The sequence below is a fragment of the Salvelinus namaycush genome, chromosome 34, assembly GCF_016432855.1.
Source record: "Salvelinus namaycush isolate Seneca chromosome 34, SaNama_1.0, whole genome shotgun sequence".
NCBI classification, from domain to species: Eukaryota; Metazoa; Chordata; class Actinopteri; order Salmoniformes; family Salmonidae; genus Salvelinus; species Salvelinus namaycush.
Genome location: NC_052340.1, coordinates 29,042,542 through 29,186,720, shown reverse-complemented (window position 1 = coordinate 29,186,720; position 144,179 = coordinate 29,042,542). Strand labels below are relative to the sequence as shown.

Sequence of the window (144,179 nt, the reverse complement as noted above, 5' to 3'; positions counted from 1 at the left end):
GAGCAGGTGTTCCTAATGTTTGGGACACTCAGTGTATACCTCTTAGGGATGTCATTCGGAAACACAATGTTAACTTTCACTGCTATGCAGACGACACTGATGACACATGGTGAATCCCCAAAATTGCCTACCTTGAAAGCCTGTGTTTCAGACATATGGAAGTGAATGGCTGTCACGTTCTGACCATAGTTCTTTTGTATTTTCTTTGTTTTAGTGTGGTCAGGGCGTGAGTTGGGTGGGTTATCTATGTTTTGTGTTTCTATGTTGGGTTTGTCGTTTGGCCTGATATGGTTCTCAATCAGAGGCAGGTGTTAGTCATTGTCTCTGATTGGGAACCATATTTAGGTAGCCTGTTTTGTGTTGGGTTTTGTGGGTGGTTGTTTTCTGTCTTTGTGTGTCTGCACCAGACAGTACTGTTTCGGTTTTTCACATTTGTTGTTGTTTGTATTTTGAGTGTTCACCTTCATTAAACAAGATGAACAATTACCACGCTGCACCTTGGTCCGATCCTTCTTCCACCACAGACGATCGTTACAATGGCGGCAAATGTTTTTACTTTTAAACTTGGACAAAATAGAGATGCTAGCTCTAGGTCTCAAGAAACAAAGCGATGTTTGAGTTTGAGTTTATTTTATTTTTACAGGGACAGTGCACATTAATCAACGTTTCAGTAAAAGTGCCGGTTTTAGCCAGCCGGCTAATTTTCAACCGCAGTCCCTGGGCAGGTTATTAAAAACAATTACAATATAGACAATAGCAACATAGAACAAGACATAGCATACAGACATAGCAACATAGGACAAGCAAGACGTAGCATACAGGCAGAGCAACATAGAACAAAAAGCAGCAAGACAAAATTCATAAAAGCAACAAAGTGTTTCCACACCTCACAAGTTACAGACAACAGACATGGAAAGCGGCAACACACAGCTAGGGACCATGTTCACAAATCTGATTTTCCTTTAGCCATGTCTTCAAGCATTTTGTGAAAGTGTGATATGTGGTGCAGTTATGTGTGTCTGATGGCAGTGTATTCCAGACATGGGAAGCTCTCACAGAAAAAGCGGATTTACTAAAGGTGCTTTTCCTTAGGGGAACTACACAGTCACCTCTCATGGCAGACCTTGTGGATCTGCTGCCATATGTTTGGGTTTTCTGTTTAACAAAAATACTGAGTGGAGGGGGAGCCAAGCCATTTAGAATCTTGAATACAAGACATGCATCAGTGTATTGCACAAGATTTTCCCAACTCAGGAGCTCATGCTTTCTGAGGATGTGACAGTGATGATGGCTATTGGGCTTCCTATCAAGCACTTTGAGAGCCTGTTTGTAGACAGACTGAATAGGTCTTACTGTTGTACAGCAAGCTTGGGCCCAACTAGTCAAGCAGTATGTTAAGTGGGGGAGTATCATAGATTTGAAGTACAGTTTTGCTACCTCTGTAGTCAAACAATTTCGTATAAATCGGAAATTAGCTAGGTTGAATTTGGTTATTTGAATTACCTTTTTCACATGCTTTTTAAAAGAGAGGTTGGAATCAAGTATGATGCCAAGGTACTTAAAATCAGATACCACCTGGAGCTTCTCCCCTGACACATAGACATCTGGCTCAGTAGCATCTGTTGCCCTCTTTGTGAAGAACATGCAAACAGTTTTTTTCACATTGAGATGCAAACACGAGTCACTGAGCCACTTTGTAACCTGGACCATTACAGTAGTGAGTTCTTGTGCAGCTTGTTGTTTGCTCTTTGCATGCACATATATCACTGTATCATCTGCATACATTTGAACTTCAGACCCAGTACAGACAGAAGGCAGATCATTAATGTACAGGCTGAACAGGAGGGGCCCCAGTATTGACCCTTGGGGCACACCCACATCATAGCTAAGAGTGGGCGACAGCTCATTGCTCACTCTGACACACTGAGTTCTGCCTTCAAGGTATGATTTCATCCATCTCAAGGCATCGGGGGAAAAGTTGAACTTGGACAATTTTGTGATGAGAATCTCATGGTTAACAGTATCAAAAGCCTTCCTTAGGTCCAGAAACACAGCCCCAACAACGCCCCCTTTGTCCATCTTGGACTTCACATTTTCCAGAAGAAAGCAGTTGGCCGTTTCTGTGGAGTGTTTCGCTCTGAAGCCAAACTGCATGGAATGTAATGTGAAGGGGCTGTTGTTGAGGTGGGCAATCAGTTGTTCTGCTACACACTTTTCAACAACCTTTGACACCACAGGTAGTATACTAATGGGCCTGTAGTTACTCACGTCAGCAGGGTCGCCTGATTTAAAGATGGCCGTTATTATGGCCGACTTCCATACCCTTGGAAACACCCCGAGACCAATAGATGTGTTGGTGACCTTAGTAATGGGGCCAATGAGTGACTCTTTGTAGTTTTTAAGAAAGGTAGAGTCCATCCCAAACACATCTTTGGCTTTAGAGTTCTTTAGTGAGCTAATCACCTTGTCCACCTTTGACTCAGAAACCTCCCTTATGATGAAGACAGGTTGAGCATCATTTACTAGCACTGAGCCCAAGAAACCAGTGGTTTCTTGGGCTCTGTTTGATCTGACAATTAATCTGACAATTAATCTCAATGGTTGTATCAAAATAAAACTGTAAAGGACCTGAATGTTACTCTGGACCCTGATCTCTCTTTTGACAAATATATAAAAAAATATTTCAAGAACAGCTTTTTTCCATCTTCAAAACATTGCAAAAATCTTTTACTTTTTGTCAGAAAATTACGCAGAAATGCCAATCCATGCTTTTGTCACATCGAGATTAGAATTCTGCAAAGCTCTACTCCCTGGATACCCGGATAAAGCACTAAATCAACTTCAGCTAGTGCTAAATACAGCCGCTAGAATCTTGACTGTTAAGGCTTGGGCTGATTTCAAGGTTTTACTGCTAACCTACAAAGCATTACATGGACTAGCTCCTACCTATCTCTCCAATTTGGTCCAGCCGTACATACCTACACGTACCCCACGGTCATGCAGGCCTCCTTAATTTTCCTAGAATTGTTAAGCAAACAGCTGGAGGCAGGGCATTCTCCTATAGAGCTAAATTTTTATGGAATGGTCTGCCTATCTATGTGAGAGAGATAGACTTGGTCTTGACCTTTAAGTTTTTCTGAAGACTCATCTCTTCGGTAGGTCCTATGATTGAGTGTAGTCTGGCCCAGGGGTGCGAAGGTGAACTGCAAAGCACTGGAGTGATGAACCACCCTTGCTGTCTCTGCCTGGCCGGCTCCCCTCTCTCCACTGGGATTCTCTGTCTCTTACCATACTACGGGGGCTGAGTCACTGGCTTGCTAGTGCTCTCTCATGCCATCCCTATGAGGGGTGCATCACGTCGTGCCAGGCCTTTTTTGCTATACTCGAATTGTTCGGTTTTGTGCCCACTCAGGCTCGTGCGGTGGGGGAGATCTTCATTTCTGCTGTTCTGCCTATGGAACCCTGACCTGTTCACCGGACGTGCTACCTTGTCCTGGACCTGCTGTTTCGACCCTCCCTCTCCCTCTTTCGCTCTCTCTCTCTCTCTACCGCACCTTCTTTTTCGACCTCTGAATGCTTGGCTATGAAAAGCCAACTGACATTTACTCCTGAGGTGCTGACCTGTTGAAAACTCTATAACCACTGTGATTATTATTTGACCCTTCTGGTCATCTATGAACGTTTGAACATCTTGAAGAACAATCTGGCCTAAATGGCCATGTACTCTTAAAATCTGCACCGTGCATAGCCAGAAGAGGTATGGCCACTCCTCAGAGCCTGGTTCCTCTCTAGGTTTCTTCCTAGGTTCTTGCCTTTCTAGGGAGTTTTTCCTAGCCACAAACTCTTTGGAGTTTTAGGCTGGGTTTCAGTATAAGCACTCTGCTGATGTAAAAAGGGCTTTATAAATACATTTGATTGATTGATTGATGGGTTTTAAATTGCCCACATGGCTACCTGCTTTCGGTTGTTTTATCATGTAAGATGTGTTGCAATCAATGTGAATTACTGACTCAGACACACCAGTCCAATTAAAGGTGTGTGTGTACACAAGATGAAGCATGCACTCAAGATGAAGCATGCACAAATAATTTTGTTACAGCGTGGAAAGAATGACAGAGAAACATTTGGCTGCCAGAAGAATGCCTTGAAACCATCATTCCGTATCGAAGTTTTGGTGAATTAACAAACCACTGTGTGTCTAACTGTACTATTATTCTGATACACCAGTACAAACCACATCAGAGCAAATGTTGGAGAATACTCAAAGTTAGTCAACTGATACCAGAAGAAAGTTTCTTCTGCAAGTGATTGGCATACATCATACACCCTAAGGCAAACATAGGCATGCCCTTAAACACGCAAGTACTCACACATTTAAACACATTCAAATCAGTATTTCCATATATGAATACATGCTGACAGAAGTGTTTCCATGTATGGGTAGGATACATACCTAGGTGGCACACATACAATGTGAGGCTGAGGAAAAGAGCGACTTCCTGTGCGTCCCAGAGCCGCAAAGGCCACATTAGATCCCCAGGTCCATATATTCTCACCAGTACGGAGTGTCTACTGGGTCATTCCGCATTCTGGAGCATTCGCTTTACTCTTCTCTGAAAATCCATTCCTTCCTTTTTATTCTCAGTGTATTGTTAATGTTTTACTCTGGTGGAAAACATTATCTCTCTTTTGTTGGTGATGTTCTCTTCTGTCCTTCTCAGTTCTGTGCTCACTGGCTACCTAAGCTGCTCTGCCTGTGCAACGGCAGCTCACCTATCAGACAGGATCAGGAGGAGATTACTGTGTATACATTCAAACTAACACAGAGAGAAAGAGGGAGAGAGAGAGAGAGGGAGGGAGGGAGGCAATAACAGAGTAAACACACATGCAGACACACACTCATGCAGAAACACACACACACACAGAGAGACACACCTGTACTGCCACCCTGTACTGTCTCCCTGTACTACCTCCCAGAAACGCACCACCGTGGGATGAATAACTGGTATTCGAGTTTGGACACACCTTGCTGAGCAGGCCAGACAGGAAGGAGTGTCTATTCATAGATCTATTCTAAGAGGACTGCACCTCTCTATGATGGCCACATGAATAAACGTTGCAATGTAGTAAATCACAAATCGTCTTTGCCTATTGGCCGCTTGGTCACTGTTGCAATAGCTTAGAATACTAAGTATTTTTTCCCTCAAAATGTGTTCTGTTTAGTCAAGGATCAATGTAAGAACTGTGATCCTTCTGTTTTAGTCTGCAGTCAGCCTTTCTCCTATCTAAAGGGTTTTGGTGTAACACTGTATTATGCATGAATTGGATTAGATGAGTCGTGTTTTTTGTCACTTATTCAACCACTCCCAATCAATGTACAGAAGTAGGACCCTAATTTGCATAGCAGAAAATGCAAACTTGTAGTGTATTCAAAGTTTAAAAAGGCTTCTTAAGTTTGTCATTTCCACTTAACATTTTTTTTTGCCCTACAAAACTGTCCATTAATTATAATCTGCTGTGAGAAACTGGTCAAATTAAGATCATATATCTGTAGACCTGTCTACTTTTGGGGTGAGGACCAATGACTGCATATGATTGGACAAAGCCATCGACACCATTCATTCCTATGTGAAGACTCAATAGGGCTCGTCAGCTTGTAGTCCTAAAGCCCGGAAATGAGTTATCTCTGGTTCACTCAGCCATCCTATGGGGAAAGAATAGGGTTTTGAGATAAACGCTGAAAAGGTATGTGGTATACACAGGCTTAGGAGATCTTATACGTTTTGTACTATGAGATAGTATGAGTTAGTTAACATGATCTTTATAAATTATGAAGTCTTTATGTGCTTTTTTAAATTACATAAATGCTTAAAAATTCACAAAAAGTTGTGTAGCTGATGAAGATTATCTCATAGAAAAAAACCTGTGTTTACCACAGACCTTATTTTCGGTGTTTATCCAAAAACCCTACAAAAATGCCATTCATTTCCCCATAAGCTTTGTCCAACGAACCATTGCGGAGGTAGTGCCTACAAAATGACGTCATTTATATTTCTCTCTATAGCGCATTGAAGCCAAATAAAGTCAGTTAAGATGGCATCTCATGGAGACAACATACACAGTTTGAACTCAACCATGAAGTGACGTTGCAGGCAGGCTCAATGCTGCCGCCTTTGACCCCTCTTATTGACACAAGTTGAAGGCCGACCAGGGTACTGCAGACTGCCATTAACAACAATTATTCTTAGAACTTCTTCTGTGTGATTTTTAAATGATCGGTTCAAGGACATACTTCTGGTGTATTAGAAGCAATTATTGGTACCATGATTGTCTTCCAAACAGTTTTTTAATTACATGAAGATTCACATTTTTCCATTCACTATAATGGCGGTGTCCTCTTTTCTGCTAACAATGCCTGCAGTACCGGGGTCGGCCTTGAACTCACATGGCTTCAATGAGAGTGGGCAGTAGTTCTCCCCTGGTGAGGACGTAACCTTGACTGGTAAACAAGAGAGCTGGCGTTATTGAACATAATGCCAACATTACTATATTTGACCTGAAGAGGGCACTGTTAATTATTAATGTGTATATTTATAGCGCCGTAGGAAAGTATTCAGGCCGCTTGACTTTTTCCACATTTCTTTTCAGCAATCTAAACACAATACCTCATAATGACAAAGCGAAAACAGGTTTTTAGAAAATAAAAAACTGAAATACCTTATTTTCAGACCCTTTGCTATGAGACTCGAAATTGAGCTCAGGTACATCCTGTTTCCATTGATCATCCTTGAGATGTTTCTACAACTTGATTGGAGTCCACCTGTGGTAAATTCAATTGATTGGACATGATTTGGAAAGGCACTTACCTGTCTATATAAGGTCCCACAGTTGACAGTGCATGTCAGAGTAAAAACCAAGCCATGAGGTCGAAGGAATTGTCCGTAGAACTCCGAGACAGGATTGTGTCGAGGCACAGATCTGGGGAAGGGTACCAAAAGGTCCCCAAGAACACAGTGGCCTCCATCATTCTTAAATGGAAGAAGTTTGGAACCACCAAGACTCTTCCTAGAGCTAGCCGCCCGGCCAAACTGAGCAATCGGGGAAGAAGGGCCTTGGTCAGGGAGGAGACCAAGAACCCGATGGTCACTATGAAAGAGCTCCAGAGTTCCTCTGTGGAGATGGGAGAACCTTCCAGAAGCTCTGCAACACTCTACCAATCAGGCCTTTTATGGTAGAGTAGCACACACCTGTCTATATAAGGTCCCACAGTTGACAGTGCATGCCAGAGCAAAAACCAAGCCATGAGGTCGAAGGAATTGTCCGTAGAGCACCAAGACAGGATTGTGTCGAGACACAGATCTGGGGAAGGGTACCAAAAAAATGTCTGCAGCATTGAAGGTCCACAAGAACACAGTGGCCTCCATCATTCTTAAATGGAAGAAGTTCGGAACCACCAAGACTCTTCCTAGAGCTGGCCGCCCGGCCAAACTGAGCAATCGGGAGAGAAGGGCCTTGGTCATGGAGGTGACCAAGAACCCGATGGTCACTATGACAGCGCTCTAGAGTTCCTCTGTGGAGATGGGAGAACCTTCTCTGCAACCATCTCTGCAGCACTCCACCAATCAGGCCTTTATGGTAGAGTGGCCAGACGGAAGCCACTCCTCAGTAAAAGGCACATGACAGCCCGCTTGGAGTTCACCAAAAGGCACCTGAAGACTCTCAGACCATGAGAAACAAGATTCTCTGGTCTGATGAAACCAAGATTGAACTCTTTGGCCTGAATGTCAAACGTCACGTCTGGAGGAAAGCACGGTGATGTCAGCATCATGCTGTGGGGATGTTTTTCAGTGGCATGGACTGGGAGATTAGTCAGGATCGAGGGAAAGATGAATGGAGCAAAGTACAGAGAGATCCTTGATGAAAACCTGCTCCAGAGCGCTCAGGACCTCAGACTGAGGCGAAGGTTCACCTTCCAACAGGACAACGATCCTAAGCACACAGCCAAGACAATGTAGGAGTGGCTTCAGGACAAGTCTCTGAATGTCCTTGAGTGGCCCAGCCAGAGCCTGGACTTGAACCTGATCGAACATCTCTGGAGAGACCTGAAAATAGCTGTGCAGCGACACTCCCCATCCAACCTGACAGACCTTGAGAGGATCTGCAGAGAAGAATGTAAGAAACTCCCCAAATACAGGTGTGCCAAGCTTGTAGCGTCATACCCAAGAAGACTTGAGGCTGTAATCGCTGCCAAAGGTGTTTCAACAAAGTACTGAGTAAAGGGTCTGAATAGTTATGTAAATGTGATATTTCCATTTTTTTTAAATAAAAAATTGTTTTTGCTTTGTCATTATGGTGTATGTGTATAGATTGATGAGGGGGGGAAACAATTGAATCAATTTTAGAATAAGGCTGTAACGTCAAAAAATGTGGAAAAAGTCAAGGGGTCTGAATACTTTCTGAATGCACTATATGTTGTATATACAGCATTTGTAAAAGAGACCTTGGTCTCAATATGTCTTCCCTGTTAAAATAAAGGTTATGCTGATTCTAGTGGCTTTTGTTCATCACTGTAAGTTATGCAACTGGGTTTATCATAAAACCTGCTTAATAACAGTGTCTCTTATGATTCAAAATAGAGATTAAATCCATAATGTGGAGCTGTATACCAGGCCGCTAAATGTCAGCATGTGATGTAGTTGTTGGATCACGAAGGGTAAAGGAACAAATAATTTAGTCAATGCTTCATTCAAAAATTCATTTGTATTACATGTTGTTAATTTGGTTGAATGCCAAACATGCCATTCATGCCATTCATATCATAACGTATTGTTTCCATGCACCAATAAGTTTGAGTGCTGTTTCTGTAAACTGTAAATCAGTTTCTGCCTTTTCTGGGCAACTATAAAAGTGCCTTGATCAGAGGTTTTCTGGGATAACATGTTCTCTTTTGTTCATGGAATGTGTGTGTTATGTTGACCCCTTTAAGAGGTTTGAATGAAACACCTTTCACATGATGTGCAATGGAGTGAAGGTTGGCTCTCCAACACTCCAGGGTTATTTTTAACACCCACAAATCCTCAAATTTGGAGCTCTGATGGAAAAATAAATAATGGTTAGAAGATAAATACATATCTAGATGTGACACATATTTGCCTGTTTGATTTAGATGACCAGCCACAGACCACCCACTGGGCACACACTGGTTGAATCAACGTTGTTTCCACGTCATTTCAATGAAATTACGTTGAACCAACATGGAATAAACGTTGAATTAACGTCTGTGCCCAGCGGGCACTGACCTGTGGTGAGTGATGACATTTAAACATTTGCCTTATCTACAGTTATGCAGAATAAGATTATTTTATATGTGTAAAGTCTTCCTATTCTCTCACTCTAAAACTGTCATTTTCTTTGTTTTTAATCTCTCGAAAAGAAAGCAATCTACACCATGATCAAGCATACTTTTTTCAGAGGAGAGTGGGGTTGAGTTGCCAGGTGAGTGGTAGAGGTTCTCCATAACTTCCCCTCATCGGAGGGATTTAGATAATCCTGCCTGCCCAGATGCATACGGCCACGACAGGCCAGCTTTGTCCCCGTCTGGTGACCCACATCCCAGCAGGAGGCCATGAGCCAGCATGACCCACTCAGGAGCATCCGGAGAGAGAGGAGACTAGGAGAGGCTACACTAGAATCACAACTCAGGCATTGGAAATCCTCATTACTGTAAAACCTCCATGTTTTATGGCATTAAGTCAAGCTTTGAAGGACAGCAGAAACAGTTGAGAGTCGTTCAAAGGGCTCGATTTTTTTGCACGACAGAAAGTATAAGATTGCTTTTTTTAAAGATTATCACAAACAATAGCACTGACTTTGCTGATAACTTCTTTATTGAGGAAAAATGTGACTGTGATATGTGTTGTCTTACCTAGCTATCTTGAGATGAATGCACTAACTAAGTCGCTCTGGATAAGAGTGTCTGCTAAATTACTAAAATGTTAATGTAATTCATTGAAAGGTTATAATGTATCCCATATTCTAAAGTATTTCCCACACAACATTCAACTGTATCTAAACAGAAGGTGTAGTAGTCAGTGGTGATGGTTCTCCGTGGATCATGTCAGTTCTCACACAGGTCACCCTGGCAACAGTAGGCGTTGACACCCGAGACACACATCTCCTCGCAGGTACGAGTCACCGTGTCCGCTGTGAAGGAAAAGAAGGAAGTAGAAAATGTTTGAGCAATTTACAGATGATTATTGCACTCAGTTGATTAATAATACATCAATATTATTGATACAGATTGAAAGGACTGAATGAAAGAAGAAAAGTGGAATATTTACCAGTCACCACAGTTCTGCAGTACATGCTCGATGGTGGACATTCTGTCACTTGCTTGCAGTCAGCGTCATCCTCTTCACAGGTGTAACACCTGAGTGTGAGCACTGTGGAGAAATTCACATTCAGAGCAGAAGTGATGATAGGATTCTTAAAGTGTAAATCATCATTAGCTTATCAAAAAAACAGTGGTGGAAAAAGTACCCAATTGTCATACTGTAGTAAAAGTAAAGATACCTTCATAGAAAATGACTAAAATAAAAGTGTAAGTCATCTAGTAAAATACTACTTGAGTAAAAGTCTAAAAGTATTTGGTTTTAAATATGTTTCAGTATCAAAAGTAAAGGTAATTGCTAAAATATACTTAAGTATCAAAAGTAAAAGTAAAAGTATAAATCATTTCAAATTCCTTATATTAAGCAAACCAGACGGCACGATTTTGTTGTTGATTTAATTGAGGGATAGCCAGGGGCACACTTCAACACTCAGACATCATTTACAAACAAAGCATTTGTGTTTAGTGAGTCTGCCAGATAAGAGGCAGTAGGGATGACCAGGGATGTTCTCTTGATAATTGTGTGAATTGGACCATTTTCCTGTCTTGCTAAGCGTTCACAATGTAACTGGTACTTTTGGGTGTCAGGGAAAATGTATGGAGTAAAAGTAAAAGTTTTCAAAAACAGAAACAGTTAAGTAAAGTACAGATACCCCAAAAACAACTTAAGTAGTACTTTAAAGTATTTTTACTTAAGTACTTTACACCACTGCAAATAAATTCATTGGTTATGAGAAAGTTAGTTGTAAGTCTATCAAGAGGACTGTGAGCATTTTCATTCCTTACTAAGTTGTTGAAGATCCTTCACTGTTATAAGATCAAACTTTCCCCTAACAAACATAGTTCAGCAACATCATGCAACATAGTCCTGAAATTGAGTTTTTTTAAAGCACACCTCAACCAAGTGTTGCATCTATCATATTTATAAACCAGTCTATATTTATTAAGTTTGCTCACCTTGAGTGCTACAGAGCAGCACCAGCAGCACGGTTGTCAGTAGCAGGGTCCTCATGTTGTTCAGTAGTGTGAAGGAGTAATGTACAGATACAGCTTTTGTACTGATACACCTTGCACTGTACTGAGTACTCACCTAAACAGACTGGTTTATTTCATTGTGCACTTACATTAAATACATTCCTTTCCCCTGAGACAAGGAGGAGGAGCAACTACAGTGGAGGGACTGGTGAAGTGGTTTTTCAGTCATCTCTATGTTCTAAGAATGCATTCTTGCCAGTGAATCTGGCATCAGCATCTGGGCATGCAAATCAGACAATAGAGTGTTGTCCCCATTGCTGGGAAATAAACAGGAAATAACCAGGAAATAACCTGGTTAAATAACCTAACCAGTTGGACTGCATTCTTTCATTACAGTCCAAACAACTAAATGAATAGAACTTCACAAGCATAGTCCTATTCATTATCTTAAAAAAGCATTACTTTCAGAAGTTTTCAAATTGGTATGCAGGGACCAACTAGGACCAGAAATTAGGCATTTCTAACACACCGGCCCCCCATTTTTCCTCCAGATGCCCCATTATTAGCCAAATAATTATACATATGTGCAAAAACACCAACTTAGACAGGCCCATTGTGCTACAGATTGATCAGCCCATCTGGAATTTGCCAGAACTGCCTATGGCCAGTCTGTCTCTGTAGGAATGTATGACACAGATGACATACAGCATTACAACCAATGGGCTACTAAGGAATACATCTGTTTTTCAAAGACTTCATGGAAATATCTCACATAAGGTTAAGGTTTGCATGGCCTTGCCTAAAACTAGTAGCTGGTTGGGAGTAAAGTTACCTTTGATGAAACCTCTTGCAACCTTTCACTCCATATCACATTGCCTTATAGTTGCAGTTGGGTCAAGGCTGCTAGAACAACTACTACATGTTTACCTATATTTAATTGGGATGGCAGGTAGCCTAGTGGTTAGAGCGTTGCTGGATCGAATCCCCGAGCTGACAAGGTAAAAATATGTTGTTCTGCCCCTGAACAAGGCAGTTAACCCACTGTTCCCCCGGTATGCTGTCATTGTAAATAAGAATTTGTTCTTAACTGACTTGACTAGTTAAATAAAGGTTCAATTAAAATTAAAATTAAATTGAAGGGACCCAAAATGCCCTTTGAAACCAAATCACTTTACAGCACATCACATGCTGACTTGTGTGGAACTGAGAAGAGTGGCAAGTGGTTTAAAACAAGAACATACGTCAGCAATATGCATACGCTGAAAGTGGTAAACGTCACACCATTATGAATTCAATACCTCTTGTGCTGACATGGCTTCCAGAGGCAGTTTGGAACTCGGCAGTGAGTTTTGCAACCGAGGACAGACAATTTTTACGTGCTTCAGCACTCGGCACTCCCGTTCTGTCAGCTTGTGTGGCCTACGACTTCGCGGCTGAGCCGTTGTTGCTCTAGAAGTTTCCACTTCACAATAACAACACTTACAGTTGACCGGGGCAGCTCTAGCAGCGCAGGAATTTGACAAACTGACTTGTTGGAAAGGTGGCATCCTATGACGGTGCCACACTGAAAGTAACTGAGCTCTTCAGTAAGGCCATTCTACTACTATTGTTTGTATATGGAGATTGCATGGCTGTGTGCTCGATTGTATACACCTGTCAGCAATGGGTGTGGCTGAAATAGCCAAATTCACTAATTTGAAGTGGTGTCCACATACTTCTGTATACACTACCGGTCAAAAGTGTTTTCTTTATTTTTACTATTTTCTACAATATAGAATAATAGTGAAGACATCAAAACTATGAAATAACACGTATGGAATCATGTAGTAACCAAAAAAGTGTTAAACAAATGAAAATATATTTAATATTTGAGCCACCCTATTGCTTTGATGACAGCATTGCACACTCTTTGCATTCTCTCAACCAGCTTCATGAGGTAGTGGTTTCTTTGCAGCAATTCGACCAATCACATAGTCTCCTCTGAACAGTTGATGTTGAGATGTGTCTTTTACTTGAACTCTGTGAAGCATTTATTTGGGATGTAATTTCTGAGGCTGGTAACTCTAATGAACTTATCCTCTGCAGCAGAGGTAACTCTGGGTCTTCCTTTCCTGTGGCGGTCCACATGAGAGTCAGTTTCATCATAGCGCTTGATGGTTTTTCCGACTACACTTGAAGTGTCACGACTTCCACCAAAGTCGGTTCCTCTCCTTGTTCGGGCGGCGCTCGGCGGTCGACGTCGACGGTCTTCTAGCCATTGCCGATCCACTTTTCATTTTTCATTGGTTTTGTCTTTATTTCCTACACACGTGGTTTTCATTTCCCAATTACATGTCATGTATTTAACCCTCTGTTTCCCCCATGTCTTTGTGTGTGATTGTTTATTGTTCAGGTCGGTACGTTTCCGGCTGGTTTTGTCCAGGTGCTGTTTTCACCCGTGTTTTGTGGCAACCGTTATTGTTCGCACATTGGTACTGTTACTTGTGCTATTTTCTTGAGTATAGTGCATTGTTCACTCATCTCTGCTCTCCTGCGCCTGACTTCATGCACCAGCTACACCCACCGCCTGACATGAAGAAACTTTCAAAGTTCTTGAAATGTTCTGCATTGACTGACCTTCATGTCTAAAAGTAATGATGGACTGTCGTTTCTCTTTGCTTATTTGATCTGCTCTTGCCATAATATGGACTTGGTTTTTTACCAAATAGGGCTATCTTCTGCATACCCTCCCTACCTTGTCACAACACAACTGGTTGGCTCAAATGCATTAAGAAGGAAAGAAATTCCACAAATTAACTTTTAACAAGGCACACCTGTTAATTGAAATGCATTCCAGGTGACTACCTCATGAAGCTGGTTGAAAGAATGCCAAAAGTGTGCAAAGCTGTCATCAAGGCAAAGGGTGACTATTTGAAGATTCTCAAATATTAAATATATTTTGATTTGTTTGATACTTTTTTGGTTACTACATGATTCCATGTGTGTTATTCATAGTTTTGATGTCTTCAGTATTATTCTACAATTTATAAAATAATACAATTAAAAATAAAAAAATTGAATAAGTAGGTGTTCTAAAACTTTTGAGCGGTAGTGTATGTAGTGTAGCATTCTGGTACTCCAGTGAGGGGCTTCTTTTGTGAATGAGTGAGGTCTCTTTGGTTTTAATGGAGTAATGGTCCCTCCTTCTATTGGATTATGGAAGAGATTTCATGTGATATTAATCTGAGCAGACGGCAGACAGGCAGTCCTTGACAAGCGACTAGCTGAGGGCTGTTGTGTCTCTGACGGAGTGACTCCCCGGCACAGTTCTCTACAGCTCTGTCTGGTCCACAACAGTCTCTACAGCTCTGTCCAGTTCACACCGCTCTCTACAGCTCTGTCCAGTTCACACCGCTCTCTACAGCTCTGTCCAGTCCACATCGCTCTCTACAGCTCTGTCCGGTCCACACAACTCTCTAAAGCTCTATCCAGTCCACACCGCTCTCACCAGCTCCAGGGGAAAGAGACTGGTATAGTCTTTCCTCTCTGCAAAGATGAACCTCTTCTGCTTCTCTCTGGTAAGGCTCAACTTTCTTTTTCTACCTCTCCTCAGAGTGTAGGGCTTCTCTCTCTCAGACGTGTCTGTGTGTTGAGGAGGGGCTGATGTGTTCCTAAAAATACAGCACACTGGCATAGCACAACTTGCCACACCAAAAAATACATGAACAAATCATAAGCCATGATTGTTCATTTTTTTTATGACAGGAAATTCGTTTTAAAACATTTTTCTCTCTGCCCCTTGGACTTTGCGCTACGCCACTGGAGAGGCATGGCTTGATTTGGTGGTGGATTTGAGCCAAGCAGGACACAAACGGACTAGGATTTCTGTGGGGCTTTACTTCAGTGTCTTTTGATGAATTTTATGGTGCTATAAAATCTCCTTTTAAAATGGCTGTTGTAGTCTTTGGAAGGAGTACAATTGTGTCTTGTACTGTACATTTCTGTGATTGTGTATGGAAGCAACTAAGGGATGCTATTACTGTAATTACACTAGAGTGTAGCTTTGATGGGTTGTTTTTGGGATAACCCAAATATGGGAGTTTTCATAGAAAGTAAATAAATCACAAGCACAACTGTATTAGAGGAGTATGTTGCTGTAGCCTACCAAGTCCTCTCCTTGGCCAGATGTTAGGGATGTTGAACACAGTTATTATTGACCTACTTGTCCTCAGAACTGATCCAAGATCAGCAGTTTAATGAAGCGTGATTGCTGCTTCAGGCTTTTGATTGCAGATTTGTTGTTTCTATTGTTATCCACCATAATGTGTACATCTTCTACGGAATAGTTCACAATACATACTAGTGGCCCAGATGTAATGGATCAAGACAGTTCTACAGGTGCTGCTGACAGATTGTCTTTTTACATTGAACTAAAATATAAACGCAACATGAAGCAATTTCATCGATTTTACTGAGTTACAGTTCATATAAGGAAATCAGTCAATTGAAATAAATGTATTCGACCGTAATCTCTGGATTTCACATTACTGGGAAAACAGATATGAAGCTGTTGGTCACAGATACCTTATAAAGAAAGTAGGGGCGTGGATGAGAAAACCAGTCAGTATCCGGTGTTACCACCATTTGCCTCATGCAGGGCGACACATCTCCTTCACATAGACTTGATTGATTGTGGCCTGTGGAATGTTGTCCCACTCCTCTTCAATGGCTTTTCAGCTTCAAGGAATTGTGTACAAATCCATTCGACATGGGGCTGTGCATTATCACGCTGAAACATGAGGTGATGGTGGCGGATGAATGGAATGACAATGGGCCTCAGGATCTCATCACGGTATGTCTGTGCATTTAAATTGCCATCGATAAAATGCAACTGTGTTCGTTGTTTGTAGCTTATGCCTGCCAATGCCATAACCCCACCGCCACCATGGGGCACTCTGTTCACAACGTTGACATCAGCAAACTGCTCGCCCACACAATGCAATACATGCTGTCTGCCATCTGCCTGGGACAGTTGCAACTGGGACTCATCCGTGAAGAACACACTTCTCCAGCATGCCAGTGGCCATCAAAGGTAAATATTTGCCCACTGAAGTCGGTTACGACGCCGAATTGCAGTCAGGTGAAGACCCTGGTGAGAACGACGAGCATGCAGATGAGCTTCCGTAAGATGGTTTCAGACAGTTTGTGCAAACCCACAGTTTTATCAGCTGTCCAGGTGGCTGGTCTCAGATGTGGAGGTCCTGGGCTAGCGTGGTTAGACGTGGTCTGCGGTGTGGCATTGTGTTGGGTGACAAAACTGCACATTTTAGAGTGGCCTTTTATTGTCCCTGGAACAATCCTGTGTAAGGATCATGCTGTTTAATCATCTTCTTGATATGCCACACCTGTCAGGTGGATGGATTACAGTATCTTGGCAAAGGAGAAATGCTTGCTGACAAATTTGAGAAAAACAAGCTTTTTGTGCATATGGAACATTTCTGGGATCTTTTATTTCAGCTCCTGAAACAGGGTCCAACAACAGTTTACATGTTGCGTTTATATTTTTGTTCAGTGTAAAAATAATTCAATCAAGAGATTGTAATCCATAGAGATATCTGATCAAATCTTATCAACCTTCCCCCAAGACGCAAGAAATCTCAAACAGGTCTTTGTTGCTAGATTAGCGCAGCAGTCTACAGTGTGTCTCCTGATTGTGTCTATGATTGTGTGTGTGTGTGTCCAGGAGGGTTCTATGGGCAGTCTGTATGAGGCTGTGCAGGACTCCAGTGATGCCCAGGTCTACACCATCCCCAGCCGTTCCTCCAGCCGTTCCTCCAGCCGCTCCTGTAGCCCCGCAGTGCTGCTGAATGAAAACACCAAGTTGCGTGGCTCGGGACGATCCATCTCCATGGTGATTACACACACACACCTAAAACATACCAAATGCTAAAATCTGTAGCTCCTCTTTTCTGTGCCCCCAACATACTCACTGATTAGTGCATTCATGGCAGGATATTGTCAACTATATTGTGTATAATTTATATAATGCCATGTCATGGGTATAAATTAGCCATCTGGACAAAACCAGAGCTAGATCTTGTGGGGTACCTGTTCTCGCAGGAGTTGAGATTTGTGGTCTGCCAGAGGATTAGATTAGACCCAAACAATAAAGCTCATTATTCAATTATGAAGATGAAAACAATCCATTGACAGCTGGCCCTGAAGTCAAAACCATCAGCCGCCAATCCATTCTGCTCTGCTAAGATAACGTGGACATCACAACCAATAATTTTGTCATGTTTAAGCAAACGTTTTCTTGACAACAGGCAAACTCTTCCACGTGTTTACATTTTTTATTGAACCTTTATTTAACTAGGCAAGTCAGTTAAGAACAAATTATTATTTACAATGACGGCCAAACCTGGAGGACACTGGCCCAATTATGCGACGCCCTATGGGACTCCCAATCACGGCCGGATGTGATACAGCCTGGATACAAACCAGGGACTGTAGTGACACCTCTTGCACTGAGATGCAGTGCAGTGCCTCAGTGCCTTAGACCGCTACGCAACTCGGGAGCACATACAGTATAAGCATGTAGAATCAAAGATTGATACGGTTGTCTTTTGCTTTCAGGAGATCTCCCAGGTGCAGAACAACACCAACAAGAAGAAAAGAAGGTGAGTTCATGTCATACTTTGCTCAGATCGGTTTCTATTGACAGAGTGTGCATGCAGGGTAGTGTATCCATAATAAAAAGCACATGGGAGTGGAGCAGCCCTGAGTTCAGTCTTCAGTCAGTAGAGTTAAATGTCTCCAAAGGCGCTCTAATCTCCCAAGGGATAATACTTTAAGTCGCAAATCTTTACCAAGCTTCCTGCCTTTCTGCCCCTATGTAGATTTCACACTAAGCCCCCCAAGCATCTGTCTATTTATACAATGCTCTCTAAAGCAAAGGATTGGAAAGGAAGGAACATCGCAATCCAAATCAATTACACACTGGAAAATTTCATTTTCATTTCGGTGTCACTTGTCAAACCAATCTTATGTGATCAGATGAAAATGAGGCCCTGTTATGTTGGCTGCCAAGAAAGCAGGAGGCACAGGGCTCTGTGCTAGTTTGAGTAAGTGGATTCGAGCCCATCCACGTACTCTACAAATCTCAGTCAACACCTTTGGCTTCTCTAATTGATGTCCCACTTCAAAAGCTACACAAGCAGCACTTAAGAGCAATCTCTATGTCCTTTATGGTTTTAGACAGCTATAAACTGCAAAGACAAATGTTGAACCACAACAACTTACATGATTGAATTATATGAGAATTCTCTCTCACTTGAAGACATACCAGGACTTTCTTTAAATACATCTATAGCAGTAGACCACAATATGGTTCCCAGCCCCTTGGTAATAAAATTGTGTTGTTGTTAGACTGGGGATTAAAACAATATCCACTTAAAATGTAGTCAGATATAATGCAATGATCCCTGGGACTTGCTGTCTTAAGTGCACAGTATCCCTTTGGGTTAATCAGGTTGTTGAAATGGTAGATTGTGGCTTTAATCCTGTAATTTGTCTGCCCTTTAATTTCAGAACACATGTATCCAAATCAGCATCAGATAACGGAACATTGGGTATGTATAATAAAGGTCTGCTTGTGAGGCGTACTTGATGAAAAGAGAAGTGATAGCCAGGCAGATTTTTTTCAATACTTTTTTATTTTTTCCACCTTTTTTTTAACCAGGTAGGCTTGTTGAGAACAAGTACTCATTTACAACTGTGACCTGGCCAAGATAAAGCAAAGCAGTGCAACACAAACAACACAGAGTTACACATGGAATAAACAAATATACAGTCAATAATAAAATAGAAAAAAGTCTATATACAGTGTGTGCAAATGAGGTAGGATAAGGGAGGTAAGGCAATAAATAGGCCATAGTGGAGAAATCATTACAAAATAGCTATTAAACACTGGAGTGGTAGATGTGCAGAAGATGAGTGTGCAAGTAGAGATACTGGGGTGCAAAGGAGCAAAATAAATCAAATAAATAACAGTATGGGGATGAGGTAGTTGGATGGGCTATTTACAGATGGGCTATGTACAGGTGCAGTGATCTGTGAGCTGCTCTGACAGCTGGTGCTTAAAGTTAGTGAAGGAGATATGAGTCTCCAGCTTCAGTGATTTTTGCAGTTCGTTCCAGTCATTGGCAGCAGAGAACTGGAAGGAAAGGCGGCCAAAGGAGGAATTGGCTTTGGGGGTGATCAGTGAAATATACCTGCTGGAGTGCGTGCTACGAGTGGGTGCTGCTATGGTGACCAGTGAGCTGAGATAAGGCGGGGCTTTACCTAGCAAAGACTTATAGATGACCTGGAGCCAGTGGGTTTGGCGACGAATATGAAGCGAGGGCCAGTCAACGAGAGCATACAGGTCGCAGTGGTGGGTAGTATATGGGGCTTTGGTGACAAAACGGGTGGCACTGTGATAGACTGCATCCAATTTGCTGAGTAGAGTGTTGGAGGCTATTTTGTAAATGACATCTCCGAAGTCAAGGATCGGTAGGATAGTCAGCTTTACGAGGGTATGTTTGGCAGCATGAGTGAAGGAGGCTTTGTTGCAAAATAGGAATTCTAGATTTCATTTTGGATTGGAGATGCTTAACGTGAGTCTGGAAGGAGAGTTTACAGTCTAATCAGACACCTAGGTATTTGTCGTTGTCCACATATTCTAAGTCAGAACCGTCCAGAGTAGTGATGCTGGACAGGCGGGCAGCGATCAGTTGAAGAGCATGCATTTAGTTTAACTTGCATTTAAGAGCAGTTGGAGGCCACGGAATAAGAGTTGTATGGCATTGAAGCTCGTCTGGAGGTTAGTTAACACAGTGTCCAAAGAAGGGCCAGTATACAGAATGGTGTCGTCTGCGTAGAGGTGGATCAGAGAATCACCAGCAGCAAGAGTGTGTGACTAAATTATATACTATACCACAAAGAACAAAAATACAATTTTATAGAATTTTTGATTTTACCCTTATTTTACCAGGTATGTTGACTGAGAACACATTCTCATTTACAGCAACGACCTGGGGAAGAGTTACAGCGGAGAGGAGGGGGGATGAAATTAGTCAATTGGAGGCTGATGGTATGAGGGCCAGATTGGGAATTTAGCCAGGACACCGTGATGAACACCCCTACTCTTACAATAAGTGCCATGGGATCTTTAGTGAACACAGAGAGTCAGGACACTCGTTTAACGTCCCATCTGAAAGACGATCAATCAACAGTTTAGCATTAGCCAGACACACATTTTCAACCGAATAGTCAAACATGAGCAATGCACAGACAAACAGTTACATTGCCAAGAGAGCATTGCACCAAAACCTCTTAATGTTTTTGTGCTGAATGAGGTAAAAAGATCACTGGCACTTGTCCCAGGAGTCTACTACAGTATTTTGTTGCAAAACTTGTTTGAGGGAGGAGGACACATTCAAAAATAAAATTGGAAAGCTTAAACTCTCCTAGCCAGCCACGGTAACCTACTTGGCTGTCTGTGGTACTTAGGGCCTCCATTTTGTTTTCACTGTGGCCTGACCTGAACTTGGTCAGCCAAATAAACCCTTAACAGTTTTGATTTCTCTCCCTGCAGATCATGCCGCTGCCAGCGGCAATGCTGCTCTCTGGCTGCCCGCCAAAGTCCCTCCAGAAAACGATTTAGTTTTAGTCCACATTGAGAACAATCAAAACAAAGGTAAATTGTTTGGGGATTTTGAGGTTAAGCGGATCTATTCACATGCTTTCATTTAGACACTCCACCACATGGGATCTGGCTGTGGCGTCACTTGAGTGTGGCCTACAGTTTTCAAGTGTCTGAGATTTCCATAGCACCCAAATCCCTCTTATGTAGAGTGTTGTGCAGACTGGAGCTTTTCTTAACACACTTGGCTGTCAGGCCTTGGATGAATTACAGTGCATTCAGAAAGTATTCAGACCCCTTCAGTTTTTCTACGTTTTCTTACGTTACAGCCTTATTCTAAAATTGATCAAATTGTTTTTCCCTGTCATCACACAATACCCCATAATAACAAAGCAAAAAAATGTTTTTAGAAATGTTTGTAAAAAAATAATAATTATATATCACATTTACATAAGTATTCAGACCCTTTACTCAGAACTATGTTGAAGCATCTTTGGCAGTGATTACAGCCTTCTTGGGTATGACGCTACAAGCTGGGCACACCTGTATTTGGGTAGTTTCTCCCATTCATATCTGCAGATCCTCTCAAGCTCTATCAGGTTGGATGGGGAGCGTCGCTGCACAGCTATTTTCAATTCTCTCCAGAGATGTTCGATTGGGTTCAAGTCCAGGCTCTGGCTGGGCCACTCAAGGACATCCAGAGACTTGTCCCAAAGCCACTCCTGCGTTGTCTTTGCTGTGTGCTTAGGGTCGTTGTGAACTTTCACCCCCAGTCTGAAGCCTGAGCTCTCTGGAGCCAGTTATAATCAAGGATATCTCTACTTTGCTCCGTTCATCTTTCCCTCGATCCTGACTAGTCTCTCAGCCCCTGCCGCTGAAAAACATCCCCACAGCATGATGCTGCCACGAACATGCTTCAACGTAGGGATGGTACCAGGTTTCCTCCAGATGTGACGCTTGGCATTCAGGCCAAATAGTTCAAGCTTGGTTCCATCAGACAAGAGTATCTTGTTCCTCATGGTTTGAGAGTCCTTCAGGTGCCTTTTGGCAAATTCCAAGCAGGCTGTCATGTGCCTTTTACTGAGGAGTAGCTTCCGTCGGGCCACTCTACCATAAAGGCCTGTTTGGTGGAGTGCTGCAGAGATGGTTGTCCTTCTGGAAGGTCCTCCCATCTCCACAGAGGAACTCTGAAGCTCTGTCAGAGTGACCATCGGGTTCTTGGTCACCTCCCTGACCAAGGCCCTTCTACCCCGATTGCTCAGTTTGGCCGGGCAGCCAGCTCTAGGAAGAGTTTTGGTGGTTCCAAACTTCTTCCATTTAAGAATGATGGAGGCCACTGTGTTCTTGGGGACCTTCAATGCTGCAGACATTTTTTGGTACCCTTCCCCAGATCTGTGCCTCGACACAATCCTGTCTCGGGGCTCTACGGACAATTCCTTCGACCTCATGGCTTGGTTTTTGCTCTGGCATGCACTGTCAACTATGGAACCTTATATAGACAGGTGTGTGCCTTTCCAAATCATGTCCAATCAATTGAATTTACCACAGGTGGACTCCAATCCAAGTTGTTGAAACATCTCAAGGATGATCAATGGAAACAGGATGCACCTGAGCTCAATTTCGAGTCTCATAGCAAATGTTCTGAATACTTATGTAAATAAGGTATATATATTTTTACAAATTATACATTTGAAAAAAATTCTAAAAACCTGTTGTCGCTTTGACATTATTGGGTATTATGTGTAGATTGATGAGGAAAATGGTTTATTTAATACATTTTAGAGTAAGGCTGTAACGTAACAAAATGTGGAAAAGGTCAAGGGGTCTTGTAATGAGTGCGTGTCGGTGGCAGGGAAGTCAGGCGCAGGAAAAGGAACTTGGTATAAACGGAGTCGTTTCATAAGTGCTCATAAACTCCAAAAACCAAAATATACAAAAAATAAAAAGTGGGTACAAAACCCGTCGCACACCGACACATGACTAGCACAACACATACAATAAACAATCTGCAACAAGGACATGAGGGGAAACAGAGGGTTTAATACACAACATGTAATTGATGAGATTGGAAACGGGTGTGAAGGACGACAAGACAATTTAACCAGGAAGGGCTCATTGAGATTTGAAATCTCTTTTTCAAGAGCGTCCTGGCCAAGATAGGCAGGACCAAGTCATTACAAAAATTACAGACAAACAACATGAAAAACTACAAGTAATCTAATAAAAACCATAGAATTCACAAGAGTATAACAAAATCAAAAACAGCAAATTAAAAACATTGACAGGTCAGGGAATCAGTCTCAAGATCATTCATCAGTGATTTAAAAGTACCAATCGGGAAAAGTTCTTCCAGTTTAAAAGTATTTTGTAAGGCGTTCCAAGACGATGGCGCAGAGTACATAAAAGCTCTTTTACCAAATTCAGTTCGGACATTTCTGAACAATTAAAATGCCCAAATAAAAAGGTAGTAAACCCAAAATGGCTTTGTAAATAAAAGTATACCAGTGACTGAGCCTACGAGTGACTAGAGAAGGCCAGCCAACCCTGATATACTTATATTTACAAAGCCACTTAGGGTTTACTACCTTTTTATTGTTCAGAAATGTGGTGGGTACTCTTCTTTTGCTGGACTTTATCCTGCTAACTGTTCCAAATGTCCGAACTGAATTTGGTAAAAGAGCTTTAATGTACTCTGCGCCATCGTCTTGGAACACCTTACAAAATACTTGTAAGGGCAGTGGTGCGTAAGGGTTTTGCAGTTTAAAATAAATCTCAAAGTGCCATGGTAAAGGGTGTCAATTGATCTCAAACACTGAGCGGAAGCATTCATATATAAAATATCCCTATAGTCTAGTAAAGGCATAAATGTAGCTGATACTAGCCTCCTCCTTATGAATGGACACGAGATTATATCTCAAAATAAAAGTCTCAATCACAGTGCTATATTGGAACATTACTATCAAGGTTTAGGAGTTTAGAGAGACTTCTGACTGGTGTGACTCTGTTGTTCAGAGATGGTCAAGCCCATGCTCAGAACTGAGGTCCAGGCCAAAGCCATGATCAGAACCGATGTCAAGACCAAAGGGGGAAGAGAAGGACGCAAGTCGAGCATAAAGAAGAATGAAAAACCACCAACCCCACCAATACCACCAACTCAGGTTGGGGAAAAGTACCATGAGCTTATACAATTTATTTACAATTTACGTATTTCTATTTGCTCTATCTATTTTTTCCTAAAGTTGATTTAATAAATGTTTTCTTTCTGTTGTTGTATGTAGATGGTGAGTTACGAGGGGTGGGCTCAGAATCCAGACAGGCGCAACAGCCGGCAGAGAGACCTGGTGAGTGATCGGCCCAGCAGCAGACTCCATGCTACCCATCCCATGCCAGCCCAGAGTTTTACGGTTTAATAATAGGACGGCGGTCTGCCTGTTTTCACATTCAAAGAGCCTCTTGGCTTTAAATTGGGCAATCACTTAACACAAACGCTGATTAAGTTTCAATGCTGTACAGATGGCTCAGCTGGGAGATGGGTACCACTATGCCCCCATAATCTCTGGGCCACATGGCAAAGAGGGGTGGGTTGTTGGGGTGGCACCATGGGAGTGCCAAGGGAGTGTCTACTCTCACTAATTCACAGTGTGGTCCAGACATGGTATTGCTTGCCAATGGTGTTGGAGTGGATCCACATTTGGGCACTCAGAGCCTCTCTCAGTCGCTGTGTTGGCAGCTTGGCACAGATGCTAACAAGACTAGTGCAGTATGCTGGTATCCGAAAATGGGATTTGGACACCAGTAATGCCAGCATCTCACCCAGAGAAAATGCATGACTAGCTGTTCATAATACTAACCCGTAAAACCACCATAAGACAAGACTGAGCTTTTTGAACCTGACAATAGCTAGGTTTCCATCCAATTGGCGACATATTTTCACACCAATAGACATACTCTAGAATCCACATAAAGAACATCTGTGCATTTTTCCACCAGTGGTGTTTCCACCAGATTGACTTTTTGCAGATACAAATCAGTGCGTGATGACATTTTGCACACAACATGTACATCTTCTCTTAAGATTTCATGTACCTAAAGTTCCAAATGTTTCTATCACATTTTCAACTCTACCAATAGTTTTGTCACAAACTGTTGCGTTACATAGCAAATGGGCCTTCTCTGGTCTTGGCACGTGTGCTCTAGCCAACAGCTTGCAGATACAGTGCAGGTAGGCTGTGTGGGTATAGTCTACATCAGTGGTTCCCCAAATGTAGTTGTAGGAACTCAATCCAATTTTCAATTGACTCTTCAAAGTTGTAATAGTATAATGCACAACATGCAATGTCAGGCATTGCATTCCTTAGAGAGCAATTTATAACTTTCAGAATTTATTTTCTTATTTTTTTAATTTTAACTTTATTTAACTAGGCAAGTCAGTTAAGAACAAAATCTTTGTTTCAAGGACAGCCTAGGAACACTGGGTTAACTGCCTTGTTCAGGGGCAGAACGACAGATTTTCACCTTGTCAGCTCGGGGATTCGATCCTGCCGCCCCAGGTACCCTAGTGGTTAGAGCGTTGGACTTGTAACCGAAAGGTTGCAAGATCTAATCTCCAAGGTGATAATCTGTGTCCAGATCAACTAGCCCATGTCAGCTAAGTTTTTTTAGCCAGGTTTTTTATCCCATAGATTTGGTTGTATTGTTCGAGTCACTCAAATATCACATTAATAAACAGACATGGCAAAATGTATAGAATAATTGCAAGAAAACTAGCTTCAAAACAACGAAAAAGTTGGTCTACATGATGAGATTATTATTGATAAGAGCGAGAAAATTTGTATTTGTCAGACGGCTGTCAAGCGTCGATCATCATGTCACCAGAACAAGACCCTCAAAATGTATTGAGAAGGAGCATCAAGATCACAGTGTATTTACCACCCTCTGATGTTCATCAAACTTATTTGATCTGTAGCCTAATAAACTGCATGGTTTCCCGAGTCATAGTGGGATGAGAACCACACACCATATCATCGCGTTACTCCAAGTTTACTTAGATATGATGGTTATTACATCAGTATTGGCTCATAAAGGCATTTCCACCATTTCAACTGCCATTTCTGTCCTAATTAATTTTATCGACACAAAAGATCCAACCGTGTCGAAAGAGCAAATTATCTGTCAGCATTTATAAACTTGTACCGAAACTTCCTGTTTTCATCACAGTTGTCATATTATTATCATTTTTTATATGATGACTTTAGTTGGATAAAAACTGTGAATGGAAACGTGGTTATTGACAACCTCCAAAACGGACATGTTTTTATTATGTGTTTGATTTTTGTGACGCTCCAGATTGTCCATGCCAACGGGGAAGTGGCCAGGCCCAGAGTGCCAATCAAAAGGAGTCCAAAGCCTGGGAGTCAAAAACCTGGGAATCATAAGACTTGGAAGAAAGGGAGTGCAAAAAATGGAAAAGAATGGGCCAAGAAAAATCAGGACACCACACGAAGTAAGGAACTCAGAAAATCTACCACAGACCACGACACTTATGGTCTTCTTGATCATATTGACATAGATAGTAACAACATGACAAAGCATGACAAAACATGTGTTCTATACAATTTTGATGAATATCGCTAATTTGTCAGATGTTCATTTCTGTACCCTTCTACTCCGGTCACTACCCAGCAGGGCCCATCCCAGTGATGGCAGGACCGTATCTGGATGTGGTCCGGAGGTCAGCTGCTGATTGTGAGTCTGTACTACCATCAGCCCAGGAGAATGCTACCCTAGCCCCGGGTGCCATGGAGCTGAGGACCGGGCCTGGAGGCCCTGGAGCTCATCCTAGGAACCATTGCTGGAGTAACCCAGCTGAGAACGCTCCGGCCTGTGGGACGTCCTACCACATCTGCCGCAGGCCCCTCACAGAGTACCCTGTTTATGCCCATGACTACACCCTGCCCCGGGCCAAGGACAAACACCAGGAGGTGTACCAAGATGAAAGCCTGAAACGGGACCCCTCGCCCCAGGGTGTCCCCCTCTCTGTTACTGATGTGGGCCTCTGCAACCCTAATGTGAGTTAATGGCAAAAAACAACAACATAGCCATCTGTTAAAGTAGATTGTAGTAGATGATATAGTATATCTGTAATAGACTGGGAATTTTGTGGACATTTTTGTTCCAATCTATACCCTACTCCAAATGCCTTGGAACGAACCAATCATTACATTCCATTGAAATAGATGATTTGGTTTTATTTTAACCCATAGTAGGTGACTGCTATAAAAACTATGGTTTGGTAAACAAACACTAAGAAAGAGGATGGGCTCACATGCACTCATTGAGATATTTCTATACATGCAGTATACTGTATCAATCTGAAATTCAGTGAGCACATGCTCTGAGTGCTTTGTGTGAGACAAAACTGTTGTTTGGAGTTTACGTGACACTGGGGCAGATTATTTCAGATTACTCCAGTGTTGTGATTGCGTAAGCTCCTATAGATAGATTTTTTTCTTTGGTTCCTGGAGAGGGATCAACACCTATTGGTTACAGTTCATTGAAGGCAAAACTAGGAAAAAGGAGTGGCTAGTGTTTGGACAAATGTTTATCTTTAGGAATCTGTAATATGGCTATTTAAGATTTTTCTTTCTAATAAACAGGGTTATAAAATATAAAATAGGGCCATGTCTAAAAATATAGGATTATACTGTATCTGTCAACAGCATCAATTGGAAAAATAAACATTCCTAATGTCACAGTAGGAGTGTTTAGGGTGTTCCATTCTAAATCAATGTGTGTGTACTGTAGATACATTTCCACTGCATGCTACCCTCTAGTAACTTAATGTACAGTCGTGGCCAAAAGGTTTGAGAATGACACAAATATACATTTTCAAAGTCTGCTGCCTCAGTTTGTATGATGGCAATTTGCATATACTCCAGAATGTTATGAAGAGTGATCAGATGAATTGCAATTAATTGCAAAGTCCCTCTTTGCCATGCAAATGAACTGAATCCCCCAAAAACATTTCCACTGCATTTCAACCCTGCCACAAATGGACCAGCTGACATCATGTCAGTGATTCTCTCGTTAACACAGGTGTGAGTGTTGACGAAGACAAGGCTGGAGATCACTTTGTCATGCTGATTGAGTTCGAATAACAGACTGGAAGCTTCAAAAGGAGGCTGGTGCTTGGAATCATTGTTTTTCCTCTGTCAAACATGGTTACCTGCAAGGAAACACGTGCCGTCATCATTGCTTTGCACAAAAAGGGCTTCACAGGCAAGGATATTGCTGCCAGTAAGATTGCACCTAAATCAACCATTTATCGGATCATCAAGAACTTCAAGGAGAGCGGTTCAATTGTTGTGAAGAAGGCTTCAGGGCACCCAAGAAAGTCTAGCAAGCGCCAGGACCGTCTCCTAAAGTTGATTCAGCTGCGGGATCGGGGAACCACCAGTACAGAGCTTGCTCAGGAATGGCAGCAGGCAGGTGTGAGTGCATTCTGCACGCACAGTGAGGCGAAGACTTTTGGAGGATGGCCTGGTATCAAGAAGGGCAGCAAAGAAACCACTTCTCTCCAGGAAAAACATCAGGGACAGACTGATATTCTCCAAAAGGTACAGGGATTGTACTGCTGAGGACTGGGGTAAAGTCATTTTCTCTGATGAATCCCCTTTCCGATTGTCTGGGGCATCCGGAAAAAAGCTTGTCCGGAGAAGACAAGGTGAGCGCTACCATCAGTCCTGTGTCATGCCAACAGTAAAGCATCCTGAGACCATTCATGTGTGGGGTTGCTTCTCAGCCAAGGGAGTGGGCTCACTCACAATTTTGCCTAAGAACACAGCCATGAATAAAGAATGGTACCAACACATCCTCCGAAAGCAACTTCTCCCAACCATCCAGGAACAGTTTGGTGACGAAGAATGCCTTTTCCAGCATGATGGAGCGCCTTGTCATAAGGGAAAAGTGACAACTAAGTGGCTCGGGGAACAAAACATAAATATTTTGGGTCCATGGCCAGGAAACTCCCCAGACCTTAATCCCATTGACAACTTGTGATCAATCCTCAAGAGGCGGGTGGACAAACAAAAACCCACAAATTCTGACAAACTCCAAGCATTCATTATGCAAGAATGGGCTGCCATCAGTCAAGATGTGGCCCAGAAGTTAATTGACAGCATGCCAGGGCAGATTGCAGAGTTCTTGAAAAAGAAGGGTCAACACTGCAAATATTGACTCTTTGCATCAACTTCATGTAATTGTCAATAAAAGCCTTTGACACTTATGAAATGCTTGTAATTATACTTTAGTATTCCATAGTAACATCTGACAAAAATATCTAAAGACACTGAAGCAGCAGACTATGTGGAAATTCATATTTGTGTCATTCTCAAAACTTTTGGCCACAACTGTAGGACTAGTTGATGAAAAAAATGTCTTGCAACATTTAAAACCTGTTGAGGACAGAGGGCGCTGTTTTCACTTTGGGGGAAAATCGTGCCCAATTTAAACGGCTTCGTACTCAATTCTTGCTCGTATAATATGCATATTCTTATTAATATTGGATAGAAAACACTCTCTAGTTTCTAAAACCGTTTGAATTATATCTGTGAGTAAAACAGAACTCATTTTGCAGCAAACTTCCTGATAGGAAGTGGAAAATCTGAAATCGATGCTCTGTTCTAGGGCCTGCCTATAAATGTCCTTGATATTTATTAGTATACATGCACTTCATACGTCTTCCACTAGATGTCGACAGGCAGTGAGAGAAGAAATGGAGTGTATAACTTGATCTGGGGTCGAATAAAAGCTCTTGGCATGACGTGTCACCAGTTTCCTGTTTTCTGGAGCGCGCGAGAAGGGACCTGGTATTGCCTTCTGAAAAGCTGTCATTATAGACAACTAATATCTCCGGCTTTGATTTTATTTGATAAATGTGACAATATCATCGTAAAGTATGTTTTTTCAATATAGTTTTATTAGATTATTGAAATTAGGCGTGTTAGGCGTGTTGCGTTGTGTGCCTTTGTTCAGGAAGGAGAGCTTCGCGCTACTTTGCTAGCTTTCCGTGCTAATTGACTGGAGAAGAGGACATTCTAAAACCAAACAACGATTGTTCTGGACAAAGGAGCCCTTGTACAACATTCTGATGGAAGATCATCAAAAGTAAGACCCATTTTATGATGCTATTTCATATATCTGTCGAACATGTGAAATAGTAGTTTGCGCCCAGATTTTGGGCACGCTCTCGCTATAACTAAGCTGGATGTCATAATGAAGTTATTTTTAGAATTCTAACACGGCGATTGCATTAAGAACTAGTGTATCTATCATTTCCTATACAAAATGTATTTTCTAGTAACGTTTATGAATAGTTATTTGGTCAGAATAGTTGAGTGTCATAAAAATATCCGCACATTCTGGGAAAAAGATGCTACGTTAGCACAATGTATAACCACTGATTTCAGCTCTAAATATGCACATTTTCGAACAAAACATAAGTGTATGTATAACCTGATGTTATAGGACTGTCATCTGATGAAGGTTTATGAAGGTTAGTGAAAATTAATATCTTTTGCTGGTTTATTCGCTATCGCTAACGTGCCTATTGCTATCGCTAACGTGCCTTGATGAATGAATGCGGTAGTGTGGTAGGCTATTGTAGTAAGCTAATATAATGCTATATTGTGTTTTCGCTGTAAAACACTTTAAAAAAATCGGAAATATTGGCTGGATTCACAAGATGTTTGTCTTTAATTTGTTGTACACCATCGATTTTTCAGAAATGTTTTATGATGAGTATTTAGGTATTTGACGTTGGTGTCTGTAATTACTCTGGCTGCTTCGGTGCTATTTCTGACGGTAGCTGTGATGGTAGCTGCAATGTAAAACTGATTTATACCTACAATATGCACATTTTTCGAACAAAACATAGATTTATTGTATAACATGTTATAAGACTGTCATCTGATGAAGTTGTTTCTTGGTTAGTTTGGTTGGTTCTTGGTTAGTTAGGTTGGCTTTGTGCATGCTACCTGTGCTGTGAAAAATGTCTGTCCTTTTTTGTATTTGGTGGTGAGCTAACATAAATATATGTGGTGTTTTCGCTGTAAAACATTTTAAAAATTGGACATGTTGACTGGATTCACAAGATGTGTCTTTCATTTGCTGTATTGGACTTGTTAATGTGTGAAAGTTAAATATTTCTCAAAAATATTTTTTGAATTTCGCGCTCTGCCTTTTCAGTGGAATGTGGGAGGAGTTCCGCTAGCGGAACCCCGGTTCCAGACAGGTTAAGAACAATCATGAAAAACTGCTGAGTATTTATTTCCAAGGGTCTGCCTGGAGGGTCTGAAGAAATAGATTAGAAACTGTAATCCTGGACTGAGACAAGCATTCCTGATTGCAAGCAGTGTGGGATTAGGGAATGTTATTGTCCATAGACTTCTATTATTTGCCATTGGTCAATTGTAGCTCTGCAATGTAAACATTTAATTTAATCCCCTTCCTATAACATCAGAGGACTGATTATACAGATATACAGTTGAAGTCGGAAGTTTACATATACCTTAGCCAAATACATTTAAACTCAGTTTTTCACAATTCCTGACATTAAATCCTAGTAAAAATTCCCTGTTTTAGGTCAGTTACAATCACCACTTTTATTTTAAGATTGGGAAATGTCAGCATAATAAGAGAGAATGATTTATTTCAGCTTTTATTTCTATTTCTTGAATTTGACCATTATTTGTGAGGACAATGTTTGTTTGTTCAAATCAAATTTTATTTGTCACATACACATGGTTAGCAGATGTTAATGCGAGTGTAGCGAAATGCTTGTGCTTCTAGTTCCGACAATGCAGTAATAACCAACAAGTAACCTAACAATTCCACAACTACTACCTTATACACACAAGTGTAAAGGGATAAAGAATATGTACATAAAGATATATGAATGAGTGATGGTACAGAACGGCATAGGCAAGATGCAGTAGATGGTATAGAGTACTCATCTCATATGTATATACTGTAATGTAGGGTATGTAAACATAAAGTGGCATAGTTTAAAGTGGCTAGTGATACATGTATTACATAAAGATGGCAAGATGCAGTAGATGATAGAGTACAGTATATACATATACATATGAGATGAGTAATGTAGGGTATGTAAACATTATATTAAGTGGCATTGTTTAAAGTGGCTAGTGATACATTTTTACATAATTTCCATCAATTCCCATTATTAAAGTGGCTGGAGTTGAGTCAGTATGTTGGCAGCGGCCACTAAATGTTAGTGGTGGCTGTTTAACAGTCTGATGGCCTTGAGATAGAAGCTGTTTTTCAGTCTCTCGGTCCCTGCTTTGATGCACCTGTACTGACCTCGCCTTCTGGATGATAGCGGGGTGAACAGGCAGTGGCTCGGGTGGTTGTTGTCCTTGATGATCTTTATGGCCTTCCTGTGACATCGGGTGGTGTAGGTGTCCTGGAGGGCAGGTAGTTTGCCCCCGGTGATGCGTTGTGCAGACCTCACTACCCTCTGGAGAGCCTTACGGTTGTGGGCGGAGCAGTTGCCGTACCAGGCGGTGATACAGCGCGACAGGATGCTCTCGATTGTGCATCTGTAGAAGCTTGTGAGTGCTTTTGGTGACAAGCCGAATTTCTTCAGCCTCCTGAGGTTGAAGAGGCGCTGCTGCGCCTTCTTCACAACGCTGTCTGTGTGGGTGGACCAATTCAGTTTGTCCGTGATGTGTACACCGAGGAACTTAAAACGTTCCACCTTCTCCACTACTGTCCCTTCGATGTGGATAGGGGGGTGCTCCCTCTGCTGTTTCCTGAAGTCCACAATCATCTCCTTTGTTTTGTTGACGTTGAGTGTGAGGTTATTTTCCTGACACCACACTCCGAGGGCCCTCACCTCCTCCCTGTAGGCCGTCTCGTCGTTGTTGGTAATCAAGCCTACCACTGTAGTGTCGTCCGCAAACTTGATGATTGAGTTGGAGGCGTGCATGGCCACGCAGTCGTGGGTGAACAGGGAGTACAGGAGAGGGCTCAGAACGCACCCTTGTGGGGCCCCAGTGTTGAGGATCAGCGGGGTGGAGATGTTGTTACCTACCCTCACCACCTGGGGGCGGCCCGTCAGGAAGTCCAGGACCCAGTTGCACAGGGCGGGGTCTCGAGCTTGATGACGAGTTTGGAGGGTACTATGGTGTTAAATGCTGAGCTGTAGTCGATGAACAGCATTCTCACATAGGTATTCTTCTTGTCCAGATGGGTTAGGGCAGTGTGCAGTGTGGTTGCGATTGCGTTGTCTGTGGACCTATTGGGTCGGTAAGCAAATTGGAGTGGGTCTAGGGTGTCAGGTAGGGTGGAGGTGATATGGTCCTTGACTAGTCTTTCAAAGCACTTCATGATGACGGAAGTGAGTGCTACGGGGCGGTAGTCGTTTAGCTCAGTTACCTTAGCTTTCTTGGGAACAGGAACAATGGTGGCCCTCTTGAAGCATGTGGGAACAGCAGACTGGGATAAGGATTGATTGAATATGTCCGTAAACACACCAGCCAGCTGGTCTGCGCATGCTCTGAGGACGCGGCTGGGAATCCATCTGGGCCTGCAGCCTTGCGAGGGTTAACACGTTTAAATGTTTTACTCACCTCAGCTGCAGTGAAGGAGAGCCCGCAGGTTTTGGGAGTGGGCCGTGTCAGTGGCACTGTATTGTCCTCAAAGCGAGCAAAAAAAGTTATTTAGTCTGTCTGGGAGCAAGACATCCTGGTCCGCGACGGGGCTGGTTTTCTTTTTGTAATCCGTGATTGACTGTAGACCCTGCCACATACCTCTTGTGTCTGAGCTGTTGAATTGCGACTCTACTTTGTCTGTATACTGGCATTTAGCTTGTTTGATTGCCTTGCGGAGGGAATAGCTACACTGTTTGTATTCGGTCATGTTTCCGGTCACCTTGCCCTGGTTAAAAGCAGTGGTTCACGCTTTCAGTTTCACGCGAATGCTGCCATCAATCCACGGTTTCTGGTTTGGGAATGTTTTAATCGTTGCTGTGGGTACGACATCGTCAATGCACTTTCTAATGAACTCGCTCACCGAATCAGCGTATTCGTCAATGTTGTTGTTGGACACAATGCGGAACATATCCCAATCCACGTGATCGAAGCAGTCTTGAAGCGTGGAGTCAGATTGGTCGGACCAGCGTTGAACAGACCTGAGCGCGGGAGCTTGCTGTTTTAGTTTCTGTTTGTAGGCTGGAAGCAACAAAATGGAGTCGTGGTCAGCTTTTCCGAAAGGAGGGCGGGGGAGGGCCTTATATGCGTCGCGGAAGTTAGTATAACAATGATCCAGGGTTTTACCAGCCCTGGTAGCACAATCGATATGCTGATAGAATTTAGGGAGTTTTGTTTTCAGATTAGCCTTGTTAAAATCCCCAGCTACGATGAATGCAGCCTCAGGGTGTGTGGTTTCCAGTTTACAAAGAGTCAGATAAAGTTCGTTCAGGGCCATCGATGTGTCTGCTTGGGGGGGAATATATACGGCTGTGATTATAATCGAAGAGAATTCCCTTGGTAGATAATGCGGTCGACATTTGATTGTGAGGAATTCTAAATCAGGTGAACAGAATGACTTGAGTTCCTGTATGTTGTTATGATCACACCACGTCTCGTTAATCATAAGGCATACACCCCCGCCCCTCTTCTTACCAGAAAGATGTTTGTTTCTGTCGGCGGGATGCGTGAAGAAACCAGCTGGCTGCACCGACTCCGTTAGCGTCTCTCGAGTGAGCCATGTTTCCGTGAAGCAAAGAACGTTACAGTCTCTGATGTCTCTCTGGAATGTTACCCTTGCTCGGATGTCATCAACCTTGTCGTCAAGAGACTGGACATTGGCGAGTAGTATGCTAGGGAGTGGAACGCGATGTGCCCGTCTACGAAGCCTGACCAGAAGACCGCTTCGTTTTCCCCTTTTACGGCGTCGTTGTTTAGGGTCGCCGGCTGGGATCAGATCCATTGTACTGGGTGGAAGGCAAAACACAGGATCCGCTTCGGGAGAGTCATATTCCTGGTTGTAATGATGGTGAGTTGACGTTGCTCTTATATTCAGTAGTTCCTCCCGACTGTATGAAATGAAACCTAAGATTACCTGGGGTACCAATGTAAGAAATATCATATAAAAAAAACAAAATACTGCATAGTTTCCTAGGAACGCGAAGCGAGGCGGCCATCTCTGTCGGCGCTGAATCATTTGTAAAAGGCAACAGGATCCTCTCCAAACTGAGGCCCTTAGAAAAAAGGGTTCGAAAAGGGTTCTTCGGCTGCCCCCATAGGAGAACCAGTTTTGGTTCCAGGTAGAACTCTTTTGGGTTCTTTTAGGTTCTAGATAGCACCTTTTTTTCTACGTGTATAAGTAATGTTGAGAATGACTAACGGTTTGGAACATTCCAATGCAAGGAAGAAGTCATGTAGAAAAGCTTGCTGTGTATCAGGTATGAAGGTAAGACCCAGATGCAGACAATGTCGAATTAACTTGTTATGGCTGCATCCCTTGTTCTCAATTTCCGCCTGAAGACATACCCTAATCTAACTGCCTGTAGCTCAGCCCCAGAGGCAAGGATGTGCATATTCTTGGTATCATTTGAATGGAAACATTCTGAAGTTTGTGTAAATGTTAATTGAATGTAGGAGAATATAACACAGTAGATCTGGTGGAAGAAAAGAGAAAGAAAGAGCATACGTTTTCTGTTTTTTATTGTTGTAGCATCATCTTTCACATGTACTAGAATAGCCACACAGTCAGATAGGATGCTGGAGATAATTTTGATGGATAACACAAGAGGGCAACTGTAGGTGTGCAAAGTTTCAGACTGATAACTTCAGGAATGGGCGAGCTACATGACATTTAGCATGAAGTCACTCAGGTGTCCCACACAAGTTGCCCAAATGTACCCAAGTGGCCGAATTGGTGAAATGACCTATAACTATATACAACAGTGCAAATAACTATATACAACATATCAAAAAGCAATTCTAACACACCAAAAAAATTATACAAATGTTTAAAAAAATATTATTAAAAAAAATAAAAAATAAAAAAACAGGGGTAGACCCTTTGGAAGTCCTCTACACAATATTTGGCTGCCTGTACCATGTCCCATAGCAGTCTCTTTCTGATGTAAAGCAGAGGCAAACTGAACAAGTGGTGCAGGTGATGGGGGACTTCATGCGACACAGAACACAACGACGCCTCCATGCTTTGCCCTTTTGGCCCTGAGGCACAGTCATGCCTGCAGTAATGAACTGTGGCATATGAACACATGTGTGTGTTTGCTGTTCTACTCCATTCCATTTGAATAAAAAATGGAAAATATATATATCTGACATACACACACACACACACACAAACAACACACACACACACACACACACACACCCAAACAAACCAACAAACAAACAACACACACAGGTTATGGGTCGTACACATACATACACACAGACACACTATAGCCAATGTGTACTTTACACATTTCATCACACATTTCATTGCAAATTGCAAAAAAAAATATTTAAAAAAATATATTTTTGCAAAATAAAAATATATATATTTATATTTCATAAAACGGCATTAACACTTACCAGTCCAGAAGTACGTCCTGTCCAAGCAGAAACAGCTCCTCAATGTTTGGATCATAACTGTGTTCACTCAAAGATTCCTCAAACAAAAAATCTGTCCCACTTTCAAGATCAATCTCTTCTATAATCTGGTGCAAATCTGTATACTTAGACTTGGACTTCGCTTTTCCTGATTTATTCGCCATGATGTCTTCATTGTTACGCACTGCTGTGCGTAACAAGCGTGACTGCAACTAGTCTGTTGGTCAATGGCGAGAATGAAGTTCGTTACGCGTGCGCTTACAAACAAGGGATGGTGGTCCAACCCATAACCATCACATACTGGCGTTTACCTCAGCTCATTGGCTATCTACCCAGCTAGATTTCAAGAAGATCAGTGGTCATTGGGCAGAAATACAGTCAATCAACGAAGCTTCGCTAATATTATTGGTGCGCAATGAAGTCATTGCTCGTTGTCAATGGGGAAGATGGGCGACACCTGGAGGGGGGTGGAGAACAATTACAAAGACAGGTGAAACAGATCAGGGTGTGACACTGTAACCTAATAACCAACGTACTAGCTTGCTATAAAGTTATCAACCACAGTATGAATTAAATAGGTCATTGATGCTGACTGATTCCCTAATTTCCTGAGGGCAACATTTATCTTAGAATAGCTATTTATATAGCCTAATGTAAGATAATCACAGCATGTTTGATATGATGTGGCAGTAAATAACATTTAATGTGTCAAATGTATTATCAAGTAGATCAAGAAGAGCTTGTTTTAGTCAAACGTCCATACGGAGTCCAAATGTTCAAACGGAAACCGTCTCGACATCACAAAGTTGCCATCTTTCTGTGTCTGCAGTTCATAGCCTCAAAACTTCCTCAAAACATTCACCCGAGATTTTGACATTTGAGCAAAGAAAAGTTCAACATTGACAGTATAATTTCGGATAGTTCTATTTTCTGCTTTTTTCTTACTGGAATGTTTTGTGTGAAAGAACTTTGGAAAGAACTGAACCCAAATAATAGTAATTGATTTCAGTCCACAAAAAATAAAATAAATAAATTGTGCTGTCTGGGATTGCTTAATATAAGGATTTTGAAATGATTTAGACTTTTTTATTTTACTTTTAATACTTAAGTATATTTTAGCAATTACATTTACGTTTGATACTTAAGTATATTTAAAACCAAATACACTATTACCCAAGCGGTATTTTACTGGGTGACTTTCACTTTTACTTGAGTATGACAACTGGGTACTTTTTCCACCACTGCCTACACACAATGCTCTGTAACGTCAACGTGGATTATGTTTTTTGAAAATTTTACAAAGTAACTCAAAATTAAAATCTGAAATGTCTTGAGTCAATAAGTATTCAACCCCTTTGTTATGACAAGCCTAAATATGTTCAGGAGTAAAAATGTGCTTAACAAGTCACATAATAAGTGTGTGCAATAATAGTGTTTAATCTGATTTTTGAATTGCCTTATCTCTGTACCCCACACATAAACTCAGCAAAAAAAGAAACGTCCCTTTTTTAGGACCCTGTCTTTCATAGATAATTTGTAAAAATCCAAATAATTTCACAGATCTTCACTGTAAAGGGTTAAAACACTGTTTCCCATGCTTGTTCAATGAACCATAAACAATTAATGAACATGCACCTGTGGAACGGTCGTTAAGACACGAACAGCTTACAGACGGTAGGCAATTAAGGTCACAGTTATGAAAACTTAGGACACTAAAGAGGCCTTTCTACTGACTCTGAAAAACACCAAAAGAAAGATGCCCAGGGTCCCGTGAACATGCCTTAGGCATGCTGCAAGGAGGCATGAGGACTGCAGATGTGGCCAGGGCAATAAATTGCAACGTCTGTATTGTGAGACGCCTAAGACAGCACTACAGGGAGACAGGACGGACAGCTGATTGTCCTCGCAGTGGCAGACCCTGTGTAACAACACCTGCACAGGATCGGTACATCCGAACATCACACCTGCGGGACAGGTACAGGATGGCAACAACAACTGCCTGAGTTACACCAGGAACGCACAATCCCTCAATTAGTGCTCAGACTGTCCGCAATAGAATGAAAGAGGCTGGACTGAGGGCTTGTAGGCCTGTCGTAAGGCAGGTCCTCACCAGACATCACCGGCAACAACGTCGCCTATGGGCACAAACCCACCGTCGCTGGACCAGTCAGGACTGGCAAAAAGTGCTCTTCACTGACGAGTCGTGGTTTTGTCTCACCAGAGATGATGGTCCGATTCACGTTTATCGTCGAAGGAATAAGCGTTACACCGAGGCCTGTACTCTGGAGCAGGATCAATTTGGAGGTGGAGGGTCCGTCATGGTCTGGGGCGGTGTGTCACAGCATCATCGGACTGAGCTTGTTGTCATTGCAGGCAATCTCAACGCTGTGCGTTACAGGGAAGACATCCTCCTCCCTCATGTGGTACCCTTCCTGGAGGCTCATCCTGACATGACCCTCCAGCATGACAATGCCACCAGCCATACTGCTCATTCTGTGCGTGATTTCCTGCAAGACAGAAATGTCAGCGTTCTGCCATGGCCAGTGAAGAGCCCGGATCTCAATCCCATTGAGCACGTCTGGGACCTGTTGGATCGGAGGGTGAGGGCTGGTGCCATTCCCCCCAGAAATGTCCGGGGACTTGCAGGTGCCTTGGTGGAAGAGTGGGGTAACATCTCACAGCAAGAACTGGCAAGTCTGGTGCAGTCCATGAGGAGGAGATACACTGCAGTACTTAATGCATCTGGTGGCCACACCAGATACTACTGACTGTTAATTTTGATTTTGATCCCCCCTTTGTTCAGGGACACATTATTCCATTTCTGTTAGTCACATGTCTGTGGTACTTGTTCAGTTGTTGAATCTTATGTTCATACAAATATTTACACATGTTAAGTTTGCTGAAAATAAACGCAGTTGACAGTGAGAGGACATTTCTTTTTTTGCTGAGTTTACAATTATTTGTAAAGTCCACCAGTCGAGCAGTGAATTTCAAACACAGGTTTTCCAATGCCTTGCAAAGAAGAGCACCTATTGGTAGATGGGTACAAATAAAAAAAAACAGACATTGAATATCCCTTTGAGCATGATGAAGTTATTCATTACACTTTGGATGGTGTATCAATACACCCAGTCACTACAAGGATACAGGTGTCCTTCCTAACTCAGTTGCCGGAGAGGAAGGAAACAGCTCATGGATTTCACCATGAGGCCAATGGTGACTTTAAAACAATGGCTGTAATAGGAGAAAACTGAGGATGGCTCAACAACATTATAGTTACTCCACAATACTAACCTAAATGATAGAGTGAAAGAAAGGAAGCCAGTAAAGAATACAAATATTCCAATGCATGCATCCTGTTTGCAATAAGGCACGAAAGTAAAACTGCAAAACATGTGGCAAAGTAATGAACTTCATGTCCTTAATACAAAGTGTTATGTTTGGGGCAAATCCAACACGAGTACCTCCCGGGTGGCGCAGTGGTCTAGGGCACTGCATCGCAGTGCTAGCTGCGCCACCAGAGTCTCTGGGTTCGCGCCCAGGCTGGGCTGGGTTCGCGCCCAGGCTCTGTCGCAGCCGGCCGCAACCGGGAGGTCCATGGGGCGACGCACAATTGGCATAGCGTCGTCCGGGTTAGGGAGGGTTTGGCCGGTAGGGATATCCTTGTCTCAGTATGTAAAAAAAAAAAAATGTAATAAAATGTATGCACTACTGTAAGTTGCTCTGGATAAGAGCGTCTGCTAAATGACTAAAATGTAAAATGTAAAAATGAGTACCACTCTTCATATTTTCAAGCATGGTATTCATGTTATGGGTAGCTTTTAATCGGCATAATTTCAGCAAGACAGTAACCTAAACCACAAGGTCAAATACACACTGTGATTGCTTACCAAGAATGTTCCTGAGTGGCCTAGTTAGAGTTTTGACTTACATCGGCTTTAACATCTAATGCAAGGCTGTCTAGCAATGATCAACAACCAACTTGACAGAGCTTGAAGAATTAAAAAAATTATAATGTCCATATATTGTATAATCTAGGTGTGCAAAGCTATTAAAGATTTACCCAGAAATAGTCACAGCTGTAATCACTGCCAAAGGTGATTCTAAAATGTATTGACTCAGGGGTGTGAATACTTATGTAAATTAGATATTTCTGTATTTAATTTTCAATAAATTAGCAAAAATCTCCTTTTTTTTTTTTACTTTGTCATCGTGGGGTATTGTGTGTAGATTGGTGAGAAAAATATATATTTATTAAATTTTGAATTCAGGCTGTAACACAAAAAAATGTGGAATTAGTCAACGGGTATGAATACTTTCTGAAGGCACTGTATAGCCTATGCCAGGTGTGAGTCATGCATCAAATGTAGCCCAACCACAAATGGTAACTAGGTTCTAAAATTATGTCACCTTCATCACAGTGTTCCTAGAAATGTAAATGTTTTTAGAGGGAGACTGCAAAGTGCTCATCTAGCAGAATGTGTTTTTTCCCCTTCTGAAACGGATACCGTGGTAATAGAAAGAATGTTGATTGCCTCATCAGTCACATCCTGTCATTTTGAGGAAGCCAAGCATTCGTTCTGGGTTAGTTTAGTGCAGTTAACACTTAACTACCATCAGAGTTGGTCAGAGTCCAGATAGGCTTCTTTAAGATTACATTAGACTGAACTCTAAAACCAAACAACATCAACACAAAATGCTACAGAGGGCAGCCTCAAATGTTTCAGACAAACCAAAGCCCAGTAAACCAAAGGTAGGTGGAAACACATTATTTCTAAGTAGCATGTTTAAATACATTGAATTGATAACTATTTGTGTAGAATTGAAAACTCTTTAGTGCTAACTACCCACAATAGTTAGCACTAAAATGTGATTCTAACTAAAAGAAGAAGCAATGTCTTTGACTGATGATCAGTAGAAAGAAGACATTGGTCATCCGTGTGGAAGTGCAGCAGATATATGGTCAAAGTTGTGAGGAGGGGGAGGGTCCGTCAAATTACTCAAAAGGTTCCCTAGATTGCTGCAGTGTGTGGTCCTGGTATTTAATAGGGGTTTACTGGAATTATTTATTAAATACTTTTAGGTTTATGAAAAATTTGAAAATCTATTAACTGTACCTCACAAGCACATCATGATAGAGATACAAGCATAGTGCAAATGGGATTGAGTTCAAGTAGCCTCACGTGCCAGACTTCTAGGCTCAAGACACATTGCTCAAGACAATGGCGCAGTATTACTGTAAATCAAGGGAGTAGGATAACATAATTCATTACCATTGAATTGGTCCCTCATAGGCATAATATGAAATGTAAAAGGAAAGGAAATCATCAAAAACCCATAGTGATTGGGTGGGATGGGGGTGCAACATGTATTGCATAATGTTCCAGATTGAGTCCTGACTCCTGCTGCCACTGTGGCAAACACATATTCAATCTGTCATCTGTGATCTCTCCATGCAGCGCTCCACCAGTTTTGGGCGATTTGACGGCATCAGACAACCATCACCAGCCAGACTAGAGGAAAATGTAACAAAAGTGACAGAGGAGTCTGGATGTGAGAGTTCTGATCAGACCAAACAAGGCAGCCTGGGGAAGAAGATGAAGGCCATCTCTCTAACCATGCGCAGGAAGATGGGCAAGAAGCACTTCAAAACCTTCTCTGAGGAAGCTGTGAGTCACACTACTCTTTCTCATCCTACACAGTACTTATATTTGCATAGTGTATCAAAACATCTAGAGGCTCTTAAAATATTGTATATTTCCCATCTGACTGGCTATAACCCACATCCTCAAATGCAACATTGTGACGTCTACCTATGTCATAAGAAAACTCTTGTAAAATACGCTATATATACAAAAGTATGTGGACACCCCTTCAAATTAGTGGATACGGCAATTTCAACCACACACATTGCTGACAGGTGTATAAAATCGAGCCCACAGCCATGCAATCTCCATAAACAAACAATGGCCTGACTGAAGAGCTCAGTGACTTTCAATGTGGCACCGACACAGGATGCGACCTTTCCAACAAGTCAGTTCTTCAAATTTCTGCCCTGCTAGAGCTGCCCTGGTCAACTGTAAGTGCTGTTATTGTGAAGTGGAAACTTCTAGGAGCAACAACGGCTCAGCCGCGAAGTGGTATGCCACACAAGCTCAAAGAACGGGACCGGCGAATGCTGAAGCACGTAATGCGCAAAAATCGTCTGTCCTCGGGTGCAACACTCACTACCAAGTTCCAAACTGCATCTGGAAGCAACGTCAGCAAAATAACTGTTAGTTGGAAGCTTCATGGCCGAGCAGCCGCACACAAGCCTAAGATCACCATGCGCAATGCCAAGCTTCGGCTGGAGTCGTGTAAAGCTCGCCACCATTGGAGTAGTGGAAACTTGTTCTCTGGAGTGATGAATCACGCTTCACCATCTGGCAGTCCAATGGATGAATCTGGGTTTGGTGGATGCCAGGAGAACGCTACCTGCCCCAATGCATAGTGCCACCTGTAAAGTTTAGTGGAGGAGGAATAATGGTCTGGGGCTCTTTTTCATGGTTCGGGCTAGGCCCCTTAGTTCCAGTGAAGGAAAATCTTAACACTACTGCATACAATGACATTCTAGACGATTCTGTGCTTCCAACTTTGTGTCAACAGTTTGGGAAGGCTCTTTGCTGTTTCAGCATGACAATGTCCCCTTGTCCCCACTGTCCCCACAAAGCAAGGTCCATACAGAAATGGTTTGTCAAGATTGGTGTTGAAGAACTTGACTGAACTGCACAGAGGCCTGACCTCAACCTCATCTAACACCTTTTGGGATGAATTGGAATGCCGACTGCGAGCCAGGCCTAATCGCCAAACATCAGTACCCGACCTCACTAATGCGCTTGTGGCTAAAGGGAAGTAAGTCCCTGCAGCAATGTTCCAACATCTACTGGAAAGCCTTCCCAGAACAGTGGTAAGCTGTTATAGCAGCAAAAGGGGGACCAACTCCATATTAATGCCATGATTTTGGAATGAGATGTTCGACGAGCAGGTGTCCAAATACTTCTGGTCATGTAGTATAAGTCTGGCCAAGCAATACTCAATTTGTGTTGAAATTAGGTCTAAGTGACAAAATAGTATCCAACAACCTGGTCAGTATTTGTAAGTGGCTATGTTGAATTGTTAACCTAATGGCACTTCCTTCCTTATATAAATGGCACTGTTATTTATATAGCAAAGGAATCCACCCTGAGATGATTTAGCTGACTCACATAGTGGCTTGTCCATCTTGTATTTCCCCATGCAGGGTGAGGACACTGACAGAGACCTAGAGGAGGAAACAGAGAGCAGTCTTCCTGTTGAGAAAGGCTCTGAAGAGACCAGCAACTCTCTGGAGAGCCTCTACAGCGGACAGAGCTCCTCCAGTAAGTCTTCTCCTGTTATGCGTGTGTAGCGGAGGCGAAGTCATGTGCAGGAGAGCAGAGTGTAGCAAACAGGCACACTTTATTTCCGTTCCAAAATAGACAGCACAAAAAAAACATATAAGTGCCAAAACTAAGGAGAATAACAACCGTAATGCGCCTGAACAAACCACGTAACAATAAACAATTACACACAAAGACATGATGGGATACAGAGGGTTGTCTCATCGCTACAACTCCCGTACGGGCTCGGGAGAGACGAAGGTCGAAAGCCATGCGTCCTCCAAAGCACAACCCAACCAAGCCGCACTGCTTCTTAACACAGCGCGCCTCCAACCCGGAAGCACCAATGTGTCGGAGGAAACACCGTGCACCTGGCCCCCTTGGTTAGCGCACACTGCGCCCGGCCCGCCACAGGAGTGATGAGACAAGGATGTCCCTACCGGCCAAACCCGGACGACGCTAGGCCAACTGTGCGTCGCCCCACGGACCTCCCGGTCACGGCCGGCTGCGACAGAGCCTGGGCGCGAACCCAGAGACTCTGGTGGCACAGCTAGCGCTGCGATGCAGTGCCCTAGACCACTGCGCCACCCGGGAGGCCCATTTTTTACTTTTATTTAACTAGGCAAGTCAGTTAAGAACAAATTCTTATTTTCAATGACGGCGTAGGAACAGTTGGTTAACTGCCTGTTCAGGAGCAGAACGACAGATTTGTACCTTGTCAGCTCGGGGATTTGAACTTGCAACCTTTCGGTTACTAGTCCAACGCTCTAAGCACTAGGCTACACTGCCGCCCCATGCGCAGTCCCCTCTTGCACTCCGTGTTCACTCATGAATGCACGGCAAGGCACGATTCGAACACCATCATTAAGTTTGCCGATGACACAACAGTAGGCCTGATCACTGACAATGACGAGACAGCCTAGAGTGAGGAGGTCAGAAACATGGCCCTGTGGTGCCAGGACAACAACCTCTCCCTCAACGTGATCAAGACAAAAGAGATGATTGTGGACTACAGGAAAAAGAGGATCGAACACGCCTCCCTTCTCATCTATGGGCTGTAGTGGAGCAGGTTGAGCTTCGAAATCCTTGGTGTCCACATCACCAACAAACTAACATGGTCCAAGCACATCAAGACAGTCGTGAAGAGGGCACGACAAAACCTATTCCCCCTCAGGAGACTGAAAAGATTTGGCATGGGTCCTCATATCCTCAAAAGGTTCTACAGCTGCACCATCGAGAGCATCCTGACTGGTTGCATCACTGCCTGGTATGGCAACTGCTCGGCCTCTGACCGCAAGGCACCACAGAGGGTAGTGCGTATGGCCCAGTACATCACTGGGGAAAAGCTTCCTGCCATCCAGGACCTCTATACCAGGCGGTGTCAGAGGAAGGCCCTAACAATTGTTAGACTCCAGCCACCCTAGTCATAGACTGTTCTCTCTGCTACCGCACGGCAAGCGGTACCAGAGCGCCAAGTCTAGGTCCAAGAAGTTTCTAAACAGCTTCTACCCCCAAGCCATAAGACTCCTGAACATCTAATCAAATGGCTACCCTGACTATTTGCATTGCCCCCCCTCACTTTTTTTACACCGCTGCTACTCTCTGTTGTTATCATCTATGCATAGTCACTTTAATAACTCTACCTATATGTACATATTACCTCAATTACCTTGACTAACCGGTGCCCCGCACATTGACTCTGTATCGGTATCCCCCTGTATATAGTCTCGCTATTGTTATTTTACTGCTGCTCTTTAATTGTTACTTTTATTTCTTATTAGTTTTTTTTTTACTGCATTGTTGGTTAGGGGCTCGTAAGTAAGCATTTCACTGTAAGGCCTACAACTGTTGTATTCGGTGCATGTGACAAATAACATTTGATTTGATTTGATTATTACCATCATATTACAATATTAGGATAGGCTTGTAACCTTCCCTCCAACACAAGGATACACACACAACCTATTCTTGGTCCAGGGGTAAATCTGTGCAGTGTAATCATCATGTGATGTATTGTCCCCTGTTGGCTCAGGTGGTTTGGCCAGCGTCTCAGATGGTTCCAGTACCAGAGACAGTCTGAGACTAGAAGAGGACGGCTCCTACAATGGACACTTCTGTGGTAGAGCACGGGTCCACACAGACTTTGTTCCCAGCCCATATGACACTGACTCCCTCAAACTCAAGGTAGACAGAAGATAATGCTTCCAGAATGGGTGTATTGTGAAATGCCATGAAAGCTGTTTGTAAGAGCTGTTTCATGATCTATATGTATGAGTCCAATATATTGATGTCTCTTCCCAGGTTGGAGACATTATCAGCATCATCAGTAAACCTCCCATGGGCATATGGACGGGGATTCTGAACAACAAAGTGGGCAACTTCAAGTTCATCTACGTTGACATGCTCATGGAGAAAGAAAGAGAGGAGGAGGCACCAAAGATCAGGCCTCAGAGGATGAGCAAGAGACCACGACCAAAGACACTATTGGAACTACTGGAGCGGCTACATCTAGAGGTGAGTGCTCGGATGGCATGGCTAGAAGGGATCCATCTATTGTCAAATTAACTTCAGATTTGACTTTTCGTAGCAGGTTAGGAGAATTAACCTAGCAGGTTAGAATAATTGGGTTATGGTAAGGAAAAGGGTTATGGTTAGCTAAAATGATGTTAATTTGATAAAAGCTGGATAGCTTCTAGCCATGGTCAAGCTCTGACCCTGTTAAAATGACTTCCAAATACCGACACATTTTGTTCTTTCCTCTTTACAGTAACCAATCAGTGTTGTCTCAATTACACAACAAACATTTTTAATATGCATAAACATAACCTAAAACACTCAAAGGTGAACAGATTAGTATAAGATTATGAAAGGTAGATGAGATTGACAGTGGAACTGTATCTTGTTTATTCAAGGAGTATGCATCTGCACTGCTTCTGAATGGCTACCAGACAGTAGAGGACCTGAGGCACCTGCAGGAGAAACACCTTATAGAGCTGAACGTGATGAATCCAGAACACAGAGGCAGGCTGCTGGCTGCTGTCGACTGCAGATATACAGAGAGTGAGTAGCAAAACCAATTTCTATTGTAGCCTAGCCCTACTGTATTTATATTGGGGCAAAGGGAATAGCCAATTGTACCACAGACATTTTATGCTGCGCAGCACTACACTCAGGAAGTAACATCTTGATCTTTGTATGTTATAATAAGCAGATGCTTATCGCTGCGGTTATTTTAGAAATGCTCATCCTGCTGAGTTGGCACCAGTCAGAGAGAAACTGCTTAAAGAGGCAAAATGTCTTCCTCTATAAAACACTGCAAGGCTCTGAAACGTAAAATGAAACAAAGATTGGTCTCCAATCCAGATTAGGAAATGAGCAATACTAGACAGTTTCTGTCAGCTGCTTACAAAACGGGATGCGTTCAATTAGCATAAAGGTTATTTATGTTTGTGTCCCCACATAACACCATTTATGTTGGTCTAAATTAAGGTCATAAATGTGTGTTTGGGCTTATTTCGGACCAAACAGATGGCACTGCCACCCTGGCTGAACCAGATATCGTGACTGTGGGATAGTTTCGGACCAAACAGATAGCACTGCCACCCTGGCTGAACCAGATATTGTGACTGTGGGATAGTTTTGGACCAAACAGTTGGCACTGCCACCCTGGCTGAACCAGATATCATGACTGGATGTTGGCTAGCCCTGGCAAAGATTACCAGCCAGGGATGAATCTAGTCATTAAATCAAGCTTAATTCCATTTGGATGGTTGAGAATGGCAACCCGAATTAATTTAAATTGACTTGGATTGGGGCAGTTAACCTGGCAACCCGCAGGTGTCTGTCTGGGTCTGAGGATCCAACCAACCAGACTGCTTTGTTCTTGTGTTCGCAGGCGATGATGTGAGGGAGAGTGAGGAGCCCTCTTCATCACACAGTTTGAAGGTGGAGAAGAGCGACTGTCCAAGAGACTCAGGCTGCTTTATTCTATCAGAGTGCTCTGAAAACAGCAAAGAGGACACAGAGAGCCAACCAGTCACACACTGATAGGCCAGACTATCCTAACTAACAAGTTTTGACATGTAAATTACGATGGCTCACCATGTTTGTCTTGTTTGTATTTGGTTTAACAAGATGGGATTTAATTAATTAAATGTAGCCAATTTTTCTTACAACCAATGAATTTGTTCCTCCTTAAAAGCCTTCATTTATGCACCTTTTTATCTAACCTATTCATTCACATGAAGCACAGGTGTCAAACTCATTCCACGGAGGGCCGAATAGCTGCGGGTTCTCACTCCTCCCTTGTACTTGATTGATGAATTAAGGTCACAAATTAGAAAGGAACTCCCCACACCTGGTAGTTTATGGCTTAATTGAAAGGAAAACAACTCAAACCTGCAGACACTAGGCCCTCCATGGAATGACACCCCTGACAAATTATATTTTGTCCCAACAAGGATAGTAAAACAAACATGTGTGTGTGTGTGTGCACGGGAGTTTTTACATATATTTTTGAACAATCCTGGTTCAACAAAATGTGCAGTACCAGTGGAGGCTGCTGAGGGGAGGACGGATCATAATAATGGCTTGAACGATCGAATGGAATGGCATCAAACACAAACATATGTTTGGTGTATTTGATACCGTTCTACTTTTTCCGCTCCAGCCCTTACCACGAGCCGTCCTCCCCAATTAAGTTGCCACCAACCTCCTGTGAAATGTACATACTTGTAGAACTCAATAAGTGCAATATGTCACACATTAATAAAGTATTTATGCATCAAGAGTCATCTGTCTAACTAATCCGTTAATTTGTACTGCATTGAATGTATAATATATTTTCAAGCAAAATGTGCACAGAAAAGGTGTTGCAGTTGTACAATATTGCTATATGTTGCATGCCTCAAAATGTTTTTATTAATTTTATTTTTATTATAAACAAATCAATACAGAAAGTACATGAGGGAACACAAGTATATATAGATTATATACAATGGACAATCGAGCTAGGGGGTACAATATCACATTACAATTACACAAGGACCTTAAGGGACATACATACACTTAGAAATGCCTCAAAATGTTACGACACTGAACACACTCATTTGAACGTGATATACGACTAGTGTTCATGGGAAAGGTTGTTTCTTTGCTATCTCATCCTGTGTATATATAAACGATAACGCATGGATTGGACTACGTTACCCAGAAGCTTTAGACCACATTATGGGTGAGTTCGTAAATTCGCTCAGAATAACTGATTCATTTACGAACGCTCCACACCCGTTGAGTATAGCCGGTGTCAGTAAACCTCGGCAAAAAGGCGTAATTAAATTGTTGCCATCAGCACAGTTACAGTCACCAACGCTCCGAATAACATGAACACAGCATAACCAGCGCGAGAAAGGGCGAGAAAATGGTCAGAGTGAGGTGTTCTCTCATTTATGTCAGGAAGTAGCTAGCATGCTAGCTAACTTTAGCCAGTTAGCTTGGGTGCTTCACTGCCGTTGTGAGGTCAGAACGCTCGGATCAACCCTACTCCTCGGCCAGAGCGTCCAGTGCTCTCCGAGAGCGAAACGCTCTGAATTTACGAAAGGACAATCTGACAACGGTCTGCGTGTTTTTAAATTCAGAGCGTTGTCAGATTGTCCGTTCGTAAATTCAGAGCGGACAATGTCCTCTGGCACTCCAGAGTAAATTTACGAACGCACCCTATAATCGTGACGTGTAGTTCTGTGGATCATCCACATTATTCTGAACGTAGAACAGGTCAAGAGGGGTTTCCCTAATTACTACAGTCACAAAGTCACAATTGGCTATCGTAAAAATGATATGGTGAGTCATAAGGTTAGCAGTGTATTTAAGGGTTAAGTTTTAAATTGTATTTGAAGAAGATAAATTGTAGATATAGGCGGGGTTTATGGCTTAGTGGCTGTGGTAACTAGTGACAACATTCATCCATTCTGAAACTGATGAGGCGATTAGCCTAGATTTAGTTTTACTACGTGTCAGTTCGGTGGTGATCAATACTTGACAATGGCTGGGGAAATGTCTATGATCGGTAAGTAAGATTTAACCGTAACGTGTGCTTGTTGTTGTGTAACTAACCAGCTGTTTAGCTAGCTAACAGTAAGTAGCAAGTGGGCTGACAAATTACCGGTGGTAACAGCTGGCTAGTTGCTACCTAATTCACAGTAGTCAAGTTAGCTGGAAAGGTAAACGAAGTGTCAGAACTGTCAACGCTGAATTAATATGTAAATATGTAGGCTATCGGTACCAGTTGTTAGTTAGCTACGTAGTCAACATCCATCCCTAAACCCACGTCATTTCTTTATCTTCCGTGTCGCAGGATCGGTCATTCTGGCTTTATTTCTGGCTGGCTATCTGGGCCAGCAGTATCTGCCTCCACCGAAACCCAAAGTGATCGGCCTAGATCTGGGGACCACTTTCTGCTCCGTAGGAGTATTCCACCCGGGTACCGGGGATGTGGAGGTGATAGGGGATGAGGAGGGGCGGAAGAGCATCCCTAGTGCGGTGTCGTTCACATCTACCGAAGTCCTCGCCGGTCACGAGGGTCAGGATCTGGCCGACAGCAATCCTGAAAACACCATCTATGATGCCAAGCGGTTTATTGGAAAAATATTCGAACAAGAGCTCCTTGAGCAGGAAAGTGCTCGTTATCCATTCAAGGTACAGTACATACTCCTGTAGTTACTTTGACAGTCAATACACCACAGTGAAAATTATTTAATACATCATCAGCATTTGGCTACATAAGCTATGTGTGATTACAGGTGTATAAATATGCTATATCAATGACTGCTGACTTTCATTTGTAACACCTTTCTTTCAGGTGATAAACAACAATGGCAGTGCAGAGTTCTTTGTCACCACCAATCAGACGTTCACAGTTACTCCCGAGTTCATTGGTTCTCGGCTGCTGCTGAAGATGAGGAAGATGGCGGAGCGTCACCTGGGTGTCCACATTCAGAGGGCTGTTATCTCTGTCCCTGCTGAGTTTGATGAGAGACAGAGGAACTACACCATCAGGGCTGCCAACCTGGCCGGTCAGTCTATCTGGCAATACTGTATCAACAGTCATACAATATCTGATTTGATGTGTAAACACTGCTACAGGAATTACTTACACTGTATAGCTGTTTAGTGTAGTCTCATTTAGAAACAGTCTATCATACAGGGATTGACATTAAGGGTTGCCCTATTGCCTGGGGCAAGTAAAACTGAGCGCAAGTTGAGCCTGCTCTGGTTCATCCACATTGTGTAAGTGAAAGACAGATAATTTATGGCGAGCTGAGCTTGCTCTGATAATTTTTTTTAGTGATAACAACCAAAATACTAATAATTAAATTACTGATCTTTCTGATTCCTCTCCTATGGGTAGGTGAAAGGCGGGTAATATGTCACTTCTGCTTGTAAATAGCTAATTTACATTTTCGGATGTGCAACTGCGTTAGACTTTAATGTCAATCCCTGATATAATTAGGTGTTTGTTCTAAAATAACTGTGTTACTGTATTCAGACCCCTTGACTTTTTCCACATTTTGTTACGTTACAGGCTTATTCTAAAATTGATTAAATATAACTTTTCCTCATCAATCTACACACTACCCCATAATGACAAAGCGAAAACAGGTTTATAGACATTTCTTGCAATTTTATTTTAATGACCTTATTTACATAAGTATTCAGGCCCTTTACTATGAGACTTGAAATTGAGCTCAGATACATCCTGTTTCCATTGTTCATCCTTGAGCTGTTTCTACAACTTCATTGGAGTCCACCTGTGGTAAATTCAATTGATTGGACACCTGTCCCACAGTTGACAGTGTATGTCAGAGCAAAAACCAAGCCATGAGGTTGAAGGAATTGTCCGTAGAGCACCGAGACAGGATTGTGTTGAGGCACAGATCTGGGGAAGGGTACCAAAAGATTTCTGCAGCATTGAAGGTCCCCAAGATTACAGTGGCCTCCATCATTCTTAAATGGAAGAAGTTTGGAACCACCAAGACTCTTCCTAGAGCTGGCCGCCCGGCCAAACTGAGCAATCGAGGGAGAAGGGCCTTGGTCAGGGAGGTGACCAAGAAACTGATGATCACTCTGACAGAGCTACAGAGTTACTCTGTGGAGATGGGAGAACCTACCAGAAGGAAAACCATCTCTGCAGCACTCCACCAATCAGGCCTTTATGGTAGAGTGGCCAAACGGAAGCTACTCCTCAGTAAAAGGCACATGACAGCCCGCTTGGAATTTGCCAAAAGGCACCTGAAGGACTCTGACCATGAGGAACAATATTCTCTTGTCTGATGAAACCAAGTTTGAACTATTTGGCCTGAATGCCAAGCGTCACACCTGGAGGAAACCTGGTACCATCCCTACGGTGAAGCATGGTAGTGGCAGCATCATGCTGTGGGGATGTTTTTCAGCAGCAGGGACTGGGAGACTAGTCAGGATCGAGGGAAAGATGAACGGAGCAAAGTAGAGAGATCCTTGATGAAAACCTGCTCCAGAGCACTCAGGACCTCAGACTGGGGCATAGGTTCACCTTCCAACAGCACAACGACCCTAAACACACAGCCAAGACAACGCAGGAGTGGCATCGGGACAAGTCTCTGGATGTCCTTGAGTGGCCCAGCTAGAGCCTGGACTTGAACCCGATCTAACATCTCTGGAGAGACTTGAAAATAGCTGTGCAGCGACGCTCCCCATCCAACCTGACAGAGCTTGAGGATCTGCAGAGAAGAATGGAAGAAACTCCCCAAATACAGGTTTGTCAAGCTTGTAGCGTCATACCCAAGAAGACTCCAGGTTGTAATCGCTGCCAAAAGGTGATTCAATAAAGTACTGAGTAAAGGGTCTGAATACTTATGTAAATGTGATATTTCAATTTTATTTTTAATACATTTGCATTTCTGAACCTGTTTTTGCTTTGTCATTATGGTCTGTGTGTAGATTGAGAGGGGAAAAAAACAATTTAATCCATTTTAGAATAAGGCTGTAAAGTAATAATGTGGAAAAAGTGAAGGGGTCTGAATACTTTACGAATGCACTGATGCATACAGAGTAGAATATTGGACACCTAATCCAAAGTCATTAAGATTCCTAAGGGCTTTGACCAAATCTACACTACCCACTATAACTAATATCTGATTGTTCTGTTTACACCACTCAGGACTGGACATCCTGCGTGTGATCAACGAGCCCACAGCTGCAGCGATGGCGTATGGGTTACACAAGGTGGACGTGTTCAACGTGCTGGTGGTAGACCTGGGAGGAGGAACACTGGACGTCTCTCTGCTCAACAAACAGGGGGGCATGTTCCTCACCAGAGCCATGTCAGGTAAGACGCTAATTTACTCTCAACTCCTTATGTTGTAGATATGCATGGTTTAGTTGGTCATTTTCATATATCTTCTGGTTTTAAATTGGGCATACATTACAAGTGGAACATTTCCCATATTGTAGTTAAAGATTAGCACAACTAATTCTAATCATACAGTACATGACCTGAAATGGAAACCCAATACAACACTAACAGAGTATTCTTGGGCTCAGAGAATGATCCTTGCTGTTGTCTTCATTTCCTAGGTAACAACAAGCTGGGGGGGCAGGACTTCAGCCAGAGGCTGCTCCAGTACACCATGGAGAGGGTCCGCCAGCAGTACGGCGTTCCCCCCACCCTCAAAGAGGACATCCACCATCTCCGCCAGGCTGTGGAGGCAGCCAAGCTCAACCTCACCCTGCAGCCCAGCGCCGACCTCAGGGTACCCCTGCACCTGGAGCCCCAAGGAGACCCCAAGCAACCACCACAGGGGCCCACCAAGGACCCAATCCCAGTCATCTTCCAAGCAGTCATCACCCGTGAGCTGTTTGAAGAGTTGAATGCCGACCTCTTCCAGAAGATTCTGGCGCCTGTAGAGACAGTGCTGGCCGAGGGCCACCTGGGGAAGGAGGAGGTGGATGAGATAGTTCTGGTGGGAGGCTCCACCCGCATCCCTAGGATCAGGAAGCTGATCAGTGAGTACTTTGGGAAGGAGCCCAACACCTCAGTGGACCCAGACTTGGCAGTGGTGACTGGGGTGGCCATCCAGGCTGGCATTATGGGCGGCTCCTGGCCTCTACAGGTCAGCGCTATAGAGATTCCCAACAGACACCTCCGCAAGACCATCTTCAATTGATCTAGTCGAGAGGTAGCAAGGGACTTAAGGATGCCACCAGACAGATACTTGCCATATTAAAGGATGGTTAATTGTGCTTCTCCATCTTCACAAGGTGTGCAATAGTATTATGAGGTTAAAATATGTTCTCACAGAGAAACTCAAATTACACCATCACTTTTTTACTGTCAACCCAACTTATTAGACCAACTGTAGTAGATTGAAAATTGTGTTCAACTCAGGGAACAACCTTTATTTCTAGAGAACTGTGACCAGCCAAGACACCTTCAGCTATTTATTTATTTATAGTGTTTGTATTGTGAGTGGGGGGGGGTACTGTACATGGTGTTATGTTTTTCAGTAGATGACAACGTGCTTGTGCCTTTTCAGAGAGCTGCACTATTAGGCTTTGTGCTTTTAAGTCACCTGATATGAAGAACCACCAGTCCTATTGACGAAGGCATAATGCTATTAGTTTAGGACCAAATATTTTTGCACACATCGTTACTAGCTTTACATTCAAACAATAGCCTATGCTCAGCTTTGTATGGGTTAACAGATGTTCTAAATAAGGGACTTGCTCATCATTCTGGTGCAATTGAATTAAGAATCACTGGCTGACTTACACATATAGAAATACTACAAGTGTAAGTGCCATAAACACAAGACTAGGCTTATGGTGCCTGTTTGAAGTATTACCGTGTCTCACAAGACTGCAGGTGGACAGTAATGGTTGAGGCTGTTACAGCCCCTGGAATTAGAGAACATGTTTGTTGACATTCTCATGTATAGAATGTACATTCCATAATACTAGTCAAGACTGATACAGTGGACACATTTAAATAATATACCTTTTAGAGGTTTGTTCAACAAGGTAAACAGTTTGCATGCATATCTTGTTGAACGTGCCTCAGATACTGCACAGTTCTCTAGCGATATGCTATAGGAATTTATCTGGACCATTCCATTTCAACGGAGTATGTAGATGAAGATATTTTTGTACTGCAAGTTTTGCTTCTTCAAATCACCCCCCCAAATGGCTCCCTTATATCTGCTTGTACTACATGCTGCTTTAAATAAATCCTGAATTACATAAATACCATTGAATTTTCTTTCTATGAGGGATTTTCTAGAGCAGCGAACAAAATTAAAGCCAGCTTTAATATACATACAAATCCATTTAAACACAGTTCAGGACCAAACAGAGATTGCCATTTCTGTAAGAGAAAATAGCAACATAGATGCATCTTGCTGTCTGCATTCCATGATTCTGACTTTCTAGTACAGGTGGAAGAAAAAAATAAAAGGACATTTGTGATAATGTTCCCAGCACATATCAACTGAAAATCGTGAAAATTCCATTTACCATTGTCACTCACTAGCTTCTTCAGCAATGTGGTAACATCTTGCCGCGTAACTGTACAATTGATGGAAAAACATCAGTATGTTAGAGATCCACGTTGGTTACTTACTGGCATGGGCTACTGCATAGAACATACAGTACATTCAGAAAGTATTCATGTTCCACATTTTGTATAACAGCCGGAATTCAAAATGGATTTGTTTCTTCACACACTACCCATGACAAAGTGAACGTTTTAGAAATGTTTGCAAATGTATTGAAAATACCTAAGTGTTCACCCCCGAGTCAATACTTGTTAGAATCACCTTTGGTAGCAAGATTAGTCTTTCTGGGTAAGTGTAAGAGCTTTGCACACTTGGATTGAGTCTATGCAACATATGTGACTTTTTACTCCTGAACTTATTTAGGCTTGCCATATCAAAGGGGTTAAATACATATTGACTCAAGACATTCCAGCTTTTCATTTTTAATAAAAACATAATTCCACTAACATTATGGGGTATTATCTGTAGCCCAATCAATTTTAAATTCAGTCTAACACAAAATGTGGAAAAAGTCAAGGGGTGTGAATACTTTGAAGGCACTGTACATCAAGCGTTCACATACAGTAGGAATATGGTTGACATGAGCTAAATCTACACAGTCAACAGTAACACTAACCTAAATGGTGTTACAGTTATCTTCCATCTAGAAAAATCACAATAAAAGGATCCCTTTGGTATCAGAAGCATTTTAATGTTGACTTCTGAGGCACACAAATACCAAAGGAGTAAATGAACACAAGTCAATCCGTTCCTTGACCCTGTGTGAACCATTCTGATACTCAGCGTTGTCCCTTCAACAGCCTAGAGCTTTATTTTCACAGTTAATATAACACACCCCACTTCATCACGACATAAAATATACCCTTTAATGTCACTATGTGATGCAATTTGCTGTTCAAATGCCATTGAGAAGTTGGTCTGCAAAATATTTAAATGACTTGACTTTCATAAACTTCTCAACACTATTGCTATTATTATGCATCACATTTCCAATATAATCCTCAGACAGCCATAGCATATAAAACGTTTGTAATATGCACACACTCCATGTAGAACTGCATACTTGGGGTAGGTGGTGAAATCTCTACTGCCATAATACACTGTTCACATCCTTTAAAAATCAAAACATTCACAATGCACCGAAAACATCACAAAAACACACATCAGTTCTGCCTGAACACAAGCCCTGCCCGAGACAGCACAGCTCCACAAGTCACTTGATATTGTATGTCACATGCATGGATGAAGGAAATGCTGTTCAAATCATTATCTTACATCGTGTAAATATTTCACGTAGTCGGAGAAGGCAGGACCCTCTGTAAACAGCTTGTTCGTGTTGTTTTTGTTCCTAAAAATTTGAATAGCGCCCAAACGTGGCAAGAAATAGGAGCAATGCTGCACAAGTAGTAAAATCCTCTAAATAACTAAGAATTGGCTGTGCTATAAAGTGACTGCAAGTAAATAAGTTTAAAAACAAACAAATAGGTTCTTAATAATAAACAAGCATTGGTAACTGGGGGGGCCTCCAAAGCATCTAGAGCAGGGGTGGGCAAACTACGGTCCGTGGGCCAGATCCAGCCCATGAGCCCATTCAATCAAAGAGGTTTGAGTGAAAAACAATATATAATGGACCAATATATTTTCAAATAAATGCCCTTTTCTGACAAACAAATTGTAAAAAAAAAAATGACCTAGAGGTGAGAAGAGGCCACAGATCTGACAAATCAATTGGTTCATCAATAAAAAGTGCTTTTAGTCCCACATTTGTATTTAACAAGCAAAAACAAACCTATTTACAGAATGTACAAAGCAATGGGTGGTGCTTGCCTGGGATTCTTCAGCAATACAGCAGCCTGTCAATCAATCAGTAGTTCAGAGGAACAATCTGGATGCACTGAGTAAAACAAGAGTAATCAGAACAGACAAACCAATCACAAGTCACTTGGAAGTTTTAATTTACTCAGTTTCCACATGCTAGTAGAGTCAGGTGTCTTTCAGTAGATTCACATTAGGTGAGTAAGAGTCAATGGGAGATGCCTTCGTTGTTGTAGTAGTCAAAGCCATTCTCCATGTACAGGTCCTCAGCACTGCCCACACCATTGCTCACCTCTGGGAGACAGAAGAGTGAAGGGACATCAGTAGGTGTTCAGAGGGTATATCACTGATATAACACAGACCACATCAATGCACATTGAATACATAGAACATCAAAAACAATATCACTGCATATCCAAACCACACCAGAGAAATCCCTTAGCTTCCTTTGCTCTGTATGTCACCATGTATCTTCTAAGACCTACTAGTGTGATTTTAGAGTGGTTTGGACTGACTGATGGTCATTGAAGACTCATATGAGCATCCCCGTTAGACTTACCTTTCACCACCCACCAGGAGAGGCTGGTGGGTCACAGTGGGCTGTCTAGGAGCCCTTATACATGATGCAGGACTCTGTGGGCGATTGGGGAGGAGCGGGGGGAAGGACGGGGCAGGCAGAGGGAGGCGGGAAGGGAGGGATGGATGGAATGGTCGGAGGAATGGTCACAGCAGCCGGAGGAGGATGGACAGATGGCAGGATGAAGAGTGAGGTGGAGAGGAGTGCAGGTCACACACACACACAGGATGAGACGGCTACTGCGGTTGACCTTGGGGAGGGCAATTACATAAAACACTCAGAGATGCATGCTGGGATAGGGTCACACACTGGCATCCCCAGATACTCCTAAAATGGCTGCCTTCCCTTGTCTCCTTTTCTGTGACCACTGATTAATAGGTGAAAGCAATATGGCTGGCCAAAACAACCGGGCATCCACTTCATCTATCCAATGTCATCAGATCAGTGGTAAATAAATAAGGACAGGAGAAAAGGAGTGGAAGACATTTCAGAGTACTGGGACACAGCCAGAGAAACAAACACCAACACACAATACAGTAGACAGGAATTCCAGTTCTCCTCTCTGTGGGGTCCTTCCTTACCGGAGAAGATGAGTTTCTCCTTCATGATGTTGACGTCTCTGCTGGACCTCCGGACTGCGGCACTCAGCATGATCTGTTCAGGGTTGTAGCTGTGCATGCTACTCAACCTCCATCTGGTGAGGAAAGGTCACACAGGGGTCAGGGCATCATATAGAGGAGGTCTCTCCGAACCCTGTTCCTGGAGAGCTACCATCCGGTAGGTATTCGCTCCAACCCTATTGTAGCGCACCTGATTCTAATAATTAGCTGGTTGATAAGCTGAAATAGGTTAGTTACAGCTAGGGTTGGAGTGAAAACCTACAGGAGGGTAGCTCTCCAAGAACAGGGTTGAGAGCCCTGATATAGAGCCTCTGGTCATACCATAATACTGCTGTCTCTGCTCTTAAGGACCTGTTCTATATGGAGATAATGGCATGTCAAAATGCGTCGCCCATTTTTCTTGGAGATACTCTAGGTCACCAAGTGTGGGCACTGGGCACCATTTTGCCTCAGTCTTTTACTTCTAATTGGCTGACCTCAAAATGACACCAAGCAAACAGACATATATTGAAGTTGGGTGCTGTACTGAATGAATCAAATGATTTATGCACACATGCATCTACAAGGACACGTACAAATAGAGTCTGAGCCAAAGACATCCCCACTTCTCTGAAAGCTCATACTTCAGTTACTGACTAGCTGTGACTAATATTTACACTAGATGACTGATAGGGGGCGCTGTGTTGAAGCCACCGTGCCTCCATCCTGGCACTCCCAAAATAGTTTCTACAATGGTGAGGAAGCTATAGAAATGCCTTTATTTATGTACATTCGTTTCCCCCCATTTATTCTATTAGACACCTTAATGCATACTTTTACATTATATTATGTGAACTAAACGTACAAATAAAACATTTCTTAAAGTATAATTTGTTTTAATTACTAATGTTATTGTACCCACTACAATAAAATACATGTCATTTTGTCCATGATCACATTTATTTGAAATACAGTAGGGAGTGCCAATATGGCTGACCGGTGGCTTCAATGCCTCTCAATGGCCAATACATAGCATCAGCAATCCAGGATTCATACAGTGTTGGAAAAAGTACCCAATTGTCATACTTGAGTAAAAGTTAAGATAACTTAATTTAAAAGAAATTCACTAAAGTAAAAGTCACCCAGTAAAATACTACTTGAGTAAAAGTCAAAGTATTTGGTTCAAATCAAATACTTAAGTATCAAAAGCAAATGTCATTGCTAAAATATACTTAAGTATCAAAAGTAAAAATCATTTAAAATTCCTTACACTAAGCAAACCAATTTTACGGATAGCCAGGGGCACACCAACACCAATTTACAAACGCTCTCAAGTCCATCAGACTGTTAAACAACCATCACTAACACATTAGAGGCTGCTGCCTATAGGCATAGACTAGGAATCACAGCCCACTTTAATAATGTTTACATATCTGGCATTACTTATCTCACATGTACACTACCGTTCAAAAGTTTGGGGTCACTTAGAAATGTTCTTGTTTTTGAAAGAAAAGCACATTTTTTGTCCATTCAAAAATCTTATTAAATCAGAAATACAGTTTAGACATTGTTCATGTTGTAAATTACTATTGTAGCTGGAAACAGCGGATGTTTTATGGAATATCTACATAGGCGTACAGAGGCCCATTATCAGCAACCATCACTCCTGTGTTCCAATGGCACGTTGTGTTAGCTAATCCAAGTTGATCATTTAAAAAGTCTAATTAATCATTAGAAAACCCTTTTACAATTATGTTAGCACAGCTGAAAACTGTTGTGCTAATTAAAGACATCTGTTTCCTATACTATTCTACTGTATCTTAGTCCGTTCCGCTCTATCGCTCGTCCATATGTATATAGTTTTAATTCATTCCTACTTAGATGTGTGTGTATTGGGTATATGTTGTGTAATTTGTTAGATATTACTACACTGGCGGAGCTAGAAGGACAAGCATTTCGCTACACTCGCAATAACATCTGCTTATCACGTGTATGTGATGTACTGTATGTATTGTTTGATTTCCTACTAAGCATTCTAAATGTAACAAATACTTTTGTGTGTCAGGGAAAATGTATGAAGTAAAAAGTACATTATTTTCTTTAGTAATGTAGGAGTAAAAGTTGTCAAAAATATAAACAGTGAAGTACAGATACCTAAGAAAAACGACTTGAGTAAAAATACTTTCAAGTACTACTTAAGTAATTTACACCACTGAGTTTATGTACATCATTGGTTGTGACTGGCTTTGAACATCACAACTGGAGTAACATTTGAGGCAAGAAGATTTACTTCCCTAATCCATTTGGTTATGGTAATTTCCAAATAGAGGCATGTAAATCAAAATGATTACATTAGCAATAGTGTGTCTTGGCTAATGCATCAATGCACTTAAAAATAACCCAGCAGAGCTTTTGTCCAAATCAACACCATAAATGAAAATGAGTGCTTCCCTCTAATACATTTCTAGAATGAATTTGTAGACTTTGTCATTCGGTCGATAATGTAAAAAGTAAAACTCAAGCGGGATAAAAGTGAACACAAGCATTTGTGCTGTGTGGGAGAAAGCATTGCCGTCTGCCACTAAAAGGCCAATAGTGGTAGGCTCGCTTGTATTTACTGTATACTCCCCTCTAGCGGGGAGGACGAGAAGTGGCAGCAGTGAAATACAACAACGATACAGGTGAGAAAAAGAGAGAGATCTAAGATGTAAATGATGACGTATATAGAAATAAAGGATGGAGATACTGGCTTCACTGAGATAGAGGAAGAAAGATAAAAAGGGAAACCATCGTGGGTCAGAGTTGACCCAGTTACCTGATAATGTGATAGCTGCCAGATGCCAAAATGCAGCAGAGAAGAGGAGGAGCATGCACATCAGGCAGAGGAGAGGAGGAAGAAGAAAGAAGAAGAGAAGGCGGAGAGATTAAAATAAGTCAGTTTAGAAGCCAGCAGCGGCCAGCACTTTGCTAAGCATAGCACACCCACACATAAGACTAGAGGATGGAGGCCCTGGTCTGCTGTCCTTCATCCCACAACAGCATTATGGTTCAGGAAGGAAGATTAAATTCCTTTTAGCAGCTTCCCATAGTCTTTCAGAAGATTCAAGGAAGCATACTTTCTGGTTTAATGTTATTTCAAAGTGCAAACAACTGTAAGGGGAAACATTGTTTGGTTGACGAGAGATACTTATCCAGCTGATTCTCAAAGCCAAGGTGTTGGCATTGTAAATTAGCTTTATCAAATAACTAGTGTATCATCCATCCCTGTGTTTTAACACGCTTGCTGTAAAATGGCCTTGCTGGTAATGTGTGTATGCAGAGTTATCTGTTAATGTGTGCTTGTACAACATACAAGGAGCCTGCTGTATACATGGAGCCTGCTGGTCCTCTGTAGCTCAGTTGGTAGAGCATGGCTCTTGCAAAGCCAGGATAGCGGGTTCGAATCCCAGGACCACCCCATACGTAATAAATGTATGGGAGCATGACTAAGTCTCTTTGGATAAAAGCGTCTGCTAAACGACAGATGTCATTATTATGCATTAAGCCTCAGAGGTAGAACACACACAGCTGTGTGGAAGGAGAGAGGGTGTGAAGCGGACACACTGAGGGAGGGAGAGATGTGATAACTGTGTAAAGGCTACCAGAGGCACTATGGCAGCAATTACAGATAATTAAGAGAGAGAGGAAAACACTTGATTACTACCTAGTACTACATTTCAAAATTACATCCTAAGAAAAAACAGCAGAGTAATAGGCCTCCCGAGTGGCGCAGCGGTCTAAGACACTGATCAGTGCTAGAGGCGTCACTACAGATCTGGGTTTGATCCCGGGCTGTGTCGCAGCCGGACGTGACCGGGAGACCCATGAGGCGGCACACAATTGGCCCAGCGTTGTCCGGGTTAGGGGAGGGTTTGGCCGGCTGGGATGTCCTTGTCCCATCGCGCTCTAGCAACTCCTTGTGGCGGCCGGTGCATGCACGCTGGCTTCGGTCACCAGTTGTATGGTGTTTCCTCCGACATCTTGGTGCGGCTGGCTTCTGGGTTAAGCGAGCAGTGTGTCAAGAAGCAGTGCAGCTTGGCAGGGTCGTGTTTTGGAGGACGCATGGCTCTCGACCTTCGCCTCTCCCGAGTCCGCATGGGAGTTGCAGCGATGAGACAAGACTAACTACCAATTGGATATCACAACATATTATATATACTTTTTTTAAGGAGTACTTACTTTTGGAATACAAAAATTCCTATAACTACAGTGAAGGAGATGAGATCAGCGGCGACCCAGATCAGACAGTACTCATCTGGACTCTGAAACCCAACATGACAGCATTAGACCACCAGGTGGCACTGTCTCCTAAAACAACTCACAGCCAGGTAGCAACAAACCTAGAACAAAGAATGCCTTCCTAAAATGATGTAATATTGAAATTCATATAATATTGTGGTACAGTAATTAATGTGTAATGCATAATGGACTAGTTAATCAAAAGGTGCTCCAAGTTACAGATGGGACAATAACAAAAGAATACACTAGTCAGAATAATGTAAGTTCCACATAGACCTAGATCCCATACTATCAGATGGATAGTGTGTAGGGTGTAGATAGTGGCCATATTGACTAGCAGGCAAGCAGACAGGACAGACAGACACAGGGTGGGTAACAGATGCAGTGCTAGCCTGAACTCCATGTCAACCTCACCCAGGATGGGCTCTATATTCTAGTCTGCACCACCCATTGTGTTCCCTGCTGTAAGTCAGTCTGCTAACCCAGAGAGGGGTGCCAGGAGGGCCTGGGGCAGTGTGGGTGCTAGGGGGGTAATGGTGTGGGTAATAGTGTGAATGTTAGGCGGGTGTTGTGGGGGTAATGGTGTGAGTGCTAGGGGGGTGTTGTCGGGGTAATGGTGTTTTTTTATTTGATTTATTTTACCTTTATTTAACTAGGAAAGTCAGTTAAGAACAAATTCTTATTTTCAATGATGGCCTAGGAACAGTGGGTTAACTGCCTTGTTCAGGGGCAGAACGACAGATTTTTACCTTGTCAGCTCGGGGACTCGATCTTGCAACCTTTCGGTTACTAGTCCAACGCTCTAACCACTACCTGCCGCCCCAGTGCTAGGGGGGTGTTGTGGGGGTAATGGTGTAAGTGCTAGGGTGGTGCTGTGGGGGGTAATGGTGTGAGTAGTAAAGGGATGCTGTGAGGGACTTACCATGAGCCAGATGGGGTAAGGCACCTTTCTGAGGATGTTGGGGGCTTCAGAGGAGACAGAGGAGACCCCGCTGCACCAGAGCACAGAGAACAGCCAGGGCTTGTTGACCGTGTACAGAGTCACACTCACGTTGCTCCTGGAGAACTCTCTGGAGGGTGCAGACAGACACATTCATATTTCATACACACATATACAGAAGAAGCACACAGTGTATGTGTGTCTGTGCCTGTTAACCCACCGGATGTCATAGGGGCTGGCCTGGCTGTAACGTAGCAGCAGGCTGCTGATTCCCTGCTGGTGAAGGACTTGAGGCGGCAGCTTCTCTACTGATGTCTGCTGAAGCCCTGGAGCCACCTGTCTTACCTGCCCCCTGTCCCAGTCTGGGGTCCACATCACCTGCGCACACACACACACACAGACATACAACGAGACACACACACACACCGAGACCGGCCGAGACACACACACAGACCGGCCGAGACACACACACACACACACACACACACACCGGCCGAGACACACACACGCACAGACCGGCCGAGACACACACATACACACGCACAGACCGGCCGAGACACACACATACACACGCACAGACCGGCCGAGACACACACGCACAGACCGGCCGAGACACACACGCACAGACCGGCCGAGACACACACACACACACACACACCGGCCGAGACACACACACACACACACCGGCCGAGACACACACACACACACCGGCCGAGACACACACAGACACAGACAGACAGACGCACACAGACAGCTCAGATTACTTATGGGACATGTAGATGTGCAGTTAGTGACATCAGTGGTGACAGAGTAATGATTATTACATTGGTGACAGTGATGGATGTCACAGGCAATCTTCAGGTCAGCTTCAAGCTGACAGTAGTCAGTTCCCTCTCTCCACTATGAGTGCTGTTTTCCTCCTCTTGATTTCCCTAGATAACCCAGGGGGACAGGGTCTGAGCCCTAACAAGGTTCTGTCCACTATCTATAATAATAATATTATATAATAATATGCCATTTAGAAGATGCTTTTATCCAAAGAGACTTAAATCAATCATGTGTCCATACATTTTAAGTATGGGTGATCCCGAGATTCAAACCCACTACCCTGGCATTACAAGCACCATAGCTCTACCAACTGTGCTACAAAGGACCCCTATCTGAGTCGGGTACACTAGTGTTGCCTGTCTCACCAGGTGCTGTGGAATCCCAGACAGGCGTATGACTTCCAGGGTATCGTTGATCCAGCTGTGGTAGCAGGGGTGTCTGTGCGGGGGTCGTCGCAGGCTGAACACCACTGTGTGGTTATGGAGGGAGGCTAGCCTCAGCAGTTGCTCCAGACTACACACGCTCTGGTTCCCCACCAGCATCACCTCCCTCTGAGCCATGGACTGGACCGTCCAGAAGGGGTCGTCCTAGAGGAGAATCCACACAGGTACTCACAGTCAATCTGATCAATTTACTGTATTTCTAAGATTATATGGCAATCGTAATAATACACCACTTTATGATGAGAGATGAGATCAGGGTTTGGGTCAATTCTATTTGAACTCAATCCAGTGAAGTAATCTTGATTGATAAAATTGGGCACTTTCTCCACATTCAGATTTCCTATCAGCCGAGTGGCAATGAAATGGACCCAAAGCTTGGAGGAGAAATATAGGCCTAGTGAAAGAAAGGGTGGTGTGATTACTGCATGATTAAAAACCTTCAGAGAGCGAAAGATGGCATATGAGTATACAATTCCTCCCTAGAGAGGGTGTGACAGACCGTACCATTCCTCCCTAGTGGAGGTGTGACAGAACCATTCCTCCCTAGAGGGGTTGTGAGTAATATTGTGGTACCTTGAGGAACCACTGGCCGGCGTTGAGGCTGTGTAAGTCTGTCCAGTTGAAGGAGGAGGCATCGTCCAGCTGTCTGGCTGGAAACACCTTCCCCACGTTAGTAGTCCTCCTCAACGTGCGGTCTCGCATCAGAAATGGCACCCCGTCAAAGCTAGGACAGGAAAGAGTTAAACAGTCAGGTCTACTAATAAAATAGTATATTCATTGCCGTACATTTTTTTTCAATATGATACGATCTTACCTCTCAAAATCTCAGATTTTTATATCCCCTGATATTTTGTGGAAGTTCTTACAACAGAAATACTGAATGCTCTCTAGGGAAGCCCCAAAACACTTCAATCATGACAGAAACAGACTAGAGTTGGCAAAACTAACTTTACATCAAAGCTACTTTCATGTTGCTTGCTTCACCTTCGCTTTGAATGCCAAATAATTTCCCCGCCTTTTCAGTTAACCTCAGGTTGTAAGACATAGAAAACAACAAATTACCTACACTTGGAATTGTTCGTCAAATTCAAAAGTAGAATCGCAACACTTTCGTAAGATTTCATCCCAAGCAACTAAATCGGACCAAAAACATCACGTAGCCTGTCATTCCTCATCGTTTTTAGTGACCATTTAGTGTGACTGAAATATTCAATTAGTGCCAGAATGACCTCTGTCCTTTCAGATGTGTGTTTGTGCGTGTGTCTACACACGTGCATAGCTCTCCTGTGTCTCTGGTCAGGCAGATGTATAGAGACTGGCCCAGGCCCTGTTTAGGTTTCATTAGTCATCTCCACCATGAGCTCAGTGCAGCCCAGAGCCCAGCCCATCAGCACATACAGTGGCTTGCGAAAGTATTCACCCCCCTTGGCATTTTTCCTATTTTGTTGCCTTACAACCTGGAATTAAAATAGATTTTTTTTTGTATCATTTGATTTACACAACATGCCTACCACTTTGAAGATGCAAAATATGTTTTATTGTGACAAACAAGACATAAGTAAAAAATATATAAAAAAATAAAAGAAAACTTGAGCGTGCATAACTATTCACCCCCCAAAGTCAATACTTTGTAGAGCCACCTTTTGCAGCAATTACAGCTGCAAGTCTCTTGGGGTATGTCTCTATAAGCTTGGCACATCTAGCCACTGTTTTTTTTGCCCATTCTTCAAGGCAAAACTGCTCCAGCTCCTTCAAGTTGGATTGGTTCCACTGGTGTACAGCAATCTTTAAATCATACCACAGATTCTCAATTGGATTGATGTCTGGGCCATTCCAAGACATTTAAATGTTTCCCCTTAAACCACTCGAGTGATGCTTTAGCAGTATGCTTAGGGTCATTGTCCTGCTGGAAGGTGCACCTCCATCCCAGTCTCAGATCTATGGAAGACTGAAACAGGTTTCCCTCAAGAATTTCCCTGTATTTAGTGCCATCCATCATTCCTTCAATTCTGACCAGTTTACCAGTCCCTGCCGATGAAAAACATCCCCATAGCATGATGCTGCCACCACCATGCTTCACTGTGGGGATGGTGTTTTCGGGGTGATGAGAGGTGTTGGGTTTGCGCCAGACATAGCGGTTTCCTTAATGGCCATAAAGCTCAATTTAGTCTCATCTGACCAGAGTACCTTCTTCCATATGTTTGGGGAGTCTCCCACATGCCTTTTGGTGAACACCAAACGTGTTTGCTTATTTTTTTCTTGAAGCAATGGCATTTTTCTGGCCACTCTTCCGTAAAGCCCAGCTCTGTGGAGTGTACGACTTAAAGTGGTCCTATGGACAGATACTCCAATCTCCGCTGTGGAGCTTGGCAGCTCCTTCAGGGTTATCTTTGGTCTCTTTGTTGCCTCTCTGATTAATGTCCTCCTTGCCTGGTTCGTGAGTTTTGGTGGGCGGCCCTCTCTTGGCAGGTTCGTTGTGGTGCCACTCCGTGGGATGTTCAGTTTCGGATAGTTTTCATAACCCAACCCTGATCTGTACTTCTCCACAACTTTGTCCCTGACCTGTTTGGAGAGCTCCATGGTCTTCATAGTGCCGCTTGCTTGGTAGTGCCCCTTGCTTAGTGGTGTTGCAGACTCTGGGGCCTTTCAGAACATGTGTATATATACACTGAGATCATGTGACACTTAAATAAAGTCCACCTGTGTGCAATCTAACTAATTGTGTCACTTCTGAAGGTAATTGGTTGCACCATATCTTATTTAGGGGCTTCATAGCAAAGGGGGTGAATACATATATGCACGCACCACATTTCCGTTTTTATTTTTTTTATTTTTTTTGAAACAAGTTACTTTTTTTCATTTCACTTCAGCAATTTGGACTATTTTGTGTATGTCCATTACATGAAATCCAAATAAAAATCCATTTAAATTGCAGGTTGTAATGAAACAAAATAAGGAAAACGCCAAGGGGGTGAATACTTTTGCAAGGCACTGTACGTCTCTCCCTCCCATTCCTCTAAATTAGGGCCGCACAGGGACCAGAGAGAGTGGAGGATTGTAAACACACAATAAATGAGCTTTCATGAACACAAAGGCACATACAGACAAGAAACGCACGTGGCTCCATACAGATACAATCACACATTCATAAAGATGGCACAAAATGAAAAGCACAGACACACACAGCACACTTGTAACTGTATGCATCTACTAAAACTACCGCCGCTACTACAACTACCGCCGCTACTACAACTACTAAAACTACCGCCGCTACTACTACAACTACCACCACTACTACTACAAGAACCGCCGCTGCTACTACTACTAAAATCACCGCCGCTGCTACTAAAACTACCGCCGTTACTACTACTACTAAAACCTCCGCCGCTACTACTACAACTACCGCTGCTGCCGCTATTACTACTAAACTGCCGCCCGCCGCTGCTGCTACTAAAACTACAGCCGCTGCTACTAAAACTACCGCTGCAGCTACTAAAACAACCGCCGCTGCAGCTACTAAAACTACCGCCGCCGCTGCTACTAAAACTACCGCCGCCGCTGCTACTAAAACTACCGCCGCTGCTACTGCTACTAAAACTACCGCCGCTGCTACTGCTACTAAAACTACCGCCGCTGCTACTGCTACTAAAACTACCGCCGCTGCTACTAAAACTACCGCCGCTACTACAACTACCGCCACTACTACTACAACTACCGCTGCTGCCGCTATTACTACTAAACTGCCGCCGCTGCTGCTACTAAAACTACCGCCGCTGCTACTAAAACTACCGCCGCTGCTACTAAAACTACCGCCGCTGCTACTAAAACTACCGCCGCTGCTACTAAAACTACCGCCGCTGCTACTAAAACTACCGCCGCTGCTACTGCTACTAAAACTACCGCCGCTACTACAACTACCGCCGCTACTACTACAACTACCGCTGCTGCCGCTATTACTACTAAACTGCCGCCGCTGCTGCTACTAAAACTACAGCCGCTGCTACTAAAACTACCGCTGCAGCTACTAAAACAACCGCCGCTGCTACTACTAAAACTACCGCCGCTGCTACTAAAACTACCGCCGCTGCTACTAAAACTACCGCCGCTGCTACTAAAACTACTGCCACAGCTACTACTACTATAACTACCGCCGCTACTACAACTACCGCCGCTACTACTACTACTGCCGCTACTACTACTACTAAAACTACCGCTGCTACTACTACAACTACCACCACTATTACTACAAGAACCGCCGCTGCTACTACTACTAAAATGACCGCCGCTGCTACTAAAACTACCGCCGCTGCTACTAAAACTACAGCCGCAGCTACTACTACTAAAACTACCGCCGCTGCTACTACTACTAAAATGACCTCCGCTGCTACTAAAACTACCGCCGCAGCTGCTGCTACTAAAACTACCGCCGCCGCGCCACTACTACTAAAACTGCCGCCGCTGCTACTAAAACTACCGCCGCTGCTACTAAAACTACCGCCGCTACTACAACTACCGCCGCCGCCGCTACTGCTACTACTACTACTAAAACAACCGCCGCTGCTACTACTAAAACTACTACCGCTGCTACTAAAACTACCGCCGCTGCTACTAAAACTACCGCCGCTACTACAACTACCGCCGCTACTACAACTACCGCCGCTACTACTACTACTAAAACTACCGCCGCTACTACTACTACTAAAACTACTGCCGCTACTACTACAACTACCGCCGCTACTACTACTAAACTGACGCCGCTGCTGCTACTAAAAAACTACAGCCGCTGCTACTAAAACTACCGCTGCAGCTACTAAAACTACCGCCGCTGCTGCTACTACTAAATCTACCGCCGCGATTGCTACTGCTACTATATCTACCGCCGCTGCCGCTACTAAAACTACCGCCGCTGCTACTAAAACTACCGCCGCTGCCGCTACTAAAACTACTGCCGCTAATACTAAACTACCACCACCGCGCCACTACTACTAAAACTACCGCCGCTGCTACTAAAACTACCGCCGCAGCTACTACTACTAAAACTACCGCCGCTGCTACTACTACTAAAATGACCTCCGCTGCTACTAAAACTACCACCGCTGCAGCCCATACTACTACTAAATATACCGCCGCTGCTGCTACAACTACCAAAACTACAGCGCCGCTGCCGCTACTAAAACTACCACCGCCGCCACTACTAAAACTACCGCCGCTACTAAAACTACCGCCGCCGCTACTGAAACTACCGCTGCAGCCACCGAAACTACCGCTGCCGCACCACTAAAACTACCGCCGCCGCAACACTAAAACTACCGCCGCCGCACCACTACTACTAAAACAACCACCGCTACTACTACTAAAACAACCGCCGCCGCAACTACTTAAATGACTGCCGCTGCTACTAAAACTACCGCCGCTGCTACTAAAACTACCGCCGCTGCTACTAAAACTACCGCCGCTGCTACTAAAACTACCGCCGCTGCTACTAAAACTACCGCCGCTGCTACTAAAACTACCGCCGCAGCTACTACTACTATAACTACCGCCGCTGCTGATACTATTACCATAACTAAAACTACCGCTGCTACTAAATTGACCGCCGCTGCTAATAAAACTACCGCCGTTGCCGCCCATATTACTACTGAATCTACCGCCGTTGCTGCTACTAATACTAAAACTACCGCCGCCGCTGCGACTACTACTAAAACTACCGCCGCAACTACTACTAAAACTACCACCACTGATGATACTACTACTACTAAAACTACCGCCGCTGTTGATACTACTACTGCCGCCGCTGCTACTACAACTACAAAAACTACCACCGCTGCTGCTGCTGCTACTACTATTAAAACGACCACCGCTGCTGCTGCTACTACTAAAACTACCACCGCTGCTGCTACTAAACTACCACCGCTGCTGCCGCCGCCCACCACCACTACTACTGCCGCCGCCACTACTACTAAAACAACAACTACTACTACTACAACGGCTACCGCTGCTACTGCTAAAACGGCTACCGCTGCTACTGCTAAAACTGCTACCGCTGCTACTGCTAAAACTGCAACCGCTAAAACTGCAACTTCGACCGCTGCTACCGCTGCTACTACCGCTGCTACTACCACTACCACTGCTACTTCTAAAACTACTACCGCTGCTACTGCTAAAACTACTACCGCTGCTACTGCTAAAACTGCTACCGCTGCTACTGCTAAAACTGCTACTACTACCGCTGCTACTGCTAAACCTGCTACTACTACCCATGCTACTACTACCGCTGCTAAAACTGTTACTACAACTACCACCACCGCTGCTACTGCTAAAACTGCTGCTGCTACTAAAACTACTACTACAGCTAAAATGGCTAGTACTGCTACTGCTAAAACTGCTACTACTACCGCTGCTACTACTGCTGCTGCTACTACTAAAACCGCTGCTACTACCGCTGCTGCTACTACAAAAACCGCTGCTACTACCGCTGGTGCTACTACCGCTGCTACTGCTAAAACCGCTGCTACTACTACTAAAACCGCTGCTATTACTGCTAAAACTGTCACCGGTTAGTTGAAGTAATATGTAGGTAGTGTTAAAGTGATAATGCATAGATAAACAGAGTAGCAGCAGCTTAAAGGGGTGGGGCAATGCAAATAGTCTGGGTAACCATTTGATTAGCTGTTCAGGAGTCGTCTTATGGCTTGGGGTAGAAGCTGCTAAGAAGCCTTTTGGACCTAGACTTAGCTTTCTGGTGTCCTCCTCCTCCTGCCACCGCCACCGCTACTGCTAAAACTACTACCGCTACTGCTAATGCTAAAACTGTTACTACTACTACTACCACTACTGCTGCTACTGCTAAAACTGCTACTACTACCACGACCACCGCTGCTACTGCTAAAACTACTACCGCTGCTAATGCCAAAACTGTTACTACTACTACTACCACTACCACCATCACCACCGCTGCTACTGCTAAAACTGCTACTACTGCTGCTAAAACTGCAACTACTACCGCTACTACTACCACCTTCACCGCTGCTACTGCAACTACTACCGCCGCTACTACTACCGCCGCTACTACTACCGCCGCTACTACTACCGCCGCTACTACTACCGCTGCTACCACCGCTGCTACCACCGCTGCTACCACCGCTGCTACCACCGCTAAAACTGTCACCGGTTAGTTGAGGTAATATGTAGGTAGTGTTAAAGTGACTATGCATAGATAATAAACAGAGCGTAGCAGCAGCTGAAAGGGGCGGGGGGGGGGGGGGGGGCAATGCAAATAGTCTGGGTAGCCATTTGATTAGCTGTTCAGGAGTCTTATGGCTTGGGGGTAGAAGCTGCTAGAAGCCTTTTGGACCTAGACTTGGCTTTCCGTCATGCTGCCTGCCTGCCTGACTATAAGGGGCCGAATCCTGGACAGGAGGGCCAGACCAGCAGAATGACCTGTGCTTGGCTGGACTCCTCCATCAACCACAACAGACTTGACTGGACTCCCTACTGATCTAGTTTGGCTGCACTATGAGTCTCTTTTGGTGTGTGTGTGTGTGTGTGTGTGTGTACCTGATGGCCACGTCAGCCTCCAGCCCACTGACGTTCATCTGCAGAGCCCTCTGGAAGGACAGGATAGTGTTCTCTGGAGCCAGCTACAGACAGACGGACAGAGAGGAACATTATATTGATGTTTCATGGAGGTCAGAGAGGTTCATATACCTTACTGCAATCTGAGAGTTCACAGTTTCATATAGGTTTCAGAAGTCTAATACTCAGTTGAAATGCACCATTTTCACATAGTATGTTGTTGGGGTGGTGCTGGAGATGAATTTGTCACAAACAAAAACAAAGTCCCTTTAAATGGCTGTGAGGAAACTTGGAGAATGGATTCCAGTTAAAAGTCATGGGTTATGAGCTCATATGTTTGATAAACAACAGACTATTGAACATAATGACTTGTGCAATACACAATACCAGGCCACATGGGTCAAACTGATAACAGTCAGTGATACTGTAGTTCAAACTGTAATACTGTGAGGGGACTGGAAGCCTGGGAAAATCAATGTAAAGTGCTGCTGGTAAAGAGAGTGGGTCATGTGGTGTGTCCTGGGGGAGTTCTCAGGTCTTTAAGACTGTTAATTTCACCACAGTGTTACTTCTGGGGTGATCAACTACTGTAACATGCCCCAACCGGCTGGCTGGGGAGCAGAGCAGTGGTGTGTGTGTGTGTCTGTCTGCAGCTCGCTGGATGTGTCATGTGTACGAGTAGTTAGGACAGGGTTTCTCAAACTAGGGGAAGCCTGATTCGGGTCGCGAGAGCAAATTCACGATTTGTTCATCGAACAAGGGGTTACGTCAGTAACATCTGGTAACCACTAGATTCAGTTATATTAAACAGAGCGGTTTCTGTTTCCTTCCTACAAATGTGGCTTTTAAATGGTTTAAGCTACAAAATATTATGACCTCATCTTTGAAAGACATGACTCTCAGGAACATGTTGGTCTGTATGGTTTCCCTTTACTTTGCCCACAAGCTGTTAGATCCGAGTGGACAAGACCAAGCACTAAATTAGACAGGGAGAAAAAGAAAATCTGTAACCATGTTTCCATCCACAGTTCATACGCAAGTCATACCGTAAAAAAATCACGACAGATGTGATGGAAACACAAAGTTTCGGTACCATTTAATGAATGCCAAAAAGTAATTTGTTAGTTCGACATGGTGGGATCTTGTGGTGTCTGTAAAATTAATTATGAGCAAATATTGTCTTGCTCATTGTATCTGCGAGCTGTTGGCTAGAGTGCACGTGCGAAGACCAGAGTAGGCCCATTTGCTATTTAACACAACAGTTTGTGACAAAACTATTGGAAGTGTTGAAAATGCCATGGAAACACATTGAACATTCTATTTTTATTTGATACATCAAAACTTACGAAGAAGTACGTTTTATGTGCACTGTCAGTACGCACTGATTTTTATCTGCAACAAGTCAGTTTGGTGGAAAATTTGCATATTTTAGAATATTCGCCTGAAAAATCTGTTGTCAATTGGATGGAAACCTAGCTAATGATGTTATTTTCTACACAAAAGATCATACAACATTATTGCCTGATGATCTTCTGAACTTCCCAATACCTTTCTGATGCATTTCAGTCACTTCAAACCATATCAGCTTCAGATTGAAATACTGTCAAAAACACTGCCATACTGATTTGTAATAGACTGTTATAGTCCAAATTAAAAAAGTAAACTTAGACTGGTGATTAAATAAAACATTTTTTAATTGGTGGGGTCCCAAATATTTTTTTATAGCAAAATGGGGTCACGGGATAAAAATGTTTGGGAAACCCTGTGTTAGGAGTTGAGAGGTGAGGCTTTGGCAACAGCATGAGAATTCTTCATGCACTAGGCTTATACAGTATACAGTGTCTGGATGACAAGTCAAGCAAATCAAGACAAACAAAGCAGGCGTGGGCTCTCTCTCACACACACACACACACACACACACACACACACACACACACACACACACACACACACACACACACACACACACACACACACACACACACACACACACACACACACACACACACACACACACACACACACACACACACACTTCCTCTCAATCAAATACACAATTTAATTTAATAAAACACAACAAAAATGCTTTTATATCCTGGAAAGGGAAGGCATGCCTGGGGAGAAATGCAGCACAATGTGATATGAATGAAGAAAACAAGTGAAGAAATACTAAACATGGTATCATATGAAATCTTACTTCTATAGATTGAGCTGATAGGTAAGTACTCTCACACACAATAGCCTATAGTTTCTATATAGGGCTTACAAAAAGCCAAGAAGTCTGTTTACAGCATCTATTTCTGGGCTATTTTCAGCTCGGGTTCAGAGGGTCATTAATACACTAGAATAGCCATAGGTAGTATGAAGGAAGTGAGTGGGTGGAAATATGAAGATAAACTGTTGGCCAGCATGGTTTCTTTAGTGCCCTCTATGTAGGTTACATCTCTATGGGTCTTTTATTGTATACTCTATAAGCATAGTGTAGGAGGTGCCTCCCCCTACAAGTTCTCTGATTGGGCAGCTGGTTCAGCTGACTCACCATGGGGGCGCCCTGGTGGCCAATGACATCAGGGCGTGGAGTGAGGTTGGCGTGGTCCATGATGCAGGGGGAGGTGATGGAAAGGGGGACCATGTAGAGGCCCAGTAGAACACTCAGGTAGAGCAGGAGAACCACCACCTGGAACCCTGGGCAGAACACAACATGGATATAGAATGAATAGAAACCCTGGGGCAGAACACAACATAGATATATAATGAATGAAACCCCTGGGTGCGGGCGTAGAACACAAAATAGATTTAGAATGAATATAAACCCTGGGTTAGACAAAACAAAACTAATAGAATACCTGAGTATATAGAATAGCTAAGGCCAAAATCTTCAATGTCATGGGATACTTTTTTGCTCTTGTCACGGATGTCTATTGTACTGAGATGGTAAAAGACAGAAATAAATAGCACATCTGAAAGTAGCTTCTCTATGAGCAGGAAGACCATTCACTGAATGTTTCTTAACATTTTACGTGGACAGTTTGGGTTGAGATATATACAGTGTCAAAGCCAGCCAGCCTCTAGCCACACTTTCTCCTGTTCCATCTCTGTGCGCTGTAGTGCAGGTAAGTGATGATAAATGTAGCTAGAGTACATCACTGACACAGGAGGTCGGATTCATTTCAAGGTCAGTACTTCGGCCAGATCGACTGCGTCAGAAGAACTCTTGTTACAGACACAAGGCTGAAAGCCTTCACCCTCTGCCCTCAGAACCTCTCTGGCATTCACAGAGGTACACCAGCTAGCTACACATCTAACCTCACATCCAGGACCTATTGACCTCTGTAAGCCACCGCTAGACCACAGGCTAATGTATGCTGCACTGAAATAGATTTTATTTGTTGAAGAGATATACAGTGCATTCAGAAAGTATTCAGACGCCTAGAATTTTTCCACATTTTGTTACGTTACAGCCTTATCCTAAAATGGATGAAATAGATAATTTTTTCTCAATCTACATACAATACCTCATAATGACAAAACAAAAACAGGTTTGTAGAATTTTTGGGAAATGTATGAAAAAATACAAAACCATCACATTAACATAAGTATTCAGACCCTTTACTAAGTACTTTGTTGAAGCACCTTTAGCAGTGATAACAGCCTCGAGTCTTCTTTGGAAGCTTGGCACACCTGTATTTGGGGAGTTTCTCCCATTCTTCTCTGCAGATCCTCTCAATGTCTATCAGGTTGGATGGGGAGCATTGCTGCACAGCTATTTTCAAGTCACTCCAGAGATGTTCGATCGGGCTCAAATCCAGGCTCTAGCTGGGCCACTCAAGGAAATTCAGAGACTTGTCCAGAAGCCACTCCTGCATTGTCTTGGTTGTGTGTTTAGGGTCGTTGTGCCGTTGGAAGGTGAACCTTTGCCCCAGTCTGAGGTCTTGAGTGCTCTGGAGCAGGTTTTCATCAAGGATCTCTCTACTTTGCTCCGTTCATCCTGACTAGTCTCTCAGTCCCTGCCACTGAAAAAGATCCCCACAGCATGATGCTGCCACCACCATGCTTCACAGTAGGCCAGGTTTCCTCCAGACGTGACAGGCCAAAGAGTTCAATCTTGGTTTCAATCAGACCAAAGATGTGCCTTTTACTGAGGAGTGGCATCCGTCTGGCCACTCTACCATAAACGCCTGATTGGTGGCGTGCTGCAGAGATGGCTGTCCTTCTGGAAGGTTCTCCCATCTCCACAGAGGAACTCTGGAAGAGTGAACATCAGGTTCTTGGTCACCTCCCTGACAAAGGCCCATTTCCTACGATTGCTCATTTTGGCCAGGTGGCCAGCTCTAGGAAGAGTCTTGGCGGTTCCAAACTTCTTCCATTTAAGTATGATGGAGGAACTGTGTTCTTGGGGACCTTCAATGCTGCAGAAAGCTTTTGGTACCCTTCCCCAGATCTATGCCTCGACACAATCCTGTCTCGGCGCTCTACGGACAATTCCTTCGACCTCATAGCTTGGTTTTTGCTCTGACATGCACTGTCAACTGTGGGACCTTATACAGACAGGTGTGTGCCACTCCAAATCATGTCCAATCAATTGAATTTACCACAAGTGGACTCCAATCAAGTTTTAGAAACATCAAGGATGATCAATGGAAACAGGATGCACCTGAGCTCAATTTCAAGTCTCATAGCAAAGAGACTGAATACTTGTGTAAATAAGTAATTTTTTATAGATTTGATTTTTTTTAAATAAAACCTGTTTTCACTTTGTCATTATGGGGCATTGTGTGTAGATTGATGAGGAAAAAAACAAATTAAATAAATTTAAGTATAAGGATGTAACGTAACAAAATGTGGGAAAAGTCAAGGGGTCTGAATACTTTCCGAATGCACTGTATACTGTATTTCAATAAGACTAGCCTGGTAAAATGAAGGATAAATAAATGATAGGGTTTTATATTGTAGCAATATTACAGCACACATTAATAATGTAACTCTTCGTTAAGTGTTACTGTGAGAGAAAACAAACTGCTACGGCTTTGTGTCTGTGCACAAAAATCCACTGTTCTACCCAAATACAAAGTATAAAAAAATGGAAATGGAGTGTCTATAAACTACAACTGAATATTCATTAAAGTAATGTGCCTCCAAAACTAGCACTGATGATTCAGTATTTAATCTAGATCCCCAAGCAACTAAGAAACACTACTCTGCCTCCCCTGTACTAGTCTCTGACAGATTTAAGGATGGCAAAAATACGCCAGTACTTGATGTCTAATTGGCCATGTCAACAGCCCTCAGGGCCTAATAATGTCCTGTGGACTGGTAGTGTCATGTGAGGCCAGAGGAATGCCTAGTATCCCTGCCAACCTGACGGGGGCCTGGCTTGCCCTTTGTGTACATGGTGTTAATCATTTAACGCCCAGGGCTCTGTGAGGCTGTTATAGGAAAACTCCACCCAAAATCTATCTTTTGGTATTTCTTTCATTAGTCCATTGTTGACATAGTCCCAAAAAGTTTTGCTTGTCAGCAATCAAGTTTTCAAGATGTGTAACTTTCAAAAAACAGAAATCATCCCCATATGATGCATTTTGCATCCTATGATGTCAACAATGGACTAATGAAACATACCAAAATATTGTTTTTGGGTGGAGATTTCCTTTAAGGTCATCTGGCAGAAGTGGCTGAGCTTTCTTCTGTGAGGTGAACAGTCGGTAACATGGTCTAGTGTTGTCACAATAGCAGATTTTTTAAAAACTTCAATACCGATACCAGGTTTAGTATCATAATACTAGATACCAAAACGATATTCATTACCAAAAGGCTACTCAATACTGAAAGGTTGCCACTGCAACAAAAAAAGAAAGCGTATTACTGTAGCTAGTCCCAGAAAACCACTGGGGCTGATTTATTTTTATTTTTACATTGAACAATGTGTTGATAACTGGTAGAACTACTAAAATAACAAATAGAATATCTTCAATTTTATATAAAATGTCTTGCAAAAAATAAACACCATTAAATAACATAAGAATATCTTCAACTTTCCTTATGCAAAACTATATAAATCGGAGACTCAGAGCAGACAAAGGGTTAATTTGCTTATCTATGGCCAAAATATTGGGTGAAATTACATTCATTAGACCTATAATTCATTATTCATTACAGCTAAATAATGTACTAAATGAACAGTTTAGTTCCAAAACCACAAAAAAAACACTGAAGCTCATTTCTTAAGCTTCTATATTGCAATAGTCTACATGCCATAGAAGTACAATGTAATTTACACAGTATACTACGATTCCCAGAATGCATTTCACTTCCCATGGTGCAATGCTCTGCCTAGGGCTGCTGGTAGGCTAGTGGCTACTGCTAGCAAGCCCAGACAAATGTGAAGTAGTCTAAATATATTGCTGTCAAGTTATGAGTGCATTTCACCAAACTTTTTGGTTGTGTAATCATATTATAATGCTCACATGAATGTCATGCTAAATATATTGTAATGAAACAGGCAGGGAGCGAGGTTCGAACCATCAACCTTATGGCCCGAAGCCCAGCGTGCCATCGACTGTACCACAAAAGCATGCTCGTGTGGCTGAGTCGATATCCGTGCTTATAAAACAGGGTCGCTACAATATGTTCATACAAAAACAATACAAATTTCGTAGAATAACTACAAAGTTACACTGCAAATGTCATGTGTAAAATAGTATTTTTTTTAATGTAGTTTTGGAACTAAACGTCCCTTGCACTGCTTTGTAACACCTTTTGCTTAGTTGTTTCGGTGGGCTAGCCCTCATCTGCTCCACAAGCAAAGTATTCCCACAGTTCGCTTCTGGAGACAGTTTTGTCAACAAGCTGCGGACGTGGAGGTATGATGTTTTCTTTTGAAGAAGCCATGATGTCTACATTTTCGCTCTCTCACTTGCTTATGAAAAATGGCTGGCGCTATGTCAGCTGCATGCACAAGCGCAAGTAGCATGGCTAGCTTACTACCGCCCCCTTAAGAAGATTCAGAAAAATTACTAAAAAGACTCAATCCTCTCAATCCATATATGACTTGAGACACATTTGACAGAAGTACCGAAAGTAACAAAAACTCTAGTACAGAAGTTTCAGTATACCGTGCAACACTACCATGGTCAGTAACACAGTCGGGGTCGGGTCGGCCTGCTTACTTATTTTCTCTGTGCGGGCGATCTGCCCAGCCACCAGCCAGGCCAGAGCGGTGACAGCCACCAGAGCTCCTAGGTGTAGGAAGGGACCTGTGGCCTGGACAGGGGACCAAAGGAGACCCATTCTATTAATGAAATCATTCAGTGTTGAAGGTGTGGAATTACTACTCTCAATCACAGTTGTCAATAGTATGACATATGGTTGGCTACTGCATGATTACTAAAACCATAAATTATTAATAAAATAAATGATTAATTAACATATTGACTCAGTCTTAATAATATATATATTAGACGCATTTCTATTTTGAATGTTGCAATTTCATGTACAGTAACTGTCAAAGGTTTGGACATACCTAGTCAAAGTAACGGACTGTCATTTCTTCTTCTTATTGGTGTCCTTAGGTAGTGGTTTATTAGCAACAATTTAACCATGAAGGCCTGATTCACACAGTCTCCTCTGAACAGTTGATGTTGAGATGTGTCTGTTACTTGAACTCTGTGAAGCATTTATTTGGGCTGCAATCTGAGGTGCAATTAATGGTAATGAACTTATCCTCTGCAGCAGAGGTACTCTGGGTCTTCCTTTCCTGTGGCGGTCCTCATGAGGGTCAGTTTCATCATAGCGCTTAATGGTTTTTGCGACAACACAAAGAAACTTTCAAAGTTTTCCGTATTGACTGACCTTCATGTCTTAAAGTAATGATGGACTGTCGTTTCTCTTTGCTTAATTGAGCTGTTCTTGCCATAATATGAACTTGGTCTTTTACCATATAGGGCTATCTTCTGTATACCACCCCTACCTAGTCACAACACAACTGATTGGCTCAAACGCATTAAGGAAGGAAGGAAATTCCACAAATTAATTTTTAACAAGGCACACCTGTTAATTGAAATGCATTCCAGGTGACTACCTGATGAAGCTGGTTGAGAGAATGCCAAGAGTGTGCAAAGCTGTCATCAAGGCTACTTTGAAGAATCTCAAATATACAATGTATTTCTTTAACACTTTTTGGGTTACCACATGATTCCATGTGTGTTATTTCATTGTTTTGAAGTCTTCACTATTATTCTACAATGTAGAAAATTGTAAAATATGAAGAAAGAACATGGAATGATTAGGTGTCCAAACCTATGACTGGTACTGTAGTTCAATACAGTCGTTCACACATGATTTTTCAAGTATATAACCACATATCAGGAAGGTGTCCTGTGTAATACAGTATGATGCAGAGCCCTAAAGGGGCACGGGTTATTGAACTGACCTGGAGTGATATAGGGATGACTGCCCACTCCTCCCCCCATGTTTGATTGACAGATATGAATCCGATGGCAGTGGTCAGCAGGGCAGCACTCACTCCAATCTATAGGGGCAAACAGAGTTTGTTACAATCTCTCACACACACACACTGCCTGCCCCCCCCCCCCCAAGGCTAACTATTCCAACCATCTGTAGTGCGTTTGGCCAGATAACAGCACCCTGGGGCATGATGTCACTGCTTTCACAACCCCCAGGAAAACATGAACTCAAAATGTGGGGTTCAGGCAGTGTTCAGTCGGCCACTTGAAGACACACACACACAATATACAGGCCATATACACATATGCGCAATTACAGTCAAACACTAAAGCACGTACAGTTGAAGTCGGAAGTTTATATACACCTTAGACAAATACATTTAAATTCAGTTTCAAAATTCCTGACATTTAATCCTTGTAAGAATTCCTTGTCTTAGGTCAGTTAGGATCACCACTTTATTTTAAGAATGTGAAATGTCAGAATAATAAGAGAGAATTTTTTATTTCAGCTATTATTTCTTTCATCACATTCCAAGTGGGTCAGAAGTTTACATACACTCAATTAGTATTTGGTAGCATTGCCTTGAAATTGTTTAACTTGGGTCAAACATTTCAGTTAGCCTTCCACAAGCTTCCCACAATAAATTGGGTGAATTTTGGCCCATTCCTCCTGACAGAGCTGGTGTAACTGAGTCAGGTTTGTAGGCCTCCTTGCTCGCACACACTTTTTCAGTTCTGCCCACAAATTTTCTATAGGATTGAGGTCAGGGCTTTGTGATGGCCACTCCAATACCTTGACTTTGCTGTCCTTAACTTCTTGAGCCTATGGGGGTGCCATTTCGACATTGTAAAAATGAGTTCCCAAATTAAACTGCCTCGTACTCAATTCTTGCTCGTACAATATGCATATTATTATTACTATTGGATAGAAAACACTCTCTAGTTTCTAAAACCGTTTGAATTATGTCTGTGAGTGAAACAGAACTGGACTTAGAGCAATTTTCCTATGAGGATTTGAAAATGCTGAAATCTGCTCCCTGTTCCCAGACCAGTTTATTAATTTGCCTGTCCTCTATTGGTTGAGATGCACTGCATACGCCTTCCCCTGGGTGTCAGCGAATAGAGGGTCTTGAAATGGAGTCTCTAGGCAGATCTGAAAGTCTATAAATTGATTGGAATCAAGGTGTCCTCTCTTTTCACTCTTCGCTCTGACGCAGGGAGGATCTTGGCATGTCGTTTTAGAAGCTCATGTTTTAGCTCCTAGATATAGCCGGCTCTGTTTTTATTCGATATAGGCTTTAAAGACATCATAATCTTGTTATTTTAAACCGAGTTATATCAGTTTATGTCAGTATATTGCGATTTTCGGGTATTTCATTTTCTGGCTTTGTAGGAAGTTGGGTATCTCTCTCTCGCATGCTATTGTTTACTGCTAATTGCAACGTGGAAGACGACTTTATCCAACCCAGCAACGATTCTTTTTGACAAAGGACACCTATCCCAAGATTCTGATGAGAGGTCATCAAAAAGTAAGAACTATTTATGCTGATAATTCATTGTTCTGTTGAAAAAAGTCAAATGCATAAGACGCCATTACTTGCAGTGTAGCCTTGCTTTATCGCACCCTGTATTGCGCAGTAACGTTAATTTTAAAAATGTAATTCAGTGATTGCATTAAGAACTAATTTGTCTTTCAATTGCTGTCCAACCTGTATTTTTTTAGTCAAGTTTATGAATAGTTTTCGATAAGAATAGGTGCCTTTCCAAGATGGCGCCGGACAGATCGCTTGAGTGAGTATTTGGACACTATTCTCATTGTATAAGCACGATTTGTGCCGCTAAATATGCACATTTTCAAACAAACTCTATATGCATTGTGTAATATGATGTTACAGGACTGTCATCTGAAGAATTCTGAGAAGGTTAGTGAAAAAATTAATATATTTTGGTGGTTTATACGTTATCGCTCTTTTTGCCTTGAATCAATGCTGGGGTGATGTTTGCACATGTGGTAAGCTAATATAACGCTATATTGTGTTTTCGCTGTAAAACACTTAGAAAATCTGAAATATTGTCTGGATTCACAAGATCTGTGTCTTTCAATTGCTGTACGCTGTGTATTTTTAAGAAATGTTTTATGATGAGTAATTAGGTAATACACGTTGCTCTCTGTAGTTATTCTAGTCGCTTTGGTGAGATTTGTGATGGTGGCTGCAATGGTAAACTATGATTTATACCTGAAATATGCACATTTTTCTAACAAAACATATGCTATACAATAAATAAGTTATCAGACTGTCATCTGATGAAGTTGTTTCTTGGTTAGTGGCTATTTATATCTTTATTTGGTCGAATTTGTGATAGCTACTGATGGAGTAAAAAACTGGTGGAGTAAAAAAACTGGTGTCTTTTGCTAACGTGGTTAGCTAATAGATTTACATATTGTGTCTTCCCTGTAAAACATTTTAAAAATCAGAAATGATGTCTGGATTCAAAAGATGTGTATCTTTCATCTGGTGTCTTGGACTTGTGATTTAATGATATTTAGATGCTAGTATTTACTTGACGCTATGCTAGGCTATGCTAGTAGCTTTTCTACTGATGGGGGTGCTCCCGGATCCGGGTTTGGGAGGTGTTAGAGGTTAAACCATTTTGCCACAACTTTGGAAGTATGCTTGGGGTCATTGTCCATTTGGAAGACCCATTTGTAACCAAGCTTTAACTGCCTGACTGATGTCCTGAGATGTTGCTTCAATATAGCCACATACATTTCCTTCCACATCATGCCATCTATTTTGTGAAGTGCACCAGGCCCTCCTGCAGCAAAGCACCCCCACAACATGATGCTGCCACCCCCGTGCTTCACGGTTGGGATGGTGTTCTTCGGCTTGAAAGCCTCCCTCTTTTTCCTCCAAACATAACAATGGTCATTATGGCCAAACAGTTCTATATTTGTTTCATCAGACCAAAAAGTACAATCTTTGTCCCCATGTGCAGTTGGAAACCGTAGTCTAGCTTTTTTATGGTGGTTTTGGAGCAGTGGCTTCTTCCTTGCTGAGCGGCATTTCAGGTTATTTTGATATAGGACTCGTTTTACTGTGGATATAGATTCTTTAGTACCCGTTTCCTCCAGGATCTTCACAAGATACTTTGCGGTTGTTCTGGGATTGATTTGCACTTTTCACACCAAAGTACGTTCATCTCAAGGAGACAGAACGTGTCTCCTTCCTGAGCGGTATGACGGCTGTGTGGTCCCATGGTGTTTATACTTGCGTACTATTGTTTGTACAGATGAACGCGGAACCTTCAGGCGTTTGGAAATTGCTCCCAATGATGAACCAGACTTGTGAAGGTCTACAAATTTCTTTCTGAGTACTTGGCTGATTTCTTTTGATTTTCCCATGATGTCAAGCAAAGAGGCACTGAGTTTGAAGGTAGGCCTTGAAATACAACCACAGGTACACCTCCAATTGACTCAAATGATGTCAATTAGCCTATCAGAAGCTTCTAAAGCCATGACAATTGTCTGGAATTCTCCAAGCTGTTTAAAGGCACAGTTAACTTCGTGTATGTAAACTTCTGACCCACTGGAATTGTGATACAGTGAATTATAAGTGAAATAATCTGTCTGTAAACAATTGTTGGATAAATAACTTGTGTCATGCACAAAGTAGATGTCCTAACCGACTTGCCAAAACTATAGTTTGTTTTATCAAGAAATTTGTGGAGTGGTTGAAAAACGAGTTTTAATGCCTCCAACCTAAGTGTATGTAAACTTCTGACTTTAACTGTACATACACACCAAACATCGCACACTTGAGCATTACCTTGTGCAGCCAGTGCAAGTTCAGCTGTTGTCCCGCTGCTATGTGGCAAAGTGCTAAAATCTGAAAGAATAGACACACATAAATAAATCATATCACGTGAATTTCCACAACCACCATTTTCAAAACAGGTCCACAGCTGCCTGCGCCATCATAACTTTGGTCCAGACATGCATGGCTGCATGGCTGGACTTGGTCCAGACATGCATGGCAACACGTTTCTGCCCTGCCAGGTTACACCCCTAACATTACCTGGCTGTTACCCAGGCCCTAGACACAGTATCAATATCATCTCACAGTGAAAGTTTGATGAGATGACACAACTCACCATTAAAAATGCAATATAAGTGAAGCCGGCAGCGGTAGTGGCCAGGATTGGAACGGTCCCGTCGCTCCACTCCCCAGAGCGGTTATATAAAAACCTGTCAGACGGAAGGAAGCCAGTTACACAATAGTAGCGTCTCATGGATATCAGGACAGGCTACAGTTAGTGCTGATTTGGTCTCTGAGATGATGAGCGCAAGATCGTAGAAACCAGCACTGGCCAACCAGGAGTAGGTGTTGACACTGATCTAATGTCAGTTTTGTGTTTCCTCTAGTGGAAAAGGTTTGGATTCGGGGGGGAAGGGAAGCGGCTCCTAGATCTGTGCCTAAGGGCAACGTCGTGCTCCTATCCCCAGGGGTCTTTTTGTCACCCTGAGGGAAATTAATTGGCTGACTATACATTATTTTTTTCATTTAACTACGCAATGACGGCCTACCCTAGGCCAAACCCAGACGACGCTAGGCCAGTGGTGCACTGCCCTATGGGACTCCCAATCACGGCCAGATGTTCGAATCCAGGCTGTTTCACCAGAGGACCTCTATACCAGGCAGTGTCAGAGGAAAGCCCTAAAAAATGCCAAAGACTCTAGCCATCCTAGTCATAGACTGTTCTCTCTGCTACCGCACGGCAAGCGGTACCAGAGCGCCAAGTCTAGGTCCAAAAGGCTTCTTAACAGCTTCTACCCTCAAAGCCATAAGACTGCTGAACAGCTAATCAAATGGCTACCCAAACTATTTGCATTGACCCCCCCCCCCCATTTTTTACGCTGCTGCTACTCATCATTTATCTATGCATAGTCACTTTACCCCTACCTACATTTACATATTACATCAACTAACCTGTACCCACGCACATTGACTCAGTACTGGTACCCCTTATATATAGCCTCGTTATTATTATTTTATTGTTTCGCTTTCATTTTTTTTTTTTACTTCAGTTTATTTTGTAAATATTTTCTTAACTCTTATTTTTCTTAAAACTGCATTGTTGGTTAACTTCTTATGGCTGGGGGCGCTATTTTCAGGTTCGGATGAAAAGCGTGCCCAGAGTAAACTGCCTGCTACTCAGGCCCAGATGCTAAGATATGCATATTATTAGTAGATTTGGATAGAAAACACTCTGAAGTTTCTAAAACTGTTTGAATGATGTCTGTGAGTATAACAGAACTCATATGGCAGGCGAAAACCTGAGAAAAATCCAACCAGGAAGTGGGAAATCTGAGGTGTGTAGGTTTTCCAAGTCTTTGCCTATCCAAGATAGTGTAAATTTGGTCTGATTGCACTTCCTACGGCTTCCAGTAGATGTCAACAGTCTTTAGAACCTTGTTTCAGGCTTCTACTGTGAAGGGGGAGCGAATAAGAGCTGTTTGAACGAGGTGTCTGGCAGAATGCCATTAGTTTAGTCACGCGCGCGGCCGTGAGAGCGAGCTCTGTTCCTTTTCCTTTCTAAAGACAAAGGAATTGTCCGGTTGAAACATTATTGAAGATTTATGATAAAAACATCCTAAAGATTGATTCTATACATCGTTTGACATGTTTCTACGAACTGTATTAACTTTTTTGACTTTGTCTGGACTTAGTGCTCGCGCATTGTGCATTTGGATTACTGTACTAAACGCGCGAACGAAAAGGAAGTATTTGGACATAAATGATGGACTTTATCGAACAAAACAAACATTTGTGGAACTGGGATTCCTGGGAGTGCATTCCGATGAAGATCAAAGGTAAGTGAATATTTATAATGGTATTTCTTTTGTTGACTCCACAACATGGCGGGTATCTGTATGGTGGCTGAGCGCTGTACTCAGATTATCGCATGGTGTGCTTTTACCATAAAGCTTTTTGAAATCTGACACAGCGGTTGCATTAAGGAGAAGTACAGTGGGGAGAACAAGTATTTGAGACACTGCCGATTTTGCAGGTTTTCCTACTTACAAAGCATGTAGAGGTCTGTAATTTTTATCATAGGTACACTTCAACTGTGAGAGACGGAATCTAAAACAAAAATCCTGAAAATCACATTGTATGATTTTTAAGTAATTCATTTGCATTTTATTGCATGACATAAGTATTTGATACATCAGAAAAGCAGAACTTAACTTCTCTAGGGTAGGGGGCAGCATTTTCACGTTTGGATGAAAAGCATACCCAAATTAAACTGCCAGCTACTCATCCGCAGTAAATAAGATATGCATATTATTAGTAGATTTGGATAGAAAACACTCTGAAGTTTATAAAACTGTTTGAATCATGTCTGTGAGTATAACATAACTTATTTAGCAGGCGAAACCCCGAGGACAAACCATTCAGATTTTTTCTTTTGAGGTCACTCTCTTTTCAATGAATTTTCATTGGGAAACCTACGGCTTCCCCTGGACGTCAACAGTCTAGAGAAATTGGTTGAGGTTATTCCTTTGTGTAATGAAAAAATATGGCCATCTTGAAGTCGAGTCACTCTAGGTGTCCTGTGAGATAAAAGCGCATGACGAGAAGGCATGCTACGGTTGGTTTTAATCCTGTATTGAACACAGATCATCCCGTCTTCAATTTTATCGATTATTAACGTTAAAATATACCTAAAGTTGTATTACAAAAGTAGTTTGACATTTTTTGGCAAAGTTTACAGGTAACCTTTGAGATATTTTGTCGTCACGTTTGAGCAAGTTGGAACCTGTGTTTTTCTGGATCAAACGCGCCAAATAAATGGACATTTTGGATATATATCGACGGAATTAATCGAACAAAAGGACCATTTGTGATGTTTATGGGACATATTGGAGTGCCAACAACAGAAGCTCGTCAAAGGTGAGGCATGAATTATATTTTTATTTCTGCGTTTTGTGTCGTGCCTGCAGGGTTGGAATATGCTTATCTCTCTTGGTTTACAATGGTGCTATCCTCAGAAAATAGCATCGTATGCTTTCGCCGAAAAGCCTATTTGAATTCTGAAATGTTGGCTGGATTCACAACCAGTGTAGCTTTAATTGGGTATCTTTCATGTTTGATTTAATGAAAGTTTGATTTTATAGTAATTCATTTGAATATGGCGCTCTGCATTTTCTCAGGCTTTTTGCCAAGTGAGATATAAATATATTATATAAATATGAACTTTACCGAACAAAACATACATGTATTGTGTAACATGAATTTGAGTGTCATGTGATGAAGATCATCAAAGGTTAGTGATTCATTTTATCTCTATTTCTGCTTTTTGTTACTGCTCTCTTTGGCTGGAAAAATGGCTGTCTTTTTCTTTGACTCATACCTAACATAGTTTGGTGTGCTTTCGTCGTAAAACCTTTTTGAAATCGGACACTTTGGCTGGATTTACAAGCAAAACATTACTGAACATAACGCGCCAATGTAAACTGAGATTTTTGGATATAAATATGAATTTTATCGAACAAAACATACATGTATTGTGTAACATGAAGTCCTATGAGTGCCATCTGATGAAGATCATCAAAGGTTAGTGATTCATTTTATCTTTATTTCTGCTTTTTCTGACTCCTCTCTTTGGCTAGAAAATGGCTGTGTTTTTCTGTGACTAGGCGCTGACCTAACATAATCAGATGGTGTGCTTTCGTCGTAAAACCTTTTTGAAATCGGACACTGTGGTGGGATTAACAACGAGTTTATCTTTAAAATGGTGTATAATACTTGTATGTTTGACGAATTTTAATTATGAGATTTCTGTTGTTTGAATTTGGCGCCCTGCACTTCCACTGGCTGTTGTCAAATCAATCCCGTTAACGGGATTTCAGCCGTAAGAAGTTAAGGGCTTGCAAGTAAGCATTGCACAGTAAGTTCTACAACAGTTGTATTTGTCGTATGAGACCAATACGATTTTATTTGATTTAGCTGAGTTCAGCTAGGCACCAGCCGAACTGAAGCATGCTGACGCCTTTAGAGAGTGTGTAGAGAGAGTGATGATAAAATTAATAGGAGAGAGGAGAAGAGAGGAGCAGAGAGATAAGAGAATGAAAGGAGATGGAGAAAGTGGGATGAAGGGGCAGGGAGAGAAATACAGAGCAAAGGATGATGGGGGAAGCAGAGGTGACATTGAGCACTAATGAGAGGAAGAGAAAGGCGGTGGCGAACAGAGAGAGTGAGGGGAATGACCTTGGGGGGACAAAGCAAATTGCACCTTACAAGAAGAAACAAAGCTTTGCTCTCTCTCTCAAGGCACGCACACATTGCACCAAATGTGTTTGTAGACGTCTGACTGCCAACATTTTTCACGCAATTCTAGATGTAAAATCGGTATGAGCTCGGTTTGCAAATTACACTCTGAGGTGCAAAGTGCTCTCGGCCAGCAAACGCTGTTGGTGTGTACGAGAACTTAGTCTTTAGTCTCTGTTTTCTGGGTGAGAATGATTGTCAGACACAAGCTGACCTGACCGTGTGTCTGTCTGGTCTGACAGCCCAGTGTGAATTAAATGCCACTGAACACTATGAAACTACAGTACACACGGATCTGGCTGGACTAAAGCTTAGAGGCACATACTGCCATGTAGGAGTTTCTCATATCATAGTGGACTCTGGGACATAGCGTGCACATTCAATGTAGAAGGCTTTGAGGACTTGGTCAAGAGCTTGGTCAAAAACTCAGCTAAATAAACCCAATTCATAATTTCAGTGGTAGTATATTCTTCAATTGAATGCGCAATGTCTCTTGTCTCATGGCAAAACCAACACCTGAATTGTCTCCAAGTATAATTGGTTTTATGGTAACTGTGGGGAAGACATGAATGGAATAATCTGAGAGGTGATTTGGGGTCAAAGGGTATTCCTGCTTTATGTAATCATGCTCACAATAATCTGCAGTGATAGATGCCCTAAGGCCCATACATCCGCACCCATATTAGGGAAGAGGATTATCCCAAAATGTGTTGGCCAACCAATAAAAAAAAAAACACTCTAGAGTTAGCATTTTCAGTTTAGGCAAAAACATATGGAGACAAAATGGCAGCTTTTAAAAGTAAAACATTAATCTAAGTAATTGCCAGAGAATCAATGTAGGGGACGGTCATAGGATCATTTAGTGAACAGAACACTGACGGATGACGCCGATATACTGAGAGACATTAATCTATGAGTTGTATAACTAGCACACACACGGTACAGCAGGACTCACCAGTTGAACTCATTGTAGTCGTTGTGTGCCTCCCACCAGAAGTAGAACCAGACCAGGAGCAGAGAGAAGGTGAAGAAGAGGATGAGAGACCACAGGAACTCCCACTGGGAATCAAAACACACAAAGGAAGGATTATTACCTTTACCACAGTACCATTAGTCAAATATCATCAGATTAACATAAAGCACTTTGGCCAGTGTTGTGTTGAAACAGGTGAGGAAACATTGGAATACTATTGGTACATTCACTGTATGAGCAAAGGGCTGATGAGAAAGTGCTTTCTCCACCCCAGACTGGCACACCACTTAACATTACCCCCATACGTCAACATCACAATCAACACTGACAACACAAATGCAAGCAACAATAGTCTCCTAAATATCCGGCAGAGTCATCATTGGGCAATCTGCCCTAATCCAGCCAACGTGAGAGCCAAAGACTATAATCTGGATGTAGAGAGACTGATGACGGTGCAGCCAGTGCCGGCACACAAACTGATGGCTCAAACCTGGAGTCATGACAAACATTTAAAACACCATTCGCTAGCTGCATCAGATTAAGGTGGTAAACCACAAACAAATGAGGAATGGTCTGGAGAACAAGTCAATACAATAATGCTCATGTTTTATAGTGAATGTACTGTCAATTCTGTTACTAAATAATTTCACACTTCCACTTTGTGTACACATTCACAAAGCCTGCATGACCAAAGACAAAACAACATTCAAGCCGCTTTGCAACTGATTAAAAAGAGAGAACCACATGTCTGGTATCAGCGGAGGTAGAGGCAGTATGCAGTGTATGTGACAAATAAAACACGTGTATATGACAAATAAAATTAGATCTGAACTGTCATAGGGCGACATGGTCTCAGTAAAAAAGCAGGGGGGCTCAAAGCTCACATCCCCCCAATCCACTGTCATCCCTATCAAGTAATTACTCACATTAACTTAAATAGCCAATGAGACCATGAGCCTACTATTGGTCAGCCTTCCAATGCCACCGCAAGCTGTAATAAGAGCTCTAATAAAAGAGATACAAGATATAATGTTAGCATGCGGACATGCACAAAACTTGGAAGACAATGCACAAAACGTGAGCTTTTCAAAGACAGCAAGACTGGCTGCTCTTCACACTGTATTTGTACACCAGCCCACAAATTAGCACAATCAGGCTTACTCAGAGTCTGGAGGACTGGAGAACGCTTAGATAGAGATGTAGAAATATAACTGACATGACTGTCTGATTTGCAAAAAAATTATAAAAATACAAAATAAAACACTTGTTCCAGCTCTATACATAACATTTCTTTCTCTAATAATGTTCTTACATTGCACCATCCAGAATAAGACCCAGTTGACCCTGTACTTAGCATTGCTTTGACAGGAGATATCAAGGTGATATGAGAGCACAAACAAAGCTGTCTGGACGTTCACCTTGGATGACTGTTCCATGGAGAGCATCAACTGGCAGTAGCACAGGGTGTCAGACAGGGCCAGGTCTAATGGCTGGGTGGTGACAGATACCAGCCTGAGCCCCTTGTATACCTTCTGCCCATCTCCCTGGGCACTTGAGAGGAGAGCCTAAATGTGTTTATGTGGAGTTCAGCCCAGGCCAAACAGCAGTTTAACTAGGGGGACACTAAAGCACATGTTTGGGATGGTATGAGGATTATTACGTAACAGGATGGGGCAGATTTGGTGATTTGGGGCAGGGATTGAGATTATAGTAGTATGAGGGAAGGAAGCATGTGGGATTTGTAGGTGGTGATTCTTTTTAGCCATCAATCTCTTCCGGATAAGTAATTATAAAAAAAAAAATCGGGAAAACAACATATGTTAAATTATTATTATTATATAGACCAGAACCTTGTTACTGTTTGACGTCTAAGTTTGAACATTAGTCATGAAGATTAGGCTATTCTCTATTTTCTGACCTAGAATATTTACTACTTCCTTCTATGACCGTACTAAGAAAATCACTTGTTCAGAAATCATAGTAATACAGACTCCAGAACGGTTACCATAGGGTTAGTTTCACATGGCTACACTTCCAAATCTCATATTGATTGCAACGTGAGAAAGCCAGACATCAAGGTAACTATAGGGTTAACCCTGTGGTAGGGAGGTGGTCCCTGTGGTGCAGGCTAGGGTCTGACTGGCAGCCCTGCTGACTGATCCAACTGCTCTGGCCCTGTCCCCCTGGCTTTTAATGACTACCCAGAAACACCTGGGAGAGGGACACCTTGAGGTCATGCAAGGGGACATTGTTCACGTGCTGATGGCAAAATGGATTACAGAGGTGACACCCCTGGGAGAGGGGACTGGATGGTCAATTAGTAGGTAGTGTTTGGACAACAAAGGAGACAAAACGTTGGGGATCCTTTTAACCTGGTTGTTTGGGAGCTAATCAAGTTGCCAGGCCAGTTATGTGAGTGGCAAAGATTGCATACAATGTGCAATAAATGTGTACGTAAATAATGTGCAATTCAAGCTTCAAATTAACATAATTTCAAACGTGTTTTGAGCATTATTAGGCTGGCTGTCACATTTTTTCCTTCAATTAATATTCAGCCAAGCCAGCATCATGTATAGTATGTGCAACGTGTACAGTATGACTGAACCTTAATCCTGTCTCACTGTTCTTCTCTGCTGCTGTTTAGGAGCTGATCAAAATCAGAGATGTCTGACATGATACGGCCTGCCTGCCTGATGACATCACATTTGCATTCTGCAAGGCTTGCTTTATTTAGGGAGGAACATACGCCTTCAGGCCAGGGCCGACACCATAGCATTAAAAACTGCTTTCTGACTACAGTCGAAACAAGGAACCAACTCAAAATGTACTGAGCGTAATAGATCTAGTAGTCCGTTGAATCATATCATTTTGAATGATATTTGAACTTCCATTCAAAAATGAGGGAAATGAGGGATGCAACCTTTTTATTATATTTATCACAAGATGTGTCCAAGTGAGGTTAAATGGTCAATATTATCTTCCAGTCAAGAGGGGTCAGGAATATTTTTTGTAAAAGTATAGTATTTAATGGGTCTGAGAGGAAATAAAAGGTTTTAGATTGTATTGAATGGGAGGTTTTCAAGCCCAACAGAGTCGACTCATTCAGCCTTGTACTCTGCTAGTGGGAGCGGGGTGAGGAAATTACTTTCCTCTACCGAGAAGAAAAATGTATATATATTTTTTGAAATGTCATAAAAATTGCTGTACTGCTTGTCTGAAGGGCACTAGGCAGGCAGACAGCTGAATAAGGATGGAATACATCATAGCCTAAGCCTCATTGACCAACAGAGGCTAAAAATAGAGGGATGAAAAGGATCAGGGGATAATTATCTTCTGTGGAACCATAAACCCGCGTATTACTGCTAAAAATCTGAGAGGATCCTCCACTGTCTCTCAGGACCAAATATGAGTAGATGAGTAGACATGTCATCACTTAAATAACATATTTGCATGTACAGTCGAACAAACGCCATATTCTAAATTGTTAAAGCTGCAATATGTAACTTCTCTGGGGTAACCTGACCAAATTCACATAGAAATGTGTTTTGTGTCATTCTCACTGAAAGCAGTAGATATGTTCTGTATGTGCTATTTCTATGCTTCCTGTTCTTAAGTTTAGTTTTTGCATCTTTTACTTTAGGTTTTGTACACCAGCTTCAAACATCTGAAAATACAATATTTTTGGTTTTTGAAAAGGTATTTCACAGAGGTTTAGATGGTACAATGATTCTCTACACTACACTTGCATGGTTAGTCAAATTAACTATTAGAATTTTAGCAACCAGGAAATGCAGAGTGATTTGTGCATAGCGCATCTTTAAATTAATATTTCAAGATGGTTAGAAAAGAGCTCTACTCGTTACATCACAGTAGCTTTCTACTGACCAGTTTAGGTATAACGAGTTTAGTTTTGGTGACGCAATATATTTGTATATGTTCAAGGCCATCTTGCTGTGCTGTGCCTAAATGGGTCTACTCCTCAAAAGGTGCTTGCAAGTAATCCAATTTCCTTCCTACTTGCTAGCTCCAAGGCTAGCAGAGTATTCTCCACTATTCTCCAGTGGCTCCATCTAAACAGCCAGCAGTCAGGAGTGTAGTGTTTTATGATTGTATTGGCTTTTCTCTTGTGGGGCCATTTCCTCTCGTTACCTCCCAGTACCAACGTCATTATAGCGTCTGCCTCTACCCATGCCTACTAGGAGTCCAGGCTTTTATAGTGTCATTATGACTATAGATAGACCTACCAGCATTCGGCTGCACGGAAGATATCACACACAAACCTAGCATGGAGCACAGAACAGTCCACCTTCACTGCAGGTCAGCAAGCTAAAGAGCACTCCCACGAGACGGTCATAAAATAAAAAAATCACAGGCAGGCAAATTATAATGAATGTAGTGATGCTAAACTAGAACGTCCACATATACTGTAAACTCATTATCAGGTTTAACTCCCTGTTTTAAACAGAGAAGGGGAACGTTGGATCCAAGTGCACCAGCAAGGTAATAGGAGGACAGACAGATGGGGCACATAATAAATGAATGATTCACTAACACCATGATGATGATAATATTATTAGGCTCCAGAATTCCCCTGCCCTATTGCTGTCCCATCTACAGTAGCTCCTGACTGCAGCTCAGTAGAGGAATAAGCTAATTCCACACCAACCCCTGAGGGCTGGGTCTATCAAATCAAGCAGGCATGTGAAGTTCACTGGAAAGGAATCCACTCAGAAAGGAGATGTAGAGACATTCTAGATGAGTGTTTGGAACATCGTCTTACAGAGGTTAAGAACAATGTTTCATTAGTAGCTACACAATTGACTGCTGCCATTGCCGAAATAAATTATATAAATGTTCTGTTCATGTCTAATTTATTGTGCTACAGTATATAATGTAATCTTGTACAATATTAAAGGAATGAAGGCAATTTGTTGGACTGGCTACAGGATTATGTCTGCAGAATTAATGATGTTACAGTAAGGCACGACAATTCAAACTACATTAGCCCAGTCAATCCACAGAAATACTACTTCTACACATCAACAGTCCTCAGGCTAAATGGTATCCAATCCTTCAATTAAAAAAAATCCAAATTGAATAATTTGCATGAGATTTATTGAATGCACTTATTGAACACTTTGAATTACACTTATTTCACATGGCAATTCTGTGGAAGCAAGATAAGAGGTGTGAGGAAGAACCCACCCATTACTCATCATATACACACATCATGCAAACACGCTACCACACGCCAGAAGGCACACTTGGCAATATCTATTGAAATGTGTCGAGAGCGTTTTAGCCTAGAGAACCAATTCCGCCTAGTATTCACACACTCCTCAATCTCATAGGATAATGCTTTAGTTAGCTTCTGTACATTGACGGGGTCATGATAGGGGCTGCACCAAATGTTTGATGTATTATAATTGATTATGCTTATGTTGTATTAATAGAAGGGGAAGGGCTATAAGACCCCTCCCCCTCCACATTTATAGGGTCCTAGACTACAGATTAACTATATATATATAAATAGTTAATCAAGATGAACTATTAACTATATATAGTTAATCTCTCTCTCTCTATATATATATATATATATATATACACACACACACAGTGGGGAGAACAAGTATTTGATACACTGCCGATTTTGCAGGTTTTCCTACTTACAAAGCATGTAGAGGTCTGTAATTTTTATCATAGGTACACTTCAACTGTGAGAGACGGAATCTAAAACAAATATCCAGAAAATCACATTGTATGATTTTTAAGTAATTAATTTGCATTTTATTGCATGACATAAGTATTTGATCACCTACCAACCAGTAAGAATTCCGGCTTTCACAGACCTGTTAGTTTTTCTTTAAGAAGCCCTCCTGTTCTCCACTCATTACCTGTATTAACTGCACCTGTTTGAACTCGTTACCTGTATAAAAGACACCTGTCCACACACTCAATCAAACAGACTCCAACCTCTCCACAATGGCCAAGACCAGAGAGCTGGTGCAGTGACATCACTAGGGCTGGACTTCGGGCTTAATAAAATAACTTAGGACTTTTCCTATTTTGCAGAACTCAGGAGAGACATCAGTTGTATGTGTGATGTTTGATCTTTGACTTCTGTCTACAGCTGTATTTTGATTCTAAGTGCACATTGTGTGTTCCTTATTTGTTAACCTGTCAAGGACTGGGGTTCCGTTCCGCTAGCGGAACCCCTCGCCAAGAGCCAATGAAATTGCAGGGCGCCAAATTCAATCAACAGAAATCTCAAAATTGAAATTTCTCAAACATACAAGTATTAGACACCATTTTAAAGATACAATTCTCGTTAACTTCTCTAGGGTAGGGGGCAGCATTCGGAATTTTGGATGAAAAGCATGCCGAAATTAAACTGCCTGCTTCTCGGGCCCAGAAGATATGATATGCATACAACTGGTAGATTTGGATAGAAAACACTGTAAAGTTTCCAAAACCGTTAAAATCGTGTCTGTGAGTATAACAGAACTGATTTGGCAGGCGAAAACCTGAGAAAAATCCATTCGGGAAGTCGTTTTTTTTTGGTTTTATAGTTTTCTATTCAATGCCACTACAGTATCCATTGACTTAGGACTCAAATTGCAGTTCCTATGCCTTCCACTAGATGTCAACAGTCTTTAGAAATTGTTTCAGGCTTGTATTCTGAAAAATGAAGAAGTAAGAGCAGTCTGAATGAGTGGACCCTAAAGTGTCACAGAGCTTTTTCATGCGCGAGACCGAGAGAGTGCCTTTCTTGTTTACCTTTCATATTGACAACGTTATTGTCCGGTTGAAATATTATCGATTATTTAGGCTAAAAACAACCTGAGGATTGAATATAAACATCGTTTGACATGTTTCTATGAACTTTACGGATACAATTTTTTGTCTGCCTGCGTTTGAGCCTGTGGATTACTGAAGAAAACACGAACAAAACAGAGGTTTTTGGATATAAAGAGACTTTATCGAACAAAAGGAACATTTATTGAGTAAATGATTGTCTGCTGAGTGCAACCATATGAAGATCATCAAAGGTAAGGGATTAATTTTATCTCTATTTCTGACTTGTGTAACTGTTCTACTTGGCTGGTTACTGTTTGTAATGATTTGTCTGCTGGGCTATGTTCTCAAATAATCGTAAGGTATGCTTTCGCCGTAAAGCATTTTTTAAATCTGACACCGTGGTTGGATTCACAAGAAGTTAATCTTTAAACCTATGTAAAATATGTTTTGTTTTCTGAATTTTTATAATGAGTATTTATGTATTTGAATTTGGCGCCCAGCAGTTTCACTGGCTGTTGAAGAGGTGGGACGCTAATGTCTCACGTACCCAAGAGAGGTTAATCCCACCACAGTGTCCGATTTCAAAAAAGCTTTTCGGCAAAAGCAGAACATATCATTATGTTAGGTCAGCAACTAGTCACAGAAAGCATACAGCGATTTTCCAACAAAAGAGAGGAGTCACAAAAAGCAGAAATATTGATAAAATTAATTCTTCATCAGATGACACTCCCGGGACAACATGTTACACAATACATGTATGTTTTGTTCGATCAAGTTCATATTTATATCCAAAAACCTCAGTTTACATTTGGCTTTGCCTCCAAAACATCCCGTGAATTTGCACAGAGCCACGTCAATTTACAGAAATACTCATAATAAACATTGATAAAAGATACAAGTGTTATTCACAGATTTAAAGATATACTTCTCCTTGCAACCGCTGTGTCAGATTTCAAAAAAAGATACAAGTGTTATTCACAGATTTAAAGATATACTTCTCCTTGCAACCGCTGTGTCAGATTTCAAAAAAACTTTACGGAAAAAGCACACCATGCAATAATCTGAGTACGGCGCTCAGAGACCAACACAACCCCAAAAGATATCCGCCATGTTGGAGTCAACATAAGTCAGAAATAGCATTATAAATATTCACTTACCTTTGTTGATCTTCATCAGAATGCACTCCCAGGAATCCCAGTTCCACAATAAATGTTTGATTTGTTCAATAAAGTCCATCATTTATGTCCAAATTACTCCGGGCAGGTCCAGGCAAAGGTTCAGACGAAAAGTAATATTACAGTTCGTAGAAACATGTCAAACGAAGTATAGAATCAATCTTTAGGATGTTTTTAACCTGTTGAGGACAGAGGGCGCTGTTTTCACTTTGGGGGAAAATCGTGCCCAATTTAAACGGCCTCGTACTCAATTCTTGCTCGTACAATATGCATATTATTATTACTATTGGATAGAAAACACTCTCTAGTTTCTAAAACCGTTTGAATTATATCTGTGAGTAAAACAGAACTCCTTTTGCAGCAAACTTCCTGACAGGAAGTGGAAGATCGGAAATCGATGCACTGTTCTAGGGGCTGCCTATTAAAGTCCTTGATATTTATTAGTTTAGATGCACTTCATACGTCTTCCACTAGATGTCGACAAGCAGTGAGAGAAGAAATTGAGTGTGTAACTTGATCTGGGCTCGAATAATAGCTCTTGGCATGACGTGTCACCAGTTTCCTGTTTTCTGGAGAGCGCGAGAAGGGACCTGGATTTGGCTTCTGATAAGCTGTCGTTATGGACGACTAATATCTCCGGCTTTGATTTTATTTGATACATGTGACAATATCATCGTAAAGTATGTTTTTTCAATATAGTTTAATCAGATTATTGAAATTTTTTCGGGAGTTTTGCCGTGTTCCGTTCTCTGAGTTTGTTGACGATGGAGAGATTCGCGCCACTTGGCAAGTGTGCTTGCTAAATCGAGAGGGAAAAAGGCCGTTCTAAAACCAAACAACGATTGTTCTGGACAAAGGACCCCTTGTACAACATTCTGATGGAAGATCAGCAAAAGTAGGACCCATTTTATGATGTTATTTCATATATCTGTCGTACATGTGAACTAGTCGTTTGCGCCCAGAGTTTGGGCACTCTCTCGCTATACCTAAGCTGGATGTCGTAATGAAGTTATTTTTAGAATTCTAACACGGCGATTGCATTAAGAACTAGTGTATCTATCATTTCCTATACAACATGTATTTTTTAGTTATGTTTATGAATAGTTATTTGGTCAGAATATGTGTCAGAAAAAGTGTCATAAAAATATCCGGACGTTGTGGGAAAAAGATGCTACGTTAGCACATTGTATAACCACTGATTTCAGCTCTAAATATGCACATTTTCGAACAAAACATAAGTGTATGTATAACCTGATGTTATAGGACTGTCATCTGATGAAGCTTATCAAGGTTAGTCAAAAATTATATATCTTTTGCTGGTTTATTCGCTAACGTGCCTATTGCTATCGCTAACGTGCCTTGATGAATGAATGCGGTAGTGTGGTAGGCTATTGTAGTAAGCTAATATAATGCTATATTGTGTTTTCGCTGTAAAACACTTTAAAAAAATCGGAAATATTGGCTGGATTCACAAGATGTTTGTCTTTAATTTGCTGTACACCATCGATTTTTCAGAAATGTTTTATGATGAGTATTTAGGTATTTGACGTTGGTGTCTAATTACTCTGGCTGCTTCGGTCCTATTTGTGACGGTAGCTGTGATGGTAGCTGCAATGTAAAACTGATTTATACCTCAAATATGCAAATTTTTCGAACAAAACATAGATTTATTGTATAACATGTTATAAGACTGTCATCTGATGAAGTTGTTTCTTGGTTAGTTTGGTTGGTTCTTGGTTAGTTAGGTTGGCTTTGTGCATGCTACCTGTGCTGTGAAAAATGTCTGTCCTTTTTTGTATTTGGTGGTGAGCTAACATAAATATATGTGGTGTTTTCGCTGTAAAACATTTTAAAAATCGGACATGTTGACTGGATTCACAAGATGTGTATCTTTCATTTGTTGTATTGGACTTGTTAATGTGTGAAAGTTAAATATTTCTAAAAAATATCTTTTGAATTTCGCGCTCTGCCTTTTCAGTGGAATGTGGGAGGAGTTCCGCTAGCGGAACGCCAGAGCCAGACAGGTTAACATAAATCTTTAATAATGTTACAACCGGAGAATTCGTTTGTCTGTAGAAAAGCAATGGAACAGAGCTCGCTCTCACGTGAACGAGCGTCACGAGCTCAAGGCATTCTGGCAGACCTCTGACTCTCATTCGCCACCACTTCACAGTAGAAGCATCAAACAAGGTTCTAAAGATTGTTGACATCTAGTGGAAGCCTTAGGAAGTGCAAAATGACCCCATAGACACTGTGTATTCGATAGACTAAGAGTTGAAAACCTACGAACCTCAGATTTCCCACTTCCTGGTTGAATTTTTCTCAGGTTTTCGCCTGCCATATGAGTTCTGTTATACTCACATACATCATTCAAACATTTTTAGAAACTTCAGAGTGTTTTCTATCCAAATCTACTAATAGCAACTGGGACTGAGTAGCAGGCAGTTTACTCTGGGCACGCTTTTCATCCAAATGTGAAAATGCTGCCCACTATCCATAACAAATTAAGTAAATAAAACGGAGCACAAAAAACGGAACCAACAACATCAAAATTGTGCATCTGTCCAGTCCTGTATTAAAACACACTTCACCACTTAACACTACAGTCCAAAGTCTATCATCAATTAACTATCTGGAATATGCCAAACTATGAAGAATGCAACTAGGGTTTGCCTGTGGATGATGCCGTGCAGGTGTTTGTACACATGCATATACACACACACACACACACACAAATAGTGCTATACATGCACTCAAACATATTCAGTTCGCCTTTCTGTTATGACTTTTGTTGTTTGCATTGTTGTTTTCTGTTTTCCTTGTCTTTTGTTCATTGTCTTGGTCATTGGGGGGGTCTTGGAGGTGGGGAATGGATTATTTTATTGTGGGAGGGGTCTCGGATAGTTGAGGGGCAGCTCTTGGGGAACTGTGGGGGGGATCTTGGGGGGCTGGTCGCCTGGCGGTTGGGAGCTTGGGCCGGTGGCTGATGGATCGCTGGATCAGGTCCCCATTTTTGACCTTGTGGGAGATCTGTCGACGTGCCCTTGAGCAGGGCGTTGACCCTGGTTGCTTCTGTGTGTCGCTCTGGATGGGAGTCCATTAGATGACTAATGTGATGTAGTTGTTGAGCGGCTTCACTGCAAGTATATTGTATGTTTTAAATATTCAATACATGTTTTTCTTTTTTTAAGAATGCAACTAGGGACTGAAGCAGGTGTACACACAGGCCGAGCGAGCGAGCGAGAGAATCCTCTCCACCATCACCCACCCTTTCCTCAGGCAGTGGTCTGCCCGTCTCCTTGTTGTCCTGGGCCAGACCAGCAGCTGGTGGGGTTGTCACTGAATGTCCCACAGCTCATCACAGCCCTAATCCCTTCACAACTCCCTCAAAATCATTAGTGTGTTTCCCCACCCAGCCAAGGCCCACCTATCAGACCAACAGCATTGCCCTGAGAAGATCAGGGTTAGAGGGTTCCAGCCCTCTGTTCCTCCACCCTCTCTCCAATTAAGACAGAACTGTCAGGAGCACCAACTGGCCGTGGCTTCACTTATTACAGAACAGAATGGCCTCTTCAGCTCTGTGGAGCTGCTGACCTTACAACTAATATGATACACTGATACCCTAGATATTTTGGTATTACCTGTTCTTCTTGGTCAGCTCTTGATCTGAAACAGCGTGTTGTCATTGGACACTCATATCTGAAGAGTTGAAAAGTTCAGGAAAACATTGGAGACCTTGGTAACCTCACGGACTGGCTGGACTCACTGAACACTAGCACAGGGGAGAGAATACAGCCTCTGATAAATCACACAATGTGGTAAGAGTCACACACTACTGCTGAAAGTGTATTTTCTCTGGTTAGCCTTTTGGACATAACACGTACTAGAAGGTAGCCTACACTTCCACCAACCAACGAAAGCTATATGATTATGGAAAACAAAATGAAAAATTGTGCTTCAAACATTCTCTAGAAGTTTGTATCCATCTTATCTTCTAAAAAGCACAAACCCATAGAATGTCTTTACACAGTGCCAAGAGCTGGTGAAAAGTAAATTGAGAGGGGATGTACTGAATTAACCAAAAGAGAACCAGCCAAGTTTAATCGGTGTCATATCGATCTTTCCTTCCATAGATCTACACGCAAAGGACATGACACAGCATTAGCAATAAGGTTGATGACAAAAGAAAACCACCTAATAGGCTAGTTTATAAAGGAAAACACCAGGCTATTTTTGCAGCCAGGCCTGGCTGTTGTTTATGTTGTTGTAAGGACACAACAGACTTTAATAACATGTCTCCTAGAGGTCGACCGATTAATCGGCTTGGCCGATTAATTAGGGCTGATTTCAAGTTTTCATAACAATCGGTAATCGGTATTTTTGGACACTGATTGTGGCCGTTTTTTTTTTTTTTTACACCTTTATTTAACTAGGCAAGTCAGTTAAGAACACATTCTTATTTTCAATGACGGCCTAGGAACGGTGGGTTAACTGCCTTGTTCAGGGGCAGAACGACAGATGTTTACCTTGTCAGCTCGGGGATTCGATCTTGCAACCTTCCGGTTATTAGTCCAACGCTCTAACCACCTGCCTTACATTGCACTCCACGAGGAGCCTGCGTGGCAGGCTGACTACCTGTTACGCAAGTGCAGCAAGAAGCCAAGGTAAGTTGCTAGCTAGCATTAAACTTATCTTATAAAAAAAACAATCAATCTTAACATAATCACTAGTTATCTACACATGGTTGATGATATTACTAGTTTATCTAGCGTGTCCTGCGTTGCATATAATCGATGCGGTGCCTGTTAACTTCTTATGGCTGCAGCCCGGCGTCGGTACACTTATGACAACAGCCACTTCAAGTGCAGGGCGCGAAATTCAAAAGATATTTTTTTTAAATATTTAACTTTCACACATTAACAAGTCCAATACAGCAAATGAAAGGTACACATCTTGTGAATCCAGCCAACATGTCCGATTTTTAAAATGTTTTACAGCGAAAACAGCACGTATATTTATGTTAGCTCACCACCAAATACAAAAAAGGACAGACATTTTTCACAGCACAGGTAGCATGCACAAAGCCAACCTAACTAACCAAGAACCAACCAAACTAACCAACAAACAACTTCATCAGATGACAGTCTTATAACATGTTATACAATAAATCTATGTTTTGTTCGAAAAATGTGCATATCTCAGGTATAAATCATAGTTTACATTGCAGCTACAATCAGAAATTGCACCGAAAGCAGCCATAATAATTACAGACACCAACGTCAAATACCTAATTACTCATCATAAAACATTTCTGAAAAATACATAGTGTACAGCAAATGAAAGACAGGCATCTTGTGATTCCAGCCAATATTTCCGATTTATTAAGTGTTTTACAGCGAAAACACAATATAGCGTTATATTAGCTTACCACAATAGCCAAAAATACAAGCCATTTCCCAGCAGTAAAAGTTAACGATCGTGACAAACCAGTAAAAGATATATAATTTTTGACTAACCTTGATATTCTTCATCAGATGACAGTCCTATAACATCAGGTTATACATACACTTATGTTTTGTTCGAAAATGTGCATATTTAGAGCTGAAATCAGTGGCTATACAATGTGCTAACGTAGCTACTATTTCCCACAACGTCCGGATATTTTTCTGACACTTTTTATGACACACATATTCTGACCAAATAGCTATTCATAAACATAAATAAAAAATACATGTTGTATAGGAAATGATAGATCCATTAGTTCTTAATGAAATCGCCGTGTTAGAATTCTAAAAAATAACTTCATTACGACATCCAGCTTCCGTATAGCTAGAGTACCCAAAACTTGGGCGCCGACGACTAGTTCACATCTACGACAGATATATGAAATAGCATCATAAAATGTTTCTTACTTTTGCTGATCTTCCATCAGAATGTTGGACAAGGGGTCCTTTGTCCAGAACAATCGTTGTTTGGATTTAGAACGTCCATTTTCCCTCTTGAATTAGCAAGCACACTAGCCAAGTGGCACGAATCTCTCCATCGTCAACAAAGTCAGAGAACGGAACACGGCAAAACTCCCGAAAAAATTTCAATAATCTGATTAAACTATATTGAAAAAACATACTTTACGATGATATGGTCACATGTATCAAATAAAATCAAAGCCGGAGATAGTAGTCGCCTATAACGGCAGCTAAACAGAAGGCAAATCCAGGTACCACCTCGCGCTCTCCAGAAAACCGGAAATGGGGGACACTTCATACAAAGAGCTTGTATTCCACTTCAGACCAAGATAAACACTAAATTTCTTCTCTCACCGCCTCTTGACATCCAGGGGAAGGTCTATGAAGTGCATGTATACTCATACGTATCATGCCCATTCATAGGCAGGAAGTAGAACAGAGCATCGATTTCAGACTTTCCACTTCCTGGTCAGGAAGTTTGTGCCAAATGAGTTCTGTTTGACTCACAGATATAATTCAAACGGTTTTAGAAACGAGAGAGTGTTTTCTATCCAATAGTAATAATAATATGCATATTGTACGAGCAAGAATTGAGTACGAGGCCGTTTGAAATGGGCACCTTTTATCTGGTTACTCAATACTGCCCCTGCAGCCCAAACAGGTTAATTTCTCACCCCCCCTTCTTCTCAATTTCCGCCTAAAGACATACCCTAATCTAACTGCCTGTAGCTCAGGCTCAGAAGCAAGGATATGCATATTCTTGGTATAATTTGAAAGGAAACACTCTGAATTTTGTGGAAATGTGAATTGAATGTAGGAGACTATAACACAATAGATCTGGTAGAAGAAAATACAAGGAATTAAACATACGTTTTCTGTTTTTTATTGTTGCTGCATCATCTTTCAAATGACCAAGAACAGCCAAACATACAGATATGATGCTGTGGATGATTTGAATGAAGAACATAAGATGGCAACAATAGCTGAGCAAAGTTTTAGACAGATAACTTCAAAAATGAGCGAGCTACATGACATTGAGCATGAAGTCACCCAGGTGTCCCACACAAAATGTACCCAAGTGGCCGAATTGGTACAGTGATACATTTTGAAGGAAATAACTATAAACAAAATACATAAATGCTATTCTAACACACCCCAAAAAAAAAATATATATATATGAAAAAAATAATTAAAATAAATAAATAATAATAAACAAACAAATAACAAGGGTAACTATTTACACATGTTCTATTTACAATATTGTGAAGACCCTCAGTCCTCTACACAATATTGTGCTGCTGGTGCCATGGCCCATAGCAGTCTCTTTCTGCTGTAAAGCAGAGGCTTACTGAACAGGTGGTGCAGGTGATGGGGCATTTCCTGTGACAAAGCGCACAACGACGTCTCCCTACTGTGCCCTTTTTGCCCTGAGGCACATTCATGCCTGCAGAGATGAATCTGGGCAGGTGAACAGCACTGGTTGTGGTGTTCAGACTCTAGACTTTGTTTTAGCTTTTCCTGATTTATTCGCCATAATTTAAATATATAAACTTGTTGAAAATGCTATTGAATATGTACTGCTATGCGTTACACTCGTGGCTCCGTCAAGTAGGATTTGCAATGGCGAATGAACCTCTTTTATGCCAAAATTTTCGACAAAGGCTGGTCTTCAAACGTATAACCATTACATATTGCCGTTTACCTCAGCTCATTGGCTATCTTCCAAGCTAGATTTCAAGATGATCAGTGGTCATTGGGCCAAAATACAGTCAATCAACGATAGACCGGTCCTACCATTGGTGCGCAATGAGGTCATTGATTGGTGTCTTCTAATCGGTTTGTTTCGGTCAATACGTCCCGGGAAAAGAGCCATCATGTATGGTTGTGTTAGTAACAACCAGAGGATTGCAATAAAACCAACCATGACTGGATAAACGTTGGTTTAGTGTGTGTAATTACCACGAACGCTTCGTCCAAAGTTGAATGAGACGGAAATCACGACGCAACCGGATTACAAATGTTTCGTGTTAGGCTATAAAAATGTATTTTATCAAACAAAACGAACATTCACTGTGTAGTTAGGACACTTGGCATTGCCACCAGAGGAAGATCTTCAATGGTAAGCGATTTATTTTATTGTTATTTCTGACTTTCGTGACGCTAATGCTTGGTTGGAAAATGCTAGTAATACCTGTGTGTGTGGGGCGTCGTCCTCAGAAAATCGCATGTTTGCTTTTGCAGTAAACCTTTTTGAAATCTGACACAGCGGCTGGATTAATAAGACGTTCATCTTTTAAATGATGTAAGATACATGTATTTACAAGAATGTTTAATACAACGAATGGTGTATTTAAAATGTTAGCTCTCTGCAGTTTCACAGGATGTTGGCCTGGTGGGACGTTAGCGTCTCACCTACCCTAGAGAAGTTAATGACCTAAGGCTCGTATTTCTATGTGTTATGTTATAATTAAGTCTATGATTTGCAGTCTGACTGAGCGGTGGTAGGCAGCAGCAGGCTCGTAAACATTCATTCAAACAGCACTTTCGTGCGTTTGCCAGCAGCTCTTCGCTGTGCTTCAAGCACTGAGCCGTTTATGAGTTCAAGCCTATCAACTCCCGAGATTAGGCTGGTGTAACCGATGTGAAATGGCTAGCTAGTTAGCGGGGTGCGCGCTAATAGCGTTTCAATCGGTGACGTCACTCGCTGAGACCTTGAAGTAGTTGTTCCCCTTGCTCTGCAAGGGCCGCAGCTTTTGTGGAGCGATGGGTAACGATGCTTCGAGGGTGGCTGTTGTCGATGTGTTCCTGGTTCAAGCCCAGGTAGGGGCGAGGAGAGGGACGGAAGCTATACTGTTTCACTGGCAATACTAAAGTGCCTATAAGAACATTCAATAGTCAAAGGTATATGAAATAGAAATGGTATGGAGAGAAATAGTCCTATAATTCCTATAATAACTACAACCTAAAACTTCTTAACTGGTAATATTGAAGACTCATGTTAAAAGGAACCACCAGCTTTCATATGTTCTCATGTTCTGAGCAAGGAACTTAAACGTTGGCTTTTTTACACGGCACATATTGCACTTTTACTTTCATCTCCAACACTTTGTTTTGCATTATTTAAACCAAATTGAACATGTTTCATTATTTATTTGAGGCTAAATTTATTTTAATTGATGTATTATATTAAGTTAAAATAAGTGGTCATTCAGTATTGTTGAAATTGTCATTATTACAAATAAATAAATGAAATAGAAATTGGCCGATTAGTCGGTATCGTTTTTTTTTGGTCCTCCAATAATCGGTATCGGTGTTGAAAAATCATAATTGATCGACCTCTAATGTCTACATTAATTCCCCTCAATATAACCGGCAATTGTAGTGGGTAAACAGTCCCCTCCTGCCGTTTTGAACTTAGCGAACTCAAAGAGAATCTGAGTAGAGACAGACAGACAGCCGGAGAGGGATTCAAACTGACAGAAAACATTTCCCTTTGGAGAGACTTGATTCAGGAAGATTAGGCTATTCCCCTCCTCGCCCAATATTAAGAGGACTTGTTTGAATGTCAGCACTACTGGAAGTGAGTGCAGACTGACTGAAAAGGTGCTTACATATGATTATTGAACTATAGAGACGGGTAGACAAGGCGCTATTAGTACAAAGGTTACCAGTTAATTTGTTTTCGAAGACAATTGATCGTGACCTCCACCAAAGGGTATTAATATAATTGCTTACCTGAATGTCTTATACACTGCTCAAAAAAATAAAGGGAACACTTAAACAACACAATGTAACTCCAAGTCAATCACACTTCTGTGAAATCAAACTGTCCACTTAGGAAGCAACACTGATTGACAATAAATTTAACATGCTGTTGTGCAAATGGAATAGACAAAAGGTGGAAATTATAGGCAATTAGTAAGACACCCCCAAAAAAGGAATGGTTCTGCAGGTGGTGACCACAGACCACTTCTCAGTTCCTATGCTTCCTGGCTGATGTTTTGGTCACTTTTGAATGCTGGCGGTGCTTTCACTCTAGTGGTAGCATGAGACGGAGTCTACAACCCACACAAGTGGCTCAGGTAGTGCAGTTCATCCAGGATGGCACATCAATGCGAGCTGTGGCAAAAAGGTTTGCTGTGTCTGTCAGCGTAGTGTCCAGAGCATGGAGGCGCTACCAGGAGACAGGCCAGTACATCAGGAGACGTGGAGGAGGCCGTAGGAGGGCAACAACCCAGCAGCAGGACCGCTACCTCCGCCTTTGTGCAAGGAGGTACACTGCCAGAGCCCTGCAAAATGACCTCCAGCAGGCCACAAATGTGCATGTGTCAGCATATGGTCTCACAAGGGGTCTGAGGATCTCATCTCGGTACCTAATGGCAGTCAGGCTACCTCTGGCGAGCACATGGAGGGCTGTGCGGCCCCACAAAGAAATGCCACCCCACACCATAACTGACCCACCGCCAAACCGGTCATGCTGGAGGATGTTGCAGGCAGCAGAACGTTCTCCACGGCGTCTCCAGACTCTGTCACGTCTGTCACATGTGCTCATGTGCTCAGTGTGAACCTGCTTTCATCTGTGAAGAGCACAGGGCGCCAGTGGCGAATTTGCCAATCTTGGTGTTCTCTGGCAAATGCCAAACGTCCTGCACGGTGTTGGGCTGTAAAGACAACCCCCACCTGTGGACGTCGGGCCCTCATACCACCCTCATGGAGTCTGTTTCTGACCGTTTGAGCAGACACATGCACATTTGTGGCCTGCTGGAGGTCATTTTGCAGGGCTCTGGCAGTGCACCTCCTTGCACAAAGGCGGAGGTAGCGGTCCTGCTGCTGGGTTGTTGCCCTCCTACGGCCTCCTCCACGTCTCCTGATGTACTGGCCTGTCTCCTGGTAGCGCCTCCATGCTCTGGACACTACGCTGACAGACACAGCAAACCTTTTTGCCACAGCTCGCATTGATGTGCCATCCTGGATGAACTGCACTACCTGAGCCACTTGTGTGGGTTGTAGACTCCGTCTCATGCTACCACTAGAGTGAAAGCACCGCCAGCATTCAAAAGTGACCAAAACATCAGCCAGGAAGCATAGGAACTGAGAAGTGGTCTGTGGTCACCACCTGCAGAACCATTCCTTTTTTGGGGGTGTCTTACTAATTGCCTATAATTTCCACCTTTTGTCTATTCCATTTGCACAACAGCATGTTAAATTTATTGTCAATCAGTGTTGCTTCCTAAGTGGACAGTTTGATTGACTTGGAGTTACATTGTGTTGTTTAAGTGTTCCCTTTATTTTTTTGAGCAGTGTATGAACATAGTGCTTAAATGAGTCAAATTTCATTTCACGTAATCAAATTACCATCAAAATAAATTTCCATCATTAAAATGATCAGAGATTAGAAAACCTAGGACTGATTTCTAGTCCCTCTAAAGCTTTACTAACGATCATGACAGACTATCACCATCGTCCCCTCATTCAGCTAGCCTAGCGGTTGCTGGTTTAGTCATCTCATAGAAGAGAATCATCACACAGAAGTCTGAGGATGAGTGCTGGTGCACCTGTATCACAGAACGCTCCTGGGCCCACCAACACCATCACTGCACATCACGGTTTGTGTTCCAAGGCTCTCTTGGCCCTGTCCCACGGGAATATAGAGACATCCTCCTAACGCTTGTTTACTCAGTAACTTCTACAGCTCTGACACCCTGTAAATGTGTTTTCTGCAGAGGTGTTGAAGCTTTTGACCTTTTATTCTGTCAGGGAACTAAAGAAGTAATGGAAGACTTGAGAGGAAGACAAGAAAAAGCTAGCAAAGAGAATGCTCCCTCCCTGCATGTTGCCTGAATGTTCCCTGCCATATTAGAATGTTGCCCATCTGGTTTTCTAGTTTAGTGCAGACTTTAGTTGCGACAAAACGGTGATGGTAGCAAATGATTTGAACAGGATTTCAGTTTCACGTGTCTCTATGTCATTTAACAGACCAAGTCTACAGAATTATGCTCGTTCCTAGTAAAGACTGGCTAACTGGAAAAACTCAATTATTACTGAGGGCAGATCAGCTTGCAGTGCCAGTGACGTGGTCGGCCTTTCTACAAACCACTAACTCAAAGACCAAGTTAACAAAGAGGGAGGCTCAGGCACACTGGCCTGTTCATTATCCAGCTCTGAGAGGAGACGATGACAGCAACCACTTCTATTCTGTTCTGAATCTGGGCATTATGAAGGGAGTCCATGTCACATTAAGAACTTGGGTTTCTCATGGTCATGGTTCAGTGACGCTGCCTGTCATGTTTAAACATCACATCATGTAACTGATACCATCCTTTGATTAGCAACACTGATTGGTAACATTGGCTATTAAAGATGCATCTATGATGTCATCTGACCTGGCAGTGCTGGCACACTTAACAGGCGATCTGCCAAATGTGAGATGACTATAGTCCTCCAATACAAGGCAGCACAGCATCCATAGTTAAATGGATACTTTGGGATTTTGGCAATGAGGCCATTTACCTACTTCCCCAGAGTCAGATGAACTTGTGGATAGGATTTTCATGGCTCTGTGTCCATTATGAAGGAAGTTAGAGGTAGTTTCACAAGCCAAGGATAATTAGCACTGTGACGAAGTCTATGGTATCTGCTAGCAGATACTCAGACTTCCAGTTACTGCACTAGCGCTAGTTAGCAATTGCACTAGCGCTAGTTAGCAATTGCACTAGCGCTAGTTAGCAATTGCACTAGCGCTAGTTAGCAATTGCACTAGCGCTAGTTAGCAATTGCACTAGCGCTAGTTAGCAATTGCACTAGCGCTAGTTAGCAATTGCACTAGCGCTAGTTAGAAATTGCACTAGCGCTAGTTAGAAATTGCACTAGCGCTAGTTAGCAATTGCACTAGCGCTAGTTAGGGGTCAATGTAAATTTTCCAGTGGCAATTTTTATGAATTGTTCAGCAGTCTAATGGCTTGGGGGTAGAAGCTGTTGAGGAGGTTTTTGGTCCTAGACTTGGCGCTCCGGTACTACTTGCCGTGCGGTAGCAGAGAAATCAGTCTATAAATTGGATGACTGGAGTCTCCGACAATTTTATGGGCTTTCCTCTGACACCGCCTATTATATAGGTCCTGGATGGCAGGAAGCTTGGCCCCAGTGATGTACTGGGCCGTTCGCACTACCCTCTGTAGCACCTTAGATGCCGTGCAGTTGCCATACCAGACGGTGATGCAACCGGTCAGGAAGCTCTCGATGGTGCAGCTGTAGAACCTTTAGAGGATCTGGGTGCCCATGCCAAATCTTTTCAGTCTCCTGGGAGGGAAAAGGTTTTGTCGTGTACACAACTGTCTTGGCATGTTTGGACCATGATAGTTCGTTGGTGATGTGGACACCAAGGAACTTGAAACCCTCGACCTGGTCCCCTACAGCCTCGCATCGATGTTAATGGGGGCCTGTTTGGCCCGCCTTTTCCTGTAGTCCACGATCAGCTCCTTTGTCTTGCCGGAGGGAGAGGTTGTTGTCCTGGCATCACACTGCCAGTTCTCTGACCTCCCTATAGGCCGTCTCATCGTTGTCGGTGATCAGGCCAAACCACTGTTGTGTCGTCAGCAAACTTAATGATGGTGTTGGAGTCGTGTTTGGCCACGCAGTCATGGGTGAACAGGGAATACAGGAGGGGACAAAGTATACACCCCTGAGGGGCCCCAGTTATAAGGATCAGCGTGGCAGACATATTGTTGCCTACTCTTACCACCTAGCGGCGGCCCGTCAGGAAGTCCAGGATCCAGTTGCAGAGGGAGGTGTTTAGTCCCAGAGTCCTTAGCTTAGTGATGAGCTTCGTGGGCACTATGGTGTTGAATGGTGAGCTGTAGTCGATGAACAGCATTCTCACATAGTGGTTCTTTCTGTCCAGGTGAGAAAGGGCGGTGTGGAGTGCGATTGAGATTGCGTCATCTGTGGATCTGTTGGGGCGGTATGCGAATTGGAATGGGTCTGGGGTGTCTGGGAGGATGCTGTTGATGTGAGCCATGACCAGCCTTTCAAAGCACTTGTAGTTTGATTCAATCTTAATCCTGTCTTGACGCTTTGCTTGTTTGATGGTTCGTCTGAGGGCATAGTGGGATTTCTTATAAGCGTCCGGATTAGTCTCCCGCTCCTTGAAAGCGGCAGCTCTAGCCTTTAGCTCGATGCGGACATTGCCTGTAGTCCATGGCTTCAGGTTGGGATATGTACGTACAGTCACTGTGGGGAAGACGTCGTCGATGCACTTATTGATGATGAAGGCAATGACTGAGGTGGTGTATTCCTCAATGCCATTGGATAAATCCCGGAACACATTCCAGTCTGTGCTAGCAAAACAGTCCTGTAGTGTAGCATCCGCGTCATCTGATCACTTCCATATTGAGCGAGTCACTGGTACTACCTGCTTTTGTTTTTGGTTGTAAGCAGGAATCAGTAGGATAGAATTGTGGTCAGATTTGCCAAATGGAGGGCAGGGGAGAGCTCTGTACGCATCTCTGTGAGTGGAGTAAAGGTGGTCTAGGATTTTCTTTCTTCCCTGATTGCACCTGTAACATGCTGGTAAAAAATTGGAAAAACTGATTTAAGTTTGCCTGCATTAAACTCCCCGGCCACAGGGAGAGGCGCTCCTGGGTGAGCATTTTCTTCTTTGCCTATGGCCTTATAGAGTTGGTTGAGAGCGGACTTAGTGCCAGCTTCGCTTTGTGGTGGTAAATAGACTGCTACGAATAATACAGACGAGAACTCTTGGTAGATAGAGTACCTTATGATAAGTTGTCGACCACACTACCTCAGGTGAGCAATACCTCGAGACTTCTTTAATATTAGACATCACGTACCAGCTGTTATTGACAAAAAGACACACACCCCCACCCCTGGTCTTTCCAGAGGTAGTGTCTCTGTTCTGCGGGTGCATGGAAAATCCCGCCAGCTCTATATTGTCCATTTCTTCGTTCAGACACGTCTCGGTGAAACATAAGATGTTTCAGTTTTTAATGTCCCGTTGGTAGGATAATCTTAATAATGGGTCATCAATTTTATTTTTTAACGATTGCACATTAGCAAGAAGAACGGATGGCAGTGGGAGTTTACTCGCTCGCCTCCGGCTTCTCAGAAGGACAGCCAATCTGCGTCCCCTTTTCCGGCGTCTTTTCTTCACGCAAAAGGTGTGGATCTGGGCCTGTTCCAGTGAAAGCAGGATATCCTTTTCGTCGGACTCGTTAAAGGAAAAATATTCTTCCAGTCCGTAGGGGGGTAATCGCTTTTCTGATGTCCAGAAGTTATTTTCAGTCATAAGAGACGGTAGCAGCAATATTATGTACACAATAAGTTAAAACATAAGTTACACAAAACGCAAAAAGAAATTATGCCAATTTGTAGACTAGAAATCCAATTTAACTTAATTTTTACAGTTATACTTCTTTTACTGAGTTTTTATTCACTATACTGAATAGTTATTCATGCTTGTACATTTTAAATGTACAGTACTTCCATAATAATAGGCTCATGGGAGGAAGCAGAGAAATATGCTACTGAAACATGGCATAGTGGGGGTCTGAGGTTGGGATGCAGATTCTGGCAAAGGAGGAGACTGGTAAACACACAGAGTAGCACCACAGCAGGTCCAATATAATCCTGTGGTACTATACACAGACAGGCTGCTGATTGGCCGATTCTCCCCCAGTGGGCCAACGCGCCCGCCACACATGGCCATGGTGGCCAAGGCGACACACAAACACACACACACAGCTGACTCTGCAGTACCATATCTACCAGTCTCAGAGACAACAGGAAACAGAGCCACGGGATACTATTCCCACCAAAGGATGAAAAACAATTCTCCATGTGGCCTTCGACCTGTCAAACATGAATGTGCTCCATCTATCTTAAGATTTAAAGAACTCATGCAGCATTACCTTCCTGAGGGCAAATAGGGTAGGAATGAAAGGTCAAAACGTATAACTCATCCATCCACCACTCAGCATAGCTTGCATGTTAAGCTCACAGGACGAGAAGTCATTCCTATAACTAGAAAAAGGGTACTTTGACATATTTGTGTTTGAGGTGCACGTGATATGTAGGACGTAGAGGTGGAATCACCCGCAGCAAGAGCGACATCAGTTGATATATACAGAGAAAAGAGTCAGCCCGAGAATTGACCCCTGTGGTACCCCCATAGTGACTACCAGAGGTCTGGACAACATTTGACACACTGAACTCTGTCTGAGAAGCAGTTGGTGAACCAGGCGAGGTTCACGTGATCTTCCTGTCCGGGTTGGCGCTCCCCCCCCCCCCCTTGGGTCGTGCCATGGGGGAGATCTTCGTGGGCTATACTTGGCCTTGTCTCAGGATAGTAAGTTGGTGGTCGAAGATATCCCTCTAGTGGTGTGGGGGCTGTGCTTTGGCAAAGTGGGTGGGGTTATTTATATCCTGCCTGTTTGGCCCTGTCCGGGGGTATCGTCGGATGGGACCACAGTGTCTCCCGACCCCTCCTGTCTCAGCCTCCAGTATTTATGCTGCAATAGTTTGTGTCGGGGGGCTAGGGTCAGTCTGTTATATCTGAAGTATTTCTCCTGTCTTATCCGGTGTCCTGTGTGTATTTAAGTATTCTATCTCTTTCTCTCAGAGGACCTAAGCACTAGGACCATGCCTCAAGATTACCTGGCCTGATGACTCCTTGCTGTCCCCAGTCCACCTGGTTGTGCTGCTGCTCCAGTTTCAATGGTTCTGCCTGCGGCTATGGAACCCTGACCTGTTCACCGGACGTGCTACCTTGTCCCAGACCTTCTGTTTTTAACTCTCTAGAGACAGCAGGAGCGGTAGAGATACTCTGAATGATCGGCTATTAAAGGCGACTGACATTTACTCCTGAGGTGCTGACCTGTTGCACCCTCTACAACCAATGTGATTATTATTATTTGACCCTGCTGGTCATCTATGAACATTTAAACATCTTGGCCATGTTCTGTTATAATCCCCATCCAGCACAGCCAGAAGAGGACTGGCCTCCCCTCATAGCCTGGTTCCTCTCTAGGTTTCTTCCTACGTTCCGGCCTTTCTAGGGAGTTTTTCCAAGCCACCATGCTTCTACACCTGCATTGCTTGCTGTTTGGGGTTTTAGGCTGGGTTTCTGTACAGCACTGTGTGACATCAGCTGATGTAAGAAGGGCTTTATACATACATTTGACTGATTGATTGATTGATGCGTTTACCTTTCTCCCTCCCCATATGGATCCTTCCATACATTTAAAATCTACACACAATACTCAATAATGACGAAGAGAAAACAGGTTTAGACATTTTTACAAATGTATAAAAATACATTTAAAAAAACGTTATTTTCATAAATATTCAGCCCCTTTGCGGTGAGACTCCAAATTGAGCTCAGGTACATCCTGTTTCCATTGATCATCCTTTAGGTGCCAAAAGGCACCTAAAGACTCTCAAACCATTAGAAAAAAGATTCTCTGGTCTGATGGAACCAAGATTGAACTCTTTGGCCTGAATGCCAAGCGTCACGTCTGGAGGGAACCTGCTACCATCCCTACGGTGAAGCATGGTGGTGGAAGCATCATGCTGTGGGGATGTTTTTCAGCAGCAGGGACTGGAAGACTAGTCAGGATCGAGGAAAAGATGAATTGAGCATAGTACAGAGATATCCTTCAAGAAAACCTGCTACAGAGCACTCAGGACCTCAGACTGGGGCAAAGGTTCACCTTCCAACAGGACAACGGCCCTAAGCAAACAGCCTTGACAACGCAGGAGTTGCTTCGGGATGTCCTTGAGTGGCCCGGCTAGAGCCCGGACTTGAACCCGATCGAACATCTCTGGAGAGACCTGAAAAAAAGCTGTGCAGCAACCCTCCCCATCCAACCTGACAGAGGATCTTCAGAAAATTATTGGAGAAACTCCCCAAACACAGGTGTGCCAAGCTTGTAGCGTCATAACCAGTAAGACACCCTGCTGTAATCGCTACCAAAAGGTGCATTCGACAAAGTACTGAGTAAAGGGTCTGAATACTTACGTAAATGTGATATCAGTTTCTAATTGAATAAATTTGCAAACATTTACAAAAACATGTTTTTGCTTTGTCATTAAGGGGTATTGTGTTTAGATTGATTAGGAACAATTGTTTGTTTGTTACAAAATGTGGAAAAAGTCAAAGGGGTCTGAATACTTTCCGAAGGCACTGTATATCACATTTCTATGCCACTTAAAACATTTACGGTACGTTATATTTCACACACAGGTTTCAGCCCTCTCAGCTCTGTCTACTTGTCCCAGGCTAGCAAGGTGATGATGGACTATTGTGCTCCACTTACCATGCGGTACTAAATCTGACAGACCAGGGCTGCTTGGCATTATGGAAAACCTACTTAGACAAATAAAGGCTGCGATGAATGTGACCAAGGGGAGGCTCTGAATGTTTGATAAAAATGGAATACTATCTGCAGCACGTACAGACTTAAACACAGTTCTAGGACATGTAGGTGCTCTGCAAGGCCAAAGGCACCTCCAGTGACAGCCCAAGGACAGGTTATTACGGAAGGGATGGGAAAGGGAAAAGGGGATACCTAGTCAGCTGTACAACAATGCACTCAACTGAAATGTGTCTTCCGCATTTAACCCAACCCCTCTGAAACAGAGGTGTGTGGGGGGGGGGGGGGGGGGCTGGCTGGCATAATCGACATCCACGTCTTCGGTGCCCAGGGAACAGCGGGCCTACATGGCTTTTTATAAATGCATCTTGAAAGATTGGGCATGGGTAACGGATGGCATAAGGGAGGAATCCTGCCCACATGCACTGCACGCTCTCACAGACACTACAAATTAGAGTGTTTTTAATTAATAGATAGATATAAGATGCAGTGTGGTGCTGTAATCCTGCAGTGAACTTGGAACGAAAAAAAGAAAAAGTGGACTGGTACCATTCGATCACACTCGCTCCCGTCAACCAACTGACATTTGGCCGATAATAGATCTTCCAGAAATTACTAACTTCCATATACCAACACCAATATGCCATGTCAATTATGGTCATTTAGGTACAAACGTAAGGTCTGCTAGGCAGAACTCACCTTGGTGGTGTCATCATGTGACCGTTGGTACCGTTTCCACCGGCACCCATAGATCCCTGTGAGACATGACAAACACAGCTGCCTCTCGTAAACCTGCAGGGGTTGGTGCTTCACCATGCTCCTTCAGTTCTGGCACGCCTCCAGACCTCTAACATCCCATTGACCAAACGGGAAACCTGCATGGGAGAGCAACAAGAAAACAGAAACATTAGTATTGCCTACAATACATTCTAAAAGGAAATATTGTATCCATTAGGACACAAGACCGGTGTAAGGTTGATTGTTGTGGGTATTTCACTGAGGTGACATTTGAATATCAAGTCAGCAAGACAGATGAAATTTGAATAGCAACATGCCACACGCTTATTTACGCATGGAATGAGAAGAGAAAGATAGCGCCGCTAGAGATGCCAGCTTCGCTTCAAGTCCTTAGGAAACTGTGCATTATTTAGTTTTTTTATGTATTATTTCTTACATTGTTAGCCCAGAAAACATTAAGTGTTATTACATTCAGCCGGGAAGAATTATTGGATATCAGAGAGACGTCAACTTACCAGCACAACGACCAGGAATACAACTTTCCCAAAGCGGATCCTTTGTCTGCACCTCCCAGGGCATTTGAACTGATTACAGAGGCCGACCCAAAACAACGCCGTCGAAGGAGCGGTCTTCTAGTGAGCCTTCGGATGCACGTACACCACCCACCGCTTCCAAGTATATTACTCGCTAATGTCCAGTCCCTAGTTAACAAAGTCGACAAAATTAAGGCAAGAGTTGCTTTCCAAAGACATATCCGGGATTGTAACTAGAGGTCAACCGATTATGAATATTCAACGCCGATACCGATTATTGGAGGGCCCAAAAAAGCCAATACCGATTATTGGAGGACAAAAAAAAGACGATACTGATTACTCGGCCGATTTTAATATATAATTTGTAATAATGACAATTACAACAATACTGAATGAACAATGAACACTTATTTTAACTTAATATAATACATAAATAAAATCTATTTTGTCTCAAATAAATAATGAAACATGCTCAATTTAGTTTAAATAATGCAAAAACACAGTGTTGGAGAAGAAAGTAAAAGTGCAATATGTGCCATGTAAAAAAGCTAACGTTTAAGTTCCTTGCTCAAAACATATGAAAGCTGATGGTTCAATATTCCCAGTAAAGAAATATTAGGTTGCAGTTATTATAGGAATTATGACTCGTCGACTATTTCTCTCTATACCATTTGTATTTCACATACCTTTGACTATTGGATGTTCTAATAGGCACTTTAGTATTGCCAGACTGCTCTATCAAATATCAAAACATAGATTTAATTATAATAATCACAGAAATACGAGCCTTTTGTCATTAATATGGTCAAATTCGGAAACTATCATTTAAAAAACAAAACGTTTATTATTTCAGTGAAACACAGAACCGTTCCGTATTTTATCAAACGGGTAGCAACCCTAAGTCTAAATATTGTTGTTACATTGCACAACCTTCAATGTTATGTCATAACGATCTCCCGGGTGGCGCAGTGGTCTAGGGCACTGCATCGCAGTGCTAGCTGCGCCACCAGAGTCTCTGGGTTCGCGCCCAGGCTGGGCTGGGTTCGCGCCCAGGCTCTGTCGCAGCCGGCCGCAACCGGGAGATCCGTGGGGCGACGCACAATTGGCATAGCATCGTCCGGGTTAGGGAGGGTTTGGCCGGTAGGGATATCCTTGTCTCAGTATGTAAAAATGTAATAAAATGTATGCACTCTACTGTAAGTCGCTCTGGATAAGAGCGTCTGCTAAATGACTAAAATGTAAATGTAAATGTAATAATTATGTAAGGTTCTAGCAAATTAGTTCGCAACGAACCAGGCGGCCCAAACTGTTGCATATACCCAGACTCTGCGTGCAATGAATGTAAGAGAAGTGACACAATTTCTCTAGTCAATATTGCCCGCTAACATGAATTTCTTTTAACTAAATATGCAGGTTTAAAAAAAAAAAATACTTCTGTGTATTGATTTTAAGAAAGGCAAAAGGTGTTTATGGTTAGGTACATTTGTGCAACGATTGTGCTTTTTTCGCGAATGCGCCTTTGTTATATCACCCGTTTGGCGAAGTAGGCTGTGATTCGATGATAAATTAACAGGCACCGCATTGATTATATGCAACGCAGGACAAGCTAGTTAACCTAGTGTAGTTAACTAGTGATTATGTGAAGATTGATTGTTTTTTATAAGATAAGTTTAATGCTAGCTAGCAACTTACCTTAGCACCTTGCTGCACTCGCGTAACCGGTGGCCCGCAGTTTCCTCGTGGGATGCAATGTTATCGGCCAAAAATGCCGATTTCCAATTGTTATGAAAACTTGAAATCAGCCCTAATTAAATCGGCCATGCCGATTAATCGGTCGACCTCTAATTGTAACATACTCTGTTTCACGGAGTCACAGCTAGCTGAGGACATGCTGTTGGAGTCTGTACAGGCAACATGATTTTCAGTGCATCACGCCGACAGGAACAAACATCTCTCTGGTAAGAAGGAGAGCGGGGGAGCATGTTTCATGATTAACAACTCATGGTGTAATTGTAACAACATACAAGAACTCAAAATCAGCATATCGATTGCAGTACACGAGCGAGTAACACACGCGAACACTGCTACTCTAACTTCCGCAATGCACACAAGGCCCTCCCCTGCCCTCCTTTTGGAAAATCTGACCATGACTCCATCTTGTTGCTCCCCTCCTAAAGGCAGAAACTAAAACAGAAAGCACCTGTGCTCAGGTCTATCCAATGCTAGTCTGACCAATTGGATTCCACGCTTCTCGATATGTTTCGGGTAGCCTCAGACAATAACATTTATGTATACGCTGACTCTGTGAGAGTTTATAAGGAAGTGTATAGATGTTGTACCCACTGTGACTATTAAAACCTTCCCTAACCAGAAAACATGGGTTGATGGAAGCATAAGCGCAAAACTGAAAGCACCACCGCATTTGGGGCAGCAGGGTAGCCTAGTGGTTAGAGAGTTGGACTAGCAACCGAAAGGTTGCAAGTTCAAATCCCCGAGCTGACAAGGTACAAATCTGTCGTTCTGCCCCTGAACAGGCAGTTAACCCACTGTTCCTAGGCCGTCATTGAAAATAAGAATTTGTTCTTACCTGACTTGCCTAGTTAAGTAAAAAGGTAAATTTAAATCATGGCAAGGCAACTGGAAACACGGCCGAATACAAACACTGTAGTTATTCCCTCCGTAAGGTATTCAAACAAGCAATGTGTCAGTATAGAGACAAAGTGGAGTCGGAATTCAACGGCTCGAACACAAGACGTATGTGGCAGGGTCTACAGACAATCACGGATTACAAAAAGAAAACCAGCCTCGTTGTGGACATCGACATCTTGCTCCCAGACAAATTAAACAACTTCTTTGCGCTCTTTCATGACAATACAGTGCCACCAACACGGCCCGCTACCAAAGACTGTGGGCTCTCCTCCTCCGTGGCCAACGCGAGTAAAAAATGTAAACATGTTAACCCTTGCAAGGCTGCCGGCCCAGACGGCATCCCTAGCCGCGTCCTCAGAGCATGCACAGACCAGCTGGCTGGTGTGTTTACGGACATATTCAATCAATCCCTATCCCAGTCTGCTGTCCCCACATGCTTCAAGATGGCCACCATTGTTCCTGTTCCCAAGAAAGCTATGGTAACTGGACTAAATGACTATCGCCCCGTAGCACTCACTTCTGTCATCATGAAGTGCTTTGAGAGACTAGTCAAGGATCACATCACCTCCACCCTAGACCCACTCCACAGACGATGCAATCACCATCACACTGCCCTATCCCATCTGGACAAGAGAAATACCTATGTAAGAATGCTGTTCATTGACTACAGCTCAGCATTCAACACCATAGTACCCTTCACATTCATCATTAAGCTTGAGACCCTGCGTCTCGACCCCGCCCTGTGCAACTGGGTCCTGGACTTCCTGACAGGTCACCCCCAGGTGTTGAAGGTAGGAAACATCTCCACTCCGCTGATCCTCAACACTGGGGCCCCACAAGGGTGCGTTCTCAGCCCCCTCCTGTACTCCCTGTTCACCCACGACTGCGTGGCCATGCACACCTCCAACTCAATCATCAAGTTTGCAGACGACACTACAGTGGTAGGCTTGACTACCAACAACAACGAGACAGCCTACAGGGAGGAGGCGAGGGCCCTTGGAGTGTGGTGTCAGGAAAATAACCTTACTCAATGTCAGCAAAACAAGAGATGACCGGGGACTTCAGGAAACAGCAAAGGGAGCACCCCCCTATCCACATCGACGGGACAGCAGTGGAGGTGGTGGGAAGTTTTTTGATTCCTCGTGTACATATCACCGACAAACTGAAATGGTCCACGCACACAGACAGTGTAGTGAAGAAGGCGCAACAGCGCCTCTTCAACCTCAGGAGGCTGAACAATTTGGCTTGTCACCTAAAACCCTCACTAACTTTTACAGGTGCACAATTGAGAGCATCCTGTCGGGCTGTATCACCGACTGGTACGGCAACTGAACCGCCCACAACCGCAGGGCTCTCCAGAGGGTAGTGAGGTCTGCAAATCGCATCACCAGGGGCACACTACCTGCTCTCCAGGACACCTACAACACCCGATGTCATAGGAAGGCAAAAAAGATCAAGCACAACCAACCGAGCCACTACCTGTTCACCCCGCTTCCATCCAGAAGGCAAGGTCAGCACAGGTGCATCAAAGCTGGGACAGAAAGATTGAAAAACTCCTGAAAGTCCTCCGTAAAGTAGCAGGAATGAAACTTTCACCTAGCGGTGTATAGGCTCTGTTCAATCGATAAGTGGTTCATAGAGATTACAGTTTCTATGTGAAGGAAACGTATGACATCACGTTTTACCTAACTTTTTAGTAGAGGCCAGGGATTAAATATTGCGGATTCCTTACGATGGGAAATTGGCTAAATTTGCCACAGGAAAATGTATTTTGGGTGGAAGAATCTAGGCGAAATGCCAGGGGAATGGACTCTAAAGGTAACACATTTAAATTAGATGGCCAAACACTCCTTGCAAACTCAGAATGCCTTGTTTGTTTTTTTGATATCATGAGACATTTTGTGGCTTTATTTTTAAATAGATTTAGGTTTTATGTCGTCTTATTCTGGAATAGAATGGTCGAAAGGGTGGAGGGGTCACGAGGAATTGGTATTGGGGTTACCAAACCTAAAATGAACTTTAAAATGTTTTATGTGGTGTGGTGGTTATGGAGAACCATGGGGTAAGAAGACCAGTGTTAGACTCGGTGGTGAGATAATGTCGCCGTGTCTAAGGGTAGTACATGCTAAATAAAGGATGGGGTGGATTAAAACAAACATTTAATCATTGGAGTAAGGACAGTGAATTTACAATTAACAGGTTTAGTTTATAATTAATACTTTTGGATTGCTGATTAAAATGTTGCATAGTGAATGCACACTCTTAACCAAAAGGGGGGTTTCATTATTTTGATTTGGAAGGTCCCCTGAGATTGAGGGGGGAGAGCAGTTAGTGATATTCGGCAGTTTGAGGTATTAACGTATCTGAATTAGGCCATAAACGAGTTCAAGATAATAAGTGAGGCCGGTTCATGTGTGTTCTGGACCTACGGTTCACCAGCACGCACACACCATTTACTGGTATTGAATGTGCGACAGTGGTGTGTTGATACTGTGGGATTTATTGAATAGGGTCTTTTCAATTCAGTTAAATTGGGAATGCAGAAGGATGGAAATGTTTGAAAGGTATTTAAATGGTTTCTGAAGGACAGGGAAAGTAAACGTAGAGGAAACATTTTAATGGTGTCGAATGGCCTGTATCCTAAAAAATTGTGAGGAATGATCAACCTCACTAGAAATTAACGGAATAGGGGGATTTAATTATAAAATGAATGAGAAACACCAGTCTCTATCCAAATTGTACCATTACTTTAGGAGATTATTATTTCCGTAGGGAGTTATAAAGAGTTGTAATTCTAAATTGATTAGTTATTCGAATGTGTTTATTTTTGATTTAACATCTTTTTGAATCACGTGTTCGAAAGGGGAAAATGACCAGTTCCCTGAGGTCCTGGTCTTTGTGTACTTATACAGTGGTACAGTGTTCAGTCTGCATATAGAAAGGAAAATATGTGAATAAGGGATGACAATTATTTAAAATGGATTGTAATATATGTATTGCTGATTTCATTTTGTGTTTTGATACAAATTTTACCAGATTGGATAATGGAGTGTGGATTTCTGCGAGGGGTTAGGGTGCTAACTTCATAATCTGGTAACTCTTTCGAGAAGTCGCCAGTAGAATAAAGGAGCATGGACTAATTTAGAAAAATGGTTTTAGCAATACCAATATGTTATGCTTTTTGACATTTGTCATTGAGATAATGTTATGAAGAAAAGGTTAATGTCAAAATCCGTCATATAGTCAATGTTTGTTTGGATTTCCTGAAACAGAAATGAACTAAACTGTTGTTATGATCTGTACTTTTTTGAGGTTATCATAGAAGGTGGTCAGATCGTGTCTTAATGCATGGTAGGAATAACTTGACCACAGAGTGTGTGTAAACCTCAAAACCCTCTCTAACCGGCAGAAGAAAGAGCGACAAAGGCGTGCAATGAGAGACAGTGACTTTTACCACTGCTATCTGAGTCCGAGGCATAAACCGGGGCGGGGTGCTGATAGCGCCTGTGGAGTGAGCGTGGAGAGAGAGAACGGCTCAGGTGAGAGACTGGTGTACGTGGGAGAAACGGAACTATCTACTATCTACGGTGCCTGTGAAATGTCACAGGCACCGTTGGGAAAATGAACTGTAAACGATATCTGAAGAAGACACGCTAGAATGATAAGTGCCGGGTGAAGGAAAGGGGGGGGGGTGGTATACACCCTGCTAACTATTTAGACTAAGAATGCATTGAGATACTGATATTTTATTACCAGGCCACTTGTGACAGGAAAACAGGGACAAAGGGGGGCTGTAATGAGAAGAGTTATTACCAGCAATAAAAGGTTGTTTATAAATATATGTTCTAACAGGGATGATGTGTGCTAAATTGAGAAGCTGGAATTCGAGTCCTAGACTCAAAGTCAGCACTAAGGACTGCCATTCTACATTTTGGTTGGATAATTTATCAAATGTTTTATTTTTGATTGGGATACAGCGAGAGAGAATTGCTACAGAACGATGAGGGGTGGGGGCGCTGCTAAAATGTATTTGGCCGAGAGAGTCTCCAGAAACCTTATCTCTAAGTGTCATCCTGAAGGGAGGTGGTTTGTTAGGGAATCACTGGATGATAGCTTGGGACAACCATGAAAGTTTTTTGTTCTCTTTTGTTTTACCCTGTATTCAGAATTGTAATGTTACATCGCATCAATGGATGGTGCTAAGTTATTAAACATGTACTTTTTTTTCGCTTTCCTTTTCAAGTCAATATGTTTTTAGGTTTCGTGGAACATAAGGGTGTTCATTGTTCCAGAGGAGGGAATGATGTATATTGACTAACTGATGTGAGAATGTGTTAGTATGTTTCTAACTGTAGTTCCCAGAGACTGTATATGGTTACAGGAGATAGCTGTCTTCCCTCTTCTATGAGCTAAATGTACACAATATGGGGATGTAGTTGAACATTACACATACTTAGTTCATGGTGAGAGTAGAAGAGATAATGGTGGCATTTTAGACACTATGGTAAACTTTCAGGACACATGTGACGAGTTTTGTTAGGTTGGATATTTTTCCTAAATCATTCATCTTTTTCCCAATTTCTAACAACCAGCGAACATTTGGCAGATTACATGCAGGAGTTATTCTCACGGCAGTCATAGTAGCGACAGTAACTGAAGGAGCATAACTAGTAGCGAATGATGCTATAATGACAGCATGGAACTGGACTACTGCTCAAATGAGGCGTATTGTGAGACTATAGTCATGGGACATGTTAGTAGTAGCAGGGGTTACTTTAGTAGCATTGTTGAAATATCAGTTTGAGGACTTGTGCCACATGGATTGGTAACTGGTAACTTGGAGACCGATGGGAGTACAGGGGAGGCTATTCAAATGTCACAAATTAGTGATCTTGCCATAGGAGAGTTTTTGTTGTCAGGAAATGACCCATGTGTTGCAGTGTGTATATCCTCAGGTGAAAGCAGAGATAACCAAGGGCACGGGCTGAATTCTGGAGATTGAGTATACATCAAGAGACACCAGGCGGGGGTGTTGGGACAGCGTTGATTTGGGCCACACACACTACTCCGTACAGTACCTGCAGCGGTAAAGATCGTCATGTCTCTCCTTGGGGGGTGCATAGTTCTCACATGAAGTGAGGTCCAGCAGCATAATGGTGAGCTTGAAGACACCATGACAGAGGAAACGGAGCAAGCGAGCGAGACTAGATTCCACTGTAAGACATACAGATGGGTTGGTTCTGAGAGCTACTTTAAACATCCTAGTTGGGTTGAGGTTAGCTGCTTTATTGGTTAATGCATCATATCATAGAGGATAGATGTTTGGGTAATTGTACTATGAACAAAATGTTGAAGGCATTGATGTAAAAGCATTTACAGTGCCGAGTTACCTCAAGAGGATGTAACATTGATTAGGGATACGCACTTGCATATCAGGTCACGTGCCTATTAGGTGAAATGGAGGAGATGGGGAACATGACATGGCTTGGGAACACCTCTCGGAACCTGGGGCCGAAAGGGGAAGACTGGGCAAAAGCATGAGGAAGCTTTTACAGAGCTTTCATTTTTGTGGAACCCAGCAGGAAAGTATCCTGGAGGCATAGAGTCAGGTGAAGAGAGAGTGGGAATTGTCATGGTCTCAGACTTTGGTTTTCATGCATAATAATTATGCATAGCTTATCAGATTATTAACTTCTTATGGCTGCAGGGGCAGTATTGAGTAGCTTGGATGAAAGGTGCACAGAGGTGCCCATATTAAACGGCCTGCTCCTCATTCCCAGTTGCTAATATATGCATATTATTATTCATATTGGATAGAAAAACCTCTGAAGTTTCTAAAACTGTTTGAATTATATCTGTAAGTATAACAGAACTCACATGGCAGGCAAAATCCTGTTTGTATTTTTTCTGGGGGTGCCAATTTTCAACCAAGCTCTCAAAGAAATCACAGCGAGCCATTGATGAGTTTTCACTTCCTACGGCTTCCACTAGATGTCAACAGTCAATAAAACTTTGTCTGATGAATCTAATGTGAAGGGGTGCCGAAGGAGACAGAAATGATTCACCACTGCCACTAGCCGACCATGCTTTCACCTTGCGCGTTCACGTGATATGGAACGGAGATGCCTCTCTCAATTGAAGTCGATGTAATTCTCCAGTTGGAACGTTATTCAAGATGTATGTTAACAACATTCTAAAGATTGATTCAGTACATCGTTTGACATGTTTCTACTGACTGTAACGGAACGTTTGGACATTTCGTCACGTTATAGTGGTCGCGTTTTGAGACTTTGGTTAGGGCTTTGGTAAACTATTCGAAAGTAGCTAATTTGACAAATAACGGACATTAACGAACAAATCAAGCATTTATTGTGGACCTGGGATTCCTAGGACTGCATCCTGATGAATTCATCAAAGGTAAGGAAACATTTATCATGTATTTTCTGGTTTTTGTTGAGTCCAACATGGCGGCTAATTTGGTTATTCATCTGAGCTCCGTCTCAGATTATTTGAAATCTGACGCAGAGTTTGCATTAAGGAGAGGTATATCTATAATTCCATGTGTATAACTTGTATTATCATCTATATTTATGATGAGTATTTCTGTTGAAACGATGTGGCTATGCAAAGTCACTTGATGTTTTTGCAACTAGTGAATGTAACGCGCCAATGTAAACTCAGATTTTTTTTATATAAATATGAACTTAACAAGAAATTTGTGGTGAGGTTGAAAAACGAGTTTTAATGACTCCCACCTAAGTGTATGTAAACTTCCGACTTCAACTGTACGTTATATAGGTATGCACGTCAGCTTTGACATTGGTTTTGCAAATCGGCCTTTAAACTAGACATTGTCGATACTGATGTTGGCATTTTTCGCTAATATCGTCTGTTTCCGATATGTTCATCGATATATCGTGCATCCCTAATCAAAGCAAAAAAAAACATGTTCCCAAGTGTCATTGAAGTACCTCAGTAAAATAGAACACACAGTACCAGTGGCGGACTGGCCATCTGGCATGACGGGAAAATGCTAGATGGGCTGGTCTATTTTTAGCGCAGTGGGTCTGTCTAACTTGGTTTTATTGTGCAAAATGATAATTATCTGGCTAGTAATGGAGGCCTCAAGGGGCAAAAATTGTCTGGTGTGGGGGCCTCAAGGGGGGATTTTTAAAAACTTGTGTTAGAAATGCCAGGGCAGATTTCTGGTCCCAATCCGCCCCTGCACAGTACAATGACAAGCCCTTTCAGTACTTTGATACCAAACCAAGACACAAATTCGAATTGCCATTGTCAAATCCTGGTTCCAATGACAACTGTGGCTGCCTCTTGTGGCTTACATCGATACCTACAAGGTCAGAGCTAAATTACAATATAGTCATAATTTAAAGGACTGGGCGCACAGAGCGTCTATTGAACATTACATGGGGGGGGGGGCTGCACTGGGCAGGCGGGGAAGAAGACAGTTTTGGCATGGGTCTACTCTGACTAATCACAGATTAATTACTCAGAGATTGACTGAAAGATCCTGCTGGCTCAGCAGCAACTCATATCAGCTATAACAATAATGACATTAACATTAAGCCTGGGCCTGGCTGGCTCCATACTGTATGTGTCACAGTCCTCCTGGGGTATGAAGGAGCATGCTGATCAAGTTTACTCTGAAAAATGCATGCTGATTACAATCTGAATGTGAAACAATCCAAGATGTTATCAAGAGTGTAAATAATTCATCTGTACACAAGATTACAACCGAGGATGTGAATTTAAACTGTTGGTAAACATAGCTTGGTGATTAATGAAAATTATTACAAATGGAGATTAGAATGCAATATTATCAGCATGTTTCTCAATTGAAGATTTTGCCTGACTTGCTAGTCCTCCCACTGAGCAGGTTTTAATTGCAGCTATCCTATGGGCTGTCTTTGTGAGCAGCACTGTGTTTTAGGAGGGATTTGAAATGCATGTTAATTACACTCATCAGCATGCAATCAGGGCGGTGTGAGCTCTGCTGCTCTAGACAGCTGTTTATTTGCATCGTCGGAGGAGGCTGTGCTTCCTGCTATTAGTGGAACTGCAGTGAGGAGGGCAGGGGGCTTGTCAAGACCACCCTGTCATGCATGAGCTGGCCCTGTGGTGCAGCTCCGTGACCAGACCAAAATCAGGCTGAGCCATGTGGTGGAGTAAGACTAGTCCTGGCTGAGGAGCTTCAGGGTGCTGTAGGGTTTAGCTGAGGATCAGACACTGCTGCCTGCCCTGCCTTGCAGCAGCACAGCTATTTGATCACCTGTTTTTTGTCTAAATAAATCACATCAGAGGGGTGGATGGATGCATAACACAAGGACAAACCATGGGCTTATAAAATCTGCTGTGGAAACAAACTGCTGTCCAAAGACTTCCCAACCTCCCAGGCTGCACTGCTTCCATCAGAATCCTTAAGGCTGTAACTAAGTGACTATATGCACTTCGTATCTAAGGAACTGGGGTACTAGTACTTCAAAGGTTTAGTGAGGAATGGATATATTAAAGTGAGTACTGCATAATGAAGTAGTTCCGGCTTCTATTCTTGGGCACTATCATGTGTGTGTGTGTGTATTAATATGGAGAAGAAAGGACTTGGGAGGGTCTTAGTTTCATAGACAGGATGATGACACTGAACTAACCAACTTCAAATATGAGCTCAAGTAAAACATATACACACCTATTCTAGGTCATCCTATTATGTAGTAGGGTTAATAGGCAGCACTCAACTTCACTGTAGTGAATATCTTGGATCATGCCATTCTCTGATAATTATTTGTATTTAGGTTTCTAGTCCAGTCAGGTTTCCAGAGTAGAGATTGATCGTTACAGAATATCCATTGCCCAATGAAGTGGATGGGTATTTTCAAATGGACCAATGGAAAGGCATGACCAATGACAATGGTTGGGCATACTCTTAGACTAGGTGTTCCAGTTCAGCATTAGTTACTAATACATTATACTGCACAGAATGCAGACAATTCGATATTCACAGAAAGGTTGTTTGCATTAGATAATGAACAGGCAAGGAGAGAGATGAGTAAAGGTGTAGACCTGTGGTCATCAACCGGTCGATCACGATCGATGTCGATCTCCAAGGCATTCCTTGTCAATCACCAAACATTTATGTTAAAAAAATAACGATAAAGCCTTGAGTTCCTATTTTTTTTTATTTGTTTCGCATTGTTGGCGGTAGGTGCACTTGAGTCAGCAGCCCTAGCGCCGGGAAGGCAGTGTTCCCATTTTTAACCATTTCATGTGTCTGATGGTAGAAGTCCGCCTACCCGGCAAGCCCAGAGAGACAATCAATGGCACCTAAAGGCCTAGCGTTGGCCTATCAGATAGATCACCATGTCTGCACAGTTTCCACTAGCCATAGGCTTAGACTGTAAAAGAGACCTTGGTCTCAGTCTTCCTTGTTGAAATAAAATGTATAATAAAAAAAAAAAGAAGCTTTGAACGCACAGCAAAGATTATACTGTGAGATTTCAAAAATGTAAAACCATGTCTAGAGAGAGACTCAACGAATACTCATAAAAACAGCAGCTCTTTGCTGTAAGTTCATGTTAAGTTGTTACTCAGCATGGTCAACACTTCGTTCAACATTGTTATAAGCCATAAAGTGTGTGATCTCCCTACTTCCACTCACACTACAACCAGCACTTTTTATTTATTTATTTACTTTTTATTTCACCTTTATTTAACCAGGTAAGCTAGTTGAGAACAAGTTCTCATTTACAACTGCGACCTGGCTAAGATTAAGCAAAGCAGTGCGACAGAAACAACAACACAGAGTTACATGGAATAAACAAGTGTACAGTCAACACAATAGAAAAAAAATAAAGTCTATATACAGTGTGTGAAAATGGCATGAGGTATGGCAATAAATAGGCCATAGTAGCAAAGTAATTACAATTTAGCAGATTAACACCAGAGTGATAGATGAGCAGATGGTGTGTAAGTAGTGATACTGGTGTGCAAAAGAGCAGCAAAGTCAATAAAAACAATATGGGGATGAGGTAGCTAGATTGGGTGGGCTATTTACAGATGGACTATGTACAGCTGCAGCGATCGGTTAGCTGCTCAGATAGCTGATGTTTAAAGTTAATGAGGGAAATGTAATTCTCCAGCTTCAGCTTTTTGCAATTCGTTCCAGTCACTGGCAGCCGAAAAATGGAAGGAAAGGCATCCAAAGGAGGTGTTGGCTTTGGGGATGACCAGTGAGATATACCTGCTGGAGCGCGTGCTACGGGTGGGTGTTGTTATCGTGACCACTGAGCTGAAATAAGGCGGAGCTTTACCTAGCATAGACTTGTAGATGACCTGGAGCCAGTGGGTCTGGCAATGAATATGTAGCGAGGGCCAGCCGACTAGAGCATACAGGTCGCAGTGGTGGGTGGTATAAGGCGCTTTGATAACAAAACGGATGGCACTGTGATAAACTGCATCCAGTTTGCTGAGTAGAGTACTGGTAGCTATTTTGTAGATGACATCGAAGTCGAGGATCGGTAGGATAGTCAGTTTTACGAGGGTAAGTTTGGCAGCGTGAGTGAAGGAGGCTTTGTTGCGAAATAGAAAGCCGATTCTAGATTTGATTTTGGATTGGAGATGTTTGATATGAGTCTGGAAGGAGAGTTTACAGTCTAGCCAGACACCTAGGTATTTGTAGTTGTCCACATATTCTAGGTCAGAACCATCCAGAGTAGTGATGCTAGTCGGGCGGGTGGGTGCGGGCAGCGAACGGTTGAAAAGCATGCATTTGGTTTTGCTAGCGTTTATGAGCAGTTGGAGGCCACGGAAGGAGTGTTGTATGGCATTGAAGCTCATTTGGAGGTTAGTTAACACAGTGTCTTAAGAAGGGACAGATGTATACAGAATGGTGTCGTCTGCGTAGAGGTGGATCACGGAATCCCCCGCAGCAAGAGCGACATCATTGATATATACAATATATACACTGCAGCTGTAATGAATGACTACAGCAAAGTGTTCCGATAAACTGCCGTGGTTATTTTTAGCGGCTTGTGTCTTTCATATCAAGGAATATTTAACTTTCTCTGGTCATAGGAGTAGCATGAATTGGTAATTTTTTTGTATTGATTAATGTTGTATAGGCTTACGTTTTTTAAGTGATGTTTAAAAAAACTGAGGGGTCTCTGCTTGCATTTTGACCCAGAAAAGGTTGGTGACCACTGGTGTAAACCGTGCACCACCTAGATGAAAGCTCACTATGACAAACCATGACCAGGGTTGGGGAGTAACTGATTACATGTAATCTGATTACAAAAAAAACGAACTAATCAGTTACGTTACCAGCAAAAATCATGTAAATCAGATTGCCTTGTATCTATCTTGCATAAAATTAGGATTAACAACCGCTTGTATGAAGTGCTAGACAAGATATGTAATGTAATGGCTGGGCATGTAGACTAAGCCTTCAAGATAAAGACAACAACATGAAAGATGTAGAAATAACTAATGTAAATATAGCCGATGCAGTTTAGACTATTTGCAGAGCAATCGTGATCTCGTCATCTCCAATGTGATCCAATTGAGTAAAGGCACGACTGAAATGTGTCTAAAGTGCATTTTTCTCACCATTGTTAATTTTCCTGAGCATTATGCAATGGTGACCGATTGCAAGTAAAGAAGCCTGGCAGCATTCTGTTAGGAGCGTGGGCTGTCCCAACAAAGTCACACATTGTCTGTTACCGTCTGCTAAACAAGACCAGCTCTTTCTTTACAAAGCCCAACGTTCTCAAAATATTTGTTGCGGACAGCAAATCACATGTTGCCTTGAATGCTCTCTGTCCTAATGTCTGAGAAATAAGACAGAAGGGGGAGGAAGGCCCAAATTGTTCATCTCAGATTCTGCTGCCTCATTTCCTCCAATCAAAGAGGCAGGGTAGGAAATGCTTCAGCACTTTTCCCAGGCCAGCAGAGAGAGGGGGGAGAGTGAGACTCCATTAACCACCAAACAGACTAGAAGTAGACTGAGGCCAAGTAGCACAGGCCTTCAGCATGACCAGATGTCAGGCCACAGCCATTGGGCTGGAGTGTTACAGATAACATAGTACAGACACCTCTGACTTTCATAGCTTCTCCTCTCAGCAGAGGTAACACACTGGAATTTTTTATTTGTACCTTTATTTAACTAGGCAAGTCAGTTAAGAACAAATTCTTATTTTCAATGACGGCCTAGGAACAGTGGGTTAACTGCCTGTTCAGGGGCAGAACGACAGATTATTACCTTGTCAGCTCAGGGATTCGACGTACTAACCACTAGGCTACCTGCCGCCCCAACTAGCTGGAGCTCAAAGACCCATAGGCAGCTAAACTTCACAGGGTCAGTCGGATTCAGATTCCCAAGGCTATTTTAGATGGACTTTGTGCAAACTTAAATCTATAGACAATTGACCATACGCTAAACCCCGCCTCAGAATTTTGGGCAACAAATCACAACGCTCCAATCGAGTCCGACACCTCCGACAAGCTCATGTTTGAAATCACATGAAACTGGAAAAAAAAAAAAAAAAAAAATTTAAAAATCAGCCAATCCTCCATCATTCACGCAATGGAAAGGTCAAATGCTTTATTCTAAAAATGTAAAGAGAGTGGGCAACATAGAGAAACAAAATTGTGCAGTTTGAGGCCATGAGGCAGAAAGTGATAAGGGCGCTAGAGATAGGGGTGGGGGCTAGTGGGTCTGGGCAGATGTGATATAGTCATGTGTGTATGATGTAGTCGTTTGTATGTCTATGTTTTGTATTGTTAATCAAATATAAAATCTTATAAATCGCATGAAATGATGAAAAAAAAAAAGTTATGGATAAATAACTGAACAGTGCACCAGCAGGACTTGCTACTCTGATTCCTGAAATGCAGGGGGTATTTTTCAAATCCAAAATGATACTTTTGTTACATTGTTTGCTAGCTCAGCTGGTTAGCTAGCTCTGTCTCATTAACCACCAAGCATTGCTAGCTAGCTACTTAATATAACTTGCTTTTTCAAAATGTAAGTTAACTATCTAAGTTAGCAATGTTATGAATACAACTCCCATCTGCTGTCGACATCAGGATATGATTTGAAACCTCTAGCTCCAAAAGTGGTTATAGCTTTGATTGCATGCTGACAGTGAATTAAGACCCATTCACATTGTAATGACAGTCCACCACAACATACCCAAGTTTCCCGACTAGCAAGGGGTAGTCTGCATTTAATTTAATTGGGTATTAGAAACACAGTTTTAGATCATTGTGAGGGGATTTCGCCAGTGGTTGAATGGGAAATTGGGCTTCCGGGAAAATGTTGTCCGAGGCCGCAACAGTAATCAAGGGGGACAGGGCTTCGCAAAGGGTCAATTGTTGAGATGGAGCTCCAAGCATGGATTCCCTTTTTCAATTGATAGATTAGTTTGGTCCTTTCATTAGTACCTGACATTCTATCATAAGACCACCTCATTAAAGGATTTTATTGGCTTTAATAAATCTCTCCTCATTGCCATTAAAAACCACAACCATCTCCTTGGAGAATTGAGCTATAGCCATCAAGCATATAGATGAATAGGGGAGGCTTTGGTTAATGAAACACTCAGTGAAGAGTACATTTTAACAAGCAGGCTGATAGTAATTAGATCACTGACGCTAAAAGAAGCTCAGAGTCTCAGGCAGAGTTGATGAGTCAGTGGAGTGGTGACAGTCAGCCTGTCACTCAGTGTCACGTCTGCCCTCTCCTCTCTCCCTCTGTGATTCATCAACACATTTAATTAACAGATGGTTGGTTTTCATTTGGTCAATTGCGAAACGAGTGACTTCCTCCCTCGAGTCACTCTCCCACATGGCTCCAAAAGGCTGACAGCTCCTCGTCCCACTTGCGCTAAATCACTTGCCAGGAACTGCGGCGCATATTCATGCACCAACACCTCGTGATCCAGAGAGCTCACCTCAATGTGTCGAGTGGCATGCTACAACTGCCTGTTTAGGTGTGTGGGCTCCAATCTCACTCTGTGCAGGTTTGATAGAGTTCCATGTGCAGTGGGCGGAATTATTGAGTCTCTCCTATTCCAGTCCTGTATTAGACTCCTCGGGCCCAGTGAAGTGCACTGCAGAGTGCATTAGGGAGTAGATATAGTGGAAGGATTCTTGAGAGCCTGCCCACTCCACATCAACCCACTGAGGTACAGAGGCACCAACAAAGTGGTTGATTCATAATAATATCACTCATTTCTTAAGGGAAACTATTCTGCATTTAGGCATCCCATTGGGAAATACAATTTTAACTGTCTATAATGGGACGACATAATGAAATGAGGGGAATCTAAGGCACACTGTGATACTTAGTCATTTAAATAAACAGCAGTTTGAGTGACATAATAGAGAAATCCATTACACAGCCCACCCTCTCACATTTCAAATCCTCTTCCTATTTCAGAGTCAATCATTCTAAGTTAATCCTATTTAGTGAAATGGACTGGGCTGTGTCTGAGAGGGCTGCAAATACAATCATTTCACATGGCTATAGCAGTGGTATGTGAAAGAAATAGGATTAGGCCAAGATGCCCAGGACTAAATTAAAATCTTAAAATGCCAAATGTCACATGATTACATTTTCAATAAATTCTCTCATCAACAGCCTTTTCAGTGTCATATAGGCATCCAATCAAAGGGAATAGTGGGTGGTTTAGAATAGGAGACCTCATGAATGTAATGCACTGTCGTAGATTGCTTACAACAGTAAATGTTCAATATAAAACTCTCAATCATATAGGATATGTGTCCCCCTTCAGTGCCAACTACCTTTTAATGCAGAGCAACAGCAATTTATAATATAGTGGTGAGAAATTTCTCTCAAGGTAGTATATGGCTTCAAACCAGATATGTGAGACGTTGTTCGCCCACATCTACCCCAATGCCATAAGACTGCTGTACAGTTAATTAAACGGCTACCTGGACATATTACCTCAAATCACCAACTACCTTGTACCCCAGTACACTGACTCATTACCGACACTCCTTGTACAGTGGGGCAAAAAAAGTATTTAGTCAGCCACCAATTGTGCAAGTTCTCCCACTTAAAAAGATGAGAGGCCTGTAATTTATCATAGGTACACTTCAACTATGACAGACAAAATGAGAAAAAAAAATCCAGAAAATCACATTGTAGGATTTTTTATGAATTTATTTGCAAATTATGGTGGAAAATAAGTATTTGGTCACCTACAAACAAGCACGATTTCTGGCTCTCACAGACCTGTAACTTCTTCTTTAAGAGGCTCCTCTGTCCTCCACTCGTTACCTGTATTAATGGCACCTGTTTGAACTTGTTATCAGTATAAAAGACACCTGTCCACAACCTCAAACAGTCACACTCCAAACTCCACTATGGCCAAGACCAAAGAGCTGTCAAAGGACAGGAAATTGTAGACCTGCACCAGGCTGGGAAGACTGAATCTGCAATAGGTAAGCAGCTTGGTTTGAAGAAATCAACTGTGGGAGCAATTATTAGGAAATGGAAGACATACAAGACCACTGATAATCTCCCTCGATCTGGGGCTCCACACAAGATCTCACCCCGTGGGGTCAAAATGATCACAAGAACGGTGAGCAAAGATCCCAGAACCACACGGGGGGACAAAGCCTACCATCAGTAACACACTACCCCGCCAGGGACTCAAATCCTGCAGTGCCAGACGTGTCCCCCTGCTTAAGCCAGTACATGTCCAGGCCCGTCTGAAGTTTGCTAGAGAGCATTTGGATGATCCAGAAGAAGATTGGGAGAATGTCATATGGTCAGATGAAACCAAAATATAACTTTTTGGTAAAAACTCAACTCGTCGTGTTTGGAGGACAAAGAATGCATAGTTGCATCCAAAGAACACCATACCTACTGTGAAGCATGGGGGTGGAAACATCATGCTTTGGGGCTGTTTTTCTGCAAAGGGACCAGGACGACTGATCCGTATAAAGGAAAGAATGAATGGGGCCATGTATCGTGAGATTTTGAGTGAAAACCTCCTTCCATCAGCAAGGGCATTGAAGATGAAACGTGGCTGGGTCTTTCAGCATGACAATGATCCCAAACACACCACCCGGGCAACAAAGGAGTGGCTCCGTAAGAAGCATTTCAAGGTCCTGGAGTGGCCTAGCCAGTCTCCAGATCTCAACCCCATAGAAAATCTTTGGAGGGAGTTGAAAGTCCGTGTTGCCCAGCAACAGCCCCAAAACATCACTGCTCTAGAGGAGATCTGCATGGAGGAATGGGCCAAAATACCAGCAACAGTGTGTGAAAACCTTGTGAAGACTTACAGAAAACATTTGACCTCTGTCATTGCCAACAAAGGGTATATAACAAAGTATTGAGAAACTTTTGTTATTGACCAAATACTTATTTAATTTTCCACCATAATTTGCAAATAAATTCATTAAAACTCCTACAATGTGATTTTCTGGATTTTTTTCCCTCATTTTGTCTGTCATAGTTGAAGTGTACCTATGATGAAAATTACAGGCCTCTCTCATCTTTTTAAGTGGGAGAACTTGCACAATTGGTGGCTGACTAAATAATTTTTTGCCCCACTGTATATAGCCTCGTTATTGTTATTTTATTATTGCATTACTATTTTCTTTTTATCCATTTGTTAAAATGTTCTTACTTTTTAAACTGCATTGTTGGGAAAGGGGTCGTAAGTGAGCATTTCTCAGTAAAGTCTACATTTGCTGTATTTGGCGCGTGTACAAATAAAATGTGATTTGATTTTGTAGCCTACTAGCCTTGAACATGCACATGATGCACGTGGCCTCAAGCTACACAGAAATCACAGCAACCCCATCACACACCGTTCCTAACAGGAGTCCATGATAAATCACACAGACAGCTGTAACGGTGTGCTGTGGCATGACTTTGCGTGCCGTGCGCAGTCAGAGCAGACGACCGTCCCAGGCCCAGCACACTCCTATACACCCTTCACCCCCACAGCTTCTAAACATAGAGGACAATAGCAGGCTAACACACAAAACACTTTCCAAAATACTCCCGTCAGCGTAACTCTAATGCAAATGTGAAGGATACAGTTGGCACATTCCACTGGACAGGCAGAGGGATGTCCTGGCATCCCCGATCATCAGAGAGAGAACCTGATGATCATGAACAACCATTGTTCAGCAGAGTTCCAGGTGGGTGGGTTTTAAACTTTTGGGACTATTCCATTAGGTGCCATCATGTCAGACTCGCTATGTTAAGCACAACTTTTAAGCTTTTTTGGAAAGATATCAAATGCTATATATTGAAAAAATATATACGCAACACGTAAAGTGTTCGTCCCATATGCACAAACTGCTTATTTCTAAAATTATTTGCACATATTTGTTTACAACCCTGTTAGTGAGCATTTCTCCTTTGCCAAGATAATCCATCCAACTGACAGGTGTGGCATATCAAAAATCATGATCATTACACAGGTGCATCTTTTGCTTGGGACAATAAAAGGCCACTTTAAAATGTGCTGTTGTCAAACAACGCCACAGATGTCTCACTTTGAGGGAGAGCGCAATTCGAATGCTTACAGCAGGAATGTTCACAAGAGCTATTGCCAGAGAACTGAATGTTAATTTCTCTATCATAAGCCGCCTCAGTGGTTTTAGAGAATTTGGCAGTACGTTCAACCGGCCTCACAACCGCAGACCACGTGTAACCATGCCAGTTTAGGACCTCCACATCCGGCTTGTTTACCTGCGGGATCATCTGAGACAAGCCACTCAGACAGCTGATGAAACTGTGGGTTTGCACAACCGAAGAATTTCTGTGCAAACTGTCAGAAACCGTCTCAGGAAAGCTTATCTGCGTGCTCATCGTCCTCACCAGAGTCTTGACATGACTGCAGATCGGCGTTGTAACCGACTTCAGTGGGAAAATGCTCACTGTCGATGGCCACTGGCACGCTGGAGAAGTGTGCTCTTCACGGATGAATCCCGGTTTCAAACGTACCGAGCAGATGGGAGACAGCGTTTATGGCGTTGTGTGGGGGAGCAGTTTGCTGATGTCAACATTGTGAACAGAGTGGCAATGGGGTTATGGTATGGACAGACAAGTTGCAGACAATGAACACAATTACATTTTATCAATGGCAATTTGAATGCATAGATATACCGTGACGAGATCCTGAGGTCCATTGTCATGCCATTTATCGGCCGCCATCACATGTTTCGGCATGATAATGCACAGCTCAATGTCGCAAGGATCTGTAAACAATTCCTGGAAGCTGAAAATGTCCCAGTTCTCCAATGGCTTATTGGCCTGTACTGTTAGGTAGGGATAAAACAGATGTGTGCGCCCTGGCTCTCTGAGCTTTAATTGGGGCAGGCAGCTAGCATTGGAAACAGATGAGCGTGCTTGTGAATAATCAATCTGAGACATTGTCTCTTCTTAGGGACATTGGGGGACACTAATTAGCCAGCTACTCACTCAGAAGGAGGGGGGGGATATTGATGAGGCACCAAGACCACAGGTAGCCTTAATATGAGGCCTGAAAACTCACAACAGCATTAACACTAGCAGTACATTCATTACGTGGTGTATCCATTATACGGTGCATCCAGGTTGAAAAAGCCTGACCATCACCACAACACACACTTGGGAAGTAGTCCGCACTCCACAGTTGAGTCATCAAGTTCATCAGCTCCATAGTTTCCATTAACCCTGGCATACGGTAGGTAGTTAAGCAAGTAGGATTGGATTCTAATAAAACATGCAGTCACAACACAGCACTAAGCTGCTTAAACTTCACTCCTCTGGAGTCATTTTCCAACAGCCAGCTCCATAGGCCTGACCCCTCGGAGTAACTGTGCTCTATTGCTCCAGACTAAATGCCATTTCATGACAGCTGACAGGAAGCGACCAGATCCTTCCCAGCAAGCTGACTTCCCAGAACACACTGGGCCAGAAAGGCCATCACCTGTCAGATGTGTTCTGAGATGAGCATGCATGCAGTGTGCTGGGCCAGGGAGCTCAACCTTTAGAGGTGTTATGCTTCATGCATCTGAAAGAGCCATGGGGTTTTATGGAGATGGACAACGGTGCTCTGCAAAGCCATAAAAAAAACACAGGCATACACCACCCCAGTGGACAAATTACAAAAGCCATGCAGGGAAGCAAAAGCAGTGCTCAGACTACTGTATATTTTCTCGAAGTGCCTACCATCGCTCCCTGTCAATTCCTACCATCACGCCCCATCATTCCTAATCAGGTGGTTCTGGATGAGGGATCCCCTTACAGATCCAATGCAGATATTTTTCATCTCAATATCAAATAATTTAAGGGTAAGAACTCAGTTTTCAATTAAAATGATAAAAAAGAAACAAAAAATACCTTCTTAGCGGAGAGAAATTTCTCAAGCAAGAAATTTGTTAGCACTGTCTGGGAGTGGGGAGGGGGAAACGAAAAATTTGCTATTATTGGCAGAGGTTTGGAACCCTTATTGGTTTATTATCTAATTTACTGCATGTTGATGTCACCATGGAAGGCCAAAACACCAGAGCACCAAATCAGGCTGAAATGTCAGGCAGTCTTTTCACAGTATTATTCCAACCTCAGTGTGAATATACAGTACCAGTCAAAAGTTTGGACACCCCTACTCATTCAAAGGTTTTTCTTTATTTTTTACTATTTTCTACATTGCAGAATAATAGAAGACATCAAAACGATGAAATAACATATGGAATCATGTAGTAAACAAAAATATATTTGAGATTCTTCGAAGTAGCCACCCTTTGCCTTAATGACAGCTTTGCATACTCTTGGCATTCTCTCAATCAGCTTCATGAGGTAGTCACCTGGAATGCATTTAAATTAAAAGGTGTGCCTTTCTAAAAGTTAATTTGTGGACTTTACTTCTTAATGCGTTTGAGCCAATCAGTTGTGTTGTGACAAGGTAGGAAGATGGTATTTTATATTTTATTTATTTTTTATTTTACCAAATAGGGCTAAGTCCATATTATGGCAAGAACAGCTCAAATAAGCAAAGAGAAATGAGAGTCCATCATTCATTAATTTAAGACATGAAGGTCAGTCAATCCGTAAAATTTCAAGAACTTTGAAAGTTTCTTCAAGTGCAGTTGCAAAAACCATCAAGCGCTATGATGAAACTGGCTCTCATGAGGACCACCACAGGAAAGGAAGACCCAGAGTTACCTCTGCTGCAGAGGATAAGTCCATTAAGTTCATTCTTGGGGCAGCAGGTAGCCTAGTGGTTAAAGCGTTTGGCCAGTAACCGAAAGGTTGCTGGATCGAATCCCCGAGCTGACAATGTAAAAATCTGTCGTTCTGCCCCAGAACAAGGCAATTAACCCACTGTTCCTCGGTAGGCCATCAAAGGAAATAAGAATTTGTTCTTAATACCACAGAGCGGAAATCCCGCTAGCGGGATCAAATTCGACAACATCCGGTGGAATCGGAGCATGCCAAATTCAAAATACAAAACCGTAATATTAAACATTCATGAAAATACAAGTATCCTACATAATTTAAAAGCTTAACTTCTTGTTAATCCAGCCGCTTTGTCAGATTTCAAAAAAGGCTTTACGGCGAAAGCATACCATGCGATTATCTGAGAACAATGCCCCACACACACACACACAAAGGTATTAAACATTTTCCAAACCAGCACAGGTGTCATAAAAGTCAGAAATAGCGATAAAATAAATCACTTACCTTTGAAGATCTTCCTCTGTTTGCAATCCCAAGGGTCCCAGCTACATAACAAATGGTCGTTTTGTTCGATAAAGTCCTTCTTTATTACCCAAAAAAGTCAGTTTAGTTGGCACGCTTGATTCAAGTAATCCACCTGTTTCCCTTGTTCAAAATGCATACAAAGGAATCCTGAAAGTAACCAATCAACTTTGTCCAAACAACGTTTCTAATCAATCCTCAGGTACCCTAATATGTAAATAAACAATGAAATTTAAGACGGAGAATAGTATGTTCAATACCGGAGATAAATAACGAATTGTGCGCCCTCATCCACGCGTGCCACAATACTACAGTCAAAATGGGAGCCACCTAGAAAAACTACAAATTCTAGCTCATTTTTCAAACAACAAGCCTGAAACTCTTTCTAAAGACTGTTGACATCTAGTGGAATCCCTAGGAACTGCAATCTGGGAGGTATTCCTTTGATTTTCCCATAAACAAGGATTTGGATGGGCAGACACCTCAAAAAAAATCAAAATGGATTCTTCTCGGGTTTTCGCTTGCCATATCAGTTCTGTTATACTCACAGACATTATTTTAACAGTTTTAGAAACTTCAGAGTGTTTTCTATCCAATACTACCAATGATATGCATATCCTAGCTTCTGGGTCTGAGTAACAGGCAGTTTACTTTGGGCACATCAGTCATTCGAAATACGGAATACTGCCACCGGCCTTCAAGAAGTTAACTGACTTGCCTAGTTAAATACAGGTCAAATAAAAAAACTTCATTTTTTATTTATTTAACTGCACCTCAGATTGCCCAAATAAATGCTTCAGAGTTCAAGTAAGACATCTCAAAATCAACTGTTCAGAGGAGACTGAGTCAGGTCTTCATGGTCGAATTGATGCAAAGAAACCACTACTAAAGGACACCAATAATAATAAGAAGAGAGACTTGCTTGGGCCAAGAAACACAAACAATGGACAATAGACCTATGGAAATCTATACATTAGTCTGATGAGTCCAAATTTGAAATTTTTGGTTCCAACCGCCGTGTCTTTGAGACGCAGAGTAGGTGAACGGATGATCTCCACGTGTGGTTCCCACCGTGAAGCATGGAGGAAGAGCGATGTTTTTTTTGCTGGTGACACTGTTAGTGATTTATTTAGAATTTAAGGCACACTTAACTTCTCTAGGGTAGGGGGCAGCATTTTCACATTTGGATGAAAAGCATATTCAACTGCATATTCAAAAGCATATTCAACTGCCCAAATTCAACTGCCAGTTACTCATCCCCAGGAGACAAGATATGCATATTATTAGTAGATTTGGATAGAAAACACTCTGAAGTTTCTAAAACTGTTTGAATCATGTCTTTGAGTATAACAGAACTTATTTAGCAGGCGAAACCCCGAGGACAAACCATTCAGAATTGTCTCACTGTCTTTTCAATGAGTTTTCATTGGGAAACCAGATTTCTAAGCGAATTGCTTGCAGTTCCTATGGCTTCCACTAGATGTCAACAGTCTAGAGAAATAGGTTGAGGTTATTCCTTTGTGTAATGAAGAAATACGGCCATCTTGAAGTCGAGACACTCCAGGTGTCCTGGACATGCGCTTCAATCAAACAGAAAGCATGCAACATTTCATTTAATCCTGTATTGAACACATATCATCCCGTCTTCAATTTTATCGATTATTAACGTTAAAAAATAAATGGACATTTTGGATATATATCGACGGGATTAATCGAACAAAAGGACCATTTGTGATGTTTATGGGACATATTAAAGTGCCAACAACAGAAGCTTGTCAAAGGCATGAATTATATTTTTATTTCTGTTTTTGTGTCGTGCCTGCAGGGTTGAAATGTTCTCTCTCTTTTGTTTACTATGGGCTATGTTCAGAAAATAGCATCGTATGCTTTCTCTGAAAAGCCTATTTGAATTCTGACATGTTGGCTGGATTCACAACCAGTGTAGCTTTAATTTGGTATCTTTCATGTGTGATTTAATGAAAGTTTGATTTTATAGTAATTTTCATAGTAAATCATTTTAACTTGGCGCTCTGCATTTTCTCAGGCTTTTTGCCAAGTGATACAGTAGCGTCTTGTCTAAACTCAGATTTTTGGATATAAATATGAACTTTACCAAACAAAAAATACATGTATTGTGTAACATGAAGTCCTATGAGTGTCATCTGATGAAGATTATCAAAGGTTAGTGATTAATTTTATCTCTATTTCTGCTTTTTGTTAATGCTCTCTTTAGCTGGAAAAATAGCTGTCTTTTTCTGTGACTTGGCTCATACCTAACATAATCGTTTGGTGTGCTTTCGTCGTAAAACCTTTTTGAAATCGGACACTTTGGCGGGATTTACAACAAGTGTAGCTTTAAAATGGTGTAAAATACTTGTATGCTTGAGGAATTTAAATTAAGGGATTTCTGTTGTTTTGAATTTGGCGCCCTGCAATTTCACTGGCTGTTGACGAGGTGGGAAAGAGGTTAACCAGCATGGCTACCACAGAATAGCAAACTATTCACTTCCACTGCTCCCCATAGTCCCTATCCACACAAGCACAGAGGAGCCAGGGAACATTCTTCAAAGCTCTGCCGAGGGAGGGGTCGACTTTGTGGGTAAAAGAAAACAACAAACCAGAGGAATTGAGTGAATTGAAGATTTTGCACCGACTGCAGTGCTTATGAAATACCTTTCTAGGAAGACTTCAGCCGGCAAGTTCTCAAAAGTCTTAT

At 42.4% G+C, this 144,179-nt stretch overlaps 4 protein-coding genes across 4 annotated transcripts; 2 read left to right on the top strand and 2 right to left on the bottom strand.

The window, feature by feature from the left end:
• Nucleotides 1-10,117: 10,117 nt before the first annotated feature.
• ly6d (lymphocyte antigen 6 family member D) lies at nucleotides 10,118-11,402 on the bottom strand. Its single transcript, XM_038973679.1, has 3 exons — nucleotides 11,348-11,402; nucleotides 10,341-10,442; nucleotides 10,118-10,203 (listed from the first exon to the last, which is right to left on the bottom strand). The coding sequence occupies exons 1-3, from the start codon at nucleotides 11,400-11,402 to the stop codon at nucleotides 10,118-10,120; spliced, it is 243 nt and encodes an 80-aa protein (XP_038829607.1).
• Nucleotides 11,403-41,290: 29,888 nt separating this feature from the next.
• LOC120028897 (SAM domain-containing protein SAMSN-1-like) lies at nucleotides 41,291-48,824 on the top strand. The gene is made up of 7 exons (XM_038974169.1): nucleotides 41,291-41,432; nucleotides 42,139-42,348; nucleotides 43,959-44,076; nucleotides 46,109-46,260; nucleotides 46,378-46,590; nucleotides 46,989-47,136; nucleotides 47,972-48,824. The coding sequence occupies exons 1-7, from the start codon at nucleotides 41,376-41,378 to the stop codon at nucleotides 48,121-48,123; spliced, it is 1,050 nt and encodes a 349-aa protein (XP_038830097.1). The 5' UTR covers nucleotides 41,291-41,375; the 3' UTR covers nucleotides 48,124-48,824.
• Nucleotides 48,825-49,705: 881 nt separating this feature from the next.
• On the top strand, nucleotides 49,706-56,044 carry hspa13 (heat shock protein 70 family, member 13). Its single transcript, XM_038973889.1, has 5 exons — nucleotides 49,706-50,140; nucleotides 50,429-50,769; nucleotides 50,933-51,146; nucleotides 53,270-53,437; nucleotides 53,686-56,044. The coding sequence occupies exons 1-5, from the start codon at nucleotides 50,116-50,118 to the stop codon at nucleotides 54,273-54,275; spliced, it is 1,338 nt and encodes a 445-aa protein (XP_038829817.1). The 5' UTR covers nucleotides 49,706-50,115; the 3' UTR covers nucleotides 54,276-56,044.
• Nucleotides 56,045-56,427: 383 nt separating this feature from the next.
• Nucleotides 56,428-117,658, bottom strand: LOC120028965 (glycerophosphodiester phosphodiesterase domain-containing protein 5-like). Its single transcript, XM_038974250.1, has 16 exons — nucleotides 117,503-117,658; nucleotides 90,464-90,567; nucleotides 85,331-85,424; nucleotides 85,006-85,065; nucleotides 81,145-81,243; nucleotides 79,883-79,976; nucleotides 75,256-75,401; nucleotides 72,699-72,781; nucleotides 65,715-65,865; nucleotides 65,064-65,285; nucleotides 64,091-64,248; nucleotides 63,853-64,000; nucleotides 62,871-62,953; nucleotides 61,468-61,482; nucleotides 58,635-58,747; nucleotides 56,428-57,770 (listed from the first exon to the last, which is right to left on the bottom strand). Exons 1-16 carry the CDS (start codon nucleotides 117,617-117,619, stop codon nucleotides 57,685-57,687), a joined length of 1,773 nt encoding a protein of 590 aa, XP_038830178.1. The 5' UTR covers nucleotides 117,620-117,658; the 3' UTR covers nucleotides 56,428-57,684.
• Between the last annotated feature and the right edge of the window lie 26,521 nt (nucleotides 117,659-144,179).

Excerpts from the sequence above, each read along its gene's own strand:
- LOC120028897 (XM_038974169.1), top strand. The coding sequence starts at position 41,376 with ATGCTACAGAGGGCAGCCTCAAATGTTTCAGACAAACCAAAGCCCAGT. Across the intron at positions 44,077-46,108 it reads CAGCGGACAGAGCTCCTCCA|GTGGTTTGGCCAGCGTCTCA; the intron begins GTAAGTCTTCTC and ends CTGTTGGCTCAG. Across the intron at positions 47,137-47,971 it reads CGACTGCAGATATACAGAGA|GCGATGATGTGAGGGAGAGT; the intron begins GTGAGTAGCAAA and ends TTGTGTTCGCAG.
- ly6d (XM_038973679.1), bottom strand. The coding sequence starts at position 11,402 with ATGAGGACCCTGCTACTGACAACCGTGCTGCTGGTGCTGCTCTGTAGC. Across the intron at positions 10,443-11,347 it reads GCTGCTCTGTAGCACTCAAG|TGCTCACACTCAGGTGTTAC; the intron begins GTGAGCAAACTT and ends ATTTCTCCACAG. Across the intron at positions 10,204-10,340 it reads CTGCAGAACTGTGGTGACTG|CGGACACGGTGACTCGTACC; the intron begins GTAAATATTCCA and ends TTTCCTTCACAG.
- LOC120028965 (XM_038974250.1), bottom strand. The coding sequence starts at position 117,619 with ATGGTGAAGCACCAACCCCTGCAGGTTTACGAGAGGCAGCTGTGTTTG. Across the intron at positions 85,066-85,330 it reads CTTATATTGCATTTTTAATG|ATTTTAGCACTTTGCCACAT; the intron begins GTGAGTTGTGTC and ends CTATTCTTTCAG. Across the intron at positions 64,249-65,063 it reads CTGGGATTCCACAGCACCTG|GTGATGTGGACCCCAGACTG; the intron begins GTGAGACAGGCA and ends GTGTGTGCGCAG.
- hspa13 (XM_038973889.1), top strand. The coding sequence starts at position 50,116 with ATGGCTGGGGAAATGTCTATGATCG. Across the intron at positions 50,770-50,932 it reads GTGCTCGTTATCCATTCAAG|GTGATAAACAACAATGGCAG; the intron begins GTACAGTACATA and ends CCTTTCTTTCAG. Across the intron at positions 51,147-53,269 it reads CAGGGCTGCCAACCTGGCCG|GACTGGACATCCTGCGTGTG; the intron begins GTCAGTCTATCT and ends TACACCACTCAG.